The following is a 144179-nucleotide window of genomic DNA, read 5'->3' as shown; positions in this document are numbered from 1 at the left end:
AAGTATTGCCAGTAACAATATTAAGTCCTTTTTTTTTTTCTCAGACTAGTATGATCCATAATGATGGATGCTGAGAGTCATCATCTAATTTATCTAGAAGGTGCGAGGTTGTTGTTCATATAACATTAGAAATAATTTGGGTTTCAATACTAAATCTGTGAGTAAAGTTGATCTCAAAAATTAAGCAATTGGATTTGAGTAGTATTGAAGATGAGAAATAATACAGCCATAAACTAGGGTAGGAAGTCAGAAGAGCAACCTGGGAGACAATTGCAAACTACTATTGTCCTGTTGCCAGAAGAACTGTATGAATGTATTAATGAAGTCATCGGGAATCAAACTTCACTTAAGACTTCACGTTTAATGTCATCTGAATGCTGCAGGACCATATGCGATCCATATAAGATTGTAGTGTCAATCCAACAGCTTGTGTCTTCTTACAGATACAATATAAACTTGACTGACCATCTTTAATCTGCCAGAACTTCCTTAGCAGAATAAGTATGTGGAAACACATTTGTAGATTATCCAATAGAGAAAACTTGGCACATAGCTTAGACACTGAGGATTGCTTGCTCTAACCCAGGGGTGTCAAACTCGCGGCAAACCACGGGCCGGATGCGTCACGTGCTGGCTCTGCCTCCAAGGAGTTTAGCAAAGGGGAGAAAAGTCCTGATACATCACGCGACGATGCAAGTTTGACACCCCTGCTCTAACCTATGTAATCACCAGGTTTATTTGCATAGTGGTCTTCCTTCGTTAATTTTGGTTACAGGTATTTTCCAGATGACATGCTGTAAAGAGAAAGGATGGCCTGTTTTCAGCAATTATGGAATCATCACTTTAAACGATGTTCATAAAAGAAATGAAAAGTGCTCAAGCTTATACTGTATTATTTAGGCTTACTAAAAAAGTTGTGATGTGATGACCAGATCTGTAGTTAATTACAATTACATCCCCTCAAATATCCAGAAAACCACAGCTATATTTTGACAGCAGGTCTCTTAACAATGAAAAGCAGGTATCAGACACAGGTTAGGACTGTTCTTACCTTAGGACTGTCCAAAGAAAGAGGTAATATGTGAACAAATACTGTAAGTTGCTTGCTTAATATAAAGTAAAATGATTGTCACATTTCTTCTTTTACTTTGGGCTCAGACTCTTCATAACTTATTTTTGAAACTGAATTGTTAAAAAAAATCAATTTACATTAAGCATGTGATTCTATACATTAATCTAGGAGTGTGTTCCATTGAACTAAATAGCATTCTGAATAGATTTGCCCATGTAAGGGCTGTGAGCAAACTAGAAAGGAGTTTGCAGAATTATCTATAAGTGCATTCCTCTAAGACTGCTACTGAGTCACACGCAGTGGGATGGTTTCAAATGTTCCACTGCACAACCTGGAGGAATTTGCAAAGCAGTTTTTTTTTTCCAAATCAGCAGGTCTCTTAAGAGAAGTCTCTCCTTCTATTATGGTAGAAATTTGGAAACTTGGAGGCATAACAAATGGAAAACAATGTCTTTACTGACATATACTGAATAGCATATTTTTAAATAAGAACTGATGGGATTCTTTTGGTGCAATAGTCTTATTTCTGATTGCAAGGTTGAGTTTGACTATTTAGAATTAACAGAATTATGTTAACTACATACGCTCACAGTCATTTTCATACTAACAGTCCCCATATCCATGGGCTGCAGTAAAGTACATCTTTAACTTAAGTAGGCATTTGACTCTTTAGAGAAAAGAAGGCCCACTCCTCTGCTATGCTGTATATTTTATCTGTCAATCCCAGCTCTGAGAAATGTATTGCTACATGACTATCCAGCATAGGAATGGAGAATTTAACAAGTATTGAGCGTTTCCTCAATAAGCCATCTATCAACATTGCTATTTATTCTTGAAGAGTTTAGAAAGGCAGTTCCTCCTCTCTTTTTTTTGGTTCCATTTTATCTGTTTTAAACTATCAATTGATGTTCAGAAATTCCTGGAAATTTAGAGTTCTATGTCATACTGTTTAAAAAAAAAAAAAACTGTGTAATTTCCCAGCAAATATTTTTGAAAATAATTATTTTTCATCAGAAATGTACTTAAAAGTTGAATTGGCACAATTGCAAGAAAAAATTGCATTATTCAATGGTCCTTTTCATAATTAAGACACACATATTTATAAGCAGCCACACATTTCATAGTTAATATATTTTATATTAATGTATTGAAAGACAATCCAGCCTATTAGCTGTTGATGCCGGAGGGCAAAAAATTCAAAGTTGACAGTAGAGTATCATATTTTTTTTTTGCAAATAAGCGAGTGGAAGGTTTTCCTTCTATTCAGACCAACAGGATTCATAGCAGAAAAACATAATTACTATCAAAGAACTAGAAAGAGCCATTTAGACCATTGAATTCTTCTTGCCCTCTTTTTTATTACAGGAAACCAGATGAAACATCCTCTGTACGTGACTTCTGCTTGGATACCTCCAGTCAAAGGTTGTTTACCATCTCCCTTGGCAACTGGTTAAACTCTCTAAAATAAACTCTCTATTAGAATGTTTTTCATTCATCTGGAATTTGCCTTCCAGTAAGATGATTGTGTCCTGCATTCTAGACCAAAAAAAAAAGGGGGGGGGGAATTCCTTGGCTTTCTATGAGGTGCCTCTGTTGATCTTCCCCTTCAGTATTCTTTTCTCAGAACTAAACATATTGAGTTAGACTCCCTTTTTAAGCTTAATCTTTAAACTCTAATAATTCTTGTTTTTCTTTGCAAATGTTTTATGAATCTGCCCAGAACATTTTGTTTTGGGGAAATACCATAAACATTTTGGCTTAACGGAAGAAAAAGTAATAACTGTTCTGATTTCTTCTTTCATTTATTTTAGTTGAGATGCTCTCAATAGCACCAATAAGTCTATTTCTATCTGTTTTTTATAATGTAAGTTCTCATCATTTTATATTAGTTCTGTTCTTTTTGAACCATTTACACCCTTCAGTTGTCGAATTGCCATAGTATTGCTATTGCAGTAAGACAGAATCGTAGACGGATCTCAGAAGTCATCTGGTCAGAACCTGCTAAAGCATTTTAGGTAGCTGGCAACTTAGCCTCTCTTTAAAGACTTGTATTTTACCAGGAAATATAAATGAGGTGGACTCGAAAAGTCAGCACCTTCTCAAGCATACTGACATGCTATGAATCTGTTGGCAATAGATACCAGGAAAAGTAGGTGAGGCAGGCTTGAAAATCGTTGCCTTGCAAAATATAGGTAAAGGTTCCCCTCGCACATGCGTGCTAGTCATTCCCGACTCTAGGGGGTGGTGCTCATCTCCATTTCAAAGCTGAAGAGCCAGTGCTGTCCAAAGACGTTTCCGTGGTCATGTGGCCGGCCTGACTAAACGCCAAAGGCGCACAGAATGCTGTTACCATACCCACCAAAGTGGTCCCTAACTTTTCTACTTGCATTTTTACATGCTTTCGAACTGCTAGGTTGGCAGAAGCTGGGACAAATAACGGGAGCTCACTTGTTACGCGGCGCTAGGGATTCGAACCGCCGAACTGCCAACTTTTCTGATCGACAAGCTCAGCGTCTTAGCCACTGAGCCACCACATCCCTTTTGCAAATTATACCTATGCTATATATTTGTTGGCAATATTCATTTTGCTACTCAAATTCATGGAGCCCTAACCTTAAGTAGATTTTCCCCCGAAGAGATTTTCTAATGTATTTTCCCCAGAACATAGATCAGGCGGGTTCAAAAATCCAGTGCCCTCCTAGCATATTAATATACTACAAATCAATTTGTGATATCCATTTTGTACTTCAACTTCATGGAGACCTAAACGTAAGTGGATTAGACCCAATGGGATTTCCCCATATATTTTATGTGGGAATGTAGATAAGACGGGCTAGAAGAGTCAGCCCCATCCTAAGAATATGGATGCACTACTAATCTATTGGAGAAATCCATTTTGCCCTCCGGATTCATAGAGACCTAACTCTAACCTGAATTACATTCACCCTCTAATTGGATTTTCTAATTACGTTACATTCACCCTCTAATTGCATTTTCTAATTACGTTACTAGGAAACAGATAAAATGAGCAAGAAAAGTTAGTGCACTCCTAACTATATCAATGTGCTGTGAATCCATTGGTGAGGTCTATTTCACTCTCCAAATTTATGGAGACCTGACTCTAATCCTAAATGGATTTGTCCATCAATGGGATTTTCCCATGTATTTTACCAGGAAATGTAGATAAGGCAGGCTTGAAAAGTCAGTGTCTTCCTAAGCATATCAACTCGGTACAAATCCATTGGTTTAATCCATTTTGCTTTTCAAATTCATGGAGACCTAACCCTAATCTTAAATGGATTTTCCCATGTATTTTACCAGGAAATGTAGGCAAGACAGGCTTGAAAAATTGATTATTTCTGGGATCCTAATCTGCGGTTGCATTTTGGAATGGAGCACTATACAGGATAAAACCTAAAAACATAATGTGATATGATATCATGCAGATAGTCTTTGACTTACAACCATTAATTTAGTGACCATTCAAAGTTACAATGGCATTGTAAAAAGTGACTTACGACTCTTTATGACCATTGCAGTATCCACATGGTCATGTGACCAAAATCCAGTCGCTTGGCAACTGGCTCATTTTTATGAGGACTGCAACCTTTTGCAACCTTCCAGCAAGCAAAGTCAATGGGGAAGCCAGATTCACTTAGCAACTGTGGCAAGAAAGATAGCAATAGCAATAGCAGTTAGACTTATATACCGCTTCATAGGGCTTTCAGCCCTCTCTAAGCGGTTTACAGAGCCAGCATATTGCCCCCAACAATCCGGGTCCTCATTTTACCCACCTCGGAAGGATGGAAGGCTGAGTCAACCTTGAGCCGGTGAGATTTGAACCGCTGAACTGCAGAACTAGCAGTCAGCTGAAGTAGCCTGCAGTGCTGCACCCTACCACTGCGCCACCTCGGATCATTAAATGAGACAAAGTTCACTTAACAGCTGTCTCACTTAGCAGTCAAAATGTTGGACTCAATTGTAATCGTAACTTGAGGACTACTTGTATAACTGAGGCCATGATATGGTAATAATGTGTGCTTACAGTCCTTGTTCAAATAGATTAACCATCCAGATAATATAGTTGCAAATCATAGTCCCAGAAAACCTGTTTTCCCATTATAGCCCCATCTACAGTGTTGGGCTTTCCTGTTTCATGAACTGCCAAGGTTCTTTAGCTTCTTTTTGAGAACTTGGAAGTCCAGTTGGAGTCCCCTCAGGGAAAAGGGCGGCCTATAAATAATAAACAAATCAATCAAATCAGTTGATTGGGTATCACTGCTCTTGGCAGTACTGTTTGAGAACTTGAAAGTATTTTTGAGTTTCACCAAGGCCCACCGTCCAGTGCGATCCCACAGAGTTGGCCTCCTCAGGGTGCCGTCGGCCAGACAGTGTCGGCTAGCGACCCCCAGGGGGAGAGCCTTCTCTGTGGGAGCGCCTTCCCTCTGGAATGAGCTGCCCCCGGAGCTTCGCGTAATCCCCGACCCCGACGCGCCCTAAAAAGTTGACTTTTCCAGCAAGCCAGCCTGGCCTGAACAAAATAAAATAAATTATTGATCATTGTTAATTTTAATTCGAATCTTTTTTAAAAATGTTATTGTCAATTCTAATTGGGTTTGTTTGGGATATTCTATTTAATTTTTTTAAACTTTTGTATTATGTGTTTCTTTTAATGTTGTACGCCGCCCTGAGTCCTTGGGAGAAGGGCGGCATATAAATCTAATAAACCTAAACCTAAATATAGTTCCTATTTTATTTCTGATTGTCATTCTTATCCACTGGACTTGTTCCTTTGTTTCAATTTTTTTTCTCTATGGACTATTGTTTTCCCTCTTAGCTTTTATTGTAACGACTCCTTTATTTGCTCTGATACAACTTTATTTTCTGTTATGAGTTAAACTGTGGTCAGTGACTCCTCCAATCCTCTTTGCTTTATTTTAACACTTGCTACACGCTTGTAGTTGCAAATAAATATCAGGTTGTTTTTCTGGCAAATGCAAATATTGAAGAAAGCAACCAGAGAGTTTAAAGCACATGGAATGACTTTAAAGACAGGTCTGCTTTGGCAAACTTCAAAGAGATTTTGGATCACAAGGTGATTAAACACACAAATCTGTCCCCATAGGATAACTGTTAGAATGTCTGTAATATCATGAACAAGATAGAGTCATATTTGTGCTGTCAAATTGGTAACTGACATATAGTTGACTGATTGTTAGAAAATTAGGAAAAAAACATGAAAAGGGGGCAAATTAAAATGAATGTTTCCAAGTTATGCATATATTTTTCATTTACCTTATAAAATACATTTGCTCAGACCTGTGGTTTAAATCTCTTATACTAATATTAAACATTAATATTAGTATAGGTAATATTAGTACACTAAATACTACTAAGCGCTAATCATATATGGGGAAATCACCACCCTTTGCCTGGCCAGAGATCCAAATAATTTGCTACTTAATTTAAAAACTGCTCCTAAAAACTGAATAATCTCCTGTTTAATATTTTAAATGAAAGTATTACCTTAAAGCAAACTCAACTGATTTTTTTTTTAAGAATTCAGAAAAGAAGGGAAAGTACATTTGTATCATACTCCTTTCCTTTATCTCGCAAGCAGCAACTCTATAAGAAAAATAATGTCACATAATTTAATAAAGATTCTGGAAGTTATTTTCAGCTGTTGATTTTTTTTGGACATCTATGCTTTTAATCTCTCAGACTTAATTTTTGGTGAATGTTTTTAAAAATATTCTATTGATTTTTATTTTCCCCTGAGGGTATATCTGACAGTGGGAATACTGTACTGCTATGAAGCCAATTTACAGTTCTTCTATAAACTCAGTTATTATAACAGTAATGAAAATATAATCATTTTACATAAGGTTTATAGCAGTTTTGATCATTTAAATTCTACACTGATTAAAAATACAATAGCAGTTTACAGTACTAAGGATTTGTCAAATGAATTTTTACTGTTTCTGGGACCAAGTGATTGAGAACATTGATACAGATTTTAAGTCTGATAATTCCGGTAACATATTAATCATATCTACAGCAAAACACAATGACAATTGATGATATCATGATGCCAATTTTGCTTTTTTGGTATTTGTGTCTGAATAAAAGTCATAGTATTTTTGTGTCTTGGTGCACAATTTATCACTTGTTCTTTTTGTTCCCTTGGACACTCAATGATGCACTATTACTGATAGTAGAGTCTTTTCAGGAGATTGGTTCAGCCTGGATAGATAGTCAAATTTCTCAAATCGGTTCAATAATGGTACTTTCGAAAATATGGATGGGATTAAAAGAATTTCTTCTGGGGATAAAACCAAATTTGTGAAGGAAAGTCAGGATATAAATCTGACAATCAAACAACTACTACATTGGGGTCAACAAAGTTTCCAAGAATTATTATTTAGTTACAGATTTTCTCCATGCCATCAGTATTCCAAGTTATTGTTTTTCTCATTGGAATTTAGCATTTTTCAAAAGATTCATAATTGGCACGTAGAACCTGTTTTAGTAGCGCTAAATATTACCTTTATCTGACTTAAAAATATTATCTTTATCCCACTCCACAGAAAGAAGAAAGCTAATTATAAGAACAGCAAATATTAGTGGAATCGATAATGTCAAAATATATTTTTTTCCACGGTCTTATAGTAACACAGGGATCAAATATCTTGTTATGAATTTGTTTAGAAGATTCTTATGTTTTCTGTAAACGTTTTCCAGGAGAGTTTAATTCAGTGTAAGAACTGTGGTGCCTGGTAAAATTGCAAGCAGCAATGTGATCTCAGGATGTTGCAAGCATTTTAAATGCATACCAGTTACCAAGCAACCGAAATTTGACCATGTGACCATCAGAAGTACAAGGAGCACTTATAGAGCAATGGTTGAATGGTTTAATTGAGCAATATTGTACTGTGGTTATACAACCCTTTAACCAAAAACAAAGCTGAGATGCATTAGCAAAATGTGGGCAAATCTTTATATTAAGACTTAACCAGTCTTAATACAAATATCACCAGTCAAAATGTAGCCATCTAACTTCATGGTTCTCTTTCCAAAAGCATTGGGTTAGCCTTAGTTCCTTGTGGCTTCATAGGCAGGCTATGAGAAACTAATCATTTACTTTTCATATTTTTCCTGGATTGCTCCACATTTATTATTTCATTTATTTGTATCTCTTCAAAGCAGGTTAATCAGAACCACAGGATTGCAGTGAACAGTAAGATATCGAAGGCCAATAAAAGAAAATATCGGTTTATAAATCCATGGCGATAGCATTCATGAAGCAGTGAATTTCTCCTCCTAATATCTACTTTATTTTCTCATGCCTTCTGTTATTTTACTATCTCTTGCTGGAAGCAATAATAATTTAAAAGTGTGAAAGCTGTGTAGTTTGTATTATCTGGGTTGACCTTTAGTCTTGTATTGATTTGTTTCCAGTAAAAACCCAAAACAAACTCCACCTTTAAATTAGTCAAGCCAGCAGTTAGAGAAAATACAGTCCTTGCCTCCAGCTATACAACATAATATTACCTGAATGACAATATTGAGAAGTATTCCTCTATAGGAAAAAATAGCATTACCATTATTTATCACTTCCATTTGAAGGCAAATCATTTTCTGTTCATGTCTTTTCTACTTGAGGGACTTTTAAAAAGTATTTTATTTGAATAAATTCAAAATAAGGGCTGTAGCTTCTATCAACTTAAAATGCAAAAGGACCACTTAGCTGGCTATATAAATGGGGTTTTATTTATGGGAGTTGTTCTATCAGCTAAAAGACCATATTTATTATTCACAGAAGTGCAGATTACATTGCTCTTCTATATGGCATTTCCACTAAATCAAAAAGCTGACAGGTTGTGTGTGTGTGTGTATGCTGGTCTTGTTGTATTCGGGTCTTTTCCCATGTAAGGTTGAGCTTGTCTTGGCAACGTTTCAGCGAGGTCTCACTCGCCCTCTTCAGGCTGGTGTTTTGGGCTTAAAGTATGGTCGGAGCTGCCGTCTTTCTATAAATCTTGGTGGGTGGGTGTGGAGTGCTGGCTTTGTTTCAGTAAGTGGATTGATTGGATGTGTGGCTGTATCATGATTGGTAGATTGGTGCTGATTGGTGCTGGCTGTGTGTCCCTTGTTGTTTCGTGTTGTAACGGCCTGGGTGGTGGGTGGGGCTCGTTTGTTGACTAGGGCTGGTTTCCAAATGTCTGGAAGGCTGGAGGTATTGTCATGTTTATTCATGTTGTGGGGGTGTTTCTCTTATTTCGATAGCTTCCATAATTATTCTCTTGTTGAAGTGTTCAGTTTTGGACATTAACCTGGTTCCTTCAAAATTAATTTCAGGTCCTGTAGCTTTAAGGTGCTGGAAAAGGGAGGAAGTTTTTTTCTTTTTTTCTTACTGCATTCTTGTGTTCTGCGATGCGTGCATTTATTCCCCTGTTCGTTTGTCCTATGTATGCTGCAGGGCAGATTTTGCATGGTATTTCGTAGACTCCTTGGTTTTCTAGCAGGATTTTATCTTTGGGATTTCTTAAGATGTTGGCTATTTTCTGGTCAGTGTTGAAGGCTGTCTTGATATTGTGTTTGTGAAGAATTTTGCTGATTTTTTCTGTGGTGCCTTTGATGTAAGGGAGGAGGGCAATGCCGTTGTCCTGTTCTGTGTCTCGGTTTTTGGGGGGAGTCTCCCTTTGGATTAGGTTGGTAATTGTTTTTCTTTGGAATCCGTTGGAGACTAATATGTTTGTGAGAGTGTGTAATTCAGTTTTCAGGTGATCTTTGTCGGCTAGGGGTTTGGTTCTGGAGATGAGGCTCTTGGCTACAGAGTTGATCTGTGCAGGGTGGTGATGGGATTGTGCATTTAAGTAGCGGTTGGTGTGTGTTTTTTTCTGGTAGATGGTGTGTCCTATGGAGCCATTGGGTTTTTTGTAGATTAGGACGTCCAGAAAGGGAAGTTGGTTGTTTGGTTCTATTTCCATAGTGAATTGTATTTTGGGGTGTAGGCTGTTGAGATGTGTGAGGAAGTTGTCCAGTTTTTCTTTCCCCTGTGGCCAAATCACATGCACAAGGGTGGGGTGCATGTGCAGGGGGTGTGCGTTGCATTTTGGGGGTTCAGGTACACACACACACTTTGAGCACTCAGTCCAGAAAAGGTTAACCATCACTGCTCTGTATTTCTAAAGTCCAGTGATTGAGAAGTCTGGAATATGTACCTTAGAAAACTTTACAATTAATTCTTCAGGACTGTTGTCATTTTTTTAAGCCATTTATCCATTTTTGTGCGTCATATTTCTGAGCAATTTTTGTGGGCAGGGGGAAACAAGTTGGTAGCAATCAATGATTGTGGTGAATTTGAAAAAAAAGGTAACTTAAAATTATATATAAGTGGTTTTGTTTATGTAATTGAGGTAACAATTGTTTAACCAAGTCTTAAATAAAGTTTCCTACTTGATTCCTGATAGCATTCACTTTAGCAGTGACAGACATAATAAAAAATGTCAACCCCATTAAAACCTCTAATATACCTTTAATATAAAGACAGGATTTTTGAATTCAGAGTATTTATGATCAGTTTATTTAATTCTGAACACTACCATAAAGAAGCCTCCAATGAACCGTTGTCATTTTTACAACTATTTTTTATTGGCTACATTTGTACCAGCAAGGGCAGAGTCATGTCTGAACATCCCATTCAAGGCTTTGTTGTTTTATGACTGTTCCTTCACCTGTATAATCTGCATTTATCAACTTGTCCTTTCAAATATAATAAAAATCCAGGTACTTCCTTTTACGAGAACCCTAAAGCAAGTTTTAGTAGTACCGCCATTTGTTGGACTTACAGCAACCAACTTGGAAATAAACAAATGCAAAGTAGCAAGAAGAATGGGTGGCAGACCCAAATGCTGCTAAGGAAAATAATTGTATATTCAGCTCACAATTCAACAATCATACTGATTTATAGGAAGTAGTTTGCCGTGATTCCCTGGTAATTACTTTGGAGACCCAGTAGCCATTCGTGTCCCCAACCTTTAAATCTTGCATTCCTGTTTTCTGTCAATGCCTTTTGGTTTCTCCCATACATCAGCTGTTACTTTTCATTTCATGGCTCAGTGATGAAACTTTCAAAGTTTTTTCCCCACTTAGACACCCAACCTGTTTTCTTCTTCAATGCTTTGACTTTCTCAAGGACTCATTTTTTTTTTAATCACATTAAACATTGCAGGCTTATAAATGTTCTCTCTTTTTCATGATGTGCAGACAAGGGTCTGAATCTTAATCACGTTACACTGGATCTCTAGGTAAATACATGGCATTTTTTGCTGCATAGTGCAAGATAAATGACTAGAAAATGCAAGCAGTTTGGTAATAATTCTCAAATCCAACATGCACCTCAATAGCATGCTTGGTTATTTATAAGCCTAAAGGTACACAGGTCTGCGGTTTTTCAAGAAAGTCTTATGGTCCCTCAACCTTTTCCCAGGCCTAGTAACATTAAAACTAGTAGAGATCACACATAGATTACTTTCTTACTCAGCATGATTAATATCATAAGCCAGGGATTAGGAGAAACAGTACTCAGGCCTGACTTTATTTATTTATTTATTTATTTATTAATAAAATTTATAGGCCGCCCAATCCCGAAGGACTCCGGTCGGCTTACAAAAAGAAGAGGAAGAAGAAATAATAAAAAAATAAAATAAAAAAAGACAAATTTAAAATCACAAACACATGCATTCGTTCTGATTGGGGCTGGACCTCAACAGTGAGGTCAACAGCCCCAGGCCTGCCGGAATAGCCAGGTTTTAACAGCTTTTCTGAAGGTCATAAGAGTGGATAAGGTCCGGATCTCTGGGGGTAGCTCATTCCAAAAGGTCGGAGCAGCCACAGAGAAGGCTCTCCTCTGGGGAGCCGCCAGCCAACATTGTCTAGCTGACGGCATCTGAAGGAGGCCCAATCAGTGGGATCTCACTGGCCGCTGGGAGGTATGTAGCAGTAGGCGGTCTCGCAGGTACGCTGGCCCTAAGCCATGTAGGGCTTTAAAGGTAATAACCAACACCTTGAATTGCGTCCGGAGACCAACTGGTAGCCAGTGCAGCTCGCGGAGGACAGGTGTAATGTGGGCGTACCTCGGTACACCCAATATCGCTCGCGTGGCTGCATTCTGGACTAACTGTAGTCTCCAAACACTTTTCAAGGGTAGCCCCATGTAGAGCGCTGGATATAAAACTTATATATGACTGGTTCCAAAATTTATTCTAGTGTGTTGTGGAACTGATTCTATATACAATATTGCTAACAAGGCAATATAAAACCATTCTTTGTTGAGCAAGCTGCAGGACAGTGATGGCAAACCTTTTCAGCACCGAGTGCCCAAACCAGAATGTGGGCGTGTGCACACGGGCACCAGAGTGCTGGAAACGCGAAGACCAGATGGCTGCTGCATGCATGCACACTGGCCAGCTGGTTTTCAGGTTTCCACCACTCCCATATGCACGAAGTCCAGAGTGCCAGAAACCAGAAGAGCAGCTAGCGATGGCATGTGTGTCCACAGAGAGGGCTCTGCGTGCCGCCTCTGTTACGTGTACCATAGGTTCGCCATCACGGCTATAGGAGCTAGTTTACACACAGTGTTAAATTTCAATGGATGGTTTCACCTGTCGAACTAAGCCATTAACAAGCAAACTAGTGTAGCATTTATGGTCCCAAGGCTGAAGATGAAAGAATAATCCAATCCACGGATAGCTGAACCAACAGAAGTTTATTGAGCAACCAGAATTGACATGAGAATCAACAGCAAAATTATTAATCATGAAACATCATTCTTATAGTGTTTTCAGCTTCTTTGAGCTCTACCTTCTTTACGTGTTGTATCATTATTGGCTAACAAGTCTCCAAGGCACAATAATCGGTTAGTCCTTACATCATTGGTATACGTGAGAACGTTCACGTTGTTATAGCTGAATAAATCAAGTGTTATTAAATGAGTGAATAAAATGTTGCAGGTTATTATTTTGTTTCATCCTGTGCCCTCGAACCATGCCTGGGAACACTGCAAGCAAAGAATAGCTGACAGGCAAATATTTTCTGCAGATCGCTGCAGTTTTTGCTTACACGTGTAACCTCAGTTCCAAGGACCATTCAGATGATTCACTGTAAAAACCCTACAAACTAGGTTATAGCTTAACGGTGTTGTGGTCCCTCAGCTGCCAGCAGAGCTAGCTGCAGAGTCAGACGAGGAGCAGGTGGAGGGAGAGCCTGGGCCAGCTTTGGAGCCTTTGGAAGGCTATGATAAGGAAGCAGCAACAGAGACAGACGCAGAGTCTCAGCCTTTCTTCTCCGCGGTGGAGAGGCAGCTGCTTCAGGGCCTGAGCTGAGTGGGTGGGAGGAACATATGGGGCCCATCCCAGATGCATGTATGTGCACAGAGGAAAAGAGAGGAGAGCAAAGGAAAGCAGGAAGCCGGCTCTCAGGGAGAGGCAGACACAGATGATAGCCAGCCCCTCCCTGGCTGGGTAATAAATAGGAGGGGTTTGGGAGTGGTGGGCTGTTCCAGATAACTGTTCGTTTCTAGAATACAGCAAGCAATTTGGATTTCTTGGATATACTCAGGTTTGTTGGGACTAATTACATTTGATTTTTTTGTTTATCCCTATGAATAAGACTGTTACTGCCTTGTTATAAAAAGAGGTTGTTTTACTCATGAGTAAATGTCTCATCACTACTTGCGAAGGCTGGGTCAGAACAAACTGTATGTACAGGGCAGAGGTGGGTTCCTACCAGTTCACACCTATTCGGTAGAACCGGTTCGTCAAATCTACCGAACGGGTTAGAAGAGGTTCCACCAGTGGACCCAGAAAGCAGGCCACACCTACAGAAGAGGTTCCAAATTTTTTTGAAACCCACCACTGGTCCTTGGATATGATTATTCTACGCTATCATGCTCATATTTATAAAACTCAGTGCCTCTGTGAAAGGTAAGGATGGCTACTGCGTTTGTGGTGCAATCAGAACATTGCGTGTGTTGAAGTTGTTTTAACGCAAACCAAAGATGCCTTTTAAAAAACAAGTTTACATCCTATTCTTATGCATGCCAGTGCTGTGTGTGAGGTAATTTAAGGTGGTTCTGACAAGTGTCGTCGGCATCTTCATATTCGGTCACATGGGGGGCAAGCCACACCCACAAAGGATGCCACACCCACAGAGTCGGTTCGAACAATTTTTGAAACCCACCACTGGTACAGGGCCAGGCTGATATCTGAGAAAGAACTTTAGTGACGCCCTGATGGCCGCAGTTATCACTAATGTCAGTGCAGGAAAGAGGCCGTTCTTGACATCCCATGTATGTTCTACAAACTCTTCCACCTGCACACAGCAATATCTTTGGTTGGGTCGGTCTTGCTTCTTGATAGTTCTAGTGACAGATCTTTGGAGAAAGCTTGTTCATTGCCCACTATCATGGATGAAATATTGCTAGAAGAAAAAATCCATTGCTATGATTCTTGAAAATATGAATCCAGGCATCAAGCACCATTGTAACATGGAAAATTTATATTGTAAACCCATTTCCTAGTAAAAACTGAATAGGGTCTTATTCAAGCAAATTAGAAGCTGCACCAATAAAGATGTAATTGAGGATGTGGTTAAAATCTTACATTCAAAAAAATCTGAGCTGCCTTGGAAAAATCTGTCGATCTGTCTGTTTTTCTAAGAATATATAGGGTAGTAATATATGATTAATGCAATGATTATTGCAGCATAGCAATGTATAAAATAGGTTTGAGAAATAGCTTCTCATTTGGGAAGATTATATTTTGTTTGATATTCAGAATCAGTTAAGATATATTTGACCAAGTGATGATATAGATTTTGTGGAGGGAAAATGTATTAAAGAGGCTTTTAAAGAGGAGTCATGAATCAACAATTTTAAATTGGTGACTTGTTGCAGCTTTTTTGGGGGGGGTAAAAAATGCATTTCTTGCTTGAAGTTATACTGAATCTTTTTCTGAAACTTTAATTAATAATTTCTATCTATCTTAGCACCTGAAAGTTAAAAGCAAACATTGCAGAATCTGGACTATTTAGTTGCTCTGGTAATAATGACAGTCTTTTAAACTCTGGAACAATGATGTCTGAATTTCTTCTTGATCCACAGCTGTCAAAAGCTATTTTAGCTTCATGTAAATTTGATTGCTTCTAGAATTGCTGTCATGGCAACAAGCAAGCTTTGGACTCTTGTGACTTCCAGCATATCTATAAATAACTGTTGATATTTTTAAAAAAATTAGTTGGTTCATAAGCAATTAATACATTTTCAATATTACTAAATAGGAATTCTGGCCTTATTATTTGATTGTCATAAACATTGATTCTACTTGAGTAATCTGACCTGAATTAAAATATGCCTTAAAAATGGCATCAATTGCAATTTTTTTTTTCATTTCACAGTGTATCCTATCAATTCATCAATCAAACATTTCTTTGATTACCTATTGCATATTGGACACATTAAAATGACAACATTTGTAATTAATACAGTCTGGAAATGTAGATTTTACTTACACAGGTATGTTTGACATAGAAATTCAGATGTGACTTCATTCACACTATCTTTAATGGAAACAGAATTGTACAATCCTACCAATGTTGTCTATGCAATACTATTTTAACAACTGATATTGGATTTAGTTTAATGATGTAGCAAAAGGCCGATTAACTGACACATATTTCAAAGTGCAAATAAATTCTATTGATAGGAATATAGCTTGCTTTCCACAGTTGTAGCTACCTACTATTTAAGTATACTTGTCTCATAAAGATAAGTGATAAGCGCATTTCTTCTTGATAACATCACTTCAAATGAAAATTGAGAGCTTTCATAAAATGGATGTATACACTTTGCCAGCATCCCAATGCATGTGGCATTTAGGGGAAAAAAGATTTGTGCATTCTATTTATATGCACAGATCTTTTTCTGCGAGGAATAAATACATTATTTTACTCTGCTAAATAAGCACGCTTAAATATAGTGCCATTTTAGACAGTTTTATTAAACCAACTTGAAGTTTCATTGTCACCAGTACAGATGGATGTATATGATTTTAACAGTTGTATTTATCAAGCTTTAAAATCAGGTATTTGGGGAGCAATGTTTTTAAATAAAACAAGGACCAGTCAGTAATAAAATAATAAAAGGTTGCTATATATCACCATGGAACTTACGGAATATCAATAGAAAAACTAACTTCTGTAAGGGCCTAACAAGGAGGCAAAATCAATAGCAGAAGGCAATAAAACTATATGAGGAGAACGAACAGTAAATAAGGAATATGCATTTTGCTTAAGTGATATAAGGGTGTCCTGGTTTTATTGTGACCTTTAGATTGCAATATTACTACACTCATGAAATAAGCTTCATTAATCCTAACGAATGTGTAGACTTGCACTATTATCCACATACTATTAAAACTCTGGGGTCTATTTGATTATTTGTAATCTTCAATTGGGTAAAACAGTGCGTCATAGGACAATTTTTAATCAATGTATCCCTCAATCAAATGGGATAACTTGTAGAATGTGTCCAAAATCTGGGATCCATGACTCTCGTGGGATTGAAATTCGGCCAAGGTAAAACCATTTGGCGCAGTGGTTAAATGCAGCACTGCAGGCTACTTCAGCTGACTGCAGTTCTGCAGTTTGGCTGTTCAAATCTCACCGGCTCAGGGTTGACTCAGCCTTCCATCCTCCTGAGGTGGGTAAAATGAGGACCCGGATTGTTGGGGGCAATACGCTGATTCTGTAAACCGCTTAGAGAGGGCTGAAAGCCCTATGAAGCGGTATATAAGTCTAACTGCTATTGCTATTGCTATTTCAGTGGTGCTGCAATCAGCTGCGGTCATGTGATCATATTTTCCAGCCCTCCTGCCATTTCCTACAAGGAAGGACCGTGGGAAAGTCAGTAGAAAGTCAGAAGTTGCTCTCGTGCTCATTGCTTTTCTAGTAATGCAGGTAATCCTCAGTTTACAGCCATCATTGAGCCCAAAATTTGCTGTTAAGTGAAAATTTCGTTAAGTCCCACTTTACGACTTTTCTTGCCACATTTGTTAAATGAATCACTGCAGTTGTTAGATTAGGAACATGGTTGTTAATTGCCTCTGTGTTCTCAGATTCTACTTGTCAGGTCACAAAGTGACTCCAGAACACCGCAACCGTTATAAATATGAGTCAGTTGTCAGGCATTTGAATGTAAATCACATGGCCATGGGGATGCTGCAATGGTCATAAGTGTGAAAAGTGGCTGTAAGTTGCTATTTTCAGTGCTGCTGTGACTTCAAACAATCACTAAATGAACTGTTATAAATTGGGGATTACCTGTATAGAAATTCTAAAATAAAAGCATAGGGTGTTCTGACAAGTAATAAGAAAAACATTTGAAAAGGGTTCTTTTAGCACATTTTTTAAAATAAAATAGTTATGAACTTGTTCTGGAAATTTCTGTCATAGAGACATGCTGGAACAAAGAAAAAGATGTTTGATAATTACATGATAAATGGGCCATAGATTTTTTTAAAAATTAGAAAAATAAAGAGAATAGTTTTGTAAAGTAACAAGTCCAAACTATGGAGATTCTTTAAAAACACAACTCCAAAAGCTAAATACTAAATAAAACAAGATAAAATGTAGCACTGCATTTAATTTTCTCTATCTTGTGACCAGAAGGTTTAATCAATAAAGGCTGTGAATATGCTGATTTTTGTACTCTCTGGTCTATGTATTTAAGAAACAACAATTACATATCAGTCTTATACATATTATAGTTATTAAAAAACTAGAATTCACTGTGATTTGTTCAAAAACAATTCCATGTATCAGGGATAGACAACCTGTAACTCATCAGAATGGCTAAAGTCTCATCACAGTGGGCAATGTCCTCCGGGTTTGGGCGCCCTATAAATCCATTAAATAATAATAATAATAATAACGTAGAGCAATAGTGAGCACTACAGGGTAATTTTACATTTGGAGGGTCAGCTTGCCTATCCCTGGCAGTCTTAAACATTAATTTCATAAATGTCTTCTAGCAGTTGATATAATAAATCTTTAATTAAAAATGGGATTCTGGAGTGAAATGTAAATTGTGCGTTTTCCCCTTAGACAATACTGGAAAATGTGTCAGGTTTATGTTCTGAATTGTTCCGTATTAAGAGCGATAGAAGCCATCAAAATGGAAACGGAGGACAATATGAGACAAATTGAGCTCCCAGTTTCCGCAATCAAAAAAATGTACTGAACATGAAATAAGCCTTATCTAGCTACTTTATGCAAATAAAAAGAGCACTTGGATAGCTTCAACTAAGCAATTAACATCACAATCTTAATTGTATCCATATGCATAACTTTAATTTCCACTTGAAATCATGAGAGGTTTGTTACTTTGCTACTAGCATTTTACCGATGTAACTCTTTTAAACTAGTTTTCTGTTAAAGCCAAGGCCACACTCCTATGCTCACTTCCCTGAAAGCAAACTTTATATCTGAGAATGAGTAATATTATAAACATACTACCGTGTTTTCCCAAAAATAAGACAGGGTCTTATTTTCTTTTGACTCCCAAAATAAACACTTGGCCTTATTTTTGGAGAGGTCTTATTTGAGGTGCAGGACGTGGCGAGCGTGGTCACCTCATGGCTGCTGCTGTCTTGCAATTTTTTTGGGAAAGGCTTATTTTTGGGGGAGGGCTTATTTTAGCGCATGTGCTCAAAAGCCCGATTGGGCTTATTATCTGGGGAGGTCTTATTTTCAGGGAAACAAGGTATATTATACATTATACTAACAGTAAAGGGCATTTTTTAAATAGGCAAAATAACCCAACTTTGAAAAGATGGCAAACTTAATCATACTGAGGTAGGCACATATTCAGATTAATTCCATCTAATTCTAACACACGTGACCCAACAAATGCACACACAACAAAAGCAGAGCGAGAAAACCGAGGCGAGAAAACAGCGAGGTCGAAATCACGGCCACAACAGCGCGCCGACAAAAGCGCGATTAGGGTTAGGTTTAGGGTTGGGGTTAGGGTTATTAGCTTGTTTTCGCATTGTTTGTTGATGGGGCGCTTTTGTCGGCGCGCTGTTGTCGGCGCGATTTCGACCTCGCTGTTTTCTCACCGTGGTTTTGTCGGCATGCTTTTGTCGTGCGCGCATTTGTCGGTGAACCCTAACACATACAGATGCCTTTTTCCTGTTTTGGACTGCTCATGACATGGATGGATCTGGAACCTTCTGAATGTTGTGAGATTGGCAACTACTGCACCTCCTCTTTGCCCTTTGTACTAATTTATACTAGAACTTCATAAAGACAGAAAAAAATTTGGAACCTTGATCTTATATATATGTTGATGGCAGCAGCACTATTGTTTGCACAAAAAATGGAAGGACATTTCAATTCCCGCTATGGACAAATGGCTACAGAAGTTGATGGAGCTGGCAGAGACTGGCTAAATTAGCAATAGCAATAGCAACAGCAGTTAGACTTATATACCGCTTCATAGGGCTTTCAGCCCTCTCTAAGCGGTTTACAGAGTCAGCATATCGCCCCCACAGTCTGGGTCCTCATTTCACCCACCTCGGAAGGAAGGCTGAGTCAACCTTGAGCCGGTGAGATTAGAACCGCTGAATTGCAGATAACAGTCAGCTGAAGTGGCCTGCAGTACTGTACCCTAACCACTGCGCCACCTCGGCTGCTGTGATTAAAGAAAAGAATATAAGACCGCTTCCGGACTTTGTGCTTGAGGGGGGGGGGGGAATGAAACTTTGATTTTGGGTTTTAACCGATTAAATCGATTTGTTATTATAGAAATGGCTAGTTTATATTATTATGGAATAAGTAAAAATTTGAGGTTCAGTGTTAATGATTTATTCTACTGCGACAGAGAGTCGAAGTCAATGCTTTGTTCTTCTCTCTCCTCAATTTTCTTTTCCTCCCCACTATGTCCCATTATTTGCTTTCATATTTTTGTGTTTTATTCTATAACCTAATAAAAAATGTTTAAAAGATAGATACCGTAACTTCATGAGGATCCCAGATGATTTGTATTCCGCGAATTTAGTACAGCGTGCTGTAGCTGAAAATGCTATAAAAATCATCTTAGCAATATCATCAGACGTGACGAAGCTTTTTTTCCCCCCCATTCATTTTTCTATATTACTGGAGTAGCCTGTGCAAGCAAAGTTGCTGATTGTGTTCTATCTCGCAGTTCAGAGAGCTTTGCTTTGGCTATTACTCAGGAGAGTTTCAAATCCCCAAAGCTTTTCTAATGAAAAATTTCTAAATTCTGATTTAATCAAGGAAATTGAAATACTGCCTAAGGCATAATGATATGTTGGGGTTGTTTTTTTTTTGGTGTTGCTTTGAATTTCATTACCCTCAAATTCAACTCTTTTCATTTCAGTTATTGACGGCAGGCATGGCTACTGGAAGCATTCCTGATTTTACACACTTGTGCATGTGTCTGTATATATGGAAAGTGATTATCTAGATATAGCAGCATTCAATGATCTTCTGCCTGAGTACAGTGGATAAGAGCTAGATTATCACCTTTTTAAATGCCAGTGGAACTCATCTTCATAAATACAAAGATTTCAGGATATTGATGCCTGTGAACCTTCATTTTAGTCAAAGGAAAACTGCTTATTGGTCCAACTACTTCATTACTTCTGCGTCATATTATGTAGATTTCCCATGCTAGATAGATCTCAGGGATTTCAAATCAAGATCTGCCAGGAATTATTAGGCTTATCTCGGAGGCTTTGGGCATCCCAATTCACAGACAACCATTGGATTTTATCAAATACTTTTTAGGAAAAGCAACTACCGTATGTACATACCTTACTATTTGTCTATGGATATTCTCTGTCATCCAGGTCATGGATGTTCCACTGGAACTTGATTCACAGCCTCGCAGATAAGCTACAGTCGTATCAATATATTCATTATAAGTTTAGTTAATAGGACTATTTGTATTATATGGCTTACTTGCAGATCGGTATAGGTGATTTGCTTTCCTGTATAAATAATGAATTTTGATTTAAATACTTCTTATTTACTGAAACAGGGAATAAAAGATTAAAATCTTTCTTAGAAATGTTAAAATGAGTTTGCAGCTCAGCTTGTCTGTTTTGTTATTTAAAACCGGAACATGTTTTTTTTTTAAAAAAATAATCAAATAAGCCAAGAGACTATTTGTAAACCAACAAACCTACTTTGACACGCAGACGACTGTTAAGATTTAAGAAACAAAATCCATGGTACTTTCTAGAGATGAAAATCTAGTAATTCCAGGGCTATGCTTGCAGATCAAACACCCATGTCTCCTATTATATTTATCAACACAGTAGGCTTAATGTGCACTTGTATATAGGCTGGTAATCCTCTTAAAACATTTCAGAAGGAATAGATTCTACGTGACAGCAGGAAAATATTGTTACTCCTGGATCCTTTGAAATTGGGGGGGGGGGAATGTTAGTTCCTCTGAGTTTCTGTAAACTATACATCAGTGATGGCGCGCACTCGTCTGAACCACAAGCTGGAAGAGGAGCTGCCCAGGGGGCATGCATGTAGCAATAGTTAGACTTATATACCGCTTCATAGGGCTTTCAGCCCTCTCTAAGCGGTTTACAGAGTCAGCATATTGCCCCCAACAACAATCCGGGTCCTCATTTTACCCACCTCGGAAGGATGGAAGGCTGAGTCAACCTTGAGCCTAGTGGGATTTGAACAGCCGAATTGCTGAACTGCAGTCAGCTGAAGTAGCCTGCAGTGCTGCATTTAACCACTGCGCCACCTCGGCTCTGTGCCAGAAAATAAACTTCCGGTGTCCGATGTGCACTGGCCAACTAGTCTTCCAGTTACTGGCATATGCACGCACAATAATCAGCTGGCCGGCGTGTATGTTCATGCCGGAAAATGGATGACTAGTCTTCCAGTTTCCGGCACTGCCACACAGACGAAGACCAGCTGATCGTAACACATGCATGTGCGCCAGAAACCCGGAAATGGAATGGGCCACGCCACACGTGCCAGGCAACATGGCTATGCGTACCACTTCGGGCACGTGTGTCATAGGTTCGCCATCACGGCTATACACTGAAGCAACTGTTTTGCAATTTTGGTAACTTCCAGTGTGTAGACTTCAATTCCCAGGATTCTCATCAATGGCATGCTAATTGTAGAATTCTGGGATTTGAAGTCCATACACCTGGAAAATGCTACAGCTGGAAAACACTACAAAGAGGATTTATAGCTTTTGAAGAATATTCTCTAGCCAAGAACTATGCTATATTTAATTTGCAGCACCTGAAGACTGTCTATTACCACTGCTTCAAGGAGAGTTGAAGCATCCTATTTTGCAGAGGCTTAAAAGTAAATGTTTTTCTACATTTCCTCTTAGAACCAAACTTTTTAGACGTGCTTAAAACTACGGAATATGTAGTACAGGGCGGGGCATAACCTTTTCCTAGGGGGTCACAGCAACACTTGTAATAACAACACAAATAATTCATACACCATTCGAAAGCCCATCAAAAACTGAGTTTATTGACACGATTTAATAGTCAGTATGACCACCATTAGCCCTTCGAACAGCATTCAAACGAGGTGGATAAGAACACAACAAATCTTCAAACAGTTCCGTTCGATTTTCCAGATTTTCCAGAGGGCGGGGCATAACCTTTTCCTAGGGGGTCACAGCAAGATCGACAGCAGTTTACAACTTCCGCGACACCTCATTTTAAAGCCCATAAAAAACTGAATTGAATGAGCTATTAAATGTTAAATTTGTTTCGGTTGAAACTTTGAGAATGAATTTGGAAACTGTGTTGAAAAATCTGGAAAATCGAACGGAACTGTTTGAAGATTTGTTGTGTTCTTATCCACCTCGTTTGAATGCTGTTCGAAGGGCTAATGGTGGTCATACTGACTATTAAATCGTGTCAATAAACTCAGTTTTTGATGGGCTTTCGAATGGTGTATGAATTATTTGTGTTGTTATTACAAGTGTTGCTGTGACCCCCTAGGAAAAGGTTATGCCCCGCCCTGTAATGGTAGCCAATTTGGATGATTTGAAAAGGAGACTAGATAAAATCATTTTCACACAAGCAGTGGACATTAACTTGATTCAATTTGATGAATTCTTGATTACAGGGTATATGTGTTAAATCCTTGTTAATGGGAAGTTAAAGGAGGTTTTTGTTACCCGGTCGAGTTTTGTGAACTTGTCAAATACGTTCAGGTAACTATTGTGTGACAGAAAATGCTGTCAAAAACGATCCTGCAATGTTCTGAAGTGTTTGTTGATATGAAAAATAAAACAGTGATAATGATTAAAACAAAATCTTAAAATATGCATCTTTATTTATTTGATATCTTAACAGATTTGTAGTCTTGACACCTCAATATTATATTTCTTTTGGCTTTTGGAATTATATTACCTTTTACTCTCTCTGCCATATTGTGATCGGCTCGCTTTGGATTGTGCAACACCCAAATCAAATAAATTCAGTTAACATTATTTCAGTAATTTGCCTGCTAGTAAAAATAAGACTATTCTGCATAAATTATTTCAGAAACAAAAAACAGCAAATGGAAATAGAAAGTATGATGAAGAACTTGAACTCCCAAATGAATTATGCATTATTTAATAAGTTTCATACTGAAAGCTCTATTAGTATAGATCAGTGTTTCTCAACCTTGGCAACTTGAAGATGTCCGACTTCAACTCCCAGAATTCCCCAGCCAGCATTTGCTGGCTGGGGAATTCTGGGAGTTGAAGTCCGGACATCTTCAAGTTGCCAAGGTTGAGAAACACTGGTATAGATCATGGGTGTCAAACTCCCAACCTCACGTTGTCGTCACGTGATGTATCGTGACTTTTTCCCCTTCGCTAAACTGGGGGTGGGCGTGATGCATCCAGCCCGCGGGCCACAAGTTTGACACCTCTGGTATAGATAATTCTTACTTAACAAAGTTAATTGGGACCAAAAATTCCATCATTAAATGATACAGTTCTCAGCCAAATGATAACCCACAGGATAATGCTTAGTGACAAGCTTCAGCAGTTCCAGTTGCCATCATAAAACAAGGACCTCATGACAATGACTTGCAATTTCCTACCAGGTTTCCCATTAGCAGAAGCTAGCAGAGGTTGCAAATCACGATCATGGAAGTATGGGACACTATGACAGCTCTAAGGAGTAGGGACCTGTTGTAACTAACACTCATTCAGCGTAGTTCTAAATTTGAACATTCTATAAAAGAGTGGTCTTTTCTATGGATTAGGTATGACAGACCAAATTGTTTTTGCAACTTGACACATGAGACTGCTGAATATAACTGAACAAATGACGATATATTCGACACACAAAACTCAGTAGGGAAAGTATGTAGCAAATAAATATTGACAATTATTTAAAAACCCCGATTACACAATTTTAAATGACCAACTCACAGCGTACAAAAAATGTTGCAGAATATACCCGACATTTTATAACGTGAAGGAAACCTTGAAAGAATGCAAACTAGGTTGTTTTGTTTTTTTTTTTTAAAAATGTCCATTTATGACTCAAATGTCAACATCTTATGACTTCATCCTTCAATACGGTTTGCATAGAAAATGGTCTAGACGGAAAGGTATTCTTTGAACTTCTCCATGATGGCACTCATCCTGTCAGCAGGGATGACCATCACTGTCCGTAAGGGCTTCATAGGTGCATCTTCAAAAGACCATCTGCCTCCCAAACACGAGTCGCTCTCTTCTTCTACTGAGTAACTGAATTTCAGCACTGATTGCTATTTTTTTTTTTAAAAAAAAAGTTAAAATTGATTTGGATTCTTTCTCAAGTGGAGAAACTACCATATAATTAGAGAATACAAAATTAAACACCAAGCAAGACATTTAATGAAAACCAGCTATAACTGAAATTCCTAATCAATTTTTTTATTTTATTTTATTTTTATTTTACCTTACAAATAAAGGTAAAATTAAAAAAAAAAATAAACTAATCAAATGATTTGGAGCTGCCTCCACCTAAATCAGGATATAAGTCAGGACAGTGGAGACAGCGTAAATTACCATTCCTCTGTCGTAAGGTTAAACCGTGACCTGTCAAAACCGCGGAGGACAAAATCGCGCTCGACGAAAGCACGCATTTGACGTCATCACAGCGCGACGAAAAAAATTAAAAATTGAAATAAAATTAAAATTAAAGCAAGCCGATTCACATAAAGGTAAGGGTTAGGGTTAGGTTAAGGGTTAGGTTTAGAGCGTTAGGGTTACGTTTAGCGTTAGGTTAAGGGTTAGCGTTAGGTTTAGCGTTAGATTAAGGGTTACGTTTAGGGTTAGATTTAGGGTTAGGTTTGGGGGGGTTAGGGTAAGGTTTTCGCTTTATTTTTACATTTTTCGATCATAGTGCGATGTTTTCGTTGCACTGTGATGACGTCAAATGCGTGCTTTCGTCGAGCGCGATTTTGTCTTCCGCGGTTTTGTGGTGGAACCAGGTTAAACAGTTGTTTCAGATTTGAAACAGTGGAGAATCCAGCTCTAAAGACCCAAACTTTTCTATTTGTAGTAGTAATCCACAGATTAAGGACACAGGGGCAGAAGGTAAGTTGTCAAATCATACTTGGGTTTATCACTATGGTAGTTATACATGCCAAACAATTTATTGTCTATATTCAATTGTTGTTTTCACACTAGAAATATAAAGGTTAAACCACAAAACTGCAACACTGCCTAAATTTGCTGGGAATAGGGCAGTGTATACATGTAATAAGGAAATGTGAATCAAAATGCACTTGGGAAATTGAAATAATAATTTCACCTCATAGAAGAATTCTTCTTCGGCGTTGGAAAACATTAGCTCTGTTTTCTGGTGGGTCCCACTTCCTCTTTTCTTAGCATTCTTCTTGTTAGTGTAAGTCTTGCTAATGAGAAGGTAGAAGTAGCATTTGCCACAAGGTTTGTTCGTACGCTGAGCTTCCACTATTTCTTTCCTAGAAGTAAAGATCAAGGGAAAAGCACTTCTGTTATATCCAGCCATCATTCCAACAAACTGTAACCACTACAGTAACATTTTAATGTTTAGAAGAAAATGTGATTGTTTTAATGTATTCTCCAGCTACTGTGCTGCTCTGAAAACTACATAATTCAATTGGCCTGCGATATATTACTAAATATTTATGTCCCTTATAAAACAATATTTCCATAATTAAGTAAAATAATCTATTCACAGTTAAGTTTGAATTAAAGGCCATATTAAACAACAATATTAAAATGCTAGGCTTCATTTCTTTGGCTCACATGTATTTTCTCTTCCCCCCCCCTCCTATTCTAGATATTTCCATTTAAATAAGGTTCCAGAGGTCATCCAAGGATAAAAATTACAGTTCAAAAATGATTTGGGAGAAGCACTTACTGCAGTTGCTGGTGCATAGGCAGAGCAATCTGGGGAGGAACATTAATGAATCTTTCACTCAGTAGGAAGCCCACAGGCTTAGTGGTGTCACTTAAAAGCTTATCCAGCTGCTCAACCACATTCTGCTCACAGTTCTTTTCACACTGACTTAAGACCAGTTCTTTAATTTGCTCAGCACATTCAGTACCCTAGGAATCAAAAGGCAGATTTTTTTTTTTTGAGGTACAAAATAATTTTTTACATAAGACAACTTGAAAAGCAAACTACTGGGCTTTTTTTTTTTTTTAAGACGTAGGAAAATCACAGCTTTTAATAATTTGAAAGGATTTCTTTTAAAATTATCCATTCAATTCTCCCAACAGAAATGCTTGAACTTTTTGTCATTTACCCGTTTTTGTCTGATGAAGCCCAGAGACCCTTCCCAGAAAGTGTAATAAAATAAAATACATATATAGACTGTACTACAAAGTAAACCAATTATACTTGGTTATTAAAATATTAAAAATATTGAATATGTGATATAGTAGCATTGGATGGTGGGAAGCTACCAGTGGCAGCAGGTGGTCTCGCAGGTACCCTGGGCCTAAGCCACGGAGCGCTTTAAAGGTCATAATTAGTACCTTGAATCGCACCCGGAAGACAACCGGCAACCAGTGCAGGCCGCCTAAAAGGGGTGTAACATGGGAGCCCCTAGGGGAAACAATTAGGAGGCAAACACAAGCTAGAAGTGTGAAACTGAGTAGTTTCTCTTTCCAGCTAGAAAGCACAGTCCCAGTCACGTGATTTTTTTATTTAGTGACCATTTTGCTTAACAGATCCCAAATACAGTTGCTAAACAAGGACTAGCTTTACAACTGCTTTACAATATTGATTTTTATATGCTCATGATCACTGACCTTCCTTTCTGTTAAATTTAAGAGGCTTATAAAGCCAAAAACCTCATCATTATCTTCGTCATCACTTTCCTCTGTGACTTCAGTTTGCTATGAAAAGAAAATAAACAATTAAATATAGCTGTTGCTTATTCTGTTCAATATTTTAAAGTATTTTTTTCCAATATGGCCCTCCTAACTGAACATGCTTCAACTCTCTGAATTTCCTGTCCACGTGGACAATAGAATTTGTAGTCTCAACAAATCAAAAAATAACCAAAGCAATTGAAAAGGCTAGCTCTATTTAAGTTAAAATATACAGGCTGATTTTTCAGAGCAATGTAACATAAAGAGTTATATTCAGTAGAAAAAAGAATATTTCATTGGAAGAGGCAGCATTATTTAGTTTCTCAACACCAGAGAAACTATCTTAACTATCTGCATTATAGAACCCAAGGATAAATCAATTCAAAGTACCACATCTGTGGAATCAACATTTATGAAATACTGTATTTTTCGGACTTTAAGGCGCATCTTTTTTCCCCAAAAAAAGAGAGTGAAAATCTGGATGCGTCTGAATAAAGCATTTTTGGCCTCCCAAAATCCTGCCCTCTTTGCAAAAATGGCCATGCATAGCCTTTAGGCTTCTTCCAGAGTGCTCCTGGGGGCTGGGGAGGGCAAAAATGAGTGAAAAACGGGCCATTTTTTGCTCGTTCCCTCCTCCCCCCGGAACAATCTGGAAGCCTCTTAAAGGCTACGCATGCCCTTTTTTTTGATGAAAAAAGGCCATTTTTGGGAGGTCTGCAGAGTGCGATTTTTTTTTAAAAAATTTGCCTCTTCAAAATCTTGGTGTGTCTTATAATCCGAAAAATATGGTAATTTTTTTTTTGCATTTGTCACTTTCATTGATCTTGTAGCACACACAGCAAAGTCCATCTTAATACTTAAGGAGAGTCAGGAAACTTATCCAAATTAAAACTTAGAATATTAACATTGGCGAACACCTGGGAATTTGTAACTAACCATAGAATTGGAACAAAAAGAAGAAAATGTATTTATATTGTAAAGTGCTTGAAATTTTGGGAGCAGTGGAGTACATACATTCTTGTTATTAAATAAACAAGATTATTCAGAAACATGTTTATTAAGCACAGTAAAGATATAAAACCCATTGATTTGGTTGTATCATTTCCATGAGAGCGTTATCTGCAAATATAACCTTCTAGTTCGTTAATAATTTCGTTGCCATTGTCATTTTTATGCATCTCTTCAATTCCACAAGACACTCTCACGTTTATGATGACCAAAATTACACATTGCACAGTATTCCAATTCTGGTTATATATGTTATGATTGTACTGAATTGGCAGTTTTATTTTCAATGCCCTTGAAACTTTTTTTCTTTAACGATAACTATCTGCAATTGTAATGACAGCTGGCAGGACTCAAATGTATGCTTTCTAAGCAATCTTAATCAGCTCAAATCCTACAAACATGTTTGTACAATCTTGGTTTTCCAAGCAACTTTGTACTTGCTTATATACTGATCAATATTTAGAACTGCAATAATGCAGGAAATGGAACTTTCCTCAATTTGCTAAAGTACATAATTAATTATGTAGAAGGTGAACTTGAACAATTCTACCTAGTATCTGAAATATAACTATGGGCAGCTTCATCTTTTTCAGTACTGTGTTTCTCCAAAAAGGAGGCCGATTCTTATTTTCTTTTGACACCTGAAAAATCAGCTAGGCCTTCTTTTTGGAGGGTTCCAATTATTGACTCACTTCGTGGCGGTGGCACCAACAGCCCCGCCCAGCAGGTGCCAGATGCTGGCCCATTTCTTCTGTGGCCACTTGGCGCCGCTCGCATGCATTGACCTGGCCTCTGTTTCACCTTCAGATGCCTCCCGGAAAGCCCTCTGCACCTGATAATAGAGCTCCAGATTGATCCGGAGCTCTGTTATCGGCTGCAGATGCCTTCCGGAAGGCATCTGAAGGTGAAACGGAGGCCAGGCGATGCTTGCAAGTAGCGGCAAGCCAGTGCAGAAGAAGGTGAGGCAGGTGTCAGGGTCTTCGAGGCCTGGTAAGTAAGGCAGCTCCACCCACCCCCCATCCCCACCCTAGCTTATATACTGATCAATATTTGTCTGTGCCTCGCTCCACCCCATGAACCCTGAGGTGAGTGGGGTCTTAATTAGGGCTAATTTTGTGGGTGGGGCTTAATTTAAACGGACCTAGAAACTTGAGCATTGTGTAGATGAACCTTCAGCAATGTATGGTTTTCAGAATAAGATACTCACAGATAAATGCATGATATAAGAGCCACCAAAATGGGAGGGCATGACTAAAATCTTATTCTACCGTGTTTCCCAGAAAATACAACAGGGTCTTATTTTCTTTTGCCACATGAAATATGGCATAGGGCTTATTGTTTTGGGGTTGCTGGGCGGCTGCTCCCTTGCGAGCAGACTCCTGAAGAGCCAGGCACAGCCTCAGGGGCAAAGCAGCCATGAGGTAACCATGCTCACAAGCAGCTGCCCGGCAAATCCCCTCTCCAGCCGGGCAAAGCGCCATTCACTGACCTAGGGGGTATCACTAAGGCACTAAGCCATGTGGCGCTCTGCCCACCCCCCAGCTCCCGCGGCTTGACACATTCCGGGATATCCCCTAGGCCAGAGAATGGCGCTCTGCCTGGCTGGAGAGGGGATTTGCCGGATGGCTGCTCGTGAGCGTGGTCACCTCATGGCTGCTTTGCCCAAGGCTGTGCCCGGCTCTTTAGGAACCCGGTCCCAAGGGAGCAGCTACCCAGCAACTTCCCCCTCCGGCCAGGCAGAATGCCACTCCCCAACCTAGCGGTATCCCGAAGGCAACAAGCCTCCTCCTGGCTCCCGTGGCTTGGCACCTTCGGGATACCTCTAGGTCAGTGAGCGGTGCTCTGCCTGGCTGGAGGGGGGTTGTCCAGGGGGTTTATTTTCAGGGGTGGGCTTATATTTCTGCCCATGCGAAAAATGTGGCAAGGCGTTAAGTTTCGGGACGTATTTTCGGAGAAACACGGTAGACTCCCAAAAATATTATGTAAACTAAGAAAATATGAGAAGACACATACCTTGATAACACTTCCAATGTGATTTTGTTGTATCAATATATCAGTCAGATTACCTGTATTAATAGGAGCCTTTAGAAATAGCTGAGAGAAAAGAGATTTTTCGTTAATATAATATAATCTATATGTGAAATCAGATTTGACAGATAAAGCCACTTTAGCGCTGGACAGGTAGAGCTGTAGCATTCATTTCTAGGAATTAAGGCAGTATTCAAATGAACGTATAACTTTCTGCATAATGTATTTATGATTTAATTTTATAATATCTAATCATTCAGCACTCATTTTCTTTACTGAAATTTAATACTCCAAACCACCTTGGTATATTAGCGTGCCCCACAGCTATATACTTTTCAAATCAAATTGGAATTCATAATTGTAAACTTTGTATTCCTTTCCCTCCCAATAAGCTGCCACACAAATAACAAAATAGTATTGCTATGTAGTTAAAAATAGCAATAGTATTTAGACCAGTGGTTCCCAAAGTGGGCGGTGGGATGACTTAGGGGGGCACTAAGAGGCAAGGGGGGCGGCAGGAGGTGCTAAGAGAAGTCCATACAAAGCTGATCAAGAAGATGATTAGAGGATTGGTACCACAAATGGCAGAAGATATGAGATTGTTTTGTTATTGGAAAGATACAGGTTGATAGATGGAAGAATATAACTTAAAACTAGTTAAACCTAGTGAAATTTAGTGATAATAGATATAGTTAAATAAATAATTGATAATGATAATAATGTATACAATGTGTAGTGTTATGATAAGTAATAATTAGATATGAATATTGAATGGTACCCTGAAAGGAAGATTAGAAATCCTTTTGGATTATATACAAAAGTTAATAAAAAAGAACTAAGTTAGATACAGTTAAGTTTTGATTATTAGGGGGGAAATGTTATGATACAGGATACAGTCAAATAAAGGAGTGATGATGACAACCTATATATGTATGGGTACAACATAAGGAAACTGGATGAAAATTGCAAATAGTGATTTGGAAAGGAGGATTAGAAAAGTTTGTTATTAAATATTATGGATATTTAGCTAGAATAGGACATAAGGATTCAGTATTATTGGAGGATTTTAGAAATATTAAATGAAATGCCAGTATGTGGTTATATATTAAATCTTGGTACATGTTATGATAAAGGACGTTTAAACAATTATAGTCAAATAAAAATGGAGATATAAGGGTAACATGTATAAATATCTGAGTTAAAATACTTGAGTTAATATGAATTATGCTTGATGACTGTGGAAGAGATGCACGAAAGCCTTTTGTAACCAACTGATACACTTTCTACAGTATGTAAAGAAGAAAGATTTTATGTGTTGTGTTTGTTTTGAAAATAAAAAAAATTAATAAAGAAAAGTTGGGAAACTGGTATCACTTCATCAAACTCATTCATCACATTAAGAATTTATTGAACAGTGAAGTAGTTACTAAATTTTAATGAGTTTACTAAGTTACAAGTTATTAAGGTTCTTGATGACTATCAGACTTCGAAAATCTGGTATCACTGGATCATGTTCAACAATTTTGTTGAATTAACATTAATTAAAAAGGTTTTTAAATTGGATTTTGAATAAATTTTCCTTATGTCATGCAATCTACCCAGTCACATGACACACACACACCCCCGGCCGCGCTCACCAAGCCATGCCGACAGAATGGGCAGTAAAAAAATTTGAATTCCACCACTGGGTGGGGGACACTGAGGATCAGTTTGTAGCACCAAGGGGGCGGTGGACTGAAAAAGTTTGGGAACCACTAATTTAGACTTATATACCGCTCCATAGTGCTTTACTCTCTGAGCAGTTTACAATGTTGGTATTTTGCCCGCAAAATCTGGGTCATCATTTTACCAACCTCAGCAGGATGGAAGGCCGAGTCAACCTGAAGCATCTACTAACTGTAGAGTAAGCCTACAATGCTGCATTCCAACCACTGCGTTACCAGGGCTCCTATGGCCTCAGAATGTGACAAACAAAATCTCATTTATCCACAATGATTTGAGAACGGTTTCATTATTTAGAAGAATCATTATTTTAAAACACAAAAACTAAAATCCAGGGTTATAAGGAAAACATACATACCTGTTGTAGCAATTTGTTTATTCCATTTTTATCATCATCAGTTACTGTATGTGCTTCAAATTCAATGTTTACTTCCTATGAACCAAGAGAAATAATACATTTTACTATTCGTCTAACTTTATCAATTTTTAAAATCTAGCCATATAAAGATTTGCCAGAGAATATAGGAGAGAGGGTAAGAGGGAGGAGAAAAGAGGAGGGGGGAGGAACGAGAGGGGAAGAAGAAGGGAGGAAGGAGGAGGAGGAGGGAAAGGAAGAAAGGGTAAGGCAGAGGAAGCAAAGGAGGGGAAGTAAGAGGGGAGAAGAGGAGGAGGGGAGGAAAGAGAGGGGAAGAAAAAGGGAGGAAGGAGAGGAGGAAAGAAGAAGGCAGAGAAGGGAGTTCGAGAAGATAGGAGCAAGGTTGTTGCAAAATAAAATGGGGTGGCAAGAAAGTGACCCAAACTGTATTCTATATATTTGTAAGAAAACAATGATTAATGATAATGATATAATTAATGGTAATTATAAGAGTGTACATTTGTGAATGAACTTGAAAGAGAAAATAAACAACTTTAAAAAATAAAAATAAAAAATGTACGACGTTTGCCCAATAAATTAAGGTTAAGCTTACCACCACCACCAAGGTTAAGAGCACTCCTGCAAACAACCCCAAACCAGGTTGAAGATCCATCCAGGCAGGGTAAGCAAGTTTGTGAATGCAGCTACAGGCAACTTAGTTAAGGAGGCTTTGGGAATAAAGCCACTGTATGTCTCTGTGTATGTGTGTGTTTGATTGTATAGCAGCCGAGGTTGTCCAGCCTCCAGGATGTGATTCTTTTCAGACCCAAAATTTAGGAGCAGACAAGATGTTGGCTGCCTCTATAAAAAAGATGTGGAGACTCTAGTCTAGAAAAAGTGCAAAGAAGAGCAACCAAGAGGATTAGGGGACTGGAAGCTCAAACATATGAAGAACAGTTGCAGGAAATGGGTTATGTCTGATTGAATGTAAGTAAGTAAAATCTTTATTACAGTCAAAGACCAGCAATACACATTAGTTTTTACACTATATTAAAAAATACTAACATTAAAATATAATTAAAAAGTATTGACATTAAAAGTGGATAATAACATAATGGTCCAAAGATTGTTAGAGGTATCTCCAGATAATTGGTACAAGATGGTACTATACTTCTGTAGCCAATTTTTTTCTTATGGACAGAACTTTGCCACTGCATACGTGGTAACCGGGTTAGTGTCCTGGAGGAGGAAGCCTAGATAAAAATGGTCTGCCCTCCCTGGAAATCTCTCTAATAAGGGGAGAATATGTGCAGACCTACAAGCTCTGTATAGCTCGCAGTGTAGTCTGGTTGAATGAAAAGAAGGACTTAAGGGTGATATGATAGCAGTCTTCCGATATCAATAATCTACATTACGATTCATAACAGTAGCAAAAGTGCAGTTATAGAGTAGCAACAAAAAAATTTTTTTATGGTTGGGGGTCACCACAACATGCGGAACTGTATTAACTGCATTAAGAAGGTTGAGAGCCACTGTCCTAAGGGCATTTCAGTCCAAACTTCACTTGGGAGCTCAGATAAGCAATAAGCCAAAGGTAAACCAAATTAGCTCAGCCAAGCACCTAGATAAGCATTTCCTCTTTTGCATGTTCTCACACAGGAAGCTCAAGTGCAAAGGCCAAAAGAAGGTCTAAATACCCCCCCCCACACACACAGACTCTCAACTCCATATGGTTCTGCTTCATTCTTAAACTTTCTTTCCAATCAGTCCCCATGTTTGCAGTGTCTTTCGCCCAGCTTGGAATTGAACCAGATGGATATTTCTTCACACAGTCCCAGGTAGGTTTGTAGGGGTGTGTGTGTGTGAGAGAGAGAGAGAGAGATGGAGGGAGGGAGAGGAGGGGAGAGATGCTTCTTCTGATAAGCAAAAAAGGGAGAGACCAGATTGAACCAGATGGATATTTCTTCCCACAGTCCCAGGTAGGGGTGTAGGGGTGTGTGTATGTGTGTGTGTGTGTGAGAGAGAGAGAGATGGAGGGAGGGAGAGAGAGGAGGGAGGGAGAGAGAGAGGGAGAGAGAGAGATGGAGGGAGAGAGAGGGAGAGAGAGGGAGGGAGAGAGAAAGAGGGGGAGAGAGAGATGGAGGGAGGGAGAGGAGGGGAGAGATGCTTCTTCTGACAAGCAAAAAAGGGAGACCAGATTGAACCAGATGGATATTTCTTCCCACAGTCCCAGGTAGGTGTGTAGGGGTGTGTGTATGTGTGTGTGTGTGTGAGAGAGAGAGAGAGAGAGATGGAGGGAGAGATGGAGGGAGAGAGAAAGAGAGGGAGGGGGAGAGAGAGATGGAGGGAGGGAGATGCTTCTTCTGACAAGTAAAAATGGGAGAGACCAGATTGAACCAGGTGGGTATTTCTTCCCACAGTCCCAGGTAGGGTGTGTGTGTGTGTGTGTGTGTGTGTGTGTGTGTGTGTGCGCGAGAGAGAGAGAGAGAGAGAGAGAGAGAGAGAGAGAGAGAGAGAGAGAGAGAGAGAGAGAGAGAGAGAGATGCTTCTTCTGACAAGCAAAAATGGGAGAGACCAGATCCACTTAACAACCGTGTTACTCATTTAACAACCGCCGCGATTCACTCAAAACGCTGCAAGGAAAGTCGGGAAAGCGGGGCAAAAGTCACACAACCCAATTTCCCCACTGAGCAATGTAAATTCTGGGGTCCCTTGCGGCCGTAAAGCGAGGACTCTCTCTCTCTCTCTCCAATTCGGAGCGAATGGGAAGCAAAAGTTGGAAACGGAAGGCATTTCCCAGGCAGGACCATAAACGGTGGGATCTTTTCGGGGGAGGGGAGGGGAAACGAAGCCAAGGCCAGCAACCAGCAACTCTCCGGACTTCCAGGCTGCCGACAACTCTAACCGAGAAGCCGGGAAAAGTCTCGGCGAGGTTGGAAGAGAAGCCGCCGGGCTGAGGTGGGGATGAGGAGATTCACCTCACCTCGTTAATTTCTTCGTCGTCCTCTTCGCTATCGCTCTCCAGCTCCGAATCGGAGTCCCCGTCTTCGCTGCCTTCCTCCTCCTCCTCCGCCTCTTCTTCTTCTTCCACCAGCCGAGACTTTGAAGGCCCGTCCGCCTTCCTGCGTTTCGCCTCAGTGGCCATGTTTCATTTCTCTCTCGCGCGCCCTCGCGTTTCCTCCTCGACGCGCATGCGCTGGCGCTCGCTAGCCGGAAACAGCCGTTTGGAGGGGAAGCGAAAAGCCAAGGCGAGGACCGCTCTGGGAGAGGAAAGGAGCCGACGAGTCTCAACAAGGTTCGGAGCCGCGATGCCTCCTGTGAGGGGAGCGGGGCAGGGGCGGGGGGGAGGGGAGAGAAGAGAAGGGTGGGGCAGCTCCTATTCAACCAATGAATGACCGGCTTGGCAGGCTCGGATAAGGTAGGTAGAGCGCGAGTTCCGGGGATGGGACTTCCGCTCTGTCAGCGTCGGTCTAGGGCGGAGCTTGGCTTCTGCCTTGGTCACCTAGGGGAGTGTTTCTCAACCTTGGCAACTTGAAGATGTCTGGATTTCAAGTCCCAGAATTCCCCAGCCAGCAAATGCTGGCTGGGGAATTCTGGGACTTGAAGTCCAGACATCTTCAAGTTGCCAAGGTTGAGAAACACTGCCTTAGGGCAAGTGGTCTCCAACCTTGGCAACTTTTAAGACTTGTGGACTTCAACTCCCAGAGTTCCTCAGCCAGCAAAGCTCCAGCTGACTGGAGAATTCTGGGAATTGAAGTCCACAAGTCTTTAAGGTGCCAACTTTGAAGTCCTCTGCCATAGACAGTGCTATAGATCAATGGTCTCCAACCTTGGCAACTTTAAGACCTGTGGACTTCAACTCCCAGAGTTCCTCAGCCAGCAAACCTCCAGCTGGCTGGAGAATTCTGGGAGTTGAAGTCCACAAGTCTTTAAGGTGCCAACTTTGAAGTCCTCTGCCATAGACAGTGCTATAGATCAATGGTCTCCAACCTTGGCAACTTTAAGACCTGTGGACTTCAACTCCCAGAGTTCCTCAGCCAGCAAACCTCCAGCTGGCTGGAGAATTCTGGGAGTTGAAGTCCACAAGTCTTTAAGGTGCCAACTTTGAAGTCCTCTGCCATAGACAGTGCTATAGATCAGTGGTCTCCAACCTTGGCAACTTTAAGAGTTCTGGACTTCAAGCTGGCTGAAGAACTCTGGGAGTTGAAGTCCACAGGTCTTAAAGCTGCCAAGGTTGGAGACCACTGCCTTAGGGGGGAGCCTTCGGATCCCAGTTAGAAAAATGTGGGTGACCTCTCCGGGGGGGGGGTTACAAAGGGGTCCGTAACCCTTCAATGCAGCCAGCGGCTGTCCGCCTCTTTGCCTCTCAAATGCAGTCAGCCTCCTGCAACCACGTAGTAGTCCTCAACTCAAGAACCACAATTGAGCCCAACGCGTTGATATTGATGACAAATTTACACGGATGAGAAATGTGTCCGGTGAGTTTTGCTCTGTTTTACGACGATTCCTGCCCCACGGGTTCAAGTGAATCGCTGCAGTTTCTTCAATTGGTTGGACGGTGGTTAAGTGAATCTGGTTTCTTCACTCGTCGGAAGGGCGCCAAAGGGGGGGGGGGAATCGTAGGCTGCCGCTGTCGTAAACGTGAATCAGTTGCCAAGCACCCGGATGTAAACCACGTGGCCGTAGGGAATGCTGTGATGGTCGCAAGTGTGAAAAATGGTCATAAGTCACTTTTCAGCGCCGTTGTAACTTTGAACAGTCACTCAGTGAAGTGTTGTAAGTTGAGGACTATGTGTATTCAATGCACGCATTGCAGAGCAATGCAATGCAATGCATGCAAAATCAACTTCTTCTTATGTAGTAGCCAACCTCCAATGGCTGTAAGTTGTGGCTTTTTCTGTTTTATTATTTATTATGCGTATGACTTGAATTTTGCCCCAAAGGATTGGATTGATGGGTATAATTATAATACATGTATAAAGGAACAAATGCTTTTTTTTTGGAGGCATGGAGATTTCATGTTTACCCAAGCTAAGAATGCAGTGCAATTGAAGTACCCACTCCCTTCTCCCCGAAGAGACAGCAGGAGAGACTATAATGCAAGATAACAATTTAAAAAATAATACAAGTGGAATTATTAGAAATAAAATGTAAGAGAGAAAATGATATGTATGAAAATATAAAGTTGGGTTTCCTGAAATGCCACCCCAAGAACCCATTAGAGAAAGTAAATAAGCAAGGGCAACAACGGAAGGGAGGAGAGATGAGGAGGGAAAGGAAGAAAGGATAAAGCAGAGGGAGTAAAGGAGGGGAAATCAAGAGTAGGAGAGAGGGTAAGAGGGAGGAGAAAAGAGGAGGGGGGAGGAACGAGAGGGGAAGAAGAAGGGAGGAAGGAGGAGGAGGGAAAGGAAGAAAGGATAAAGCAGAGGGAGTAAAGGAGGGGAAATCAAGAGTAGGAGACAGGGTAAGAGGGAGGAGAAAAGAGGAGGGGGGAGGAACGAGGAGGAGGGAAAGGAAGAAAGGATAAAGCAGAGGGAGTAAAGGAGGGGAAATCAAGAGTAGAAGACAGGGTAAGAGGGAGGAGAAAAGAGGAGGGGGGAGGAACGAGAGGGGAAGAAGAAGGGAGGAGGAGGAGGGAAAGGAAGAAAGGATAAAACAGAGGGAGTAAAGGAGGGGAAATCAAGAGTAGGAGACAGGGTAAGAGGGAGGAGAAAAGAGGAGGGGGGAGGAACGAGAGGGGAAGAAGAAGGGAGGAAGGAGGAGGAGGGAAAGGAAGAAAGGATAAAGCAGAGGGAGTAAAGGAGGGGAAATCAAGAGTAGAAGACAGGGTAAGAGGGAGGAGAAAAGAGGAGGGGGAGGAACGAGAGGGGAAGAAGAAGGGAGGAATGACTATAATACAGTATGTATTCAGTAGGGAGGGAAAAAGACATTTTTTAGTCTTTTTTATTTTTCTGTGGGAGAATGAGAGGAATAAAATACCTTTGTATCCTGTTTATTATTTTCTTCTTATCATATTTCCCTAATGTCAGGAAAAGATCAGCAAAATATTATGGTGAAGTTATGTTGCAAAGTCATCCTTAAAATAACCCAGTATTTTGCTTATGGCAAATGGGAGACAAGGTAATCTGATTGATGTAACTGGAGATTATTTTAATTTGGCCTGCTATTACTCCCATATTAGACCAGACAACTGTTTTAGATAATTCTATTCCTCACCCCATCCAACCCCAGGTTTCATAGGGAAGGTTTTGGCCTGATCCTATGTATTCTGATGCTATCTATCCATCCAGTTCATCTGTACCTCATTCCAACCAGATCATAAATTTACTCTCCTCTATAATACAGTCCATAATACAATAGATGTATTCTCCATTAAAGGGTGGGTGAATTGCTTCTTAGTAATCAATAGGAGCAGTGGTGGGTTTCAAAAATTGTTCAAACCTACTCTGTGGGTGTGGCTTCCTTTGTGGGAGTAGCTTGCCGCCCATGTGACCGGATGGGAGTGGCTTGCCGCCCATGTGACCGGATATGAAGATGCCGAAAACACTTGTCAGAACCACCTTAAATGACCTCACACACAGCACTGGCATGCATAAGAATAGGATGTAAACTTGTTTTTTAAAAGGCATCTTTGGTTTGTGTTAAAACAACTTCAACACACGGAATGTTCTGATTGCGCCACAAACGCAGTAGTCATCCTTACCGTTCACAGAGGCACTGAGTTTTATAAATAGGAGCATGATAGTGTAGAATAATCATATCCAAGGACCAGTGGTGGGTTTCAAAAAAATGTTGGAACCTCTTCTGTAGGTGTGGCCTGCTTTCCGGGTCCACTGGTAGAACCTCTTCTAACCGGTTCGGTAGATTTGACAGACCGGTTCTACCGAATAGGTGCGAACTGGTAGGAACCCACCTCTGATACTAGACCTCAGGGGAATTTCTGGTGCTTTTGAGACTGTTTTTTTCATACTATGTAAAGAGAATGTCCCCTAGGTTTGGCCCCCAATGCATTAAACACAATAGATGTCTCTGCTGCTGAATCTGCCAAATACTGCAATATTGCTCCGACAAAGAGCTGTATGTTCACATTTGACTTGGAGTATATCTGAAACCTCTTGGCAGGCATAGTTTATCTATTTTGTGCAGGACAACATTATTTGGGATGGGCTGGTTTAGGTGTCTACATGCAGATACTGTAAGGGCATTGGAAAATATCTATTATAACTGTGGTTACAGACTCTTCTAATACTTTGGTGGAATGTCCAAAATTATATTTTACAAAGTTAAATGCAAGATACGCAGGATGCAATTAGAATGCTGCATATTTGTGAAATACATTCTTTTTCCACTGTTTGCCACCGCTGCAAATTCTTTTCACCTTTTCCTTTCAGGATGCGAAGACGTATTGTATCGTTTAAAAAACGTTTGGGTGTTTTGTTAGCCTTATCAGGGTTGATACGCAATTGCAGAACGTGTATATTAAGTACGTACTCATCGTGTGGCCAACACTAGTTACTGTTAATTATCCTGTTTCATGTGAGCATTTAACCAGCATAATTCTTGTACAGGAAAAGAATCCTAATTTAGATTTATTTCCATTTTGTGCTTCCCTATTACAAGGCATTTCACAAGTAAAACGATGAAAGTGTTGTTGCTGAAAGATCCAAAGGAAAATGATGGTGGACCAGATTCTTACATAAAGGTGAGTAACCTAACTTTTCACTAAGAATTGAATGATTTAAAAAAAAACCTTCCAGCTTTGTCCAGCTCAGACAATATGTTAGTTGTTTGTGCCTCTTTTCAACTGTCTTTTGGAAATAATATTTTACAGTTCGTGGCAGGCAGCTATGAATTAAGGGCTACTGTCGTGACATCAGTAAGCCAGAAGTAATTGAATGTGTGACTCATTTTTATTGTAGAATTGTATTCTATTGTAGCCTCTCTTTTCAACTTCATGGGAATTATTTCCTGAAAATGAAATACATGGCATTTTATCAAATTGATGTACTGTAGGTGAATAATATACAGATTATATTTTAAAGAAATCTTCTTTGGTTTCTAACAAAGTGTCAAAAAATTGCCTTTTCCTACATAAGCCCTCAGAATAATTTATCAGCACTTTACGAAGTAAGACACATATTAACAAGGAATAGATAATGACTGTTTAAGATAAGGGCTGCTAATGCCTACTATTTATTTGGCTTGCTATTACACTGAAGATTTATTTCTTACGCTGCTTTCAAAATTCACTGTTCAGTATTTCAGCAGATAGAAAATATGTTAGACTATTCCTTGCTCAGGAATAAAGCTACCGTTCATTACAGCAATCTCCTTCTTTATTTGAATTAGAATGAATAGTAGAAGTGGTGATTGATGCCTTTAACGTACGACTTTCTTATAATATTTTTGTTTTACATAAAGGAAATGCAGGGTTTTTTTAATAGAAAAGCTTCCCCATTTAACCTCGTATAGCCTAACTGTATTAAAATTAATTTTTAATGAAGTAATTACTTAGCATGTATAAACATGGGCAGGATTGTTAGTATGAATTCAGTCATTTTTCCACATCACAAGGAAAACAGTTCAGAGAAGCTATTGCCAAAGTCTTACACAAATATTCTTGGATGAAATATGCCTTTCGTTATTCTTTTCCAAACCAAAAACAATAGTTTTTCCCCCCTGGCATGATGTTATTTATGAAATAATTTTCATGGCTATATATATATATTTCTCTTTATTTTTGTTGCTGTTTGTTGATGTTTATATAATTTTTGAATTGTCTTGTTACAATACTTTAAGAATTTCCAGAAGTACTTGTAAAATGTAAATGCCTATCTACTGCAGTGGTGGGTTTCGAAAATTGTTCGAACCTACTCTGTGGGTGTGGCCTCCTTTGTGGGAGTGGCTTGCCACCCATGTGACCGGATGGGAGTGGCTTGCCGCCCATGTGACCGGATATGAAGATGCCGGTGACACTTATCAGAACCACCTTAAATTACCTCACACACAGCACTGGCATGCATAAGAATAGGATGTAAACTTGTTTTTCAAAAGGCATCTTTGGTTTGCCTTAAAACAACTTCAACACACGCAATGTTCTGATTGCACCACAAACGCAGTAGTCATCCTTACCTTTCACAGAGGCACTGAGTTTTATAAATAGGAGCATGATAGTATAGAATAATCATATCTAAGGACCAGTGGTGGGTTTCAAAAAATTTGGAACCTCTTCTGTAGGTGTGGCCTGCTTTCCGGGTCCACTGGTGGAACCTCTTCTAACCGGTTCGGTAGATTTGACAGACCGGTTCTACCGAATAGGTGCGAACTGGTAGGAACCCACCTCTGATCTACTGCCATAAAATTTTCCAAAATCCATACTTGGACTGTTCTTTTCTCTAGATCAGCAAAATGACCCAAGCTCTAGAGCAGTGTTTCTCAACCTTGGCAACTTGAAGATGTCTGGACTTCAACTCCCAGAATTCCCCAGCCAGCATTCGCTGGCTGGGGAATTCTGGGAGTTGAAGTCCAGACATCTTCAAGTTGCCAAGGTTGAGAAACACTGCTCTAGAGCATTCCATCACATTTTCCAGAGGCAAGAAATCACAAGAACAGAAACTTGGGATGAAATACACCTCCAGACTTAGGTTAGGTGTTACAGCTGAGAGCAGAATCAGATAGGTACTTGAGAGGAGGCATTTGTTAGTGAAAATATGTTAGTATCAAACTGCTTCAAACCAGGTCTGATAACATAGGTCATTGAACCATGTGCCATAGTTAAAGCTCACAGATTCCCGATTAGTCAAAAAAAAATACTGCAATGTTTATATTATATTCTCATCTTTTCTCATCTTCCCTGCTATCTTCTCTTTATCAATTATTGTTTGTAACTCTTGATTAATTATTGTAACTATGATTATAACCTATGACTTATTTCTTGCTATTTATATGTGTGAGCTTATGCACCAGAGACAAATTCCTGGTGTTTCCGATCAGACACGGCCAATAAAGAATTCTATTCTGTTCTGTTCTGTTCTGTTCTTAAATCCATAATTGTAGGTGTTTCAGTGGGTAATGGGCAATAATTCAGTTGGGATTCTTTGTTTCCATAAAAATATGTACTTCTTTTTTAAAGGAATTCGGTTCACACGGACTCAAAGCAACTTTAATTCCAGTTTTAGCATTTGAATTTATTTCTCTTCACACTTTCTCTGAAAAAGTAAGTTTTGAATTTTGTTTGTCGTAATGCCCCACGCTATTGAAACTATGCATTTACGTTTCCTTTCATTCTGTTTATTTGGTTAGCAATTTAAATGTTGATGGTATAAATCCTATTGAGGACAGGACACTTATAGTAAGTCAAGTATGACTGTACTTGTGTGAATTGTAATAGATAAGCAAAAATGTCTGATTCCTAACAGTTTGGTAATAACCAATTCTTCTAGCCTAATATTATTTTTTAATTTTTTTTATTTTAAACACATAAACACATCAACAAAAACAAACACATGACTTAAAACAACATAGGAACAAGAAGTTCCATCATATATCATACAGCAGTTCCGTATCGGCTTCTTTACAGTTAGTGTTTTCCCTTCTATACATTTCTATCTTGCATTCATGGTCTCCTTATTCATTATCCATTTTTATGTACAATTCTATATTTATTTATACTTAGCTATTTATAACAAAATATTGCTTACCTATATTGTGCTTTATATTCTTACTGTCATTTATTCTCTTACATACAATTATAGGTAAACATTCACATAGTTATTCTTTTTCTTTGCTGTTCTTATACTTTTGTTATTCCATTTAAAAGGTTATAACATACAGTTTGAGTTGCTTTGTTTACCATCCCTAGCGCCTGTTGTAACACCACCTTATTTTCCCTTTCTTTTCTCCCTGATAATGAAGAATTAAGCAAAAACTATAATGGATTTTAAGAATATAAGAATAACCTTGCTAATCCAGGCCAAAACTTCTTAACCCAGTATTTTGAGCATATGGTATTGTATCATATATATATTCAGAAAACTCACAAAACATTTTTCACTGTTGCCTTATATGAACTGATCTTTAATGCTTGTAGCAATAAATATAATTGTACATGTTGATGGTTGCATTAATATGTCCATTGTTCACCAATGTGTATAGTCAGTAGTGTTTTAAACTCATTTAGTGCCTTGTATCTTTCATGGCAGCAAATTCTATTCTTTGCATGAAGAATGACTCCCTTTTTAATTGGTGCTCTGCAATTAACTCTAATGTTCTAATATTCTGAGAGGGGGGTAATTACTATCATGGAGTTGAAGTACTGTGACCACATTTAATTTTGGTGGTCAGAACGAATTATAAACCTAAGAATGTCTTAATTTTAAAAAAAAAGTATTCATTCAATCTATCTATATGCCTGCTCACTCATCTGCATCTCTGGATAGCTCACATTTATTAAAAAAAACAGCAATCAGATTGAGAACAGATTAAAAGCTTAGAGCATTTGCATTGAATTTCATTTAGTATATTTTAGTATCACGTTACTTTATGTCATTTTGGAAGTTTCTCTCTCTGGTTATAAAGAGACTTGCTTCTTAACTTGTATTAGTATAACGTTGCATTCTAAATCTCTGAAACAAGTTCACCATCAAGACTATCGAAAGTGAGGGCGGGGGAGGAAGAGAATGAAACTAGACTGAAATAGTTTATCATTGGGATATTTTCACTTACAATACAACTAGGAGCACCATTTTCAGCATTTCTGAAGTGAGGACAAACCTTTAAAAAAAGATAGTCCTCACTTAACAACATTTCATTTAGCGACGGTTTATAGTTGCAACAGAACTGAAAAGAACGGACTTATGACCGTTTTTTTACACTTATGACCTTTGGTCATGTGATCAAAATCCAGATGCTTGGCAACTGACTCATATTCATGATGACGACTGCAGGGTCCAGGGGTAATGTGATCCCCTTATAGGCCGCCCGGAGTCCTTCGGGATTGGGCGGCCTATAAATTTAATAAATAATAATAATAATAATTTTGCAACTTCCTGACAAGCGAAGTTGATGGGGAAGCCAGTTTCACTTAATAGCCAGGTTATTAACAACTGTAGCAATTCACTGAACAACTGTGGCAAGAAAGGTCGTAAAATAGGATAAAACTCACTTAACATATCTCTCCCTTAACAACAGAAATCTTGGGCTCAATTGTGCTCATAAGTCAAGGACTAACTGTACAGTTTACCAGTAGAATTGGTGGAGGGGGTTACTCGTGGCTATCTTCAAAGCCTGATTGCTCCAGAGACTGAGGGAAATCTCTTTAATGCTCCACCATTCCCTATTGGTTCCCAGTTTCCTCGAGGTCGAGTGATGAAACCAGAGGTTAAGCGTGCGGAACTTACCTTGAGTAAGAACGTCACTGTTTCCGCCTCGGCAGTTAAATCTGCCGCAGCGGCCTCTTATTTCAACTGCACCGTGGTCATGTGGCTACGTCAGCTACAGGACCGCATTCCGGTTCAGGACGAGCGTCTTTTACAAGACCTCACGAAAATCATTGCTGCCATGCAATTTTCTGCGGACGCCACTCTGGATTCTATAAAATATGTGTCCCGAGTCCTATCCACCTTGGTGACTTCCAGATGGCTGCTCTGGCTACACAGTTGGCAGATGGACAACAAGTCCAAATGGAACTTGGCAGCGGCCCCGTATACGGGCCCGGATCTCTTTGGTGAGTGTCTAGACCCGATTCTCATAGAGAACAAAGACAAGAAAAATGTCTTGCCTACCAACGCCAAAAAAACAGACACTCGTATTACTCACTGCTGTAGACCTTCTTACAAAGCCCTCAATTCTACTTAAAATGAACATTCAGGTAAGGACCAGCGTTCAATCTAATACAAGCACTCTCAATGATTTTAAGGCCAACCAACTTTTAAGCAGATTCTGAATGAAAACTCATAGACAAAGCACAGAGGGAAGAAGTCTACCTAAGTTTCTCTGCTCACCTAATTAAAAGAATCAAACTCCCCCATTCCTAAGTGTCACCGGTCACATTGTCCAATGAAGGTGGAAGGCAGGTTCTGCTCCTCTTTCAATGGCCATCTGTTTCAATGACCTTGGTTCCCACGAGAAAGCATTTTGTTTTGACCGGAGCCTGGCTATCTACTTCCCCATTCCGATCCCGCTTTCTTGCTTTGTGGCAACTATGAGGCGGCCCAAGACGGCTCCAGCCAGGTTCGCTTCAGAGTGACACAATAAACTTTCAAAGATTTGGTATAATAGCATCCCTTTAGTTCTTAAAATGGCAGGTTTTAGTGCTTTTACATGTATTGAGATTGTAGTGAAAATAATACTGAAACTAGCACTTCGCTTTTTGAGATTTCTTGGTGAAAATTCGGTTAATGTTTTACTTATTTTTTTTTTCCTCTCTTCAACAAATAGCTTTTTCATCCTGATCAATACCGTGGACTAATTTTTACCAGCCCAAGAGCAGTAGAAGCTGTTAAATTATATCTAGAGGATAGTTGTAAAAAAGAAGGTGAGCAGAATGTGGTTTCCTTGGTTTTTACTTTAGTAGATGGTTTGGATCCATTTATTGTGGTTTGTTCACTAATGCATACGGCTTAGCATAGCATGACATGTGAAATTTGCATTGTTTCATTTTAGCTTGGAACAATTATCTAAGAGAAAAATGGAATACTAAACCTGTTTATGTGGTAGGGAAAGCTACTGCTGGATTAGGTAAGCCACTTCTTTACATTCATATAAACCGTTTAAGAAGATCATGCTTTTTAACAGATAAACACTTACTTTGGCTGCAGGACAAAAAAGTTAAAACAAGATTAGCAAATGTATTGTCTTACTCTTTGCTCCTTAATCCTCTATGGCAGATCAAGGCTTCAATCAGCTTATCTAAAACTCTTGGGCAGCAATCCAGGGCTGGAGTCTCCCAGAAGGAAGTCCTCCCTTAGTCATGCAATATCGAGTATTTTAAGGCCAGTCACTCTCCCTTAATCTAGGATGCTTGAGAAGGCTGCTCTTGTGTGGATAAAATGGAAGTCACATTGAGCTCTTGAAAGAAAGGTGGGATTTGCAGCTAATAAATAAGTAAGGTCTCGAAGCGGTCAGACTGCTCATATAAGTATGAGCAGGCTGACCATTTGATGCCTTACTAATTTGTCAGGATGTGTTAGAGGATAAAACACATTGTTATGTATGAAGTATGTTATGTGGTGCCCAGCAGAGGTGCGTTCCTACCAGTTCGCACCTATTCGGTAGAACCAGTTTGTCAAATCTACCGAACCGGTTAGAAGAGGTTCCACCAGTGGACCCGGAAAGCAGGCCACACCTACAGAAGAGGTTCCAAAAAAATTTGAAACCCACCACTGACACACACACACACACACACACAGAAAGAGAAAGGAAGGAAGAAAGAAATAAAGAAAAAAAGAAAAAAGAAAGAAAAAGTGAGAGAGAGATGAAAGAAAAAAAGGAAAAAAAGGGACAGAGAGACAAAAGGAAGGAAAGAGAGGGGGGGAGGGAGGGAGGGAAAGAAAACACATGGTCAACAAGCCACTAACACCAGGTCACATTGCCAGCAAGCCACTCCCACAAATGAGGCCACACCCACAGAGTAGGTTTGAAAAATTTTTGAAACCCACTACTGACACACAAACACACACACACACACACACAGAAAGAGAAAGAAAGGAAGAAAGAAATAAAGAAAAAAGTGAGAGAGAGATGAAAGAAAAAAAGGAAAAAGGGACAGAGAGACAAAAGGAAGGAAAAAGAGAGAGAGAGAAAGAGAGAGAGAGAAAAAACACATGGCTGGCAAGCCACTCCCACAAAGGAGGCCACATCCACAGAATAGGTTCGAAAAATTTTTGAAACCCACCAATGGTGCCCAGTATTATACATATGGAAATTACCATTATTATAGCATTAGAAAATGGTTTTTCGGCATTTATTCACCTGATGATGTCAGATTCCCGGGATTGAGGGCGTGCACTCCAGAAGACAAGTGACAGTGCAGTTTAGATAGTTTGCGTGGGAGAAAGAGAGTTAAGACAGCTTCCCCCCTAGTTCGCAGAGTATATGCTTTTATGGGGCAAGTAGTCTGCTTTAGTTTGGCAAGATAGTTACCTATAGGTGAGGAACAATAAAGGAAGTTGCTTAGAAGAGTGGTGTTTTTTTGTTTGTTCGTCCTTGCTAAACATTGTTAATAAAATTCACAGTAGGCAGTTTAATTAATTGCCACGTATTGAGTTTCAGCTATGGCATATTATACTAAAAGACAAAGCAGTTTCTGTTTTTAAAGACAAGGCAAGTAAAACAATTATTGTCTGTCTGAAATGTCACCTTTAAAAATACATTGAATATATCCACTCCTTAAAAGCCATCAAATATTCCCCCCCTTCAGTTCCACTGGAGCCACAGCTATTTGTGTGCATGAAATATTTTAACTCAACCTTACTTTAAGTATCATCTGAAAATGTTCTCTTTGTAGCAATATAATCTCATATTTTCATTGTCTTCCTAGATTGCGAACCTGCTGTTGTTTTTGTAATGATTGCCACTATAGAGTGGCTAAGTTACTGCAAAAATAACATTAGGAACCAAATAGATGAGACAGCAGCCATGTTTTTCAGAAAAGTATAACGCTAACATATTTTTATTCATACTACATGTAAAAATAGTAATATTTTGCCTAATTACAGTGATCTGGTTACCAAAATTAGGGTGAACAACTAACGTGATGTAACCATGTTGCTACACAATTTTCTTGTACCTCCATCGTCGATCAAGTCTCTGGATTGCATATGATAATTTTAAAACAAAATTCTACTTTTAAATGACTATAAAATAAGACTTCAATCTTATCTCCTCCTCTTCTTCCTCCTCTTCCTGTCAGTAACTGAAATAGGCCTCAAACCACAAGGAGAAGATTGTGGAAATGCTGAAAAACTAGCGGGATTCATTTGCTCCCGTAAGTGGAAACATAAGTTTCAATGACAAGTGTATGACTTTATCATCTTCAGTATGTATATGTTACAATGATCTCATTTTATGGTCTACATAAAATACACAATGTTTTCTCCGCTGGGTAACAATGAAAACCGTTCCAAAAACTTCTCATTATACTTGAAATATGTATCAACAGCAATAGCAAAAAATAGCATCCTGTGGCATTTCACAACAGAAATATAAACACTAAAATGGAGTGTTAGTTTGGAGGGGGAAACCTGGTTCTTCACATGATTAAAATGTCAAACCCCAGCCCGGGTGGGTGTGGCCTCATTTGTGGGAGTGGCTTGCCACCCATGTGACCGGATGGGAATGGCTTGCCGCCCATGTAACCGGATATGAAGATGCCGACGACACTTGTCAGAACCACCTTAAATTACCTCACACACAGCACTGGCATGCATAAGAATAGGATGTAAACTTGTTTTTTAAAAGGCATCTTTGGTTTGCGTTAAAACAACTTCAACACACACAATGTTCTGATTGCACCACAAACACAGTCGTCATCCTTACCTTTCACAGAGGCACTGAGTTTTATAAATAGGAGCATGATAGTGTAGAATAATCATATCCAAGGACCAGTGGTGGGTTTCAAAACTTTTTGGAACCTCTTCTGTAGGTGTGGCCTGCTTTCCGGGTCCACTGGTGGAGCCTCTTCTAACCGGTTCGGTAGATTTGACGAACCGGTTCTACCGAATAGGTGCGAACTGGTAGGAACCCACCTCTGTTACTCGTGACCCGTCAAAAGCGCGGACGACAAAAGCGCGATCGACAAAATCGCGCCTTTGACGTCATCACAGCGCGACGAAAAAGATCGAAAAATTCAAATAAAAATTAATAAAAATTAAATTAAAGCAAGCCGATTCACATAAAGGTAAGGGTTAGGTTTAGGGTTAGGGTTAGGGTTAGGTTAAGGGTTAGGGTTAGCTTTAGAGCGTTAGCGTTAGCGTTAGGGTTAGGTTAAGGGTTAGCGTTAGGTTTTTCGTTACTTTAACGGTTAGGTTTAGGGTTAGGTTTAGGGTTAGGTTAAGAGTTAGGTTTAGGGTTAGGTTTAGGGTTAGGTTTGGGGGGGTTAGGGGAAGGTTTTAGCTTTATTTTTACATTTTTTCGAACTATTTCGTCGCGCTGTGATGACGTCACAGCGCGCTTTTGTCGAGCGCGATTTTGTCCTACGCGCTTTTGTGGTGGAACCCTGTTACTATGGCAAAACAACTTTTTGGACCAATTGTCATATTTGGCATTTTGAGAGCATATCAGTTAAAACACGCCCCAAAATGGCTGTTATGGGGGTGTTATTTATGTAATACCCAATACAGTGGGTATTGGCCAGTGTCACAGCAACCATTTATCAGAAGTAATCCTTTTATTTTCCTTACTATCCTTTCTGATTTCCTATAACATTTTCTATAACTCTTGAGATTTCTTTTTCTTTTTACTGAGCCAGTCAATGTACTTTCACACAATGCATGAACCGATTTTTTTTATTGTTTTTAAACTTCTATTGGATCTGCAGCTGTAGTAAGATGTGGAGACATTGTGTAAGTTAAGGCTAAAAATGGGTGCCTTATTTTACAGCATGCCAATTCCCTATTTAATTTTGTTTTGAATTTCTCCTGAAATTTTTATGAAAACACAAGAACTACATGTTAGTTAAAACAAAGGTAATTGATAGTAGAAAATTTAAAATACATCATTCATACGGTTCACTGACAAATGCGCGCACGACAAAAGCGCGCCGACAAAACCGTGGCGAGAAAACAGTGATGTTGAAATCGCGCCCACAACAGCGCGCCCACAACAGCGCGCTGACAAAAGCGTGCCATCAACAAACAACGCGAAAACAAATTAATAACCCTAACCCCAACCCTAAACCTAAACCTAACCCTAATCCTTACCTTAACCTAATTGTGCTTTTGTCGACGCACTGTTGTCGGTGCGCTGTTGTGGGCACGATTTTGATCTCGCGGTTTTCTCGCCGCAGTTTTGTCGGCGCGCTTTTGTTGTGCGCGCATTTGTCGGGTCACACATTCATACAGCACTTTAGTTCTACAATTGTTTGGACATATAAACCAAAGACACTTAAAATTTCCTCACTGGGTTGCATTGGGCCAAAATACAACTATGTTAGTTTGGATCCAGGGTAGTTGCTGTTATTCAAGTAGCTTTATTTTTGGTATTGGTTTTGGCTGATCTATTGTGCTAAAAAGGTTAGTTGCTCCCTTAATTGAATAGGGAACATCAATATTTGTCTTTTTCCCAAGATAAATCTTCCAGGTTTTTCACAATGTAATGCCACATGTAGGTGGTTATATAGAAAGAAAACATTTTGCGGTCTGTCCTTGTTAAATTGTCTACTGCTAACAAAATGTTATTATTTTGTTCTAAACCAATTTAAAAGGATTAGCTTTTCTTCTCAGGAATCCCATTGGCTTAAACCTTCAGAAGCAACGAAGCTAATGTATTTTCCTTTTATCTCTGCATTTTGCCTCAATTTTATTTTTGCTTCGTGTTACTGACATCTCTGTGGTGCCTGTTAAAACATAAGGTTATTCTGGGGAAAATGATTAGATCTTAATAAGGCCCATCCATTGATTATTAGATTTTGTTCAATTATGAATCTTCAAAGGCAAAAATACTTTAGAATATTTAAAATAAGTATCTCAGCCGTTTTTTTAAAAAATAGGCACTGTTTGCTCTTAGGAAGCAAGTGCTGCTTTTGGGATGCTAATAAAATCAAAAGGTCTTCAATTATCTTTAAATCCCTTACAATTATAAGGGCACCACAAGCAAAGGAGACATGATAACTGCACTCTTGCTGGAGATGCAGAACACCATCGGAATGGGACAAACCCGTATTGGAAATTACCAGTTGATGTTCACATCCAAGCCTTGTTTATATCAGTCTGTAAGGTCAGCTGACCGCATTTCAGGTGCTTGGCAACACAGCCAAATTTATGGCCATTTTCAGGGTCCTGTGGTCATGTGACTATGCTTTATAACAGTTTTCTTGAAAAATCAGTTACTTCCAATATTCAGCAAAAACTGCATCAAACTGCATTTGGGAACTGCAATGAGTTTGCTTAATGTAAGGTGACCAGACGTCCCGCTTTTGGCGGGACAGTCACGATATTTCATAATTTGTCCCGCATCCCGTGGCATTTTTAAAAAGTCCCAATTTTTTAAAAAATATTTTAATCAAGAACCACCACCACCACCCCTGTCAATGGTGTCCCTCTTTACCAATGTTAAAATCTGGTCACCTTAGCTTAATGACAACAGCATTCATTTTTTCACCACAGGGTTCACCATTAAAAAAAGGTGGATCGATTGGATCGGTCACATGACTAACCCAATTTACAACGGTCATGACATTTGACCATAATGGGCAGGCTACATTACCATTACAGTTATACAATGGGGACTATCTATAAATAGAACCTAATAAAATCAAATTATTCTATTTGCTCTCTTTACAATGTTCATGGGTTGACTCCCAAAGTTTTTCCTCCTAAAGATGTGTGCTGACATATCTCATTTTTGTCTAGCTGATGCCATTTTTGGCAATAGTGAGGACCAAGAAAAATGAAAAAAAATATTCCTTTTTATATAGCAGGTAAACTGCACCAAAGGTTACCAATCCTTTGCCCTATCTGCCGTATGTATGTATGTATGTATGTATGTATGTATGTATGTATGTATGTATGTATGTATTCATTCATTCATTCATTCATTCATTCATTCATTCCATTTCTATAGCTGCTCAACTCAATCAAATGATTCTTTTCAGGCCATCCTAGGTAGCCCTTCCTCTTACATTTCATCCTTCCTTCCCAATTTTATGTTCCAACTATTAATAAGCCATGAACCTAATGTTATCGTTCCCTTTCATTTTCTCTCCTAAATGTTTATTTGTACTGGAACTAAGTTTGCACTTTGTCTACATGGGGCTGCCCCTGAAAAGCGTTCGGAGACTACAATTAGTCCAGAATGCAGCCGCGTGAGCAATATTGGGTGTACCAAGATACACCCACATTACACCTATCCTCCGCGAGCTGCACTGGCTTCCTATTGGTCTCCGATCGCAATTCAAGGTGCTGGTCATTACCTTTAAAGCCCTACATGGCTTAGGACCAGGATACCTGCAAGACCGCCCACTGCCGCATACCTCCCTACGGCCGGTGAGATCACACAGGGTGGGCCTCCTTCGGGTGCCGTCAGCCAGCCAGTGTCGGTTGGTGGCTCCCCGGAGGAGGGCCTTCTCTGTGGCCGCTCCGACCCTATGGAATGAACTACCCCCAGAGATCCGGACCTTACCCACTCTCATGGCCTTCCGAGAAGCCGTTAAAACCTGGCTATTCCGGCAGGCTTGGGGCTGTTGACCTCATTAGTGAGGTCCACCCCCGACTAGATTGGGTGCATGATGATGTTTTAAATTGTTTTCTTTTATGTTTTACTAATTACTTTCTTTTGTTTGTAAGCCGCCCGGAGTCCTCCGGGATTGGGCAGCCTATAAATCCATTAAATAATAATAATAATAATAAAAACCTCTCACTGCTCTCTGCTGTCTTTACATAAGTGGTACCATTCTGGTTGCAAAGTGTTGGCATGTATATCTGAACATTCAAAACACAAGAACTAATGATGCTACCTTCAACCTTGCCATTTGTAATGTTCCTAAGTAGGTATGGCTTGTCTCAATATTAAAATTAATGAGAAAATATCGTGGCACGACAAAACCGCGCTCGACTAAAGCGCGCCCGATTAAACCGCGTCGCTGACGTCATCAACAGGGCGACAACAGCGAGCGCGGAGAAAGAAGGGCGCTTTAAATAGCGCTTTGAAAGCAAGCCGATTCAAGTTAAGGTAAGGGTTAGGTTTAGGGTTAGGTTTAGGGTTAGGTTAAGGGTTAGGATTAGGTTTAGGGTTAGGTTAAGGGTTAGGGTTAGGGTTAGGGTTAGGTTAAGGGTTAGGATTAGGTTTAGCGTTAGGTTAAGGGTTATGTTTAGGGTTAGGTTTAGGGTTAGGTTTAGGGTTAGGTTAAGGGTTAGGTTTAGGGGGGTTAGGTTTAGGGGTTAATTTTAGGTTTAGTGTTTACAGCGTGCTTTTTTCTCTGCGCTGTTGTCGCGCTGTGATGACGTCAGCTACGCGGTTTCGTCGAGCGCCCTTTAGTCGAACGCGGTTTTGCGGTGGAACCGAAAATATTAGGAAAAACTCTCATGGAAGTGAATAAGCAAAGAACTTATTTTTTTTTCTTTAAATCCCAGTATTTGTTCCAGCAGAACTAGTGATTACGGGAATATCCTCTTGAAAGATGAGAAAGTGATAGATATAATTCCAATTAACAATCTGTCCTAAGGTTAAAAAGGATGTTGGCTGCCGTCAATAACAACAGAAACACCAATTAGAACTGGGGCCTCTTTTCAAAGCAAGCTGCTCCTTCCCGTGACTGTCTTGACCTTTTCCTTTTGCGCGGAAGATGAATTTATCCTGCTAAATTGAGTCTTTTAACTTTCTACACGTGTGCCTGTATGTGAAGTCTGAAGAATGCCAAATGGCAGAATGGGAGGAGAAAATGTATTAAAATGTTTGGAAGCATTGTGCTCCGAGCTCTCTGTTGAATAGCACAAGAAGAGCAAGGCGATTAATCTTTTTGCCACATCTTTTTAGGCAAACATCTGTAACTTGGCAATGGATTCCTTTTTAATTTACATGCTAAGTAGCTTCTACTCTATGGGATGTGTGTTTAGTTTTGAGCATTAAATGTTTTCAGCAATTGTAGGTATACAAGTCAAACACATTGCACTTCTTACGTTGTTTTAGCATGTGGCCACTTTAAAGCATTGCTTTCTGCTCCTCGTGCTTAAAATGCCGTACTGAATTAAATCCCTTTTTATTTCTTAAACAGGGGAGCCATCCAATTCATTGCCTCTTCTTTTTCCATGTGGTGCTCTGAAAAGGGAAACGCTTCCAACAATGCTCAAGGACAAAGGTTTGACATAAAACGTATTTTTGAGCAGTAGTTTTCTACTCCAAGAAGCTCAGAGGGAATAAGATAATGTCTGTTAAGCTAACCCAACTCGCGGGGTAGAGAGCGTGGGAGAGAGGATTGGAGGGAGGGTGAGAAGGAAGGGAGGGAGTGTATTGGGAGAGAGGTGTGGTAGAGGGGGAGGGAAAGTAGGGTAGAGGGGAATGATGGTGGGAAGACGGAAAGTTGGAGGGGGGCGAAAGAAAGGGTGTATGGAGGGTCGAAGAGGTACATTGGGTTTCTATTTTGGGGGGTATTATTGACAAGAGGAATGGCTGTGTTTATTGTTTAATGTTATAGGGCCCCGGTTCTGTACAGTATATGTGTGACTGTACGAAAATGGAAATGGAAAATAAAACACATTTACACAAGGAAAAAAAAAGCTAACCCAACTCGCCACACAGTGTTGTTGTTGTGGGGAACATAGCATTAGGTATTTCTGCCACCTTGAGTTATTTATAAAAAATAATGAAGGTGGGATAAAAAAATTAATAAATTATAGACCTCAAAGAGTTGGAAAAAGCCTCAAAATATGCAATTCTCCATAGTGCAGGAATTAAAACTGAAACTCTCCCCCCCCCCCCCCCCCCGATGGCTCTGCAAACTCTACTTGCACAGATCTAGTTAAGGGAATTCACGATGTGTCTCAGGGATTAGTTCTGCTACCTTATTTTTTACTCACAGGCTTAACGTTTTTTCCAGAATCTGCCTTTCTGTAACACGATTATTATCTGATATTCTAGATCAGGGGTGTCAAACTTGTGGCCCAGATGTGTCACACGCTGACCATGCCCATCCCCGGTTTAGCGAACGAGAAAATAGTTGCGATACATCATGTGACGACAACATGACGTCATGAGTTTGACACCTGTGTTTTCGTTTCTGGGCTGCTAGATAACAAATCCGAGGTGGCGCAGTGGTTAGGGTGCAGTACTGCAGGCCACTTCAGCTGACTGTTATCTGCAGTTCAGCGGTTCTAATCTCACCGGCTCAAGGTCGACTCAGCCTTCCATCCTTCCGAGGTGGGTGAAATGAGGACCTAGACTGTGGGAGCGATATGCTGACTCTGTAAACCGCTTAGAGAGGGTTGAAAGCCCTATGAAGCGGTATATAAGTCTAACTGCTATTGCTATTGCTATATCTTTCTGTACGACGGTCCCTGTAGGTATTTGGAAGTACTGTCATATTCTCCTCTGTCTTCTTTTTCAAGAGTGAGATATCCATTGTCCCGTTTCTTCTTTATAATAATCCTTTGGTCATTGACATGATCTTTCTCTTGTCAGAATGATCTTCTACACTGCTGCCGTTAACATGTTTATCTAAAACTTGGAAATTGCCTAATTACCTTGACTTTCATATACTTTATTTCAACTCCATTTTTTAAAAAAGACAACATACTGTAGTCACCATGTTTGTTCTGGACGGATCTTAAGAAACTAAGCTAAGGGTTGTGGCCCGGCAGGAGCTGTTGGAGCTGCCGCCAGACTCCGAGAGCGAGGGGTCTTATGAGTTGGCCTTGGAGGAGGTGGAGGACCCTGGACAGGGTGTCGACTCCGAACAGGGCGAGGAGAGACGGATTGGCCACCAGGTGGCGGCAGAGCATTGGATCAGAGGGAATGTTCAGGAAAACATTTGGGAGTTGTATCAGGATGCATGCAGGCGCAGGGCTACTCAGCGTAAAGAACAATGGAGTAACTACAGGAGGTGATTGCGAACAGCTGATGCTGATCAAGATCCCCTCCTGCTGATAAAAGAGACTGCTGGTGCCACGTCCTGGTGACAGAAGTCAACGTTCTCATTTGCGTTCACAAATCGAGAGAAGCCAACTTGGATAAGTGGCTTGATAAGAGAAGTCTGTTTGGCGGTGCTGTGTGAGTTATAGGACTTTTGCCACAGCAATTATCTTTGTTTCTTTTGGGCTCGCCGCCAGCAAGAGCCGGGACTGATTAAAATATTCTTTTGTACGTCTGTTTGGCTTTCGTTCCTGAACGGAGAAGGGTGGGGGATCAGAACAGCTAAGAATCCAAGTGTGTGCAGTGGATGGGACTCTTGTGGTCCTGCCAAAATCCAGCTGAGCTCTAGAATGTTCTAACAATGTCAGCACAGACTGGAATAACGATATGCGTGATTCATAGATGCCGTGGCACGACAAAACCGCGGTCCACTAAAGCGCGCCCGATTAAAGCGCGTACCTGACGTCATCAGCAGCGCGACAAATACTACCGCGGAGAAAAAAGGGCGCTTTAAAAAGCGCTTTTAAAGCAAGCCGATTCACGTAAAGGTAAGGGTTAGGTTTAGGGTTAGGGTTAGGGTTAGGTTAAGGGTTAGGGTTAGGTTTAGGGTTACGTTAAGGGTTAGGTTTAGGGTTAGGTTAAGGGTTAGCGTTAGGTTTAGCGTTAGGTTAAGGGTTAGGTTTAGGGTTAGGTTAAGGGTTAGGTTTAGGGTTAGGTTTAGGGTTAGGTTTGGGGGGGGTTAGGTTTAGGTTTACGCGTTAATTTTAACTTTACCGCTCACAGCGTGCTGTTTTCGTCGCGCTGTGATGACATCAGGTACGCGGTTTCGTCGAGCGCGCTTTAGTCTACCGCGGTTTTGTGGTGGAACCCATAGATGCCACTAGAACTACAGTTACAGATGAGCAACTGTTGTTTTCCATTTCTAGTTCTATGTAATGAACAGATAAGACATCGCCGTGGTTGGTATATTACTGTGCAACCTAATCTCTGTAATGTCAACTCACTCCAACGAAAGTGCAATGAAAAAAAAACTAAGCCCCAATTGTTTTAAGACATACGGAATAACATCTTGACTCAGAAGATCTTACGAAGACTGACATGTCTTCTAGGCATAAATAAAATTTACTGTAAGTGCTTAGAGTTTGCAGATTGAGATGGGAACAAATCCAATAAATAAACAACCCTTAGTAATAGCCCTGACAGCGCTTATATTATTTTTGAAGTGTACTTGTCACTCAAACACTTGAGAGGATTTTTAGCTGTCAAAGATGAACCACTTTTTACGTCTGCTAACCAAGTTCCTTTGGCATAAGGAATACGCCGATGGGTTCATTATTTTTAAAATGATGGCAGTGATCTTGAAAACAAGTTTTTATGGTCATATTTGAGATGACATTCATTTGTGTTTTCTCTGTCACCCCTACACATAATTAATCTTGCACAGATGCCTGTTTTCACAGCATTGACAAGTAAAACATTGAATTATGGCCAGCTTATTAATTCTTTTAAGGACAACACAAAAATGGAAGAAAGTTAATAGTGTGCCATTTATATCAATACGTGTGACATCGGAAAGGAGTATTAGTCTGTCATCTCACTCCTATAATGCTCAGTTAATTGGTTTTATCCTTTTTAAAATAGCAGAGGAAATCCTAAATAGGCTTTATGACTACCATCTGCTGACAGTAAACTAATTATGGTTGTTGTTCTAAATCTCGTTGTTCTAAAACAAAAACAAATTCTCAAGAGCCATCAAACTGTGTCACATTTCTTCCTATCTTGGAAACACCCAGTCAGTGGAAAATCTGTGATATATCCTCACAAAATTTTACATTAGAAAATATTCCTCCGCTGTATAGTTAGGATTCTTCCATATACACAATCAGTTGCTTGAGGTGCAGAGCATGGAGTACAGAGAACGTTCCTGTAGACCAGTGGTTCTCAATCTTCCCAATCTTAATACAGTTCCTCATGTTGTGGTGACCCCCAACCATAAAATTGGTGTCTTGGTTCCTAAGACCATCGAAAATATGTGTTTTCCGATGGTCTTAGGCGACCCCTGTGAAAGGGTCGTTCGACCCCCAAAGGGGTCCTAACCCACAGGTTGAGAACCACTGCTGTACACTGTATATGCTTTATACCTCAGGATATACAGTATGCAATTTACTTTCCCATATGGTTTAACTACAAAATTATTCTTTTGTTTCAATAATTCTATTCCACTTTTCAAATCTTGCTTCTTTTTTTTTTTTACTTCCAAAGGACAGATATCCTTCTATGTCTGATGTTTTACTATGCTCAAATACTGTATAATCTGAAATTTCAACAGAAACTTTCATCCATAAGCATTATTCCACTTAACGTATTTTTCAGAGTATAAGACGCACCGGAGTATAAGACGCACCAAGGTTTTGAAGAGGCATTTTTTTAAAAAAAGTAGGTAGGTAGATAGAGGGATAGAGAGAGATAGAGAGATAGAGAAATACAGTAGGTAGGTAGGAAGAGAGAGTGAGAGAGAGTAGGTAGGTTGGTAGGTAGAGGGATAGAGGGAAATAGAGAAATAGAGTAGATAGGTAGGGGGAGAGAGAGAGAGATAGGTGGGTAGATAGGTAGGTAAAGGGATAGAAGAGAGAGAGAGAGGAATAGAGAGAAATAGGTAGGTAGGTAGGTAGGTAGGTAGTAGATAGGTAGAGGGATAGAGAGAAATAGAGAGAGAGAGAGAGAGAGAGAGAGAGAGAGAGAGAGAGAGAGAGAGAGAGAGAGAAATACAGTAGATAGGTAGGGAGAGAGAGAGAGAGTTAGGTAGATAAAGGGAAAGAGAGAGAGAAATAGAGTGTGTGTGTGTGTGTAGAGGTAGGTAGGTAGAGGGATAACCAGAGAGAGAGAGAGAGAGAAATACAGCAGATAGGTTGGTGTTTCTGCTGGCACAGCACTTGATCAATGTAATTCTCATCAATCAGTTAACGAGCTTTCCAAAAGGAAAAAAAAAAGTTGTTGCACTCTGCAAACCTCCCCAAAATGGCCCGTTTCACAAAAATGGGCTCGTTTCCCCCCCCAAAAAAGGCATGAATAGCCTTGGGGTGGGCCAAAAACGAGCAAAAAATGGCCCGTTTTTCGCGAAAACAGGTCTGTTTTTGTCAAAAAAATTGTATGCATAGCCTTATGGAGGCTTATGGAGTGCTGCTGGGGGCTGGGCGGGAGGCAAAAACGACCCTTTTTTGCTCATTTGTGCCCTTCCCAGCCCCCAGGAGCTCTCTGAAAGCCTCCATAAGGGTATGCATGGCCATTTTGGTGAAGGGGTGGGGCTTTGGGAGGCAAAAAATGCTGCATTCAGTGTATAAGACGCACCCAGATTTTCTGCCTCTTTTTTGAGGAAAAATGGTGCGTCTTATACTCTGAAAAATACGGTAATTAAAAAAAAACACAGTTCCCCTCATTTAAGATGTTACTTTTGATCAATGGTGATCCAGATTTTGAATCAGGTATTACTGCTTCCTTTAGAGGCACATTTTTATCCAGCTAAAGTTAATATTATTGCTGCCTGTTTAGTTGATAATTTTGGAATTTTGGAAATGTGGATTGTTTGATCTTTTCAAGTATTATTTTCACATATTGAATTGTGACATAATCTATAGGTAGAAATACTTCCAAACTAATGTCATTTCATCGTTGCTAAAATGCTTTCATTATCTATTCTGAGACAGATTGCCCAATCAATTACATTTTATTATGTGACTTGAATTTCTCTATTTTTCTTTCAAAGCTGCTATATTAATGAGACTGCCTTTATCTGGTACCTTTAGAAAGAATACATTTTGAATTTGGTTAGAATTAGCATTTTCTTCTCTTCTATGAGCAATGTCTTTGCCCAACTATTCTTAAATCCTTTTACACATCTTCCGTGACCCGACAAATGCGCGCACGACAAATGCGCGCCGACAAAACCGCGGCGAGAAAACCGTGATGGCGAAATTGTACCCACAACAGCGCACCCACAACAGCGCACCCACAAAAGTTCGATTAGGGTTAGGGTTAGGGTTAGGTTCAGGGTTAGGGTTATTACTTTGTTTTTGTGTTGTTTGCTGATGGCGCGCTTTTGTCGGCACACTGTTGTGGGCACGATTTTGACATCACGGTTTTCTCGCCGCGGTTTTGTCGGCACGCATTTGTCGTGCGCGCATTGGTCGTGCGTGCATTTGTCAGTGAACCCACATCTTCACATTAGTATTAAAGTATGTCATAGGATTTTTACTCTGTTTTGATCATATTCCTTGATAGTGTTCTGGTAACATCTTTTCATAAAGATTAAATGGCCACATAGTGTCGTAAATTATTCAGAATTTGTATCCTGACAATATACCTCTAAAGTATTGATAAGAAGTTTGGTTTCATGATCGGCTGGCTTTGTTTGCATTTCAGGTAGACGAAAAGAATGAATTTTGGTTTAAATATATTTCCATCCATGTTTGAATTGAACAATTTAATGAAGACTTAAATCACAACTAAGTTTCACTCTTTACATTGCAGATATTATGTTGGAATCTGTTACTGTTTATCAAACCAGTCAACATCCTGACCTCCAGGAATCCTTGACGAATTATTTCTCACAAGAGGTATTTTGTTTTCTGAGTCATCTTGAGTTCAAGACACTGCCTTCCATTTATTTATCTGGTACAGTTACCGTTGAACAGAGGGTAGACCAGTGATGGCAAACCATTTTCTTATGGCGTACCAAAATTGTCCATGTGTGCTATCATGCGCGCAGGTATGCCCACACCAATTCAATCCTCTCCACCCACCTGCGCATACACGCATGATCTTCCCGCATATGGACGCACAACCCCTTCCCAGGCTCCGGAGGCTTTCCTGAAGCCTGGGGAGGGAAAAACGGCCCCAACGGGTCAAGTTTGTTCCCAAACTTCCGGTTAGCCCATTGGGCCTTGTTTTTTGCCCTCTCCAGACTCCAGAGGCTTTCCTAAGGCCTGGGGAGGGCAAAAACGGCCTCCTCCAGCCCTCCAGAAGGCCGAAAATCAGCTGGCCAGCACGCGCATGCACTCCGGAGATAACAGCTGGCGTGCCAGCAGATATGGCTCAATGTGTCACCTGTGTTCACCATCACAGGGTTAGACTAAGCAAATGCCTTGGAGATATTTTGCCCTGCTACTGAGGGAGAATTTCTATGGCTTTGTGAACTGACAGGCATTCTGGTAACCATTATATGACAGCATTCACAATTGTAATTGTAATTTAATTGTAATTTAATAAATTTATATGGCGCCCAATCCCGTAGGACTCCGGGTGACTTACAAATACAAGAATAAAATAAAATAAAAAATATAGAGAAAAGAGAAAAACAGATTTAAAAACAACACACCATGCACTCAAACCTAGATGGGGCTGGACCTCATTTATAGGGTCAACAGCCCCAGGCCTGCCAGAACAGCCAGGTTTTAGTGGCTTTTCGGAAGGCCGAGAGAGTGGGAAGGGTCCGGATCTCTGCGGGTAGATCGTTCCACAGGGCCGGAGCAGCTACAGAGAAGGCCCTCCCCCGGGGGGGTCGCCAGCCGGCATTGCCCGGTTGATGGTACCCGGAGGAGGCCCAGCCTATAAGATCTTATCGGCCGTTGGGAGGAACATGGCAGGAGGCGGTCTCGCAGATAGCCAGGTCCTAGGCCAGTGTTTCTCAACCTTGGCAACTTGAAGATGTCCGGACTTCAACTCCCAGAATTCCCCAGCCAGCGGATGCTGGCTGGGGAATTCTGGGAGTTGAAGTCCAGACATCTTCAAGTTGCCAAGGTTGAGAAACACTGGCCTAGGCCATGTAGGGCTTTTGCCAAATGGGCTTCCCAGCTTCCAAGTGGCCATTCTTTGATCTGGTAGTAGAGTGGTTTTGCTGAACATAATGCAGTGCCATTTCCATGGCACTCATGTGCCTAAATTAGGAAGGAAGGTGACTTTTAACTTCTGAAGCAACTTATCTTTTTAAAGAGTCTATGAGTATTGGAAAACTGAACACATAAAGAAATATCTGTTCCCCCTCTCAATATTTTCATTTGAACAGGGTGTTCCGGCTAGTGTTATTTTCTTCAGCCCTTCTGGTGTCAAATATTGTCTGAAGCAAATCTTGAAGTTGTCAGGGGATTTCGTTTCTCAAATTAAGGTATGTTTTACACCAGAATTTTGACACATAGCATTTTATAACTGCTACAGAATTGATCTGAAGGCCATAAATTCATTGAACATATTTTTTTAATCGGGCTTCATGATCAACACAGCATGCATATCTCTACTACATTTCATCTTGCTTTTTTCCATCACTTCTGTTTTAGTTTAAGTTTAATTATTATACAGTGGGGCAAAAGAGTATTTAGTCAACCACCAATTGTGCAAGTTCTCCCACTTAAAAAGATGAGAGAGGGCTGTAATTGACATCATAGGTAGACCTCAACTATGAGAGACCAAATGAGAAAACAAATCCGGACAATCACATTGTCTGATTTGGAAAGAATTTTTTTGCAAATTATGGTGGAAAATAGGTATTTGGTCAATATCAAAAGTTCATCTCAATACTTTGTTATATATCCTTTGTTGGCAATGACAGAGGTCAAACGTTTTCTGTAAGTCTTCACAAGGTTGGCACACACTGTTGCTGGTATGTTGGCCCATTCCTCCATGCAGATCTCCTCTAGAGCAGTGATGTTTTGGGGCTGTCACTGGGCAACACGGACTTTCAAATCCCTCCAAAGGTTTTCTATGGGTTTGAGATCTGGAGACTGGCTAGGCCACTCCAGGACTTTGAAATGTTTCTTACGAAGCCACTCCTTTGTTGCCCGGGCGGTGTGTTTGGGATCATTGTCCTGCTGAAAGACCCAGCCACGTTTCATCTTCAATGCCCTTGCTGATGGAAGGAGGTTTGCACTCCAAATCTCACGATATATAGCTCCATTCATTCTTTCCTGTACACGGATCAGTCGTCCTGGCCCCTTTGCAGAGAAACAGCCCCAAAGCATGATGTTGCCACCCCCGTGCTTCACAGTAGGTATGGTGTTCTTTGGATGCAACTCAACATTCTCTCTCCTCCAAACACGACGAGTTGTGTTTCTACCAAACAGTTCTACTTGGGTTTCATCTGACCATATGACATTCTCCCAATCCTCTTCTGGATCATCCAAATGCTTTCTAGCAAACTTCCGACGGGCCCGGACATGTACTGGCTTAAGCAGGGGGACACATCTGGCACTGCAGGATCTGAGTCCCTGGCGGCGTAGTGTGTTACTGATGGTAGCCTTGGTGACGTTGGTCCCAGCTCTCTGCAGGTCATTCACTAGGTCCCCCCGTGTGGTTCTGGGATTTTTGCTCACCGATCATTTTGACCCCATGGGGTGAGATCCTACGTGGAGCCCCAGATCGAGGGAGATTATCAGTGGCCTTGTATGTCTTCCATTTTCTAATTATTGCTCCCACCGTTGATTTCTTCACACCAAGCTGCTTGCCTATTGCAGATTCAGTCTTCCCAGCCTGATGCAGGTCTACAATTTTGTTTCTGGTGTCCTTCGACAGCTCTTTGGTCTTCACCATAGTGGAGTTTGGAGTGTGACTGTTTGAGGTTTTGGACAGGTGTCTTTTATACTGCTAACAAGTTCAAACAGGTGCCATTAATACAGGTAATGAGTGGAGGACAGAGGAGCCTCTTAAAGAAGAAGTTACAGGTCTGGGAGAGCCAGAAATCTTGCTTGTTTGTAGGTGACTAAATACTTATTTTCCACCATAATTTGCAAAAAAATATCTTTCCAAATCAGACAATGTGATTGTCTGGATTTGTTTTCTCATTTTGTCTCTCATAGTTGAGGTCTACCTATGATGTCAATTACAGGCCTCTCTCAACTTTTTAAGTGGGAGAACTTGCACAATTGGTGGCTGACTAAATACTTTTTTGCTCCACTGTATATCCATAAATGCATAAATAAATCCTCTAACATGGCTCTCTTTTCAGTTTGCTGCTATAGGTCCAACAACAGCTGAAGCTCTTGTAAGTGAAGGAATCTTAGTAAGCTGTACAGCCAGTCGTCCTACGCCACAGGATCTTGCTGCTGAACTTAGAAAATGTCTGTAGCTGTAATACATTTGAAAACTCTATGATTGGAATTATGTAATTTGCAGTAATATCTAAAATTAAAATTAAAATATCTAAAATTAAAAATACCTTCTTTACTATTTGGAACGATCTCCCCGTAGAGATTCGCACCCTCACCACAGTCCAGAGCTTCCGCACAGCCCTTAAGATCTGGCTATCCCGTCAGGCCTGGGGATAAGATCTTCATACACCCCAACCGAATGTTGAATGAATGTTGTGTTTTATTGCTATTATTATTTGCACTCACATATTATTTTACGTTCTGTCTTGCACCCCCTTCCCATGAGTTGTAAGCCGCCCTGAGTCCCCTCAGGGAAAAGGGCGGCCTATAAGTGACAATAAAATACTAAATACTAAATACTATTTAATATTAGATTATTTCTGCAATCATTGGAAGTATACATCTGTCTGGCCCCCCCTTCTTCGCTCGTTCAAAGACGACAGGCAGACAGACTTAAAAGGAAATAACTTTATCAGTCCTCGGCTCAGACTGGCTGCGAGCCCAAAATAAACATAAATAAAGTCTCTGGCAAGAAGATAACAGAATGCAAAAACAAAGATCTCTTACGACCAAACCAGGTGTACAGAAAGAAAGCAGATCACTTCTCCAAGTGTCTCCTTGAATCAGGGTTACAGAAAGCAAATCACTTATCCAAGTGCCTCTCACAAACAAACCATGACCGATGAACCATGAACGAACGACGAACGTTGACTTCTGCAACCAGGGCGTGGCACCATCAGTCCTTTTATCTCCTGAAGACCACACTAACGAGCCCCAGCTGCATTGTTATTCCTGCATCCCGACTCAACTCACAGCAAACTTCTGCTGAGTCACAACACTATCTTTGATATTTTCAACACTTCTGTTGTATTAATAGCAGTGATAAATACTGCTATACACTAACCTGGATTATATGACGGGTAATCTAACTAATGTTTGATAAGATAGCTTTGTTTACACAAAAAGGAACGGAATTGTAGCTTTAAATCGTGTTTTTGCATTTCCTTAGTAGAAGATAAAAATATTCATACTTGAATAAATATATTCATCAGGTTGTATTTTAGGGAAGCAGGGCAGAGAAACACCAATTAAATTGAAGGCATTGGATAAGAAAAAAGTAGTAAATAAATCTAGTTTTTACCAATACTCTTACTTTACATCTCTACACTTTTCTATCTTTGCAAATTATCTTTTTTTGCACACATTTTGTGAGTGTGTGTCACATTCCTTGTGCATGATACAGTCTGTTTAAAATTCATTCAGATTCTCTACCAGAAGCCCAAAATATTCTGCATATAAAATTTAAATATATATATATTCAGATCCCGAAACAACTAACTTCTAAGATAACCCGCAGGCATTCCTTTTATAGTTCTCCATAAATATATTAAACAGTCATCCTCAGCTTACTCCCTGCTCGGTGTTCATTTGCTAAGCATTCCTTTTACAACAGGCATGCCTTATTTTTATCTTAAACCATTCTTACCACATTCATCAACTAATCTAGAGCTCCATAATTCAAGCATTACCAATTTCATCAGATGCTTTCCGTAAATCAACACAATGTCAATAAACTCTAACACACACGTTCCTCCGTGATAAGTACACAATAAAAATTCAAAACCTTGGTAGTCTTACACCTTTAAAAAGAGACGTATGGGAAACAAGGAAGACCAAGTCCTTGAATTAGAAGCTGTAGGGTCACAAATGAAAAAGCTTTGTTCTACCTAAATGCTAAACGTTCTTCTCTAGACGACAGTACCATATGTTTGATTACTTTGTTTTTCATATTTTTGATTCTGCTATCTGTAAGCTGAAGTTAAGTTTAATTAAGTTAAGTTTAATAAACTTATATGCCGCCCAATCCCGAAGGACTCCGGGCGGCTTACATAAAAGACAATTTAAAAAGTACTAAAAAGTTTAAAAAGTAAAGAAAACAAAGCAGGTTAAAACACAACACACACTCAACCGTAGTGGGGCTGGACCTCATTCAAGAGGTCAACAGCCTCAGGCCTGCCGGAAAAGCCAGGTCTTAATAGACTTGTTGAAGGCCGCGAGAGTGGGGAGGGTCCGGATCTCTGGGGGTAGATCGTTCCATAGGGCCGGAGCAGCTACAGAGAAGGCTCTCCCCCGAGGAGCCGCCAAACGATATTGTCTAGTTGACGGCACTCGGAGAAGGCCCACCCTGTGAGATCTTATCAGTCGCTGGGAGGTATGTGGCAGAAGACGGTCCCGTAGCTATCCAGGCCCCAAGCCATGTAGGGCTTTAAAGGTGATGACCAGCACCTTGAAGCGCGTTCGGAGACCGATCGGGAGCCAGTGCAGCTCACGGAGGATGGGCGTAATATGGGTGTATCTAGGTACACCCAATATCGCTCGCGCGGCTGCATTCTGGACCAGTTGTAGTCTCCAAACGCTTATTCGTGAATTTTCCAAGGCTGATGCAATAGAATGACAAGGTGAGAGATACTGTTCTGTTAGGGAAGCTTATGTGGCAGTTTTGAATGGAGAGGTCTTTCAGATGCCTTACTAGAAAGCATGATACTAAAGTATGTGAAAGCTTAGACATTAGTATCCCTCTAATTTGTTCAGACAGAAAGTATGATGCCTGACTGCTCCAGTGGAGAACAAAAGGTATATTACACTAGTTATTTAGTGCTCTGGCTTCAGAACTGACAGTTCCTGCTCTGCAATTTCTCTCTGATGCCAAAGTACATTAACTGTAAAGATAGAGGGAGAAGAGAATTGCCGCTTATATAATATAAAGGACAGGGTTTATGGGCACTAAAGCAATTCAGCTGTTTTTGTAGTCACTGGTCAGCATAATTATATGTATGATCCAGTCAGCTAGAGTCAAGTCAGCTCTTGTAGAATTGTAGGTGGCGCGGTGGTTAAATGCAGCACTGCAGGCTACTTCAGCTGACTGCTAGATCAGCAGTTCAGCGGTTCAAATCTCACCGGCTCAGGGTTGACTCAGCCTTCCATCCTTCCGAGGTGGGTAAAATGAGGACCCGGATTGTTGTTGGGGGCAATATGCTGACTCTGTAAACCGCTTAGAGAGGGCTGAAAGCCCTATGAAGCGGTATATAAGTCTACTGCTATTGCTATTGCTATTTCAGATCCTGTTCTTCAGGAGTTGTGCTTCTGTTTTTCATTTTTATGTCAACTCTTAAGTTCTCAAATAAGAGCTTCATAGTAGTGGGCTACAGTGTTGATTCTACATACCTCCCAACGACCGATAAGATCGCACAGGGTGGGCCTTCTCCGGGTGCAGCCAATGCATTGTCTCCGGGTGCAGACAATGACAGCTGGCAACTACCCGGGGGAGGGCCTTCTCCGTAGCCACTCCGACCCTATGGAACGAACTACCCCCAGAGATCCGGACCCTACCCACTCTTATGGCCTTCCGAAAGGCTATTAAAACCTGGCTATTCTGGCAGGCCTCGGGCTGTTGACCTCATGGCTGAGGTCCAGCCCCAATTAGACTGGGTGTATGATGTGGTTTTTAAATCTCTGTTTCCTCGTTTTTTAACTTTTTTACTTTTTAAAATGTATTTGTTGTAAGCCGCCCGGAGTCCTTCGAAATTGGGCATCCTATAAATTCATTAAATCTAATCTAATCTAATTTAATCTACAGTGCAGAACACAAAGTAACAGGTAGACATCTTAACATCCCCTTCACAGCAAGAAGCTCATCTGGTTCTATTCGTACAAAACTGCTCTCTGTTCTGAAGAATTCCCTTCAAAGTGCGCTGAACATTTTTCTTCACTGACAATCAATTTAAGCTTTCCATTCTGACAGCAAAAACCCTTTTCAAGTCAACTCCTCACATGCAAGTTACGTAAGAGCCACACATTCAACTGCATTATCGGCTGCATTTCAAAGGCAAGATAACTTTCTTGTTCATAATCTAATATCTCATTCTTTAAAATCCACTTATTATTTTTTAAAAAAGCATTATTTCAGCAAATATTGTTTTGAGAAGTAATAGTGGTTGCTACTTAATAAGGTTAAAGGAACAGCTGGCTTCCTAATGAAGATGCTACCATTTTGTTAAAGTGCAGAAATAACAAGACATTCAATAATGGTATATCGCCGAGGTGGCGCAGTGGTTAAATGCAGTACTGCAGGCTACTTCAGCTGACTGCAGTTCTGCAGTTCGGCTGTTCAAATCTCACCGGCTCAAGGTTGACTCAGCCTTCCATCCTTCCGAGGTGGGTGAAATGAGGACCCAGACTGTGGGGGCGATATGCTGACTCTGTAAACTGCTTAGAGAGGGCTGAAAGCCCTATGAAGCGGTATATGAGTCTAACTGCTATTGCTATATAATTTCAGCGTGTGTGTTGTTTTGCTACATTTTAAAACCTACAATAATGTTTTGAAGATGTAGGGATGTCCATTTTAACAACCAGAATTTGAGGGACCTATTAGCTCAAAGGTATTTCATTTACAGACACATTTTCTATTGAAAAGGATCAGTCTCATGAGAATGAAACATAAGACACACAGATAGTAATAGAACTACGGTTCAAAACAGCTTTATTTGTATCAGGGGCATTACCATCTGCTGTTTCTTTTAAAAAATCTTTTGTTTAAAATTTGGTGAAGCAGAAATTGATGTTAAGGAGAAAAAAAATAAGCTACATGTAATCTTCTGCAAATTAATACATTTATCAAATTGTAAATAAAAGTGATGGGTAAAATGCATCTAAGAGGTTCCTGTTTAGATTGCTTCCAAAATTTGCAAGCCAATTTAAGGAATCTGTTCCTTCAAAATAATTGATTTGTTAATGCTGTAACTCAGTACATAGGATGCTAACTCATTCTACAGTACAACCATTATGAATTAGTTTGTCAAATAGATATTAATTACAGTATTTAATTTGAATTAAGTAGCTTGCATCTCTTCAATCGCATAAGAAAGGGGTTGATTTCTGCCAAAACTGCATTGATAGCTGTCCAAATTATTCTCTAGTCTCCAGGAGCAGAGGAACAGCTGTCAGAATGCAAATTAGGGCAATGAGTAACTAGGACCTCAGAGCTAAGATTAGGAATTCTGTTCAATGATTCTATACCACACTGGACTATATAGTGAAATCTCAAGGCCTATTTTTAAAATATTTTACGTGGGAAGCATTTGGAAAAGGGCAAAATAATAATAGGAGTTGGCCCAAGGAAAAAGAAAAATGAAACACATTTAAAGGCAGCATTGAATATTGGATTAAGCAACGAGGCAATAAATTCCCAGGCATAATATAATTAAATTATGATCTCCATTAAAAAAAAAAAAAAAAAGCAAACCAGAAGCTGTAATGCCTTGAGTATGGGTGGGTATTTTCCCCCACCTCTGAAAGTTAATTTTTTTTGAAACAAAAGATGTGGTTGAGACGGTGGAATGGGATGGGGTGAATATTTTGGCATTTTTTTTTAGTTGGGAGAATTTGAGTAAGATAAAGGTAAAGATTCCCCTACACATGCATGCTAGTTGTTTCCAGCTCTAGGGGGCAGTACTCATCTCTGTTTCTAAGCCGAAGAGCCAGTGTTGTCCGAAGACGTCTCTGTGGTCATGTGGTTGGCATGACTTAACACCGAAGGTGCATGAAGCGCTGTTACCTTCCCGCCAAAGTGATGCTGTTCCAGCAGGCCTGGGGCTGTTGACTTCACTGTTGAGGTCCAGCCCCGACTAGAATGAATGTATGAGGGTGTTTGTTGTTTTTAAATTGTTTTCTTTATCGTTATGTGCTTTTTCTTATATTTTTTGTAAGCCGCCCGGAGTCTTTCGGGATTGGGCGGCATATAAATATATTAAATAGAAAGAGAAGAAAGGGGGGTAGGAAGGAGGGAGGGAAGGAGGGAGGGAAGCAAGGAGAGAAGGAGAGAAGAAAGGAGGGAATGTAGGAGAGAAGGAAGGGGGGAAGGAAGGAGGAAAGGAAGAGGGAAAGGAAGGAGAGGAGAAAAGAAAGGAGGGAAGGGAGGGAAGGAAGGAGGGAAGGAGGGAAGGGGAAGGAGGGAGGGAAGGGGAGTAGGAGAGAAGAAACAAGGGAAGGAAAGAGGGAGGGAGGGAAGAAGAAGTAGGACCGTTGTAAGATAAGATGGATCTATGGGATGTTAAAAAAGCAATCTTCAAGTATATTGTCAACAGTAGGGAAAAATTGTTATAAATACATATTATTAATAATAGTTATGAGATCATATAATTGTGAATGTATATACGAAATTTATAAAATTAAAATAATTAAAAAATTAAAAAATAAAAAATATATTAAATAAGTAAATAAATAAATAAATAAATCCCTATTTTTCTACTTGCATTTTTTACATGCTTTCAAACTGCTAGATTGGCAGAAGCTGGGAAAAGTAACAGGAGCTCACCTTATTACACAGCACTAGGGATTCGAACCCCTGAACTGTTGATTTGACAAGCTCAGCGCCACTGAGCCGCCTGATAGAATTTGGGTAGAGCTACACAAATATGCTTAGCCTCCAAAGTTCAATATATCTATTTAAAATAGTAAAATAGGAGTGGAGTAAGAAACCCACCCCTCCCAAATGGGCTGAATAATTACAGAACCCAAATTGCTCACATGTGCTCGGGACCTATTGTTGACCTATTTTAGCTAGCATTCCACTCACACTACTATTTAAATAATTGTCTTGTTTTTTGCACTTTAAAATATTTTTAAAACAGAAACAATATGTTTCTGATTGAAAGATGGTCCAGAAATATTTTCTAGAAATGTACTGAATCTTTCATTTAAAAAAGAGGAAGAGAGCTGCTACATAGTAATTTTGGATGATGACAAAAAGGCAAAGAATTGTAACTACTCAAACACTGGAGGGTGGCAGTAGATGGGAAATTAAGACAGAAAAATTAAAGTTGGGCATGAGTATTGGCCAACAAACTACATAGAAATTGCTGGAGAGAGAGAGAGAGGAGGAGTAGGGAAGAGGTAAGGGAAGAAGGAAGGAGAAGGAGAGGAGGAAGGAAGTAGAGAAGGGAGGGAAGAAGGAAGGGAAAGGAGAGGAGGGTGGAAGGGAGAGAAAGAGAAGGAGAGATAGTAGGAAGGGAAGAGGAAGAGTTGAGGAGAGGCAAGGGAAGAAGAAAGAGGTAAGGAGAGGTGGGTGGAAGGGAGAGAAAGAAAAGGAGAGGTGGGTGGAAGGGAGAGAAAGAGAAGGAGAGATAGTAGGAAGGGAAGAGGAAGAGTGGAGGAGAGGCAAGGGAAGAAGAAAGAGGTAAGGAGAGGTGGGTGGAAGGGAGAGAAAGAAAAGGAGAGGTGGGTGGAAGGGAGAGAAAGAGAAGGAGAGATAGTAGGAAGGGAAGAGGAAGAGTGGAGGAGAGGCAAGGGAAGAAGAAAGAGGTAAGGAGAGGTGGGTGGAAGGGAGAGAAAGAGAAGGAGAGGTGGGTGGAAGGGAGAGAAAGAGAAGGAGAGATAGTAGGAAGGGAAGAGGAAGAGTGGAGGAGAGGCAAGGGAAGAAGAAAGAGGTAAGGAGAGGTGGGTGGAAGGGAGAGAAAGAGAAGGAGAGGTGGGTGGAAGGGAGAGAAAGAGAAGGAGAGATAGTAGGAAGGGAAGAGGAAGAGTGGAGGAGAGGCAAGGGAAGAAGAAAGTGGTAAGGAGAAGTGGGTGGAAGGGAGAGAAAGAGAAGGAGAGGAGGGTGGAAGGAGAGAAAAAGGAGAGAGGGCAGGAAGGGGAAGAGAGAGGGTAGGAGTAGGGGAGAGGTAAGGGAAGAAAGAAGGAAGGAGAGGAGGAAGGAAGTAGAGAAGGAAGGGAGGGAGAAAAGAAAGGGAAAATAAGGTTGTGTTACAACAGGCGCTAGGGATGGTAAACAAAGCAACTCAAACTGTATATTATAACCTTTTAAATAGAATAGCAAAAGTATAAGAATGGCAAAGAAAAAGAATAACTAGGTGAATGTATACCTATAATTGTATGCAAGAGAATAAATGACAGTAAGAATATAAAGCACAATATAGGTAAACAATATTTGGTTATAAATAGCTAAGTATAAATAAATATAGAATAGTACATAAAAATGGATAACGAATAAGGAGACCATGAATGCAAGATAGAAATGTATAGAAGGGAAAACACTAAATGTAAAGAAACCGATACGGAACTGCTGTATGATATACGATGGAATTTCTTGTTCCTATGTTGTTTTAAGTCATGTGTTTTTTGTTTGTTGATGTGTTTAAAATAAAAATTAAAAAAAAATAAACTGCTGGGGTTACAGAGAAGAAAATCAGTGAAAGGGCTAGGTCAAAAATGACAGGAAAATATTGGATGTTTAATCTGTATAACCATGGATATGACAGAAAAGACGCCACACAATATCCGGCCTTCATATGCTGAATTGCTACGTGGGCAGAATTGTACTGACCAGATCTTACAACAGAAGTTTGAAGCAATCACCTCAGGGACCCCCCCCAAGGGGTCCATCCTGCAAGAATTGTGCTGGTAAATAGATTCATAATATTGTTTTGTCATTTTAACACGTGAACTTCTCCACTTCCAAGACAAATGAAGGCAGCTGTTATTAAATAACTTCAGGGTAAACCGGTCTGTGTTTTTCCGCTTGGACAATTGTCCTACTTCTGCCATTTATTTAGGTTCCTGCACAAATTAATATTTTAGCAGGCATGCCTGACAAACTATAATTAGCCACGAGAAACTTTTAGTGAGGCATCTGTGACACTATGAAAATTTCGAAGGGGTCTACTAGTACAAAAAAGGATCTAGACCAAAATTTCCTAAACAAAGTAGCTAAAGTGCCATTAGGTTGCAATAGATGCTATCATTGCTAACTCTGTAAAATACAAATGTTGCTTTTGGGAAGAGTAAGCAAAAGGAACACAAAACAAAAGTAATAAAAATGCTAGCCTATAGGGCTCATTTTCAATCAGACACATTTTAATATACAACTTTATTCGCATTTCTGGGGGAAAAAATGGGGGGGGGGGGTGAAATGCAACATGGTTCATCTGCCTTATGCAACATTCGTCCCCCTGAAGTGAGGTTAGCTCCATTCCTCTTAATGTTCTGGAAGGACACTGGTAAATATTCACGCAATTGTGCCTGGTGGTCTTTTATATTTTAGTAACAATTATTTTACGTTTTTAATCATTGATCTTTTTATACGTAGTTTTGCTATACACAACAGAGGTGAGTTCCTACCAGTTCGCAGCTAAGAGCCGAGGTGGCGCAGTGGTTAGGGTGCAGTAGTACTGCAGGCCACTTCAGCTGACTGTTATCTGCAGTTCAACGGTTCTAATCTCACCGGCTCAGGGTTGACTCAGCCTTCCATCCTTCCGAGGTGGGTAAAATGAGGACCCGGATTGTTGTTGGGGGCAATATGCTGACTCTGTAAACCGCTTAGAGAGGGCTGAAAGCCCTATGAAGCGGTATATAAGTCTAACTGCGATTGCTAACTGCTATTGCTATTCGGTAGAACCGGTTTGTCAAATCTACCGAACCGGTTAAAAGAGGTTCCACCAGTGGACCCGGAAAGCAGGCCACACCTACAGAAGAGGTTCCAAAATTTTTGAAACCCACCACTGCCCCCTCCCCCCCCCACACACAGACAGACTGACAGAGAGAGAGAAAGAGGAAGAAATAAATAGAAAAAGAAAAAAAAAGAGTGAGAGATGAAAGAAAAAAAGAAAAAAGGGACAGAGACAAAAGGAAGGAAAGAGAGAGAGAGAGAGAGAGGGAGGGAGGGAGGGAGAAAGAAAACACATGGCCGGCAAGCCACTCCCACAAAGGAGGCCACACCCACAGAGTAGGTTCCAAATTTTTTTGAAACCCACCATTGATACACAACCACTTTTGTCACATGGGTGGCCATATAAATTTGATAATGAACTACCTTATCCCGCTAGGACAAGACCATCCTATCCATGCTGCTGAGAGAGGGCAAACTTTGGGTCCTGTCAGTCAAAGAACTCCAACTAGTAGGATAGAGAAGAGCCTTCTTTGCTGCAGCGAGCGCCCACCCCCTGGAACATTTCACCCTCTAGGGCAGAGGTGGGGAACTATGGCCCCTTATTGACTTGTGGATTTCAACTCCCAGAATTCCTGAGCCAGCCATGCTAGCTCAGGAATTCTGGGAGTTGACGTCCACAGCTCATTAAAGGACCATAATTCCCCACCCCTGCTAAAGTAAGATCTGCCCCCTCTAACCTTCTGCAAGGGCCTGAAGATCTAGTGGGTCTGGGGACCAAATGGATTGAGTCCCACATTGGGGGTGGCTGCTAGATTGATGGCAGACTCTACCTCCCCCTCCCCAGCCTTGCTTTCTGCTCAACTTTTTGTTATCATATTGATGTATTTATTCTCATTTTTTTGTCATTGTTACTTTACTGCTCTAATGCAGCCCACGGGCAGGATGTATCATGTGCTGGCCATGCCCACTCCCGTTTTAGCAAAGGGGAAAGTCCCGATATGTCAAGGGATGGCACTGGGACGACATGAGTTTGACACCCCTGCTCTATTAGTTCACTTCAGATGTCTTCTAAACATCTGTTCATGACCCGACAAAAGCGCGCCAACAAAACCACGGCGAGAAAACCGCGACGTCAAAATCGCGCAGACAAAACCGCGCCCACAAAAGCATGATTAGCGTAAAGGTAAGGGTTAGGTTTAGGGTTATTACGTTATTTTCGCGTTGTTTGTTGATGGCGCGCTCTTGTTGGCGCGCTGTTGTGGGTGCGATTTTGACATCACGGTTTTCTCACCGCGGTTTTGTCGGCGCGCATTTGTCGTGCACGCATTTGTCGGTGAACCACGTCTGTTCATTTTTCTTCCTTTTTATTATTGTAAGGCTCCTAGAGTAACCCCATGGTGAGATAGGTGGCAAATAAATTTAACAAATAAATAAAATACAAAAAAAAAAAAAAAAACCCTTCATAGTAATATTTAAAGAATAATGGTCAAAATTTATTTCTCCAACTGTACAATCTTAAATATGTAACAATATAAATAAAATCAAGCAGTCCATATTGGACAGAAACACACATTCCATTTTGATCAAGGCACTGATTTACCACAATGCAGAATGCCAGCATTAAGGTGGATCATTGAATTCCCAGATTGTTTCCTTCATTGTCCCGAGTCAGCTGTTGCAGTATATTTAAAATAACATCTGTTCTTTCCAGTAAAGTTAGATTTTTGTTTGCTGCTGATCGCAAGAGAAGTGAGTAAGCGTACTTATTCACCTTGAGATTTTCTTCATCTTTACTGCTGGAGAAAAGGAGAGTGGAACAGAGGTTAATCCAAATGCATAAAGAACTCTGAAAAATACTCTCTTTGCTATAGGACAGTGATGGTGAACCTTTTTTGGCTCGTGTGCCAAAAGCGGGGGGAGCGGAGAGGTGTCGTGCATGTGCGTGCCCCACCCATAATGCTTTGCACATGACCCCAGCATGCATGTACGCATGAGCAGCGCTCCCCCCATTTTTGGAGTGCTTTTTTCACCCTCCCCAGGCTCCAGAGGTTTTATAGGAGCTTGGGGGGGGGGGGAGAAATAGCCTCCTCCGCCCTCCCCCGGAGGCCCTCCAGAGGCTACAGGAGCTTCCTTGAAGCGTCCGAAGCGTAAAAACCGGCCCTATGGGGAAACCGGAAGTTTGGGAACAGACTTCCGGTTTGCTCATTGGACCGGTTTTAGCCCTCCGGAGCCTTCAGGGGCCTTCAGGAGGCTTCCCTGAAGGCTCCAGAGGACTAAAACTGATCCTACGAGCAATCCAGAAATATGTTCCCAAACTTTCGGTTTGCCCGTAGGGCCGGTTTTTCGCGCTCCGGAGGCTTCAAGGAATCCTCAGGAGGGAGAAAAATGGCCTCAAAACACTGAAATCAGCTGGCCAGCGCACGTATGCATGCTGGCCAGTTGACAGGGCAACGCCTCCCGTGCCCTGAGAAGTGGCTCTGTGTGCCACCTGTAGCCCGCATGCCATAGCTTCCCCATCACGGCTATAGGACATTAATAGGAACAAGAGACACTTCCGTTTGTTCAAGAGGGAGAGTTCCTTAATTTACATCCATTTTTTCCTTACTGAAGGTTTTTCAGTCACATCTCATACTGCTTCTAAAAATAGTCCAAATCCTTAAAAATAGTTTTTCAGGAGGAGAGAAAGCTTCATTTTGGTGGCAATTTATTGGATCAAAAGCTTATATTCTTTCAGAACTGCATCCATATATAAAGTTAACCGAAGACATCTATTTGCACGTTCCTTTCCCATCCTTTTTAATAAGAAAACAGATATTTTCCACAAATATTTTTGCTCAAAACAAGAAGCGATTAAAGTATTAACGCTTAGCAACAGAAGGAACAGCCTAAATTATTATACTTAACAGTTACACAATTCTAATTCCAACAATTCTATCAGAATATCCAGAATTGTTTTTCTAATTATCAATTTAAAATGGATTATGTAGCCAAATATATTGAGAGACATGTAGTAATAGCAACCTGGTTCGTGCACTGCAATTGCATTGATTGGTTTATATAATCTCTTAATGCAATATTGCCTATAGGTTTCCATGAAGGAAATCTCTTACATTTTATTTTGATTAAAGAAATGGATCAAATTAAGAAATTATATCCCTGTGAATTTGTTGTATTTTAAAATACTGTACTTAAATACACTGTCACTGCTCTGAAATATTTCAAAGTGAGAAGTTTAGCAGAGTTGAAATACATTCAAGACACACTCCTAATCTTTCTGTGCAGAATATTGAACTCAAATGTTTCCCTAGGTAGTTTAAGGTTATTTTGTTTCTTAATAGCAAAATTAACTTTATACATTCGAAAAGAATTCTAAAAATGTGCCTTTTGCCCTTTTATTTATTTTCTGTGGGGCTTACAATGGGACTTGAATATTTGGATATGTTCAATGTCACAGCATGAACACTGTTCTAAATGGACTCTGTTGGCATGTGCAAGTTATCAAATTACATTTACAGAGCCGAGGTGGCGCAGTGGTTAAATGCAGCACTGCAGGCTACTTCAGCTGACTGCAGTTCAGCAGTTTGGCTGTTCAAATCCCACTAGGCTCAAGGTTGACTCAGCCTTCCATCCTTCCGAAGTGGGTAAAATGAGGACCCGGATTGTTGTTGGGGGCAATATGCTGATTCTGTAAACCGCTTAGAGGGGTGAAAGCCCTATGAAGCGGCATATAAGTCTAACTATTGCTATTGTTGTTGCTACATAAATGCAGATGCAAACCAGGGTAATATTCACAGCATCTATCTCCCTAAAACTGTGATACAATACAATATGCTGATTAAAATTTTACAAACCTAAAACTTGAATTTAGATTCCAAGTCCCAAACCGCAGGACTATTGGCAATCCTGCTATCATGGCTGTTCACTGCTGGCACGCAGAAGTGTTATAATATCAGCCATAATTAAAGAGTTCAAAAATATCACAAAAGTACAAGCGGTCCTTGTTTAGAGATCACAATTGGGACCAGGTTGGTGATGTGAAGTGGTTACTAAGTAAAACCACAACTGGATTTATTATGTTGATTTGCTCTACAGGCCTGCAAAGGCCATAGTTGTGAGGATGGGTCATATAATACGAGACAGTTGTTAATAAGGACTACATATATAGTCCTTCAGAAATCATGTTTGAATGAGAAAAATATTATACAACTGATTATTTATATCATACTCTTTGAAAAAAATATTGATTTTAGTTCCTTCCATCTGCCCCAAATGAAAATTTCAAACTTCTAAAACTATGGTCAGGCGCGATAAACTTCTATTACTATAGTACCAGTATATTCTATTATTACTAGTACCAATAGAATTGGAGCAACTATTGGTATCAACAGATTATATAACAAATGAATTAATTTTGAAATAGGAATTATATTCTTTATGTTCTATATTTATATTGCCATCTTGTGGAGATTTAGAAATTCCAATACAATTCCTGTGAACCTTCTATTACAATTATAACCAGCCGTACATTCATCTCTTTTTCTTTATGGATATCTTTTGTCCTGGAATGCTAACATTATCAGTTTTAATTTGATTATTGACTTTTTCCTGGCAAGATGGCAGAGTATTTCCTTTCCCTTTCCTTCTTGTTAAAAAAAAAAACACCATTGGCAGCTCCCCCCCCCATTTAGTTGAATCAAAGTAATAAGAGCTTAATGCTAAAAACAAAAACTTTCATGACTTGATATAAAAGCTGAGATTCAGTAAACTACACAACAAAAGCATGTAATTTATTACCTTTAATATATGTATGAATTAAGCACATATGAAAGGAATCAGAATTTGCCTGATACATATAGATCCCTGAAAACAAGGGTAATAACCCCTTTTCTATATCTTCAGTTCTTATCTAAATCTTCTATGTTTAACAGAATATATGTAGCATATATGTAGAGCCGAGGTGGCGCAGTGGTTAAATGCAGCACTGCAGGCTACTTCAGCTGACTGCAGTTCTGCAGTTTGGCGGTTCAAATCTCACCGACTCAAGGTTGACTCAGCCTTCCATCCTTCCGAGGTGGGTAAAATGAGGACCCGGATTGTTGTTGGGGGCGATATGCTGACTCTGTAAACCGCTTAGAGAGGGCTGAAAGCCCTATGAAGCGGTATATAAGTCTAACTGCTATTGCTATTGCTATCTTGAAAGATAAACAAGCATTCCCTCACTTAGCAAGGCTCACACTAGATAAGAACATGGAGTAAATGAAAATGAAACACTAAAATGAATAGTTTATCCAACTGTTTGTGCATCCAAAAATGTGACCAGATATACAGAACACACATATGGGGTAACTGCAGAGTTTATAAAACTATTTGGAGTACTGATACCCAGCCAGTGATTCAAATTCACATTTAAAAAGAAATTTCTCCATGGTTATGAGATAAGAGTTAAATGAAAGTAACACAATATGCTGGAACTTACCCAGTTTTCTTCTTGCTTGACGAAAGCAACTTGATGAACTGAAGAAGGAGGAAAGACAATCGAGATTCAAATATACTAAGGAGCTTCAATACTTCTTCTTTATTAAGGTTAGTGGATGGATCTTCAACAGGAACTCTCTCCACGTTGTTTGAGTCCTCAACACATTTCTGAACAGAAAGGGTTTTATGGAATTACTGTAATGTCTACGTAGCATGCCTTCGGAAATTCATTAGATGCACTTCTACAGTCAGAATTCTATAATAGTACAATTTTAGAAAAAGTACTTAAAATGAAGTGATAAACTTGAACCTGTCCAGTCAAAAATCTTTTCATAACAAATATATGAACTTTTTGTAACAAATATTTAAGAGCCGAGGTGGCGCAGCGGTTAAATGCAGCACTGCAGGCTACTTCAGCTGACTGCAGTTCGGCTGTTCAAATCTCACCGGCTCAGGGTTGACTCAGCCTTCCATCCTTCCGAGGTGGGTAAAAATGAGGACCCGGATTGTTGTTGGGGGCAATAGGCTGACTCTGTAAACCGCTTAGAGAGGGCTGAAAGCCCTATGAAGCGGTATATAAGTCCTATTGCTATTGCTAAATATGAACGTTGATGCTTTGACTAAACATGATATACAATATAATATGCAAGCATATCCGAACATAATATGCAAATATGAAAAAGTAATAGTTACCTGTTCCCATTCAGCACCAAGCTCTTTCCTGATAGATTGGAAAACAGACCGGCACTGAATCATTATATCTAAGGCCCCAGACAAAGTCTTGAGTTTTCCAGTGCTGCTATTCTGACCTAGTGGAATCACAAAGGTAAGCAACGTAACTAATTCACACCTGCCCGGCCCCAAAATAGAAATCTGCAGGTCTTTCCTTTTTGAACACATACTGTAAACATTTTTGTTCAAAGCCACCACCAGCAGGTTCTCAGAAAACTACTCATCTATTTAAAATAGGATTGTAGACTAACTTAGGGAAATGCTTTTAATTTAATTCACTTACTTGTCATCTGAAATTCAGCAAACGCCACTCTTTCCAGTTGCACGCGGAGAAGCTCACACGGTGCATCTTTCAAGAGCTGAAAAAACTTCACGGCTTTACCGTAATGAAGATCAACCAGTATCCTGTGCTGTTTACGCTGGTGCTCATCCCCAACCTATATCAATAACGTAGTTTGACAAGTCAGTTCGAGAGAATAGCAACCAGTGTTTTATTTTAGGACATTTTACCAACGTACATGTTTATAAGCATGCGCATTCACAGAAAGACCATGTTAACTGTGCAATTTTGGAGAAAATACCTGATTTCTCAAACAGCTGTGGTACATGGAAGCCAACCTGTGGTGAATTGTGGCTGCCCGGTACTGGCAAAGAGGTTGCCTTGTAGTCACTAACTCAACGTCACAGTATTTCAAAGATTTCATCATTGATTCGCTAACTTCTTTTTCTATCTAAAATACACAAAAGAATTGAATTGAATTGAATTTATTGCACTTATATGCCGCCCTTTTCCCAAGAGGGGACTCAGGGCGGCTCACAATCCAAGTCAGGGAAGGGGATACAGATAAGGGATAAAAAAGACGAACAAAAACAATACACAATTTAAAAGCACACAACAACCATACCATTCGAGGAGGGGGGCGAAAGCTCTTTAGCCCCAGGCCTGTCGGAACAGCCAGGTTTTAAGGGCTTTGCGGAAGGCCTGGAGGGTGGTGAGGGTTCGAATCTCCACGGGGAGCTCGTTCCCAGAGGGTCGGAGCAGCCACAGAGAAGGCCCTCCTCCGGGTGGTCGCCAGCCGGCATTGGCTGGCGGATGGAATTCGGAGGAGGCCTAATCTGTGGGATCTATATTAAAACCAGTTGAAGTTATAACTCTTTTATAATCCTGTCCAAAATGATAAAAGTATTGTGAACCTTGACAGTGATCATATAATTTGTCTCCCAATGGTGTCACGTGAAATCTATTTTCAGGCCTAGGTTCACCATTGAAACTGCATTGGTAACCCCACAAAGAATGACCTATGTCAGAGAGAGACGCAAAATGATATTTGATTTCCCTGAATTTCCTTCCAGGTTTCCAAAGCTGACAATGACATCAGGGGAATGGTATGACATTCTAAAGCATGGTCAGTGGAGCCGGGACAAAAAAAATACACTTGATCTGATTTCTCATTTAGAAGTACGGTATACTTATTTACAATTCAATTACATGAACAGAATGCAGTTAAAGTGAATACTCACTACGTACAAAATTGGCCCCTTTTTATCATACAGTACAGGGGTGGGTTTCAACCGGTTCGCGGCGGTCCCTGCAAACCGGTTGGTCGGCGAACCCAGAAGTAAGTAACTTCCGGGAACGGCGAAGGGCCCGCTCGCCCACGGCCCTTACCCGGTTTTGACGAGTTCTGTGCTTCCACGCATGCGCAGGACGCATACAGCGCCTGCGCGATCCTCCAAGAGCAGCTGGAGCGTCGCGCAGACGCTAGTACGCATGCGTGCACCGCGCGCGTGCACGAGGACGCCGCCTGCCCCGTTCCAACTGAACCGGTTGGAACAGGGCGAGAAACCCACCCCTGATACAGTATTTGCAATTTGGTAGAAATCATTGAAAGAGGCCCATGGGGCTCTGAAAAGAACCTCAGATTGTGCATTTCTGTCTTAAATAATTGGGGGGGGGGGGCACCTATCTCTTGGAAAAAATATCCCAAGTATACCAATCCAATCACAGAGCTCTTTGAGAATCCTGTTCATAATCTTATCCAGTGGATTTCTAAGGAATAGTTATCTTAATACAGCCTTCCTTATTTATTGCAATCTTGCATGATTTTTTTTTGTCTTGAAAGTGTGTCAGAAATCATTAATTTGTTTCATCAAGATGCATCACTGTATCAGGTTTTTCATTCCTTTTAAGTGTGCATATTACAATACAGTTTTAAATTTAGTTGTTTTAAACTTTAGTTTAAATTCTGTAAACTATACGATGGAAGCTTAAACAGAGAAGCAACACAGCCATTCAGTAACAAACAATCATATTATTGTGGAATTTAACAAGTCATATATAGATGCTCGTTATTTACCCATTGGTAAAGGAATAGTTGATTTTCAAAAATCGGGTCAAATCTGATACCTGTTCCTGAGCTTTCCTAGATAATGGTGCATAATCTTGCAGTAGAGTTGCCATGGTAAAATACGTAGTGGACAATTCCCAGTTGACAGAATCCCAAACAGCTGAATGGATTTCTCTTTTATTCAATGATCGTAAGGCCTTCAGATAATAATCAACAGCCTATAAGATTTAATAATTATGGAATATGAGACATTTACGGAAACCAGTATTAGTAATATTATTGCAAGTCTCACAAAGGGCGGTCAATAGTGCTGGCTGATTTGTAACGCTAAGTATAAACACAATTATATTTAGAGGTCCAGAGTTTTTTGATGTGGAAATCTCCAGATATAAAGGACTATAGAATTGCTAGCCTTTGGGAATACTGATTGGGAATTTGGGATATCTGAGTATATCAAAGAGTCACAAGTTACAGAATATTACTTTGCTTTTAAATCTCTCTATACATTCTGGATTCTGAAAATATTTTCACAATTTATCGAGTTTTCAAATATTAATCAATGAAAGATTCAGTGTGAAATCTTGTATATCCAAAGCAATTGTCTTTTTATGATCACAAATCAAGATCTTATACCCAAAGTGTTCATTACGCTTTAAAAAAAAAACTATGTTCTATAGTTCTCTTGGTACTTTTTTCTATTAAGGAAAGAATGTGGAAAAAGACAAAGTAAAGAACTATTTGGGCTTCCATAACATATTTATCTAATGTTACAATGCGAAGCCCAAATGTGAGTAGTTACTAATATAAATACTCCAGTGGAAAAACAATCTGAATCAAGAACACTAAAAGCTGCCTCTCCATATTTTATTAAAAACCTATTAAAATGTTTTAAACAGTTGTCAGTTTGAAAGAATGATTTTAAACAATATTGCCAGGATAAAATTTTGGATGCTAACATGAATTTCTTGCCCATAGCAAAGATGAAACTGCATAATAAATATTAATAAATATTTTGAAGCCCATGAAGCTCATACTAATATTATCGTACTATACTTGAAAACTTAAGCCTATGCCAGGATAATAAAATTAGTGTACGTATTATTCCACTGATGAATTGCAGTCCACTTAAATGTTTAGGCCTAGCCTTACCTTATTATAATAAAGAGCCTCTTCAGGAGAAAATTCTCTTTTGAAGTCTCCACCCACCGCGCAGTGCGCATGTGCACAAATACGCATTAACCTTCCCATGTTACACAACAGAAGAGCAGCATTGGTTGAATCATCGATGGATTCAAAGTTCTGAATCCCTTTTTCAAAGAAAGAGAAACTTTTCTTCCAAAGTTGCTGCTCTGCTGTGGATGCCATTTTGCTCTCTGTAACAGAATAAAAGGAAAAGGGACCCATTTCATTCAAAGAAATCAGAAATAACATCTGAACACAATTCTGGAAAATGAATTAAAAATACATTTACTGCAAATGCATAAAGAACATTTCAAATGCTTTTGTTTTTCCAAGAGACGGATTGGAAACTGTTAGGAGACAGCAGCGTGGCAGTATAAAACCAAGTAAATAAATATATTTTTAAAAGCTCTTTCCAACTTTCTTTCTTCCTGAAGTTGTTGATTCCATGATGGTTACCAGGATTGTGAGAAAGTCATAAATAGCTAAGGATCTAAATATAAATTCTTAGACCTCACAGGAAAATTACTCCTAAGACAGAATATTCTTCAAAAACCCTACAGTGGGTGGGTCCCAAGAAACATGCCTTCTCTGCCATGCCAATTTAATTTAATAAATAATAATAATAATGCCATGGCATTGGCCTTATGGAACATTTTCCCTTTCCCCCAACTCCAACCCTTTCAATATTCCAGAAGGCCCTTAAGGCCTGGGGCTCCCAGGGAATTAAAGACTTCCTTAGTTGGCTTCACTGTTGTTATTCTTATATTCTTATAGTTATTCTCACCTATAGTTTATATCTTTGTAAATATTTTATAGTATTTACCTTTTAAAATGATTTTTATATGTTTTACATTGTTTTCTTTATACGTAGTTTAATCTCTCTGTTGTCTACTGAGACAACAGACAGTTTAATAAATATATAAATAAAAAAATTATCAAACAAATTTTATTTCTGCTTTCTGCCACTAATGTGGAACTGGTAGCTAAGTAGAAATAAGCTTGGCATTTGAAAGAAACACTAGGCAGAGGAACATCATTCTCAATTATTTTCCTAAACTGGCAATACTATATGTATATTAAATCAGTATCATCTACTTTTATGGAAGTTACATCATAATGCTTTACAATTATACTTAATTAGTTTATGCACAGCAGTTTCTCAATTACATTGTACACAATCAACACATTATCTTCTACTTTTGGGATTGTTTTCTGATAATTGTAGATCCACACTTAAAACGCCAGCAGAATATAAACATATACACATGACTAAAATAAACACATACGCATATAAATATACTTGCCTACTCTTTCACTTTGTAAAGCAGCAGCTTGGTTCATATAAAATACTCCAATTTCATTTTGAATATTGCCCATCCTCTTCACCACTTGGGCATACTGCTCTGAATTCTGCTCTTTTAAATGACTGAAAAGCAAAATTTCATGGGCTGCCTCATAACATTTGCAGCTGACTGAAAGTTGGCATTCCAAATCTGTCGACAGGTCAGTAGCCCAAGAAAACACTGCAAGAAAAAGAATAGCATAATAAATGGACAAATATATAGATATTTCTATATTAAATCCATTGCACATGGAAGTACATGAAAAGCTATTGAAAAACAATTTAGGGAAGATTCTGGAATCAGCTGTTAGTTATACATTCAGTATAATTTTGTACATGCAAAAGTTTATTATGTGTTTGTAAGAGCTATTACCATATTTTTGGAGTATAACATGCACCTTTTTCCCTCAAAAAAGAGGCTGAAAATCTGGGTGCGTCTTATACACTGAATACAGCATTTTTTGCCTTCTGAAACCCCGCCCCTTCATCAAAATGGCCATGCATAGCTTGTAGGAGGCTTTCAGAGAGCTCCTGGGGGATGGGGAGGGCGGAAATGAGCAAAAAACGCTCAATTTTGCCCCCCCCCCCCCGGAGCACTCTATGAGCTTTCTAAAGGCTATCCATGCCCCTTTTTGGGCAAAAAAACCGGTCCTGTTTTTGCAAAAAAATGGACCGTTTTTTGCTCATTTCCCTCCTCCCCACCCCCCGCCAGGAGCACTCTACAAGACTCTTAAGGGCTATTTATGCCCTTTTTTGAAAAAAAACAGGCCCGTTTTTGTGAAAAATGGGATGTTTTGGGGAGGTTTGCAGAGTGCAAACCCCTTTTTTTAAAATTTGCCTCTTCAAAACCTTGGTGCGTCTTATACTCCAGTGCGTCTTATACTCCGAAAAATATGGTTATGTATAAACTGAGCCAATGATCCATTGATGACCACGAAGACAAAAACATCCTATTGCATTTCTGTCCTAGATACTTCTAGCTAAAGCTATGTTCAGATCCATTCCAATTTGATATGCAATGGAATCTTTGGCCATCGTAGCCAATGGCCATAGTACACCATAAACTAATTCAGGGAGTATGCCCCTCTAGGTTTTTCTGTACTGTCAGCAGAATCCTTTTGACCCACATTACCACCATCTTTTAAGATGGCTTCAGTTCTTTAAAGTTGTCTACAGCTGTATCCAACTGCTTCTATTTTTTTGTTTTTAGACCAGGGGTAGTCAACGTTTTAATACCCATCGCCCACTTTTGTATCTCTGCTAGTAGTAAAATTTTCTAACCGCCCACTGGTTCCACAGTAATGGTGATTTATAAAGTAGGAAGGTCAATTAAATTTTAAAAAAGAAAGTGCTTCAATATCGGACAAAACCCGTACCGCCCACCATGAAAGCTGGAACGCCCACTAGTGGGCGGTAGGGACCAGGCTGACTACCACTGATTTAGACCAACGAAAGCGTAAATACTGTATAAAAATTCAAGTTCTAAATCAATTATCATGTATAAATTTGATATTGGCAAACACAAATAAAAGGTGTAAAATACAATGTGCTACCTATCAGTTGGAATACAGATCAGAACCTGAACATTCAGATTTTAGAAAAGTCTATACTAGCCTATTTATACACCATCATTACAGCCAATTGGATTACTATTATATCTGTATCTATATAGATATATTAATACCGGATAACTATATCTGTTGACTTTACAGGTAGTCCTTGTTTATACCACAATTGAGACCAGCAGGTCAGTTGAGTGAAACTACATCTTTGTTCATGATTTTTACTTCAGCTTTCTTTTAGCTTACAGATCTGCAAAATTCATAAATGTAAGGATTAAACATAAAGTCACTTTTCCATTCCTGTTGTAAGTTAGGCAGTTCTAAATGAGGACTGCCTTTTTGACCTTACTTCAGCTTTATTTTGTTCCAGAGACAAACAAGTCATAAATGTAAAAAATGGTCGTAAGGTTATTTTTTTTCATCACTCTCATAACTATGAATAGTCAATGAACTGTTAAACAATAACTACCAATAGTCAAATTATTCTGAAATTACATAGAGTGTACATGTCTCTTATAATGACATTGGCTGGACAAGAGCTTCAAACAATTCCTTAAAGATTCCCCTGTAAGATTGAGATTGTCTTGGCAACATTTTATTATATAATTTAAGGATATGTATGTGTATATATGTATGAATGTATGTATGTATGTGTCTATATCTATATCTGTTCTGACCCCCCCCTTCTTCGCTCGTTCACAGACGACAGTCAGACAGACTTAAAAGGGAATAACTTTATCAGTCCTGGCTCACGCTGGCTGCGAGCCCAAAATAAACATAGATAGCTCTGGCAACAAGGGTTACGCAGCAGAATGCAGAAACAAAACTCTTACAGCACCAGGTTTTCAGGAAGCAAAACAAATCACTTCTCCAAGTGTCTCTTTGAATCAGGGTTACAGAAAGCAAATCACTTATCCAAGTGCCTCTCACAAACAAACGACAACCGATGAACAACGAACCACGAATGAACGAGTGAACGTTGACTTCTGCAACCAGGGCATGGCACCATCAGTCCTTTTATCTCCAGAAGACCACACTAATGAGCCCCAGCTGCATTGTTATTCCTGCATCCTGACTCAACTCACAGCAAACTTCTGCTGAGTCACAACATCTATCTATCTATCTATCTATCTATCTATCTATCTATCTATCTATCTATCTATCTATCTATCTATCTATCTATCTACACATATACACACATATACACACATATATACATATACATACATACATATACATACATACACATACATATCCTTAAATTATATAATAAAATGCACAGCTACTGCTTATTTTACTGGACCCAGACATTTTACTGCCAAAATGATTCCAAAGGCAATATATTGCTGCTGAAAAAAGTATAGCTCTTTTATTTTGACTTGGAGAGCTGCCTGACATTTTGTTACACGCAGGTTACAGTCGTGATTACCTTGACAGCTAGACTCTCGATGTAGGCTATGCAGTATTTCCTGATCTTCTTTTGTTTGAAAGTTATATTCTTCAAGATACGCAGCTCTGTTGTTTGCATTCTGGGCCAGCATTAATTGAATATCACCACAAAGAGTTAAACTCTGACAAAGAAATAGGAGTACTTCAGAGAGCATGTTCATGAAGAGGCAGCAATATGCATCTAATTGGGGAAAAATCAGAAATTATATTGAACTGGAAGTTAGAATATCTCATTACTAAGGAACCACATTATGAAGAATTGTACTATTCTAGCCTCAAACCTTCGGGCAGATTCAAGAAATAAAAGTCCATTTATCTAACTCCTAACATCAAGCTTGCTTAAACAAATTGCAAGTGCTAAGAGCAGTGTTTACTAGTGTTTTGCTAGTAGCAAATATAATTGCCTGAATCCATATTTATATTCAGATTGTGGGTACCAGTGAACTGCCAATCTCGTTGCTCCTCTTGATTTTGTAATAATTTGATTTTTTTAAAATAGCAAATCAGATGACACATGTAGTAAAGCAAACCGCTAGCATCATATTTATGGAATAAAATACCTCTGGGCTCCCCACAGTTTTCATAGAAATTTTTAGAAATTAAGAATATATATGTTACAATTCAATGCTTTATTTATACATTTAATAACCTAATGCCCCTGCTTCATTGAAAGGGTTAGGACTGAACTGGGGTGGGTTCGAGCATTCCAGGAAGCTGGGGATGAGGGGCAGGAAGAAACCTCACCAGTCTGCCTGCTGACTGACATCTCCAGATATTAGAAATAATTAAATTGTAAAATACATTGTGTAAAATTGTAAAAGCAGTCAGTTTAAAACCCTCAGATATCAAGAAACCATGAAAAAGTAGATATAAAAATATACACCTGAGATGTATAATAAAAGTCCTACTTACCATAACACTGTAAGGCTAATCTTATGTACCGTAATGCTCTCCCATATTTCTGAAGACTCACAGCAGCATCAGAAAGAACATAATAAGCCTTTGAAGATTTTAAAATCAGCTGAAGTTTCATTTTGTATTGCCAGGTTCCAGGGATCATTCCTGACTGACTGGAATGTTTTACTTCCTGGAATGACCCCACTAGAATTAAAAACAATGATTAGCAGTCTTAATATAGAATAGAATAGAATAATAGAATAGAATTCTTTATTAGCCAAGTGTGATTGGACACACAAGGAATTTGTCTTTGGTGCAGATGCTCTCAGTGTACATAGAGAATCATAAGGTACAACACTTAATGATAGTCATAAGGTACAAATAAGCAATCAGGAAACAATCAATAAAAGTTAAAAGGATTACATTTTGAAATTAAATTAGCAATTTAATTCAATTTAGTTTCAAACTAGCAATTTAGCCATTTTGAATATTGAGGTCAAATTCCTTATTCAAATTAAACTGTTTTAGCTTTTGCTCACTTTTTCATTTCTATAAAACAAGCTGAATATGTGCCATGAATTTTGAAGGCCTAGTCAACCTTTTTATACCTACCGCCCACTTTTGTATATCTCTGTTAGTAGTAAAATTTTCTAACCGCCCACCGGTTCCACAGTAATGGGTGATTTATAAAGTAGGGAAGTAACTTTACTTTATAAAATTTACAAAGCAGAGTTACAGCAACCCCCCCACCGCCCATCATGAAAGCTGGAACGCCCACTAGTGGGCGGTAGGGACCAGGTTGACTACCACTGGCCTAGAGAACTTTTGCTTATTACTTTATCAATTTTATATATATATATATATATATATATATATATATATATATGTGTGTGTGTGTGTGTGTGTGTGTGTGTGTGTGTGTGTGTGTGTGTGTGTGTGTGTGTGTTTATTTGTGCTGATAAATAAATAAAGGGAGACTAGTATAGATCTATTTCAAGCTATTTAGCTCTCATCAGCTATATATATATATATATATATATATATATATATATCAAATAAATATATAGAATTGAAACAATGTTCTATCTACAAACTGAATTACTTAAAGACACTTAAAATATATTTTAGCAATTAATACGTCTACAACAACTTAACATTACTGTTAAAACAGTAACTGAATATTCAAATATCTCATAATGATTTTTTTGTCATAGCATTTTCATCCAAGTGCAGGATCTGCTGTTTTTTTCTTTTTGATCCATTCGAGTATTGATCCATTGATTGAAGCAGGAATTGACAAAGGATAACACCCAACATCATGGGCAAAGAGAAAGAGACCAGCCTTCATGCCTAAAGAAGGGACTAGACCTCACAGTCTCCAGGTTTCTAGCCTGGTGCCTTCACCACTAGACCAAGATCTCATAATAAATACACTAAATGTAGACAAAGACATTTGTCACTTATAAAGCCCTTCATGGTATTGGACCTGGGTACTTGAGAGACCGCCTGCTGCCAATTACCTCCACCAGACCGATTAGATCCCACAGATTAGGCCTCCTCCAAATTCCATCCGCCGGCCAGTGTCGACCCGGAGGAGAGCCTTCTCTGTGGCCGCTCCGACCCTCTGGAACGAACTCCCCGTGGAGATTCGAACCCTCACCACCCTCCAGACCTTCCGCAAAGCCCTTAAAACCTGGCTATTCCGACAGGCCTGGGGCTAAAGAGCTTCTACCCCCTTCTCAAATGGTATGACTCTTGTGTGTTTTAAATTATGTATTGTTGCGTGTCGTTTTAATTTTTGTCTGCATCCCTCTCCCTTGGTTGAGTTGTGAGCTGCCCTGAGTCCCCTTTGGGGGAAAAGGGCGGCATATAAATAAAATAAACATTCAAACATTCAAAAAAGCGAAGTTTTACATATAATTCAAAGTAATGCAATCACTTTATAATGAAAGCGATATTTGGGGGTTAAAGGCTTTCTTGACCAAAAAAGTTTACCATCCCGTGGAAAGCCATTTAGGGTGCAACAAAGCAGACTTACTCTTGCCTAAAAACAAGGCCATCTGTTTTTCAAGGCACTCAGGGCCAACGGTTGACGATTCATCTTCGTATTTTAAAGGGATGGGTATACTGGGGTCCGCTGCAGGAAGGTCACTTTCCTTCTTGACGCTACTATCAACCGATTTTAAGCCCTATCGTTAAAGGAAAAAGTTTTTCAATACTGTACCAAAATGTACACATTAAAAAACTGTTAAATAGCACACTGCTCAATTACATCACTTACTTCAAGAACGTAGCTGAGTACTAGCCTGCATCGTTCTTCAGTGTCATGGCAAACAGGAAAGGCACAGCTAGGCTTTATAGAAAAGACAAAAGACATTTTCATGAAACTAGTGGAATCCAGCTTGTATTCTCATTGAAAAGCGGTTCACCGACAAATGCGCGATAGACATATGCGAGCCGACAAAACCGCGACGGACAAATGAGCGCCGTCAAAATCGCTAACTGATTTTTGACATTAGTGTGACAACAAATGCGTGACGACAAAATCCCGCCATCAACAAACTAGACAAACTATAACCCTAACCCTAATTTTTTCGATTTTATTGTGCTTGTCATTGCGCTTTTGTCATCGCGCTTTTATCGTCGCGAATTTGTCAGCGCGATTTTGACGTTGCGTTTTAATCGGCGCTATTTTGTCGGCGCGCATATGTCTATTGTGCAATTGTCGGGTCACGTTGAAAAGCAACAAAGAAGCCATTCTTATAAAGAATATAAGCTTAAGATGAAATCAAGAGAACAATTGACTGCAGGATTTACTTTTCAATGGTTTTTATATACACAATTAAGGGAGAGGTTTAATCTGGACAGAAAATCACCAGACATAGGACAGAATTAGAATTATATACAAATGAAAATTATGTGGTTTCTAATATGTATAAATAACTGTTGAGATTTGAAATGGAACCTTTTTTTTCACTAATTATTGAAAACAGTCCAGGAAGGCCGACAGAACCATCTACTTTATGTAGAAACTGTCTATTCAATATCTATGGGTTCAGAGATCATGTTATAAAGTCTTCCTCCCAAGGTGTTAGCAAATCCAGTATTCATAAGTAGAGCCTCTTAGTTGTACAGTGGTTCTCCTGCTCTGGAATACCTCAAATACACACACCGAAGTAATGATGAACCCTTCCCTGTTGTCACTCCAGAAAGTTATGAATATAGTATTTTTCCAATGATCCTTTGCAGTAAGACTCTCATCAAAGACAACCAGAGGCAGAGGTGGTCATATATACAATCAAATGATATTGTGGGAGTTTGGGGGATTGTTTGAGAGTGTACGGATATAATCCATATTATGCATAGGGGTCATACATGCAAATTTTTTTAAAAACCCACATCTTTGGAATTAAAAACGAAGAAAGGAGAGAAAAAAAGTGGTAGGTTAACTGATTCATCTAATGTAAGTTTAAAAGATTCTAAACAGCCAAAAAGTTGATAGGGTTAGGGGTTAGAAAAAAATAATATGGAGTTATTTACTTGAAATAAATTATTTGGTGTGACCCGTCAAAACCGCGGTCCACTAAAGCGCGCCCGATTAAAGCACGTTCGTGACATCAGCAGCAGCGCGACAAATACGACCGTGGAGAAAAAAGGGCGCTTTAAAAAGCGCTTTTAAAGCAAGCCGATTCACATAAAGGTAAGGGTTAGGTTTAGGGTTAGGGTTAGGTTTAGGGTTACGTTAAGCATTAGGGTTAGGTTTAGGGTTAGGTTTAGAGTTAGGTTAAGGGTTAGGTTTAGGGTTAGGTTAAGGGTAAGGTTTAGAGTTAGGTTAAGGGTTAGGTTTAGGGTTAGGTTAAGGGTTAGGTTTAGGGTTAGGTTAAGGGTTAGGTTTAGCGTTAGGTTAAGGGTTAGGTATAGGGTTAGGTTTAGGGTTAGGCTTAGGGTTAGGTTTGGAGGGGTTAGGTTTAGATTTACGCGTTAATTTTAAGTTTACCGCTCATAGCGTGCTGTTTTCGTCGCGCTGTGATGATGTCACGTACGCGCTTTCGTCGAGCGCGCTTTAGTCTACCGCGGTTTTGTGGTGGAACCATTATTTGGACATCTATTTTTGAAAGACATGTATTTCCACTGAGGACCCAATGTAACCCAGATAATCTTCAACTGAAAACTACTCCTCTTGTATTAGACTTAGACCAGGAATGGGTTGCTACTATTGGTTCGCAACCAATGTGTGCTTTTCAATGTAAATTGTTCTTCATGCATGCATAGAATAGTTTACCGTGAACTGCGCACACGCAGTCACTAAAAACCAAAATGGCGGCGGCACAGGGGCGGCAAAGAAACCAGTTTTGGGGCGTGGCAGGCCTGGGTCGCTGCCGGTTCTGCGACCCGGGCCTGAATTCCACTGGTTGCTCCCGAACCGGGAGCAAACCACCTCTGATTTAGACCATAAAATACAATCCCAACGTTAACTGAAGTGGCGTATCAAATGCAGTAGATAAACTTACACGTATTTGATGAGTAGACTTGTATTTTTCAGGTACCGACAATTCTCCAACAGATTTGATTATAGCAACGGCTTTGCTGTCATCTGGAAAATCTGAGCTGGTGCTATACAATCCATTTTCGTCACTATCAGGCATTTCTTCTTCTTCTTCACTGTAACTTTCATCAGAGTTGCCATTTAAAGGAAATTCGCTGCTTTCTTCTCTTTTTGGCTCATCTAATTGGAACAGTTCTGAGAGCATGTAATTTGCTGAGGCAATAATCTTATTTGAAATAAAGACAGAAATAAGAATTCAAAAGGTCTCCCAGCGCTAGATTTTTTTTTTTACACATACCTTAAAAATGGATTTAAAGGTAAAATTGCAGTTAAATCATGCTTGATTATTTTAAATGGTAGAATAGGATGTACTCATTAAGTTCACTTATAACCCTAAACGTTATTTTGGCAGTATGTGAATAAGTTTTCAACCCAAAATTTCCCAGTGAGGACACTGTTCCGGTATTTTAACTGTTATAGCTGAAAAAAGGCAAATTGAGTTAACTTAAGTTGTGCTTTATTAAAATAAGCCAGGTTCAACTACCAGTCAAATACAACAAATTCCAGATATTTGAAACCACACGAAGAGAATGTATACAGCCAAAGTTCATTGAAGTGACTTGCCATCAGAGGTGGGTTCCTACCAGTTCGCACCTATTCGGTAGAACCGGTTCGTCAAATCTACCGAATCGGTTAGAAGAGGTTCCACCAGTGGACCCGGAAAGCAGGCCACACCTACAGAAGAGGTTCCAAAAATTTTTGAAACCCACCACTGGTCCTTGGATATGATTATTCTACACTATCAAGCTCATATTTATAAAACTCAGTGCCTCTGTGAAAGGTAAGGGTGACTACTGCGTTTGTGGTGCAATCAGAACATTGCGTGTGTTGAAGTTGTTTTAACACAAACCAAAGATGCCTTTTGAAAAACAAGTTTACATCGTATTCTTATGCATGCCAGTGCTGTGTGTGAGGTAATTTAAGGTGGTTCTGACAAGTGTCGTCGGCATCTTCATATCCGGTCACATGGGCAACAAGCTACTCCCATCCGGTCACATGGGTGGCAAGCCACTCCCACAAAGGAGGCCACACCCACAGAGTAGATTTGAACAATTTTTGAAACCCACCACTGCTTGGCATTATGTGCAATCTAGAATTCAGTGAAGTTGCATAAACATGAAGAATCTTCCATTGTAATTGGAGATCAAATATATACTTAATTTTAACCAGTCTGTACAAAATGTTTTCACTAGTTGATATGGAAACAAGAGCATGCAGATTTAATTCTTACCTGAGGATGCCTGCCTTTGTCCAATAATTTTACGCAGTTAAGGAGTAAAGTTCTAATAGTACCATAATATTTCCGGTTTTGAGTTTTTTTCAACATCATATTGCATGCAACTCTAAGCAAAAGGGAACAGAAAATAAATAAAAATTCTCACGTTTCAAATATCTACTAAAATTTTATTTTAAATATGTACGAGTAAAGAATGCATTGTAAATATTTTAATGACAAGAAAATGCTGACGTCATTGAAGACAATCTTTTCTTACATGCTTTACATTAATTCTAAACTTCACACATGTACTCGTTTGAATGTTATCTTTGTAGTACTTCAGCATAAGTTTTGCTTTTAAACACATAACACACATTTCCCACCTACTTTTTGCCTTAGAAGTGACAAAAATCCTGTAAAGATTATGAGATATTTCACTCTCTGATAAAGAGTTTACCAGGGCTGGCTTTAGTTCTAAGGGACCCACAGCTGCTCCCTTTGGCTAAAGCAAGCTAAATAAAGTTGGCATAATGTTTCCTTTGCTTTTAACATATAAAATAATTAAACTGAACACCCCCCCCCAAAAAGACATTGTCTATCCTTGTGGTGCAAACCAGCATGAGATATAATGTAAATTTTTTTCTTGTCAACTTCTTCAAGTACCTAGTTGATTACAAAACTAAAATAAAATGCAACTAATTAGCATTTTCTAATTTTCTTGAAGACAAATTAGAACTTTTATTAATATTAGTATTTCAACTTTGGGATCAAATGCTGCAATAAACCATTTAATGAGATGTAATTTTTACTAAGCATTACTCAACATACTTATAGGGTAGGAAAGGTTGCTGTTGTGGCCCAGCAGGACCCGTTGGAGCTGCCGACAGAATCAGATAGCCAGGGAGCCTATGAGTCGGCTCGGGAAGATGTGGAGGACCCTGGGCAGGGTTCAGACTCCGAGCAGGGACCAGAGAGGCTGGTTGGCCACCAGGAGACGCCTGAGGCATGGAGCAGCGGTGAAAGCCAAAGGGAGTTTGTCCCTGACGTCAGGCCCTGGAGCAGTGGGGAGGAGCTAAGGGAGTTGGTCCCGGACGCCAGGCAGAGATGGGCAGATAAGCGCCGGCAGCAATTACGGAGACGTAGAAGATAATCGGGCCCAGGTGGTTGTGATTAGGCTCCTCCCAAGAGAGTATATAAGAAGAGACTTTGGGAGGAGGACTTTTGCAGGACACAACCGTTATACTAAAGCTGGAGAAGTTCTTGTGTGTATTTCTTATCTGTGGAAGTCTGGGTTGCTGCCAAAGTCTTGTCTGTGAGTTAGTTACCGTGAATAAATTGGCGAACAGTCACACTGTGTCAGCGTGACTCACCATACGGAGGGGGAGGGTCAGAACAGGTTGCTATACAGATAGTACAATACAATACAATACAATAGCAGAGTTGGAAGGGACCTTGGAGGTCTTCTAGTCCAACCCCCTGCCCAGACAGGAAACTCTATACCGTTTCAGACAGATGGCTATCTAACATCTTCTTAAAGACTTGCAGTGTTGGGGCATTCACAACTTCTGGAGGCAAGCTGTTCCACTGATTAACTGTTCTGTCAGGAAATTTCTCCTCAGTTATAAATTGCTTCTCTCCTTGATGAGTTTCCACCCATTGCTTCTTGTCCTACCCTCAGGTGCCTTGGAGAATAGTTTGACTCCCTCTTCTTTGTGGCAGCCCCTGAGATATTGGAACATTGCTATCAGGTCTCCCCTGGTATGCTATCATTATAATGATATAACAATTTGCTCAAACAAAATATTTTGCTTTTTTCATTGCATTTTGCCTCCTACAAAATACCAATACCAGACTCCATTTAATTACTTTTTAAAAAATTAAGTGCTGCATCAAAACAATTGCCTAGAGGATTAACACTCTTCTTTCGGTAAAGGTCTTAAATGTACATATGTAAAAGAAGGGTGACCGAACCCTTCTTTTATAGAGACTTGAATCCTCATGATATATAGAATAACTTACTTGTAGAGAAGAATTGCTACTGGCATTGTGAAAGGGTTTTGGTATTTATCTTCTGTTTCTTCACACAGGGTAGTGAGATCATACAACTTCACTATATCACTTCCACTTGCTAAAAGGAAAAATGTTTTCTATCAGTTTGTCTGATAAAATTAGAAGTCCAAAGAATAAAAAGCCAGAATTGTTGGTAATTCTATCGCATTCTAGAATATAAAGTTAATGAAAAAGATTTGCTCTGCTTTCAGTTTACCTAACCATTATTATGGCTCAAAGTTTTTCAACCACAGAAAACTGAAAAATTGGAAGCTTTCTTCCTGTTCAGCTCATATTGCACATGAAGGTATTAGACGTGTGAGACAGGGTGGTGCAGTGGTTAGAATAGAGTATTGCAGGCTAATTCTGATGACTGCCAGGAATTCGATCTTGGTTGACTCAGCTTTCTGAGGATTTCCAAGGTCAGTAAAATGAGGACCCAGATTGTTGGGAGCAATATGCTGACTCTGTAAACTGCTTAGAGAGGGCTGTAAAGCACTGTGAAGCAGTATACAAGTCTAAGTGCTATTGCTATTACTCCCCTTCCCTGGAAGCCTGAAAGCTAACAAGATCACTATTGGCCAACCCAAACTTAATAGCACAAAATACTATCTCCTTATGTTGGTGTAAATGAAGAGAGACATTGTATCAGTGGTGGGTTTCAAAAAAATTTCAAACCTACTCTGTGGGTGTGGCCTCCTTTGTGGGAGTGGCTTGCTGGCCATGTGACCTGGTAGGAGTGGCTTGCCGGCCATGTGTTTTCTCTCTCTCTCTCTCTTTCCTTCCTTTTGTCTCTCTGTCCCTTTTTCCTTTTTTTCTTTCATCTCTCACTTTTTCTTTCTTTTTTCTTTTTTTAATTTATTTCTTTCTTCCTTTCTTTCTCTTTCTCTCTGTGTGAGTCTGTGTGTGTGTGTGTGTCAGTGGTGGGTTTCAAAAAATTTTGGAACCTCTTCTGTAGGTGCGGCCTGCTTTCTGGTGGAACCTCTTGTAACTGGTTTGGTAGATTCTGATGCATTGTCAGTGTAACCAGTGATTAGAAACTTTTGGGAAAGAGATTGCTATTTCACTATCTTCTTCATTTTCTAAGAACTGTGAGCCTTCAGTACCGTATTTCATTCCTAGTCATAGCCGGGTTGCAAATCACCCTTTCAAAAACAATTTAAAAAAAAAAAAACCTATTGGTCAGGGGGAAGTTTACCTTTAAACAGCCAGTATGTATGTCCTTCTTTTGTACAATTTGATTTCAGAAAAGATAAAATATTTTGAGCAATATCTTTTATTACTTTAGTAGAGAAATTGGACTTCTCCAAATTGGGTATATCTTCTGTCTTAATCATTTCATATTTCTACAACAAAAATGGAACAATTTTTGGAACGGAAAAAAAAATACTATTTGGATTATTCATTGCAAAAGTTTCATTATACAGGCAGTCCTCATTTAGCAACTGTTTGAAGCTATGGCAGATGCCCCCAAAGCTACTAACAACCTGGTCCTGAAGTTAAGGCCACTGCAGTGTCCCTGTATAGCGGCGGGTATGGCTTGGGGAGTCTCAGGAGGTGTGGTAGATCTTGGGAGGCCCAGGACAGGCAGGGCCTCTCCATCGAGGCACTCTATACTCCATTTAATGACCTGAAAACCTTCTGGGCACATTTCAGTGAGGGGGACTCCTCCCTCTGGGCCCAGCCAGGTTTCAGTAATACATGCCGGGTCTGCCCCCTCGTCTAAAATTAGGTCCCGGACGAGGGGAGCTTTGTGAACCACAGACCTGGCATTTAACAAATGGATGCCTTTCATTTTCTTCAACTAGTGTGCTCTTCAGTAATCAGCTAAGCTAGATAGGAACTTCAACGGTTACATCAGGACTTATATATATATCTATATATCTATATATCTATATATCTATATCTATATATCTATATATCTATATCTATATATATCTATATATCTATATATCTATATATATATCTATATATATATCTATATATATATATATCTATATATATATATATCTATATATATATATATCTATATCTATCTATCTATCTATCTATCTATCTATCTATCTATCTATCTATCTATCTATCTATATATATATAGGGGGATACCACATTCGATAAAATCATAGTAAAAGTATACTTTATTCCTCTGACTTATTCTTTTGCTGATTGAGATTAAGAAAGCAATCAGAATGTTTTGACCGAAAACATACCTGAACAATCCCATTGACATGGAAACACATAACAAGTTCTGGAACATTGCAGATCAAGTTGTCCAACCAATAATCAATTCCTGTTAGCACATTAATTGGCTTATTGTTATCCCTTCAAATAGAAATGTTCTAGTATTATTTCAACAAAATGTTAGGACATTAAAATATAAATAGAAGTGTTGGTTTCAAATTAAATACTGTTAATACAATATAAATCTGTGAATATTAGCTATCAGGAGTAACAGGAAAATGGAAACATTTGCAGCAGATATGAAATCAAAAGTGGTTTTGAAATAATGACCATTTTTGTAATTTTATTTCTATTATGTAGTGGAAACTTCAACTTAAGAAGCAACTTTAAAGATTGTCCTTTAAAACCAACTAATCAGAAGATCACAAAAATTAAATTATTAATTGCAACTACAGAGGTAAAAAATGAAAAATATACGGAATAGAACCCAGAATATAAGTTTGACCTAACAATATTTTACGTATTTTAAATCCTTCAAATTTAATATACTAACAACATTGAACAGGGTTTCTTTGCCAAATGGGTAAAACATAGATTAGACTTTTTGAAAGCTCCTCATCCATTGCAACTACTTAAGCTTAGTTCATATTGAACAAGGAATTCATTTTTGAAGTGACTTTATTAGCAACAAGTTATAAGTAAAAAATGGCAGAAGCATTTTTCAACAGGGAGCCATCTAATTTAATTCACTTAATTCACCTGAGACGCAAGCTGACAGCAGGGTATCTTCCTCCTCCAAATATAGGCATATTTGAACCTACCAACATGTGGATATCTTCAAATGTCCATAAGATGTTCCTAACGAAGTCATTTTTAAGACCCTTTAAATTTGAAGAACATACCACGTATAAACATTTATTCTCTTTATTATAAAAGAAAATGCAGCATAGCTTTGCAGACTTAACAGAAAGCAAGATGCACAAAGAGCAAATAAGCCATAATACATGGTAGCTATTCTAGACTTTCATAATTAAAAAAAAATCAAGGTGCCACAAAACAATTGATAACAATGATTTTTCCCCCTCAGCTGCACTGTAAATCAAACTGAGCAAAGGGTTTTCCTCATGTCAAATTCCACATAAAATCATACCTGACTGCTTTCCCCGTCACTGAACAAAGTAGTTAGGTTTTGTTCTTTGGGGGCTGAGGCCACATGCCCCACTACATATGAGGATTCAAGAGGTACACTTCCCTGTGAAAAGCACAAGGGGCATAAGTGATTCTAATGTTGAAATGATATAAACTCTGCTTTCAATAAAGTTTTGCACATTGGATAACCTATCTGTGAAGGCTTTTTTTCACTGACATACATATTTTCTTCAACCAATATCTTTGAACAGGCCATCATGAAAATTGTTTATAAACAAACTCATTGTTAAGTCTTTGCAATTTCTTTGTTCATATAAACAGCCTTATCTAGAAAATATGAATCTACCAATTTCTGCATAAAATTCAAGCAAGATTATTTACACACTAGCCTTCTATATGTATTTAGCAGGTACTGAAATGTTTGGCAATAATAAAATTATTAATGTTCCCAATGGATGACAAAATGTTTGCTTGCATTTATATTATAAATTGTCTTGAGTTTTATTAACTGTTTTTCATTCTCAGAACTTCTGAGTCCAATCATGGAAAAACCAACCCTGACTTCTCTTTTAAGACTAGCTCTCATATTCAGAACAAGAACTATATTTGCACGGAGGAATGACTTTGCTTTCCTAGTTTCAGTAATCTCATTCTATGCTACCCCACCTCAAAAGTGTCATATCCTATTTAAGAACCAGACTCGGAACCCTCTGAAACTTAAAAGGGAATGATCAAGCAACTGGCAGTTAAATCCTATGAAGAGAGAGATAATAGGAAATCAGAACATCAGAGCAGTTTTGACAATTACTTAGGGAGGTAATTGTCTTCTTCGTTGAATAAATTAAAGTTGAACTTGGCCAGTAACTTGGCCTTGTATTTTATTTCTAGATTCCTCCACTAGGAAGCGATCTCTTCCAACTTTGAGTCTCTGACTTCCTATGTCTGTCTTTCTCTATTCCGTGATCTTGATACAAAGGGAATTTTCTCAAGTGCAGATAGTTGTCAGGTTAAGATGGCAATTTGGATGGAATTGCTATTAGTAAGAGATGTATTTGCAAAGCACAACATCATGTGATCACATCATTTAAGAGTTGTAATCTCAAGATGCATGGGTTGCTAAACAGAAGCAGCAGCCGTTCCAGATTAGGAGCATAAGAGTGCTGCAAAGGGTTGGGGGAAGTTTCGGATTGGCCAAAACACAGATTTCTCCTTTTTTGGGATACTTGGGACTCTGGAACATTTTACACCAGAATTTCTGTAAAGATGGACCATAAAGAGACGGGGGAAATTTTGGAGCAAATTCAAGAACATATGAAGAACAGAAATATACTCAAAGAGCATCTTATATCATCAGCAAAAGTAATGATTATACAGCAGAGATTTGGCACATTTTTTTACTAACAACATACGAAGATTGAATTACAGATTTTCCTTATTAACAGGATTACCTGTAGCAAAGTAATAACAACTTAAGATGGCCTGGCATAAGGACATGGGGTATTACATAGGCTTTAAACAATCTATTTTTCCAAGTTTCTTTTCCATTCTCTCCATTCAGAGCTTAAAACAGGAAGAAAACCGTATCAAACCAGATAAGAGCATAACTTAAGTATTTTTCTCAAACTTTTTTACTTTCTATATAACTAGGAAGCTCACAAATATTCATGTTACCTGTAGCACTTTATAATCTCTTCTGAAACCCAATCAAAGCAAATCAAAGCAATTACGGTAGTCTAACTTATATTGGACTTATACTTAAGATCATGGACATAAATGACTTGGAGATCTTGAACACTCTTCACACCATGCTATGTAGTGAGCTCTTGCACACTCATTTGTAAGATGTATTTTGCTCCCATCTACTTATAAAAAAGGGCAGAAAGCAGCAATTTTTCCCTCCTGTTCAACGGTCACTAGAGTAGACATTGGCAATGGGGATTGTAAGAAACAAGATAGGAAGGACACAATATTTACCTGATTAGAAGCACTTGCATCTTCAGAAAGAGAGGAAGGCATTTCAAAAGGAGCTGGCCAAGAAACCCTGCTAGGTTCATCCGTTTCATCTTCTGTTGTCTCTTCTTGATTCTGCTCTTTGGAACCAGGAACAGGCTGAGCAGCTTCATCACCATTGATACTGATAAGAAAGGAACGGAGAATGTTAATTAAACCATTTTCACAAAACATTACATTTTAATAGTTATTTTTAATAACATCCTAATAGTTACAACGTGAACAAACATAATTTTGTAATGTATTTTTATCACATGCCGTAGCATGGTTTCAACGGAAGAGAATATAAGTATTACATTTTTCAATCAGCCACTTTCATTTTTATCTACATAAAACTAAAGTTCTCAAGATGGTATCTATATTCCAAGCAACTGCAACGTAATAGATTTATCATTTTTAAATGGGAGTCTACCATACTTAAAAAATTAGCCTTAATTTTATAATGCTGTATTTCTTGCCAAGGATAATCCTATAAAAGTCTTTGTAGTTTAACACAATGCCAGCTACCGGGGAGCACATGCAGAAAGGATAATGGAGAAGTATCATGAGTGTACTAAATAAGGGATGAGTAAATAGTATGTGAATATATGTTGCCCATGTTTTATCTTGGTGCATTTTGATGTAACATACAGTGTTTGTGTGTGTGTGTGTCTGTCTGTCTTTCTTTTTGTGGAGATTATTCTATTTGCCATTTTCTGAGAGCATCTATTTACTTTCCCTGAAACACTATTTTGGCATAATTTGTCAATATATATAATTTGGGATTCAGCCTTGTCTCTGCTTTGGAACCAGTTTCCTGAAGAAGTTACCTGTCCCTGAGTCTCATCATTTTGCTTCTGATAGCTAGATATTAGACCTGAAAAGTCATATATTTTCCTAGGCGTGCAATTTGCTGCCATTCAACTATATGGATTCACCATTACAAAAGTATAAACTTATGAGCCTGTCTTTGTAGCAATAAGACAGTCTGCTAATTAAATTTCATTAGATACTTTAGGAAAATATTAAATAGAAAACATTCATTTTTTTGTACTACATCTGAATTCAAAGTGCTACATGTTCATGGAAATTTTAATATTTCCTTGCCTAGCTACAGGCAGTTGCAGCTCTCCAAACGAGGAGCTTTTGGAATGACATTCCATGAGAAAGGAGGGACTATAAAATCAGGAGAGAAAAATCACCTGGTATGCACACTTCTTTTTTCAGTCAAAGTTCAGAAACAAAAGATATATAATGTTGTATAAGCTTTGAAATGACAAGTTTTACTTAGGATGTAGATACAGTCTAGGTTAAACACACACACACACACACACACAAAACAATTTTAACAAAATTAAAAAATAATATACCAAAAAGGTACCTGTAATATAAAAATTTGGAAAGTATAGCTTTGTGGTACCAATGTTCTTTGCTCTTTTTCTTTCGTTGCCACTTCTGATCTATCAATCTCTGGTAGAATTCTTTCAACCATGTCCAATCTCCAGTCTAAATGACAAACAAAAATAAGTACCGTATTTATCGGCGTATAACACGCACCGGCGTATAACACGCATCCCCCATTTTAACACAAAAATTTGAGTAAAATTTTTTTTCATTAAAAATAAATGACTTGGAAGCTCGGAACTTAATGTTGGATTAAAATTTATAACATTAGAACATGAATTATAACATTAACTCCTCTTAAAAGGCAAATATGAAATGAAAAAACACCTCTTTGAGCAAAAAGTTATTTCCATTTTCTTCCTTATATAATATTTTCTGTTTCAACATAAAGTGCCTTCCTTCCTTCCCTCCCTCCCATCCCTTTCTTTATGTTTTCTTCATGCTTTCTTTTCTTTTTCCTCTGCTCTTTTTAAATCCCCCCCCTTCTTCTCCTCCTCTACATTTAGGTTGGATTAGTTTGTACAACGGTCATCAAACTTCTGAAGTAAAAATAAATAAATAAATCATATTTAAGAAGAAGAAGAAAAAGGAAGACGTTTTTAGTTAAGTCAAACGTTTTAATAAAAGTTTCATCTTTTAAGATTTGTCCAACACATCCAATTGTAACCTTAACAGTAAAGAATATCACCCCAGCTGCTAAAGGTTCAACCAGTCTGAGAACCATTGAAAAGACAACAGTGCAAAATCCAAAAGACACAACTTCCTCACCGCCATTGCTTTGGTACCAAATCTTTGAGGAAGGGGCTCCAGAAAGAAGGAGGAGGAGGAGGAGGAGGAGGAGGAGGAGGAGGAGGGAACCAAAGAGAGGCTTTTACCGAGTCTGCGCCCCACAGCCAGGACCGTCCTTGCGCCTCCAGCCGCGTTTCTTCCCCGCAAAGCCCTTCGGGCAACCCGAGAGTTCCGCTTGACGCCAGAAGGGCTTTGCAGGAAGAAACGCGGCGTTTCTTGTGTGTGTGTGTGTGTGTGTGTGTGTGTCTGTCTCCGCCATCCCCAACCTCTACACCTTGCAGGACTGCTGCGCCTTTGAGAAGCCGGGGTGGGGGGGAGAGGGGGACGGGAACGACGCCTAACCCCCACCCACACAACCCGGTCCCCGGGAATGCCGCTCCCGCCGTTCAGAAACCGAGGGGGAGAAAAGTTCAAAAGCCGCCGGAGCCAGCTGGAAAAGGAGCGACTTTCCCCATTAGCCGGCGCCCTCCGCCAATCCGCAACGGCCTCGCAAATTAAAAACCGAAGGAAGGCGGCGAGCTCAGCCAAGCGCGGCCAGGCAGCCAGCGGCGCGCACCGGCTTCCCAGCGCAGGGAACTTCTCCGGCGGCTGGGGGGAGGCCGTCAAGCGGAACTCTCGGGTTGCCGAGAGTTCCGCTTGACGCCAGAAGGGCTTTGCAGGAAGAAACACCGCGTTTCTTCCTGCAAAGCCCTTCGGGCAACCCGAGAGTTCCGCTTGACGGCCTCCCCCCAGCCGCCGGAGAAGTTCCCTGCGCTGGGAAGCCGGTGCGCGCCGCTGGCTGCCTGGCCGCGCTTGGCTGAGCTCGCCGCCTTCCTTCGGTTTTTAATTTGCGAGGCCGTTGCGGATTGGCGGAGGGCGCCGGCTAATGGGGAAAGTCGCTCCTTTTCCAGCTGGCTCCGGCGGCTTTTGAACTTTTCTCCCCCTCGGTTTCTGAACGGCGGGAGCGGCATTCCCGGGGACCGGGTTGTGTGGGTGGGGGTTAGGCGTCGTTCCCGTCCCCCTCTCCCCCCCACCCCGGCTTCTCAAAGGCGCAGCAGTCCTGCAAGGTGTAGAGGTTGGGGATGGCGGAGACAGACAGACAGACAGACACACACACACACACACAAAAGAAACGCCGCGTTTCTTCCTGCAAAGCCCTTCTGGCGTCAAGCGGAACTCTCGGGTTGCCCGAATGGCTTTGCAGGAAGAAACGCGGCTGGAGGCGCCAGGACGGTCCTGGCTGTGGGGCGCAGACTCGGTAAAAGCTCTCTTTGGTTCCCTCATTCTCCCCCTCCTTCCACAGTGTGCGTGACGCTGCCGCCAGGCTGAGATCGGCGTATAACACGCAGGCAGGGTTTAAGCTTCCAATTTTAGTTTTAAAACTGCGTGTTATACGCCGATAAATACGGTATTCAAAAAGGTAAATAGTAATTACATTAATGGTTAAAAAAAGATAAGAGATTCCCTTGAGTTAAATATAGTTCCGATTTCCACACTGACGTATCCAGTTTTCTTGATAACAGTATATAAATACGTAGAGCCCTGTAGTCAGAGAAGCACACCTAATTCTGAAATACAGGCACTCCTCGACTTACAATAGTTTGAAGTTACAACGGCACTGAAAAAAAGTGACTTACGACCATTTTTCACACTTACAACCGTTGCAGCAGTCTTATGGTCAGGTGATCAAAATTCAGAGGCTTGAAAACTGATTCATTTACTATAGTTTCCGTGTCCTGGGGTCTTCTGACAAATAAAGTCAATGGGGAAGCCATATTCACTTAACAACCATGTTAACTTAACAACAATTATTCATTTAAGTGTGGCGAGAAAGATCATTAAATGGAGCAGAATTCACTTAACAAATGTCTCGCTTAGCAACAGAAATTATGGGCTCAAATGTGGTCATGGACTACCTGTAAAAGATTAAAAATGAGTGGTTTTCAACCCTACCCCCTTTTTTAAAAACTTTTTGGTTTAGTTTACAATCCTGAAACTCACATCTGTTAAGAGATCTGTTCATTTGGAATGGCTCATTGAAATGTATGTATCCTTAGTCTACGAATTACCTCTTTAATTATACATTAGGAAAACTGGCCAATATGAACCTTAGACGGTCAAACTTAATTTATTGTTCAAAATTAGATAATGTATTTTATTTAGTGATCATCTATTTTAGTGTTTTTTTTCCTACTTTGTCTAATAATAGTGTCTCCAGCTGTTGAAGTTATATATTATGATAACAACACACATTACGTACAATAACTTCAGCCTTTGAATTCTTTCAACTGCTTCATCAGACAAAATTCTTAAAAAAATGAAGAGGCATGCCTTTCATCAAAATGTATTGATAGATGCTGCACAGAATTAAACTAGAATTGGCTGCCATAATCCTAACCCTAGAATTCTCCTGAGGACCAAATTGCTTCATCCCCCCACAACTCTCCTAGAAAGAATCATAAGTGTTTCTGATAATATAATTGAAGAACAAATAGCAACACTGTAAACTAAATAAAATATTACAAAATATATTGTGACCACCTGCGATGATCTCATAAAGAGTTCTTGAATATCTAAATCATCCAACAGAAGCGTCCTCCCAATTCGATGTACTGCCATGCTGACATGCGATTTGCTGTAAGGTATCTTAAGGAGCTTTTTAATATTCTGCAGAATAAGAAAACATAATGTTTTTAAGGAATTAAGCAGATCAGCGACTCAGAAGTTTCCACACAGATAAACTTGAGAGGAATCACAAAAGACAAATGAATCAGTGTCAGAGCATAGTTACTAATACTTGTGAACACCATCAGAATTTTGAAAGGCTAAATAGTTCAGATATTCTGCAAAATCTCTGTGAATTCTGATTAAGGAAGCCGCCTTACGGTTTGGTGTAACATTGAATTAGCACCTCACATTTCCTATAAATTTGAAATCGTGATCAGAAATGTTGGTTTCAAAAGCATTCAGAAGCTACAGTAGAGCCTCTGGTCATAAACACTTCTGACCACAATCAAATTGGGTTCCAACCAAAATATTCACTCTTTTTTTTCATGGCCGATTTCTTCTGCCATGTTATTATTATTTTTTTGTAAGCGCCAAATTTTTAAAATTACGTTTGGGTCACGACCAAATCAGTTTGCGACAAAAGTTATGGAACGAATTATGGTCATGACCAGACGTTGTACTGTATGTTTTATACTAAATATAAATTAGGGGAATGTTATCCAAATTAACAAATTGTGGATATTTCTCTAATCCTAGCATTGCTGTAACTAAAAACTAAAAACGTTAAGCAGAGGGAAAGTGAAAAGCTGTAAATCGTGGCTTATCTAATTATTATGCAGTCAAATATTACAACTTGCAAAAATTCCTATGTGGAAGTAGGAGTAAGCAAGAAGTATGAATAGAAAAGTGTTAATGGACTTTATAGTATTTTGATTTTGGTTTGCAATAGTCCTGGTTAATATTACAACAGCGGTGGTCATTGAGGTCCAGAACTGTTTTTGAAGTGTTAATTCCAGCCCTTCATGTGGCTTGATCTCAATGACTTGCATCCTTGTCTCACTCTAAAATAACACCCACATTTCTTTTTTCACTCAGAAATCGCCTATTCCTATTTTAGGAACGAATAACCTGAACATGTATATTACTTTGATCTGACCTGACCAAAAATAAATCCATAATCTATTGCAAACTAAGGCTACATTCCTGGTCTGGAAAAGGTGAAAACATGTCTTTGTGAAGACAGTGTGCTAAACTGCATAATCAGCACCTACTGTTTTTAACCATCTCCAACATAGTACAAAGTCATTAGCCTGGCATCTTTATATACCTAAGCAGGATTTTTTAAAAATTGCTATTAAAAACACTACAAAAATAACAAATTATGCTAATATGAGAAAATACTCAGAACTCTTGAAGGTTTAAGGAATATTATAATTTCAGGAATGGAACAAACCATAGCACTTCTATACAACTAGTGGCACAGTGGCCAGGGGGCAATATTTCTCCATCATGGCATCTATCTGTGAGAGCTATGAAGAAATCTGTTCTTAGAAGTGAGACTTGCTTGAACATCGACTGTATTCTGGAAGTTGGTCAAGACTGATCTCTACAAAATTTTAGACCATCCTCTTCTCTGTAATACCTTATCTCCCCACTCAAAACAAAACATATACCAAAGGTTCGTGAACTACTGAATGTAGCAGAAGAAATTCCAAATTCTGGGGAATTAATAAATTGTCCCATTTTAATTCATGAAAGTTTGATTCGACCTAAGTCACTTCTCTGAATGGAAAGGTACTGTCACAGATTTTTCTATGTAAACACAGATTAATGGACTCCAAACTCCAGGAGAGCCAACACAACCCCACCTATCCTTTAGCCAACACAACAACATACACTCACAGTTCACGATACACTTTTCTCCTAGTCTACTACAGCTTCTGCTACTCCACTACTACTTTTCTTTTGAGCCCTATTTGTTGAGAACAGTAAGGCTACTTCAAGGCTCCTTTAGTTCCCCAAATAAACACAAAGCACCTTGTCTCTCACACTCACACCACAACTCCAACATCACAACATTCTGCTGCCTCTCTGCTCAGCTTTTACATTGTTAGGCTGGCTAGTGTTGTAGAAAAGACGGGACACAAAAGCCAGCTCTTCAGAGAAGGAAATGTTTATTGCGCAGGTTCAGAAAGAATGGCTTGAACCATGAGTGAAAGTCAGGAAATTCCTTATATAGTTTATCACTTTCAGCTAAAGCCATCTGCTACTTTTGGAAACACCCCTCAAGATTTGCCCTGGAGTTACAGAAAGTATGTCTTACAGGTCAGCCAACGGACAGACATAGCATGTATTTTGAGGAACTAACAATATGTGTCTACCAAACAGAATAACAACCAAGCCAGCAAATAGGCCAAAATAGATGCTTCGCTTCAGCATATTTCATGTGCAGACTTCCTTCTAACTCGTGTCTAACCACACTATGTCCTAAAAGCAAACCTTGCAATTTCTATGTGAACAGTTAAAGCTTAATATCATGAAACCCTAGTTTGGTTCAGGCTTGAGGCTTACTTTGCTTCAGCCTGCCACCTCACTAGAGAGAGACGTGGCACCAACAGCCTGGGTGCTGGCATTTTGCAGGCAACCTGTCCTCTCACATTCCTTTGGAATGCAATCCATCACATTTGAATTAGATTTTGCCAATTACACTATTAAAAGATAATCCTATTCTTCTAAAATATGACTAACTCAATATTAAAAACTGTAAGTATTTAATGCTGATAAATAGCAGTAATTGTTATTTAGTATGACTAAAATCAGTATTGATATAGCAATATAACATAAATCAAAATTGACAATAAACACTAAAATAACAGTACAAATATATAACGTGGAATATAAATGTAATAAATATAATATATAAATGCAATATAAATGCAATAAAATAATTTATCATGAAGCTCTCCCTCTTTAAAGTAGTAAGATCAATTAAATAGTCTAGCAAGTTTGGACTATATGCTATGTTATGTTACTTAAGAATATACATACCTCAGAATCAGATACAACATCCACATCATTTCCAACTGAGTCGATAAAATCATACGCCATGCCAAAACTATTTTAAATAAAGATATGAAATTAATCAAGTATTGCATTTATTTTTCAAAATGAATGTACTAATTTTTTATTATTTCAGTTTTGTACCCCATCTTTTCATCTCCAAGGCATTTAAAGCAGCTAACAGATTTTTTTAAAAATTGAAATCTACTTAAAAACTGGTGTTAAAATTACCATAATCTAATTCAAAAAGCCTGGCTAAAAAGGGAATTATCCTTTTCTAAAACCCAAAAAGAAAGAAGAACTGCCGAAGGATTGTATTCCATAGTATTTAATCAATGCATAGCTTTCAAACGTAATCCAAATTATATTATCTAAACAACATTATAAATTATTTATATATCAGAAGATTAGACCATTGTTTTTTTTCTGACCTCTTGGCAGAAAGGATGTGTAGGGAGATGCTAAGAAACCCATCATTACCACTCATTCAGTTTTAAACAAGAAAAGAGAACCACAATCTACCATCTCCATTATTGCTATTTGGGGGGGACGGGACGATATGCTGACTCTGTAAACCATTTAGAGAGAGCATAAGAGCACTATGAAGCATAATGTGTCTAAATGCTAATGATTTTTAGAGGAAAAGATCTCAGTCCTTTTCCTCAGAATTTTTTTTTAAAAAGTAGTATTTATTGTCATTATTTTTATTCAGAAAAAACAAAAACAAAATGCACAGGTAGTCATCAAATCACACTTATGTTTATAAAACAAGTCACCATTTGACTAGACTCAATTTTAAGACTTTTGCAGAAGTTGTTAAGTGCATGGTTCTCACTGTTTGCTATGGGGCATTTTTTGCTAGAAACTGGAAGTAAAAAGCTGGTTTCTGGCAAAACACTGTAAATCATGGTCATGTGATTGCATAGTGCTGTAAGCAGCTATAAATGTCTGCCAAGTACCAGAAATGCAGTCATGTGACATCAAAACTTTGAAACCTGGTCACAAATCCCAGTTTTGGGATTCATTGTAACTTCAAAAGGTTACTAAACAACTGGTCCTTAGCCAAAGACTACTTGAATGCATTTCTCTCCTGAACAAAATGTATTAACTATATATAAAACATGTTTTATTGGTCACCAAAGAAAAATGGAAGTGGAAAATTCAAATAAGAAAGGTTCAGATAGTTAGCAATAGCAATAGCAGTTAGACTTATATACCGCTTCATAGGGCTTTCAGCCCTAAGTGGTTTACAGTGTCAGCATATCGCCCCCAACAATCCGGGTCCTCATTTTACCCACCTCGGAAGGATGGAAGGCTGAGTCAACCTTGAGCCGGTGAGAACTGAACCACCGAACTGCAGACAGCAGTCAGCTGAAGTGGTCTGCAGTGCTGCACCCTAACCACTGCGCCACCTCGGCTCTAGTTCTAGTTCTCGACATGTGATCATCACTGAGCTCCAAATTTCTTTTGCAAAGCAAGATAGGTGTTAAATGAATTCTGCTTCATTTTGCACCTTTTTTGTCATTGTTGTTAAAAAAAACAACCACTGCGGTTGCTAAGTGAATGATGTGGTTGTTAAGTGAATCTGACTTCCCCATTGACTTTCCTTGTTGGAAGCCAGCTAGCAAGGCTACAAATGGTGAATGCATGACCTTGGGGCAGTGCAACTATCATAAATACATGCCAAGTGCCCAAACTTTGATCATGTGACCACTGGGACGGTTCTATGGTCGCAAATATGAAAAACGGTCATAAGTCATTTTTAATGCCCTTGTAACTTCTGTTACTAAACAAATATAGGTTGTAAACAAATATATATAGGTAAGACTACCTATATATGCTTAGTTATTATAATGAACACAGGGTGGGGAGAAGGAGAGCTGATTAGAAATGTATCATTCTGTACTTATACTGTAAGCCAGACTTCCATCAAATTCTTGCAGAAAATACAACTGTTCCTTTCTAACACTATTCACTACTCTGGTTTATTCCTACACAATACACGCACTGGCCCACACATCAAAATAAGATTGGCTTCAGATCAGAATTTTGTTAGGTAGATTTAAGATTAATGAATAAAAACTTTAAAAAGCCATGAAAGATTATTTCAATATATGTGATTACTGTGGCAAGATGTACAGATGGGAAGATTCAAAACTACCAATTATGGAGGAACGGTTGATGAAGTTGACAGATTTTGCCAAAATAGATGAATGTTATTTATTTGTATCCTGCCTTTATTATCTTTACAAATAACGCAAGGTAACGAACATATCCAAGACAACCTCTTATTTTCCCCACAACGATCCAGTGAGGTTAGTTGGGCTGAATGACAAGCCCAAGTCACCCAGCTGGTTTTCCTGACTAAGATGGGACTAGATTTTACAATAACCTGCTTTCTAGCCTGGTACTTTAAACACTAAACCAAACTGGCTTATTATAAGTATTAGATATTTATCATATCTGAATGAAATGAATTTGTAATTTATGGTTTTATTAGATTATAGAAGGAAGCGTAATATGGCGTAACATTAGAGAGACTAAAATATATTTGTACTTATGACTGTTATCAGAAGCCACTTCTTTATATCTTTTTTCTTCCACTTTTTGCTTTTTCTTTGTTTTTTAATCCTTACTTTATATTATTTTGTGTTAGTTTTTATTTTGCTTATACATTTTAAGTATGTATGTATGTATGTATGTATGTATGTATGTATGTATGTATGTATGTATGATGTATCAGGGGTGGGTTTCTCCAGGTTCGCACCAGTACGCCAGAACCGGTTCGTGAAATTTAGCATACCTTTTGGAACCTGTTCAGGAAGGAAGGAAGGAAGGAAAGAAGGAAGGAAGGAATGGAGGGAGAGGGAGAGAAAAGAGGGAGAGACAAAGATAGAAAGAGATAGAAAAAAGAAAGAAAAAGGAAGTGGGAGAGAGAGAAGAAAGAAAGAGGTGGAGAGAGACAAAAGGAAGGAAGGAAAGAAAGTGTGTGTGTGTGTGTGTGTGAGAGAGAGAGAGAGAGAGAGAGAGGGAGAGGGAGAGGGAGAAAGAAAGAAAAAGAACTTATGACCAAAATTGAGCCCAAAATTTTGGTTGCTAAGTCAGAGCATTGTTAAGTGAGTTTCACCACATCAAGTTGGCCATGCCCACCCGGTCACATGCCCACCAAGCCATGCCCCCGTCACATGACCACTGAGCCACTCCCACAAAACAGGTCACACCTATAGAATAGGTTGTAAAAATTTTGAAACCCACCCCTGGTATGTATATATGTATATAAAATAATGTTGGCAGATATACTATATTTGGGCTACAAAATGTGGGACAGTCATTAGGTAACACACAGATACAGTACAGAGAAATATTTGCTATACTATCTAATGGTCATCTAATTTTTTACAGCCCTAATTAGGGACCCCTAGGTCTGCTCCTCCCAGAAACTGTAATCACCTCAGAGATTTCCTTGCTGTCTCTAAATTATATTATTTCAAGGGTTCCTCTGCACTGCCTCCGTAATATTCCGTCCTAGTTCTACACTATTGCTTCTCCCAGTTTCCATTTTCTCTAGTCAATTTTTCTGTCAAATCACCATTTCATAAGCTAAACTTTGGGATTATAATTAATTGGTTCTTAAACCAGCAACTTTATTTGGACCTAACACTACTAAGAGCCCAATGCAATTATATGTCTGTTTTCTCCAACAGCTTTCCATTTGCTGACAATGTTAAGTCTCTCTCATTCTCTCTCTCCCTCCCTCCCTCTCTCTTTCTCTCTCTCTCACATACATACACACACACACACACACACACACGTATATATGTATATATATATATATACACACACACAAAGGTATGTGTGCTGTGTGTATAAAAGAAATGAATTGAGTTTGAGTTTCATTTTATTTATATGCCACCCTATTCCCGGCGGGACTTAGGGCGGCGCACAAACCCAAGGGGGGGAAGGGAAAGACACAAAAACTACAAAAGTACAGGGCATTTAAAAACAACCAACAGCCACACGATTTGAGAGGGGAAGGGAACTCATCAACCCCAGGCCTGCCGACACAGCCAGGTTTTAACGGCTTTTCGGAAGGCCTGGAGAGAGGTGAGGGTCCGAATCTCTGCGGGGAGTTCGTTCCAAAGGGCCGGAGCTGCCACAGAGAAGGCCCTCCCTCGGGTAGTAGCCAGATGACATTGGCTGGTAGACGGAACCCGGAGGAGGCCTGGTCTGTGTGATCTAATGGGTCTTTGGGAGGTAATTGGCAGCAGGCGGTCTCTCAAGTACCCAGGTCCAATACCATGAAGGGCTTTAATTAGTGAATTGGTTGAAAATTCTTTAGATCCTGTATTTTAACTTCCACACAATCAAATTTATCTGTAAATCCTAACTCACAAATTGTCTTTTAACAAACTTGAGATTATTTTTTACTAAGATAGGGATAAAAAGGATTCCCAATATTTACCTTGAAAATGGTTTGCTTTTCTTGCTGTTGCCAAGGATAGTTGCCCCTGCTGCTCCCAGTTTTGCACTTTCACGCAACCAGTTAGCAGGTGGAAGTTTTAGATCAGTCTTTTCTTGAAGACGGGAAAAGGCTGCTTGTGGTGGTGCAGATGAATATTTCACCACAGCACTGCTCTTTATTTCATTGCCACCAAGCAACAGCATACCAGTAGATCCCTAAATTGTACATAAAAATATGAATTACGAAATTCAACTGCACATACTATGAACACTCATTTGATCACATTCGAAACAAATCATAAAAAATATAATCAAAAATAACTATTCAGTTTTGATAGGTCTATGGAGATTCCCAGTCATCCAGATCATGGTTGTCCCAAAGGTGCTTTTTCAAGAGGTAACTGGGCTTTCATTGTTTTTCCTGGAAGACGTTTCGCTTCTCATCCAAGAAGCTTCTTCAGTTTTTATATGTGGCAACTATGCCTATTAGCAGTTTGTGTAACAAGAGTTCATCCCAAGGGGTAATGAGAAATGCCTTCTTGTGGATCCTCAATACCAATTGAGGAATATATACATTTCTACTGTCACAAAAAAAGGAAGACTAGTAAATGCATTGAAGCAGTTTTGATGCCCCTCTACAACAGTAGAGTAGAGTAGAGTAGAGTAGAGTAGAGTAGAGTAGAGTAGAGTAGAGTAGAGTAGAGTAGAGTAGAGTAGAATAGAATAGGAATATAATAGAATCGAAGCTAGAAAGGACCTTGGAAGTCTTCTAGTCCAGCCCCCTCCTCAAGTAAGAGAACCTAGATCAGTGGTAGTCAACCTGGTCCCTACCGCCCACTAGTGGGCATTCCAGTTTTCATGGTGGGCGGTAGGGGTTTGCTGTAACTCTGCTTTATAAATTTTATAAAGTAATGTTACTTCCCTACTTTATAAATCACCATTACTGTGGAACTGGTGGGCGGTTAGAAAATTTTACTACTAACAGAGATACAAAAGTGGGCAGTAGGTATAAAAAGATTGACTACTCCTGACCTAGATTATCTCAGACAAATGGCTGTTCAGTCTCTTCTTAAAAACCTCCAGTGATGGAGCACCCACGATTTCTGGTGGCAACTTCTGTTCCACTGGTTAATTGTCCTCATTGTTAGGAAGTTTCTCCTTAATTCCAGGTTGCTTCTCTCTTGGATTAGTTTCCATCCATTATTCCCCTGGTGCTTTGGAGAATAATTTGACCCCCCCCCTTCTCTTTGGCAGCCTCTCAAATCCTGAAGCACTGCTATCATGTCACCCCTACTTTTATATTATATTATATTTATATTATATTTATATTATTATATTATTATTATAATATTATTATTATTATATTATATTATACTATACTGTACTATACTAATTTTATATTATATTATATTATCCCTGGAGGATAATTTGACCCCCTCTTCTGTTTGGCAGCCTCTCAAATACTGAAATACTGCTATCATGTCACCCTTACTTTTATATTATATTATATTATATTATATTATATTATATTATATTATATTATATTATATTATATTATATTATATTATATTATATTATATTATATTATATTATATTATTATATTATACTATACTGTACTATACTACTTATATATTATATTATATTATCCCTGGAGGATAATTTGACCCCCTCTTCTCTTTGGCAGCCTCTCAAATACTAAAATACTGCTATGTCACCCCTACTTTTATATTATATTATATTTATTATATTATATTATTATTATTATTATTTTATTATACTATACTATACTAATTTTATATTATATTATATTATCCCTGGAGGATAATTTGACCCCCTCTTCTGTTTGGCAGCCTCTCAAATACTGAAATACTGCTATCATGTCACCCCTACTTTTATATTATATTATTATATTATTATTATTATATTTATTATACACTACTCCAGTGTTTCTCAACCTTGGTGACTTTAAGTCCTGTGGACTTCAACTCCCAGAATCCCCCAGCCAGCAGAGCAGAGCTGGCTGGGGAATTCTGGGAGTTGAAGTCCACAGGACTTAAAGTCGCCAAGGTTGAGAAACACTGCTCTACTCTACTCTATTAATTATATTATCCCTGGATTTCCACTTCACCAGGACTCCACTTGTCTTCCTCTCTATTTAAGCAACTGGGAACCACAAACACCACGGAAGTAACTAACCATGGAAAGAGGTTGTGCGTGAGGAGTCCCAGAAAAAAACTGGCTTCTCTTTGGGTCACAGTTACGGTTTGCCTTCTCTCTGCCCCAACTTCACCCGTCTGCCGTGTGAGAAAGGATGTGGGCGCTGCTGCGCTTGTTCACCTGGCCCTGAAGCCCAAGGCGACTGGCAGACGCGGGTCTCCCATCTGGCGAGCTAAAGCAGTGTTTCTCAACCTTGGCCACTTGAAGATGTCCGGACTTCAACTCCCAGAATTCCCCAGCCAGCATTCGCTGGCTGGGGAATTCTGGGAGTTGAAGTCCGGACATCTTCAAGTGGCCAAGGTTGAGAAACACTGAGCTAAAGGAACCGCTGGGACCCCTGTGTGTGTGTGTGTGTGTGTGTGTGTGTGTGTGTGTGTGTGTGTGTGTGTACGAAGGAGTTGTTAGCAGCTGCCGTAAAGCCGCGTCGAGATACCTGTTTGGGCTCTTCTTGCTCTCCTGTCAGCGCTACCTGCCCGGCTTCGGACGTCCCGGGGTAGCTTCCCTCATCGGGGCAAAGCCCAGCGCCCGCTCCCCACACGTCTCCCATTCGTTCCGCTCGGCCCCGCGGCCGCCAAGAGGGCAGCGGTTGCCACAGGAAGTCGGACGCCCCCCTCCGGCAGGAGGAGGTTCCTGCAGTTTAAAAAAGCACCGGAAAAAGACCGCCCAGCGATCTCTTTCTTTCTTTCTTTCTCGCCGCGTTTCTTTGGTTCCGTTCCTCGCCAGATGGGGGAAAAGCTCCCGCGCGCAGGCGAGATCTCGCGAGATCTCTTCTGTGGGCGGGAAAAAGGAGGCGAGCGGGGCAACCGTCCCTCGCTTCGCTTCGCTGAGGAGAATCATAAAAAAAATGATTCGTGGCCATTATTGCTCGTCGACTCGGGAGGACAGAATGATATCTAGAATGACAAAATAACAGGGTTGGACGGGACCTTGGAGGTCTTCTAGTCCAACCCCGCCTCAGGCAGGAAAACCCCCTATACCGTTTCAGACGAAGTCTAGGCTTCTATGCCCCCATCAGGATTAGCAGCGTTTTTAAGTATTTTGGAGAGTTATAGTCATTTAGTCATTTTTAGTCATTTTATTTAAATTTATAGGCCGCCCTTTTCCCTGAGGGGACTCAGGGCGGCTTACAATTAATGGGAAGGGAGTGTAGGACAAAACACAAGAAAGAAAAAAAATGTGAATAATAAAAAAAATAAACCAATAAAACACAACATTCATTCAAAAAATATTTTGCTTAATATAATTTAGTGACGCCTACTGCTTCAGCGACAAATGGGTGACTTCCAATCTGGTTTTAATACTTCCAATCCGACTTCTTCAGTCGTACAAAACGAGTTTGTTGCGGGAAACCTATTCTCAAGATATGCTGGGGCTTTGACTGAAATCAGAACTTTTTTTTCTTTTAATATGTACATTCAAATGTCATGAAATGACCGCAGGTAAAATGACATACACCTATGTTAAATCACTGAGGGGGAAGGTTGCTTTTTTTTTTAATCGTTAAAGAACCATACAAACTTTTTAAGGAATAACATTCTAAGTTGAAATAGTTAGAAATGCTGCTTAAAGTTGTGTTTTTTTAAACTTTCATTTCCAAAAAATACTAATACATTGCTTTCCTGGTTCACCGACAAAACCGCGCCCGACTAAACCGCGTTGCTGACATCATCAACAGGGCGACAACAGCGCGGAGACAGAAGCATGCTGTAAACCCTAAACCTAAAATTAACACCTAAACCTAACCCCCCTAAACCTAACCCTAAACCTAACCCTAACCCTTAACCTAACCCTTAACCTAAACCTAACCCTTACCTTAAGTTGAATCAGCTTGCTTTCAAAGCGCTATTTAAAGCGCCCTTCTTTCTCCGCGCTGGCTGTTGTCGCCCTGTTGATGACGTCAGCGACGCGGTTTAGTCGGGTGCGGTTTAGTCGAGCGCGGTTTTGACGGGTCACGTGCTTTCCTAGTGGTTAAACTGAGGCAAGATGCCAGCCAGTAGGCAAAACTAGGGAACAGGGTTGCGTCTTCTAAAACTCATATTGCAATTTCTGGTATGTGGCAAATGTGCATCCTCTTACAAAGGGCGAGCATAGATTTGGCCATTTAAAAGTGTTTCCCTTTGCTTCCACATGTGAGGAAGAGGGTGTGAACTTTATCCAATGGCTGTTCCTCTAAATTGGGAAAAAGATTGTTATTGCTAGTGCTGGTGCTTGTTTTCTTTGCATTTGTCCAGAGTAGTCCCAAGATTTTTGCAACTTAGCAAGATGCTGGGATTAGAGCACAAACCTGAAGCAAATGAGGTCAAACCAGGATCTTTGATAAGTGTAGCTATGTATTCAGCGTTAAATCAAAAGAATTCATTTCTAATACAATATCCATGCATTATGTTTAGACTCTGTATCTCAGGCTCAAAGCATCTTCCGATCATGACCCAAGGCAAAATTCTGCCTGGTCTTGTATTGTTGCAAAGTTATTTTTGTACAACTGAGAACATTACTGTTGTTTAATCTTTTAAACTAAACACATTAATAAGAACAGTAAGAATTGTGAAGCACAAGTACATGCTATCTCCCCCCCACCTCTGTCTACCAGTGCTGCAAGTTCTCTGGTAAGCCTTGAGTACACAATGAAGTTAAGATCATATTTTCTTTTTGCAGCCCATAATAGGTTTTACTATATAATCTATGAAAATTTAGCATGACCAGATGTATGCATGGTATTAACCCATGATTAGCTCTATAATAAACCACAATTGGTTGGATTTTGTGCATGACTTGCTAGGCTATTCTGGTTACTTCTGGTATAAATTCCATCTTTTCTCCATCGCTGTTTTCCACAGAACCTTTTAACCTTGGTCTAAAAGTCGCCTTGAAACTGCAGCCACTTAGGTCAATATAATACATTCATCCTTAAGGCTTATGTTATAGTTAGGCTTCCAGGAAGAGGGAAGAAGAATAGAATTGCCTATTAACCAGTGGTGGGTTTCAAAAATTTTTGGAACCTCTTCTGTAGGTGTGGCCTGCTTTCTGGGTCCACTGGTGGAACCTCTTCTAACCGGTTCGGTAGATTTGACGAACCGGTTCTACCGAATAGGTGCGAACTGGTAGGAACCCACCTCTGCTATTAACCATTATCAAGTAGACTGATTTAGCTAAGCCATAAATAATGCCTTTTAAATTAGTGGCCCAATTCACTTATTGTATTTGTAACTTATACAAGTTACACTGGATTATGATTATGAACAGAATGTTCATGACTTCAAAGTGTGTTTATATACTGCATACATCTAGTTGGTGAGTTGGAGTAACAATATGCTGGTTTTCAAGATAAGCCTCTAAATTAGAAATTTGCTTATATAGAATAGCCTGAGCATGGCAGGTTTTGTAAAACTATGCAAAAATGAATTGTTACTGCCCAAGCTGGGAATGATGTACATGTTACAGGTGGAAAAGTCATATAAATCCTTTATGACCTAGAAAATAGATTAGTCGCACAAAGGAATGATTGGAAATTGACATAAGGAAATTGCTCAGAACAAAGTGAAAATGTTACATACTGCCACAGAATATAGAAGTGTGCTCATGTGAAATTTGAAAAGGATGTCTGGTGAAATCCTGAAGTGGAGTAGGTTTTATATAATCATTGCTAGAAAACATGAGGGTAAAATATATAATCCAGACCTTCCGCACGGCCCTTAAGACCTGGCTCTCCCAGCAGGCCTGGGGATAAGTTCTTAAATTACCCGCCCGAGTGTTGACTGTTGAATGCAAGTTGTGTTTTATTATTTTATTTTGTTCACTCACTGTTTGTCTTTTATTATTGCACCCCCTTCCCTGTGATTGTAAGCCGCCCTGAGTCCCCTCAGGGAGAAGGGCGGCCTATAAATCTTAATAAAATGTCTCAATAATAATAATAATAATGTATCCAGAGGAAAGTTTGTTGAAGAAAATAGTCAAAGAGAGCAAGGTATCAAGGCAGAATAAATGCCCAGGAATTTTGATGTAAATACAACATTGCTTTGAAGTGGATGAAGAAAATTAAACAAGTAATTCCACAAAAATGAAGAAAATTAAAAATAAAAGCGATGAAGTTAAGGTTGTAATTGAAGGAAGGGAATGCTGGAAAAAATATTTTAGTTACTATATAGGAATGCTAGTGATATACTACTAAACAGTAGAAATGAAATGAATAAATTTTATTATCCAAGAAAAAATGATGAAATACTGTGGAAATGAAGTTTTAAAAAATGATGACATTAAGTAGAGAAAGAATGCAGAAGGAACATTAGAAATATGTAAAGACAGTATTGCTGTCTGATGACTGGAAGAATGCTATTCTATACAAAGGGAAAGGAAGGAAGAGTGAGTATATAAACTTCAGGGGAATCCTTTTCTTCAGTATCCCTGGGAAGGTAGTTTGACAAAATTTTGATTGAATGAAAATGAATACAATTTGGGAGTGCAGTATAGCATTTTTGCCAGGTAGCAATCTGCAAATTACAATAAAGTAAATAGATATTACATTAAATGTTTTGCATAAATATCGAGCTATTTGCTGAATAGATAAAGGCATATATTATGGAAATAAGCTACATGTGAAATAAATAGAATACATAGTAAATAGTTTAGCACTGTACAGGAAGAAAGAATGCTATATGATTTCCTCTTCGTTAATTTATAAACACATTAGGAATGTTTCTGATATTAGAGGTGTGTTGCTTTGAGACATCAATATAGAAGTATTTTCTGTATTGCATAAAGAAGTAGACAATTGTTTTGGTGGATACAACATATATAAATATATATCTCAATGAATAAATATCACAATTAATGTATTAAAAACCAAGATAGTTGAATCTTACAGAGAAAATTATTGCAATAGAGCTATTGAAATGTGTGTGTGGTAGAACAAGAACAGATAGATTAAGAATATATGGTTATTGAATGACTTGATTTAAATACAAAAGTTAATGATAATGATGAAATATAAGCAATATACTTTATCCAATTTGGTCACGTATAGTGAATGAATGAAGTTTGACCTGCAGAAAAATATATATGTAGGAAGAGTAAATAAAAAAAAAGGCCAAGGAATGCCTGATGAGTTCATGAGATCCTCAAATGACGGAAGTTAAAATTGTAAAGAGAATAGAAAATTATGCAGCAGTGTTATAGCTGTAGTGGAACCGAGGCTCATTTGCAGGAATATAAAATTATATATGAAGTGATATTGTTAATGGTGCTGAGATAACCCAGTTTAATTATGTTTCTTTTTATTTTGCTTATCTCATAATTCCTGTAGCTCATTTTTTTTACTTACTCGTCTTACTCGAAATAACAGTCTTTACTGCAAAAGAGAATAGTATCTTGTGAATGTAGCAGCAAATTATAACATACCCAGCAGTATTCTATTACTGTGTGATTATTTTGAATTCAGCTTTAGCTTTTATCTTTTCTGTTTACCCGAAAACTCTGGTTATATTAGAAGTAATTCCCCACAGTCCTTGCCACAGATACTATTACATAGTATTGGTTATGTAAAACTAGCCCTAAAGGGAAATCCAGTGGTAATGGAAGATACAGAATTGTCCCAAACTGCAGGCCTGCTTTTTAAAGGGAATGCAAAACTTTATGGCATGGGTCACGCTACCTAAGGAACAGTGTTTCTCCAGTGGAACTGGCCTGCCCTGTTCATTCTGGCAGAAGGGGCATGCTACAAACCTTATTAATTTAAAAGGATCTGGTTTGTAGGCTCCAAGAGAAGGTCCTTTTCTGCTGTGGCTTCCATCCTCCAGAATATTATGTCCCTCAAGGTGAGATCCACCCCATCCTCTTGATCTTCCTAAACAGCCTCAAAACCTGGCTTTGCCAATTGGCCTGGAGCCCCAATGTGGATATTCCATATTGAAGATAGTGAAATAGGAAGATCTCATTATTATCCCATTGCATTCTGTTTTTTTTTTAATTTATTTAAGCTTTGATAATATTACTATTTACTGTTTTGTATCTTTATTTTATGTTTGGAAACCACTCAGAGTTGCTTGACAGTGAGGCGAGAGGCATATAAATTTAATAAATAAAGAAGAAATTATTGGTTTGATCCAAGCCAGATTTTCCAGAGAATACAGGACAATTGCTTGAAGTAGAGGTGAAATGTATTCAGGAGCATGACAGACAACAGTCACAGCAGAAAGTCTATTATAAAAATGGCAAACATAAAAGGACAAAAGTGAAAAAGGAGCAGATCTGAAAAAGGTTCATTAAGATTAAACTGTTAATTATTTATAACTTTGGCCTACAAAGGAAACTTCAGGAGCAAAACAAAAAGACTTGCTAATCAAAATATCTGAAATTCAAATTCCATATTTTTGACATGAATGTGAAAGACTGCATTAAAGAACAAAAGTGAGATCTTGAAAAAATCAGTCTAATGAACAGATTTCTGAAACATTGAATTTCCTTTATAATAAAGGGCATATGGTCATTGTAACTATGCATTACTGTTTGTGATGGCCATAATCTACTTCATAGATGATTAATTTTGTTTTTACTGTTGAATTTTTAAAATTATAAACATAATTAGTTCAAGCTGATAAAAACAGATAATACAGATACAAAAGCAAAATACTAAAGCATAAATAAAATAGCAAACTAAAGCATAAATTAAAAAATGTAAGGGTGAAGTTTTGGTAGCATATTTTCTCTTAGTAGTAACCACTATGACAGACATTTTGAAAAAGCTTTTCCATAGCAACTACTGTATTTTGTGAGAGCCTATTAAATGTTCTTAAGATTTCAACCAAAAAAGTTTAGAGCATCTGACTGCCAATTTTCTAGGGACTTCTTTAACTTGGTGTTTTCTCTTTGTAAAAGTAAAAAATATTATCTTGCCTTATTCACGGAGTGTCTCATTGCCTCCAGTAGGAATATGAATTAATTGGGCAAGAAGAAATCACAGCAGGAAATTATAAAGCAATCTAGGATAATGTATTTTTCTAAACAGAGTTATTTTATAAGTTATTATGTTTTATACACTGAAAAATAACTAAAATTATGAAGTTGATTTTAAGTATGACATTGGGTTTGTGGAAAAATTGACCTCTAGATGAGGTCAAAAGCTTTGAAATTAGAAATGAAGTACAAATGGTCTGCTTATTTAATATGCACCATAATTGATCCATAAAAGATTGCTACAGAACTAAACACTAATAGAATCCACATTTAATATAAATGTTTCCCAATATCTACAGTACATACATACAATTGTAGGTAGTCCGCGACTTACAACCATAATTGAACACAAAATTTCTATTGCTAAGCAGGACATTTGTTAAGTGAATTTTGCCCCATTTTATGATTTCTCTTGCCAGAGTTAAGTGTATTAGGGCAGTTATTAAATAACACTGTTGTGAAGTGAATCTGGCTTCTCCACTGACTAAGTTTTGAAAAAGGTGATCACATGACCTTAGGACACTGCAACACTAAATATGAGTCATGTGACCATGGGGATGATGCAATAGCTGTAAGTGAAAAATGGTCATAAGTAACTTCAGTGCTGTTGTAACTTCGGTCACTAAATGAACTGTTGTAAATTGAAGTCTAGGTGTATTTGAGCTGATAAATGAACATATGAACATTGGTCTGTGACCCAAGACAATTGCGTGATAGACATATGCATGCCGACAAAATAGCGCCAATTAAAATGCGACATCAAAATTGCGCCGACAAATTCACGACAAAAGCCTGATGACAAATTGAAATTGAAAAAATTACTATTAGGGTTAGGGTTACTCACTGGCGCGATTTTGTCATCGCGCATTTGTCAAAAACCAATTAGTGATTTTGACCGCGCTCATTTGTCCGTCGCATATGTCTATCGCGCATTTGTCGGTGAACCCATTGGTCATCCCTTCCCACCTTTTTCTTCCAGTCATTCCTTTGTGGTAGAAATCCTAATCATCAGCTTTCTCCTAAATGGTCACTGTAAGAAACTACCACTCAACCATGTATTTTCCATGTCAGCAACTTCTAAAAAACATTTTTAGAAAACAGCTCCTGCTGTTTATTGTATTTATTAAGAAAATGTATATAGCCGTCCTACTCTTGGTGACTCCAAGCGGCTTATTATTTTTTAGATTTTGATGAAAACTTGGGACAGGAACACGTGATGCAACAATTAGATCGGTTTCACCAATAAATTAAATCGTGCAATTCAATTATCACATATTTGCTTGAGAAGCCACATGCGGAAAGATGGAGTTGACATCGCTCCATACTAACGAAGGATAATATTCTCCCTGGAGTCTGTTCAGTGCCGCCTCAAAACAATCCCTTCCTCTTTCTTTAATTCTTCGCCTGACGATTTCCCGCATCAATCTAAGCTCCTTAGATGTCCGCTGGAAGCTCTTTAAAAGACAGAAACTACCTCAAGAAGAAAAGTAAGGAGACTCCTTAGATGTCCGCTGGAAGCTCTTTAAAAGACAGAAACTACCTCAAGAAGAAAAGTAAGGAGACTCCTTAGATGTCTCTGGAATCTCTTTAAAAGACAGAAACTATCTCAAGAAGAAAAGTAAGGAGACTCCTTAGATGTCTCTGGAAGCTCTTTAAAAGACAGAAACTACCTCAAGAAGAAAAGTAAGGAGACTCCTTAGATGTCTCTGGAATCTCTTTAAAAGACAGAAACTACCTCAAGAAGAAAAGTAAGGAGACTCCTTAGATGTCCGCTGGAATCTCTTTAAAAGACAGAAACTACCTCAAGAAGAAATGTAAGGAGGCGCAGAAGCAATTTCCCGCCTTTTTTTCAACGGTCGGGAAAGCCGTTCGGAGCGCTGGACGCAACAGAAGGAAGGGGGGAGATTCCCTCAGCGTGACGCAGAAGCAAGGAACTTGGCAACGGTAGCCGTGGCAACCAGAACTGCCTCCTGCACCTTTTGCTCTTTGGGCGACCCTTCCTTCTGGTTCCCTGGCGAAATTACCCCTCCCACACGCGAGGAGTCCTTATCGGAGGGGCTCGGCCTCAGCTTCCTCACCATGCCGAAAGGGAACCGGGCCAATCCGAGCACCATCCGGGACGGTACCTGGGTAAGGAAGGTGGCAACGGTCCGGCTCGCTTGGTCGATTTGGCACGCGGAGGCAAGGAAGAGCCCTCGCCTGAAGGAGAGACGGTCCGCGGGAAAGAAAAAGGCGTCATAGTTTCCGATCTAGGGCGACCAAACGTTGCTTCGTCCAAGGAAAGACGCCTGTGTTTCGCCCTTCGTTTCTTTTTAATCCCGGCCTCTGTGGTATAAATACAGAGAGACTCCCGTCTTTTGCACGAAAGCACTAAAAGCACTCCCTCCTCTTAGCCAAGTATTGCCCCGTGTCCCCTTGTGCGATTTAAGGGAAATAATTTCAAACCTTATGAAACAGAATTATAATTTGCACAGCACATGCCTGGGTGGAATAGATTAAAAGTTTAAAAATTAATATGGAAATAATCTTGTCCTCTTCTCTTGAGTGTGACCAAGAGCTTGTGCGTGTAAAAAGTTAATATCTTGGAGGAAGTGGCCCTTTTTGGTTCATCCTAGTTTTGTCACACCAGATTTGTAAGAGAAGCAGAGCAAGCTAGTAAATGTTGCTCTGACTGCTTGGAGGGAAAGGAGGCAGAAGAATAAGGAATAATTTGAAATATATTGAGTATAACACTTGCAGTCTAACATATACACAAATATTTATCTGCCCTAGTATTACTGATGTCTGTGCAAAATGTTACCAGTTAACAGCATCCCCCTCCAAAAATGGTTTCTTAAACAATTCTTCATTTTTATTTGAAGAAAGTATAATTGTGATATAGAAGCATTATATATAACAGTAATGCTTTTCTTTGTATACAATTTAGCATTTCCCTCCTCCATCCTTTTCCACCCTCCAATTTATTTTTCCCTTCTTCATGCAATCTTACTTAATTTGCTTCTCTCCCCTCTCCTCTCCACTCTTTTCCCCCCTTTTGGCAAGAGAATGGCTCATTACCTTGGTCTAATGGGGGTATATGATACAATAGAAGCAGTAACTGTTATTGTTATGAAATGCCAAATTGCTCTTGTGCTTTAATAAGGAATAGTGTTAATATAGATTATTTGTTTCATATTGAATGTACAGAGCTATTGTCCTACATCATGCGAAGTAAAACTTACTTATGAAAGCTCTTGTTGAAAATATGTACAATGCAATCATGCTAGAGATATACTTTATTATGTTTTCACTTTTAATTTGGCCTTAATAGCAACCCTCCTTGTCAAATATGCTTGCCTTTTATTCTTATGAATTGTCTTTTTTTTATTCCTATGATAATACTTAATTGGTTATGTACTGCACTAAGGGATAATTTGTTCAACATTATTTCATTGAGTAAAATTGGCTGAATTCACACATTTTACCTTGCTTTTTGTTCTTTGCTGTTCTCATAGTTCTCTTTGAGAATCTCATCAAATCTGCCTATCCACATCTTTATGAATCTTCCATTCCATTCTCTTTGTTCATGTATTTGTTTTGCAATCCTCATTTATTCTCTCTGTATGACCAAACTGCTTTAATGTACTTCCTTTATACTAGTCAAGCACTTTTGTATTTAATCCACATTCATTCAGTACCCATTAATTCTCAAGCTTCTTCTTGTTTTATCCTGCACACTTAATTACCATATTCCCACTATATTTTTATGCTTCTTTTGACACATATTTTTTATGTTTTTTTTCTGACACACTCAACTTCTAGATAACATTCCCACAAAGTGGCACACAAACATTCCCACAAAGTGGCACACAAAGCCGTTTTGTTTCTTTCGACTTTCATTCATGTCTTATGAGTTAACGGTTATTATCTATGCCTTTCTACCAGTTTTGCACATATTAATGTCTCAGTCAATATTTGATGCCAGTTATGCCTTCCAGCTTCCACTGTTCAGTTCCATTGCTAGGTAACTAGATCCTCAGTTGCTCTGAACTCTTGCAAACAAACAACAGATTGGTGTATAACAAGTCTTCCCTCTTCTGTAACTAACTCATGAATGAGGCTGCTGACCTGGCATGTATAATTGAAATAAAGCCGTCGTGCATAAGGTCTAGCTTTCTGAAGGAATTGTCTCTCTCCTGTTTCTGCCCTGTAAGATCTGACCGAGAAGGTGTGCCTATGCCTTAAATAATGTCATTTGAAGGGACTTAAGAAGTGCACCGTCTCTGTGACAATACCTCTTTTTTGGATTATTTCCCCCACCCAGAGGTTTAGATTCCATTCAAGCCTTAAGTGCTTTTTTAAAAACAGATTTTCCCATGCAAACTGAGGGGGAGTTTGCCCATTGGCACACAGCGTGTTTCAATTGTGGTATGTCTGTTTAGTCCTTTATGTACATTATACTTCTTATTTTGTTTGTAGGTATTGTAACTGTTTTTAATTTGTACATTGAATCAATATTGAGTTGGGCAGCTTTATAAATCTAAATTATAATATGTATTTTCTATCTATTTTCCATTTTTAAGAAACTCAATGTTAACATAGTATAGAAATTCATGTGGAGTCCTTGATCCTCTTCAGAGCTTGTGTTTGTTTGTTTGTTTGTTTGTTTATGTATTTATTTATTTATTTATTAGACTTATATACCGCTTCATAGGGCTTTCAGCCCTCTCTAAGCGGTTTACAAATTTTTTTAGCAAATTGAGTCAGCAACTTGCCCCCACAGTCCGGGTCCTCATTTCACCCACCTCGGAAGGATATAAGGCAGAGTCAATCCTGAGCCAGTAAGATTTGAACCGCTGAACTGCAGATCACAGTCAGCTAAAGTGGCCTGCAGTACTGCACCCTAACCACTGCGCCACCTCGGCTCAAGTGTTTGCTTGCAGATGTTTCATTAACCTAATAGTTAACATCCTCAGTTTTAGTGAGTATAAAATTTACTCCCTATTTATCTGCAGTAGCTTGCCTACCAGTTGGTGGAGGTGTGGTTTCCTCCTTAGTAGTTCTTTGATCAGGCTTTCTGCTTGATTGCTTTTCTGATATTAATCTGTGCTTGTCTGGCTGTTAGTTACTATAGAATATATTTTCTGATTTTTGTTTCATTCTTAGTTTATTGTCTCTTTTTAATGGTGTTCTATAGTTGACTTTGTCCATGTGTTGTAAGTTTAAGTTTTGATCATGTCATCTGACTATTTGTTGTTCATTGATGATCTGCTGGTCTTCAGTCTGTATGTCCTACATAGTGGCAGTAGTTCACCGAATGCGCGCTCGACAAAAGCGCGGCCGATAAAACCAAGGCGAGAAAACCGTGAGTTCTAAATCGCGCCGATGAATGAGCACAGAAGCGCGCCGACAAAAGCGCGCCGACAAAAGCGCGCCTTCAACAAACAAGTAAAACCGCGAGTTCTAAACCTAACCCTAAACCTAACCCTAAACCTAACCCTTACCTTAACTGAAATCCCTAAACCTAACCCTGAATGTAACCCTTACCTTAACTGAAATTGCGCTTTTGTGGACGCGGTTTTGTTGGCGCGTTGTTGTGGGCGCATTTATGACGTCTTGGTTTTCTCGCCGCGGTTTCGTCAGCACGCTCTTGTCATGCGCGCATTTGTCGGGTCACAAGTGGCAGATACAGTTCTTACTCTGTTGTAGATGACCCCCTCCCTTCTCCGTGTCCTTTGTGCTTCTCCTCCCTATCCTCCCTATCTTTTACTTGTACTTTTAAATTTATTGTTATATCATTTTAATGTCTACTGGCTTTAACATTTGTACCTTGCTGAGAGTCGGGATGAGCCCACCCTTTGCTCCAGCTCATGCCTTATTGGGGATATGAAAGAAGCCCCCAATTGGGCTTCCTCCAGACAACGATGATGTCACCGGATAATCCTTTCAATCTGGAAGTGCCTTGGTGCTTCCAACATGAAGTTGATATGACCTCCCCAGATGAGATGGGTGGCACATAGATCAAATAATTTTGTTCAAATCCAACCAACCAAGGTGTGTGTGTGTGTGTGTGTGTAAAATATATTAATTTTTATATATCATGTAACTTGGAAAATAGAAATTATTTAAGTTATTTTTATAAAGTGAAAATAGAATGAGATTTTGCTTCTATATAGGGCCTCTAGGTGTTGCTGTAATACAAACAATAAAATACAGACTATAGAATCTCGTGTTCATTTTTTAAGTATTGAATTGTATAGATTATTTTGTTTGTGTTTTGCAGTTCAAACAGTGTGAAAACTTGCAAATATATCCAGAATCTCTTACAGCTACAATGCAAAAGCAGATATTTAATATAGATGATAATTGTCAAACTGGAAAAAATGTGCCACAGATGTACAAAGAACGTGAGAAAGTAAGTATTTTTTCCATTTTTTACGATACTCCAGGTAACCACAAATACGAATCTAAGTTTGTTTTACATTTTTAAATTTCTCAATTTTAATTTGTAGCTAAGCTAGTCCTGTTATAGTAACAGACTAGTGTTTTCTCAGGCTGTTTGTTTCTGACTTTAACAGAATTATAGGTACATTATAACCTAATTTGGAATTCTAAAACCAATGCAGGATTTTTCAAATTGGTTGCAGTCCCTGGGATGTTGTAAGCACTTCAATCTTCTCTCTCTCTCTCTCTCTCTCTCTCTCTCTCTCTCTCTCTCTCTCTCTCTCTCTCTCTCTCTCTCTCTCTCCCTCCCTCTCCCTCCCTCCCTCCCTCCCTCCCTCTCTCTCTCTCTCTCTCTCCCCCTCCCTCCCTCCCTCTCCCTCCCCCGCTCTCCCTCTCCCCCCCTCTCTCCCTTCCTCCCTCTCTCTACTTAGGTAATCAGACTTCCATAGGCAAAGTGGACGCACTATCAAAACTTGCTCTGAGTTGTCTAGACATTCCTTTAGGGGGTTTACAGAAACACCCAGCAAAATCCAGAGTGAATATCCAAAACTACAAATCTCAGCAATTTCATTTGTTAGTTTTGTAGTTTTAATCACATGCCATCACACAAATATTTATCATGGGGGAAAGCACCGAGGTACAGCGAAATTGATAAATCTATTAAATGTATAATTATTTTTAGCTGCTGAATAAGCACTTGCCAGTAAAATGTAGTGAAATTGTGTTTATTTCAATGCTACATTCCTGTTTATTCAGAATTTTCATGACCTAAAGTCATTTCCCTATGCCTTTTAACAAATACAGTAAATTAAAATAAAACTACCATAATCTGGCTTCTTTTATAATGTACCTTAGTGATATTAATATTCCATTCATTTGTTAGAAGAATACAAATTAAAGGCATTTTCTTCATATAAACTGTCCTTACATTCTATGAAAGTGTAAGGACAGTTTATATAGACATTTGCTAAGCAAACATGTCTGTCTTTTCTCAAACGTTTGGTCTATAGATAAGTATGGTCTGACCTGGTCACTGACACATGGTGCAGCACTTTTTGATATGAACATTACAAATTCCTTTATATTTCTTCAACTTCTCTAAGGAGCCAGAAATTCTAGGTTCAGAACACTTAATCAAGGTCAGTTTGGGATGAGGTCACCATAGGCTCAACACTAATCCCTTCATAACACCAAAAAAATGAGGGAGAAGCAAAGACACAAAAATGCTTCAGGCTCTTGATAAAATTATTATGTTTTAGATAGTATACAAATCCATCCTGAAGAGGTTTTATTTCTTCAAAACTTTTTATACAGCACAGCTTCTAACAAAAGCTGATATGGAATTTATAGGAGGAATTTTGAAATTAGCCCTTGAGGAAGGATTTGTGTCTGAAATGTGCTAGATAGTAATGAAATGATTTTATAGCACCTGGAGTTTTTTTTATTGTTCTTACAGAGCCCTAAAGCTTTAGCTTAGCTGTCTATTCTAATAAAAAATGGAAGTTTACTTTGCTTTCTATTTATACCCAAGGCAGAAAAAGATTATTTTATATAGACTGATAGGGTATGCATGTGTTTATATCAAAGTATGGCACCTACTTCTTTGCTTCGCGGCATATCTGATGATAACTAGCATGTTGATCATTAGGCTTAATCACTCCTGAATCCGGGTGTGGATAACAACCTTAGATGTCTCTGTGCATAATTGGTTTGTACACAGAAACCAGGAATTAACTAATAATTAACTAACCATGGATGGAGCCATAAATATAAGCCGTACTTCTTGGCAGGTGTTGTGGTATAAAAATGACCAAGTGGCATGTATCAGAACTCTGCTTATTCCCACTAGTTGTTCCAAGTTCCTTTTTTCCTTTTCATTTATGTATGCATGCCATTTTTAGCTGCTCTTCAGCCTAAACCCTCACAATAGCTTTCAGAATTGAAAAAAGAAAATAGGACGATGTCTAACAGACACAATTGCAAATCAGATATTTCAATAGACTGAAAGTAACATGTAGGTTGATATAACATATCCTATAGATGTCTATTCATTTCACATGTCTTAATCCCAGAAAGGAATAATAGATTTGCAGTATAAACTATTTGGTTAGGTTTGGTTAAATAATAAATTTGTTACCTCATGCCAAAAAGAAAAGAAAAAGAATGGCAGTCAAAATTCCTTGGAACAGACAGGGTGCCACTACTGAAAAGGTTTTACCTCCAATGACTTACTCAATGTTCACACAACATGATAATCCGAAAGTGAAGAAACTACATTGTGATTTAATTCATTGTATGAATCCAGCCATTACGTGTTATGAAACCATGGATTTTAGCTTAATGGTGTGAACTTATTCAAAGTCAGTTATGGTTAAGTAAACTAGGACTCAGTACAGTGTATGAACTGTTCATTCATTTTGATCAATGTAATGTCTTGTGGTATGTTTTCATGGAGAAGGGGATTTTTTTGTGTGGGAAGGAGACATTTTTAATCTAATATCTGAGTGTTTTTGTAATCTGGTAGCTGTTCTGCTTGTAGTAATTGCAAGCACACTTTATACATATTAAGTAATAAAGGAAAAGGTAGGCAATTCCTGTGAAAATTGTTTGGGTTACACTTTATTGGTTTATCAAATCTATTAGGAATGGTATTTGATTGCTGCAACATAATTGTATTTATGTTATAAAATCCACTTCCTTGTGTTTTAAATCCATTGTTTCTTGTCCTATGTCCTGGAACAAAACTGAACAATTCTGTCCCATCTTTTAAATGACAGCCTTTCAGATATTTGAAAACAGTTTTCATGTTCTGCAGTCTTCTGTTCTCCATGCTCCACCTATCCAATTCCTCCACTTGATCCTTAGGATTTCTCTCCAGTCTCTTTATCTCATTCTCTTTTCCCTTTGCGTATTAGTCAACGCCCTTCCTAAAATGTGCCCAGAACAGGATGCAATAAACTAAATGTGATGTCATCAAAGCAAAATAGGGAAGAATTATGACTTGACTGAGACTTGGACTCTATATTTCTCTTGAAGCATCTTAGAATTGCTTTTGCTTTTTGGAAGCTCATGTTCAACTAAAGATGTATCAAGACAGCCAAATGTTTACTTCATGTATTGCTGCTTACCGGTAGTTTGATCCCTTCCCATTTTATACTTAAGATTTGGATTTTTCCTACTTAAATGTATAACTTTGTATTTGTCCCTTTTAAATTTCATTTTATTGAATTCCACCCATTATTTTATTTTATAAATTATAAGATTTATAATTTTAACATTTAAGATTCTCCTGGGTTGTGATACTGTCTTCTGGGGTGTTTATTATCTCATTTCGATTTTGGTATTGTCTGTAGATTTTACAGTCATATTTTTTAAGCTGTGATTCAACTCATTTATAAATATTTTAAATAACCCTGATGATCCTACCTCTGAGCTCTGAAGTACACACTTGACACTTTCATATAATAATTAGTAATGGTTTTTAAAAGTAACTGAATCTAACACACTTGTTCTTTTATAAGGATATGCTACAGTTTATTAATTGGCAATAGGAAATACTTAACAGTAGGAAAGAAAAATGCAGATTTTCAAAAGGTTTTTTCATGGCTTTCTCTTTTTTATAGTGTTTCATAAATTACAAACAGTTAAAACTATATATTGGTTTCAAGAAATATATTAGTTTCCATTATTTATAGTGTTAAATTAGATACACTTCTGAGAGGAGTTGAGCAAGATCAGTCTATGTCAATCTTTGGGGACAAATTTACATATACCAGAGATTTTTTTTAAATGCAGCTGAAATATAAGCTACAAATTAAAACTGCTAATTGTGTGTGCTTCCATTGCTATTCAGTACAGAATTCAAATCCTATTATGGGATTTTTAATATCTATAATACAGGGCCAAATATACTTAGGATGGCAAGCAGGATAACCAGAATGGAATGCATTTTTTAGATTTGTGTATAGAATGGGATATTAAAGACAATGTCTTTTTCCCCCTGAGATTTTAATTTTTTCCCCTAGATTCTGACATGGAAAGTTTTCAATCTAGAGATTGCAGAAATGTTTATTGATCTGGGATCATTTAAACTAAAGAAACAGAAGCATCTTCCCTATGGCATATATATCTGAACACTGTTAGCTGGAATTATATGAACCTTTCATGTCTGCGAAATTGGAACTTAATTTCCTTTGTGAAGTATATACAGCATATTCACTGAATTGTAAAAAAAGCAAGCATATGGGGAGTGAGATGAAAGATGAGATGAAAGACCTGATCAATTATTGACCTCTTGACTGAAATAGCAGCAATTAAGTAATAACAATTCTGTTATTAATGATGCTTGGAACAAACTATATAATTACTCTAAAATAGTACATCAGTATGTAGTGCTGAGTGAAATAACCAAGGAAGAAATTGGTCTTTTGTAAAAAGATACAGAGCTTTTTCAAAGATTACATGCAATCAAGATAACATCAAGCTACACCTTTTTCAATTTAGGGAGTAATAGGTATATTAAATATATGAAACAGAAAAATTTCTGGTCTTGATAGCTATCTTGAGTGATATAAGACATATCTTGACCTTCTTGCACTCTTATATTGCTGGAGATTTTATTATTTAATGTATTTATTATTGCTGGAGAACAATTTTCCCAATTTAATACAAGTTGTTGCCGGAATTTCTACAGTAAACTTGGGATGTGGATTACAAAAAAAAGGTTTTTAGTTGTCTATTGTGCCATCTCGTTTTTTATAAAAGGATGAAAAAGCTCAGAGAATATTATTGATATTTTAGTTACACATTCAAAGAAAAGTCAATCCACAATTTCATTGGTTGCAGAAAAGACCTTGGCTATGGTAAAGATAAGGTTTTTGGACAAGCTTAGATCAGATATGGATCTCCATTTTTATTAATTGGTTTACAGAGGAAGAGTTGAATCTGTCATTTGTACTTCTCCAACTGTATTGTTCGGTGCAACAACTCAACCCAACCCGACAGACTTCAACGGATAGTTAGGACTGCAGAAAAAACAACTGCAACCAGCCTGCTTTCCACTGAAGTCCTGTATAATGCACAAGCCAGAAAGAGGGCTGAAAAAATATCTACAAACCTCTCACATCCAAGGCATAAACTGTTCCAACCATGTAGTAGGGCTGTATTATATTATTTTCTCCTATTACCTTCTACTATTGTTATCTTACTGAATTGTTATAGTACTTTGTGATTTGTATAGACATTGAGAGCTTATGCATCGGAGACAAATTCCTTGTATGTCCAATCCCACTTGGGAAATAAAGAATATTGTATATTGTGCAATGCCCTTTATATGTTTAATTTGATACTGGATCCACTAACCTGTCTGAAGGACATTCTGAGAGTTAAAATTGCTGAATTAAATAAAATTATGAAAATTTAATGATATATCACAGTAAATTGTCCAATCAATTGTAGTAACTGTCCTAAACATAAAAGATATACAAACAGAGAAAGAGAAATATTGTATTACATATATACATATACACATATACATACATACATGTATGTATATATGTATGTATATTAATTAGCATATTAATTAGCTCAGTGGTACCAATTCTTTAAAGAAGGACTACCCAGGTTTTTACAGAACTTTTCTTTCAAGTAATGCCAACGGTTTATTTGGAGAGAAGATAGAGGCTTATTAACTGTACTATTTTTATGCATCTGTAATAATTTGAATGTGGAAAATCGAAAAAATAGTAACAAAAAATTAGAAATGTATTGTTCTAAGTGTTTGTTGCCCTTTAGTTCTTAACACAATCCTGAGAAGATTTAGATAAATTTAGATAAATTTCCTTTTCTGCTCTATATTCTGTTTATAATTTGAACACCTAAAATTATTCTTTATTTTAGGTAAATACGCTGCTTGGTTATTTAATTTTATGATTCTAAAATAAGAATATTGACATTATTAGGGTCTTATTGAAAAATAGGGAATGTGTTGACTTTGTTTCAAAGAAAACTAGAGTTTTCTTGGCTTTTGTTTAGTGAGGAGAGCAAAACCTAGGAGATGGCAAATAATAAAATATAGCATGCATCCATGTTTTCTAGATTTGGGACTTAATCCTTTTAAATATACAGCCATTTAATATACAGTATCAGAGTTCTGTACTGAGCTCCTAAATCTCAGGTTGATTTAATTACGAGTTTCTCTTGAAGTTCAGTTTTTATTAGCAGTGGACTCAGAAGTAAGCCTCTAAAAGATAACTTGAAATTATTTTAGTAATTTGTTCCCATAAATATAAAGTTGATTAATTCAATAACACTGCATGCTTAAGATTAGATGAAATTAAATTCTGTTATTAATATAGTATATATTCTTTACTAATAGAAACAGTGGATTTATATCACATATTTATACATGCATGTAATTTTAATTTGTGTAGAACATGAAAGCTATGTTCCTGCTGAATTAATGCACAAGACTTGTTTTCATTTTCTTTTAGAAACCAGTAAATACATTTCCATTTTCAATCCATGACAATAGACATAGTTTATTGACTATGGGAGAGTATTTAGATTGTGTAAGTATTCTGTTTTAATGATATTTTCTTAAGAATAATTTTTAATAATTCTCTGTAAGATATGTAATATAATCTTTATATTCATTCTGTATTACAGAATTTCCTTCTAAGCTAAATCACAAAACTGATGACTGCTTATGTAATTTTTTTGTCAGTTATAACACGTAACTAAACTTGATAATATATCAACTTATAGGCTATTAATTTAGGTATATTAATAGTATTTATTATTTAGTAGGGCAATTCATATTTCCCCAAAATTTGGGACCTATTAGAGCAGGCCAGTCAAACTGGCGGGCCGCGAGCCAGATGCCTCATGCGTAGGCCATGCCCGCCCCGGCTCTGCAAAGGCAAAAAACGATACATCACGTGTCGTGATCGAGTTTGACACCCGTGTACTATACAATCTTTATTTAGTTCTTGAAAATGTAGAGACATATATATACAGGTAGTCCTCAATTTATGACCACAATTCAGCCCAAAATTTATGTTGCTAAGTGAGACATTTGTTAAGTGAGTTTGCCCATTTTACAACTTTTCTTGCCACATTTATTAAGTGAATCACTGCATTGACTAATTACTAAATTAGTAACATGGTTAAGTGAATCTGGTTTACCCATTGACTTTGCTTGTCAAAAGGTTGCAAAAATGGATTACATGACTCCAGGACACTGCAACCATCATAAGTGAGAGTCAGTTGTCAAGCATCGGAATGTAAATCATGTGACCATGGGCATGCTGCAATGGTCATCAGTGTGAAAAATGGTCATAAGTCACTTTTTCCAGTGCTGTTGTAACTTTGAAAAGTCACTAAATGAACTGTTGTAAGTCGAGGACTACCTGTTTTATCAAAAAAAAAATCGACATAAGATCCATCCATCCAGAAGTTGTTCTTTATGGCCTGTAATACTTACCATATTTTTCGGAGTATAAAACGCACCAAGGTTTTGAAGAGACAAATTTAAAAAAAAAAGTTTTTGCACTCTGCAAACCTCTCAAAAACAGCCTGTTTTTCATGAAAATGGGGCCGTTTCCCCCCCCCCAAAAAGGGCATGAATACCCCTTAAGAGGCTTGTAGAGTGTTCCGGCCCGTTTTTCGCAAAAATGGGCCAGTTTTTTGTTTAAAAAAAGAGCATTAGGAAGCTTATAAAATTCTCTTGGGGGATGGGGGGGGGGCAAAATTGAGCAAAAAACAACCCGTTTTTTAGTCATTTCTGCCCTCCCCAGCCCCCAGGAGCTCTCTGAAAGCCTCCTACAAGCTATGCCCGGCCATTTTGGTGAAGGGGGCGGGGTTTCAGGCGGCAAAAAAAATGCTGTATTCAATGTATAAGACGCACCCAGATTTTCAGCCTCTTTTTTGAGGGGAAAAGGTGCATCTTATACTCCAAAAAATACAGTACAAAGTCAACTTCAATTAGAAACAGATACATATTAAAAATCTTTTCAGTAATGGATGAAGGAATTACACTTCTCTTTTGCGCATAAGGAAAAGAGATTGGTCTTGCCAAGATACTGCATGTTTTTATGAAGTCCACACTTCTACTGCAGTGAGGTTGCAAAAGCTTACTTTTGCTATGTAGCAGATGAGAATAAGTTTCAGAAATAGTTTGTAAGTTAATTATCAAAATGCTACTAATACAATGCTTGTATTAGTAAAGCCTTTCCTGGTGGTTTGCTAACATAATACAGAACATGCTATCTAAAATAAATGCCTTCTCATTTCTTTTAGGGACTAGGAGTAAGAAAATTTCAAGACAAGCGTCAACACTATTCGCAAAACTACTATTTTTTGGCCCATGAACAAATTCCGAGCAGCAATGCCTACCATTCTGTTTATCAGTCTTCATTTGTCCAATATCCAGATATTAAAAGTTCCATTCTAGGCCGCTTTCCTAAAAGCCATGTCGATAAATGCATGGCTCTACATTCTGCACCTAAGAATGATTACATGTGGTTTTCAAAATTTAACACGGGTTCTAACCATCTAGCACCTACAGAGGCTACTAAAAGCTCAGAACCTGAAAATCTTTCAACTGCTAAAGAAGAAATAAAATAATTTTTCAGGTTTTCATAGTAGTGAAGCATATTTCATGTAGGACTGAAAAATACTTTTTTAAAAAAACACAAGGGATCCAATCTTTGGGATGATTTCCAGAACTTAAATGGCATTAAAGTCATGGCAATTGGATGAGTGATTGTATTCATACACTTTATTTTCTTAAAAGATCAATGCTGCCGTAGGAAAAGGAAACTTTTTAATGTTGCTTTGAATATACATTTAGTTTTCCTGTCTCAAGTTAAATATTAAAATGTTTCACTTTTTATTGTGACATCAGCTAGTTACTTCTATAAATTAACTACTGTATGGTAACAATCTGCTTGTATATACTAAATGGTGACTATTCATTTGTCATTGCCATCTTATTATGAAAAACGGTGCTAGACGGTGGGATTCAGAAAAAAATTACTACTGGTTCTGTGGCCGTGGCTTGGTGAGCATGATGTGGCTTTGTGGGCATGGCTTTGTGGGCGTGGCAGGGGAAGGATACTGCAAAATCCCCATTCCCTCCCCACCACATTAACCTGCTTTCCAGCTCTGTTCTCCAGTTCAGGGAGGCCAGTTTAAACAGAGGAAGGGGCAGGGGGTTTATGCAACAGTTAAGGAACAGCACTTTAGCACTTTAAGAGGTAATAAATAAGAGCGATTTACAGAGAAGGCCAGTTCTTACCTTTTAATCGGGGCAAATTGCAAGCAAGAACAGCCAGGCCAAGGCAGAAAAATCCAGGAATTGAGTCCAGGATTATAACCAGATGTTCAGGTTGTCTTGCAAGGAGACAAGAACAAGAAGCCAATGGCATGGCAGTCCTAAAACAGGCAGCTGTTCCCAACGAAGAGTTTTGAGGTTGCTCTTACATAGCCCTGGTTCCTGGCATAACATAATTAGGGACTTGTCTCTTGAGGAGAAGACCTGACTACTTCAGCCCTTCCCTTCATAATTGTTGGTATATTCTTGGACTAGGATTCTGGATCAGGCCCCCTATGATTTGAGTTCGATCCCACCGGTTCTGGTTCATTGACTCTAAACTGCCGCACTTGTCTGATTGCCTGACAGCTCCCCAGTCTATCAGACCTGATATCAGGTCTCCATTTTGAGCCTTCAGTTTATAGAAGGCCATAACATTAGAGATGCATCTTGGCTTGCCTCCCATCTCTTATACAGAAAGCATAAATTGGGGGGGATTGAAGCATGACAATAAAAGACTTGGAAACTATGATCTGAACGATAGGAAACATAAGACAGGAATAAAGTGGATGAAAGTAAATATCCCTAATATGAAAGCAAAGGAATAGAATAGAATAGAATTTTATTTGTATGCCGCCCTTCTCCGGGAGGACTCAGGGCGGCAAACAATTCAAGGGGGAAAAAGGGGAACATAAAAAACAAAATACAAATAATAAAAGTAAACAACAGTCGCACAACCATACATGTCAAGAGGGGAGGGAACTCATCACCCCCAGGCCTGCCGGCAAAGCCAGGTTTTGACGGCTTTTCGGAAGGCCTGGAGAGAGGTGAGGGTCCGAATCCCTGCGGGGAGTTCATTCCAGAGGGCCGGAGCTGCCACAGAGAAGGCCCTCCCCCGGGTAATAGCCAGGTGGCATTGGCTGGTAGATGGCACCCGGAGGACGCCAACCCTGTGAGATCTAATGGGTCTGTGGGAGGTAATTGGCAGCAGGCGGTCTCTCAAGTACCCAGATCCAATACCATGAAGGGCTTTATAAGTTACGACGAGCACCTAGCGTATCAGGAGACTGATCGGTAACCAGTGCAGCTCGCGGAGGATAGGTGTAACGTGGGTGTACCGAGGTGCACCCACAATCGCTCGCGCGGCTGCGTTCTGAACGAGTTGAAGTCTCCGAATACTCTTCAAGGGCTGCCCCATGTAGAGCGCATTGCAGTAGTCCAGTCTTGAGGTCACGAGGGCGTGAGTGACTGTTGTGAGCGCCTCCCGGTCCAGGAAGTGTGGACAACTAAAGTCATTGTGAATTGGCCAAAGATTTTCCATGCCTACTTAAGTTCTTGAAGGTTTAATTGATAAGGGCTATCAGTTAGGTACATTGTATCCCCTGATCAAGACATGAATCCATGGACCTCACTTGTTTTATAGCTATATTCATAAAATTCATTCTTTCACAGCAAAAGAAAGTTTTAGGAATACATGGTTATTGGACATCATTTTTTTTACAGTACAGACCATATCACTGGTTATTCTTTATTTTGCCCAATCTCATTAATTCTGCTGAATGTTATCAACAGTTGTCAACCACTGAGGTCCTGTGTCACCCAGCCTCAAGGCCTTTTAAGTAATTGGGCTGAAATGAATTTAGCTTAATGCTTGAATGCTTGATGGACTTTCTTGTTTTTCTTTGAGGACATTTCCCTTCTCATCCAAGAAGCTTCCTCGGAGCTGAAGAAGCTTCTTGACGAGTAGCGAAACGTCTTCAAAGAAAAACGAGAAAGTCCAGCTGCCTCTTGAAAAAAAGCACCTTTGGGATTTAATGATTGAAATATCAGTGTTTTCGCATGGCTAGTTGCTAAAATGGTCTTTACTGAAGTGAGAAGATTCCACAGTTTTCTGTCTGAAGATGCAGTTAAGTCTTTTACACTTTTTGCCAAAAGTACTAATGCGAGATGAATCAGCAATAAAATTCTAAGCCAATACAGAAGCATCTCATTTAAATTATGTCCTGTATGCACACTCAGTGTATTAATTGTACACCATTTGATGATATACTTTGTTTTATGGAATATTTCCAAACTAATGCAGTATATACCCTCGATAAATATGGTAAAAATGGTCGTGATTATTTTGTTTCTAAAAGACTATTGAGATCCCCGTGGGGTGCTGCACATTTTGAAACACAAAATAATTAACATTATCACTGGAAAGTAACAATTAACATTATCACTAGAAAGTAACAAAGCCAAGAGCATGGCATTGTTAAAAGGAAGTGGTTTCTTATGTCATCACTGATTAAAGCAGCCTGTCTCTGTTGCAGTATCAGAATTTCCAAAGCTTTAGCCAAGAATTTCATCCCTGAGCAGATTCCAAACTAAAATCCATGCCAGTCGCATAGTATGTGAAGTACTCCATGCTACTCAAGAGGGCAGTCTGGGTCCTCTCGTGGAAGGAAAAATGCATTCTTTTTACACTTGTAATATTTATCTCAGGTTTAACATTGCCAGTGAATACAGCAAGCCTTTTTTATAGCAGCAAGCAAAAATTCCAAATTACTTAATTCTACCTTAATTCCCTGTAATCTAGATTTCATAAAGATTTTCAATTTTATATTTCAATTGCACATAATTATGTAGATCCCTGTTCATTAGATGATATCCATTCTAATTAACAGACTAATATTTGTGCACTGAAAAATGAGTGATGGCATTAGCATCTTGAACTAGCAAAGCAGGACAAAAGGACCATTGATATTACCCCAGAATAGAGTGTAACATTGAGAGAGATTATTGTGAGTAGAACATAATAAATCAACATATTACTACTTTTTTTTTTATAAGTAATAGTACAATAGTATTAAGATTTCTCACATATTTCAGGCAGGGAAGCCATCAATTGCATTATACCATTGCTCATGACCTGCCTGTAATCTTGACACATGAATGTTGTATAATCTGTTATAAATCCCAATAAAGCAGTGTTTCTCAACCTTAGCAACTTGAAGATGTCCGGACTTCAACTCCCAGAATTCCCCAGCCAGCATTCGCTGGCTGGGGAATTCTGGGAGTTGACATCCGGACATCTTCAAGTTGCTAAGGTTGAGAAACACTGCAATAAAGGATTACCACATAGCCTAAAAGTTGCTAGCAGTAGAAATATGTAATGGATGCGTATTTATCATGTGGAGATTGAAGGAATTTTGTCATTAGCAAATACAGCCAAACAAAAGCAGTGTTTTGATATTTTTAAATGCTCTGTTCTTCACCCATGTCATATATCATTTTTAAATATAGATATCAGATTTTAAAAAAATAATAATTCTGAATACGGTAATTGCCCATATTATATAAGTAGCTTGAAAATTCTAGTCTTGCCAGACTATCTTCAAGCATCTTTAAATGGAAGTTATTTAGATCTTTCTAGTGGGGAAGAAAGTGTTGTAAGGGAGTTCACTACAAGAATTTCATCATGGTAATTTGTATGCTGTATTTTGTATTTTGTATGTATGTATTGGGAATCAGACCCCTGAACTTGAATGCAATCAGTTTCTGATTATACAAGCAGAAAGTTGGGCTTAATTTGGGCAAAGAAGCTGTTTTTCTGTTTTAAGAATTGAAAGTAGATAGAAGAAAAAACACCTATTCCCCGTGTTTCTGATGAAAGGCACAAGTTCATTGATAGGGATGCTAATTGGGGGGGAAATTAAGCACAATGGAGGTCATGTACTAGAACATCATATGTAATTTATTTGAAATATCTGTTCCAAGTTGCCAGCACAAAGTCTAAATAAAATGAGCTTGCGGAGAAAAAAAATTGTTGACAATATCCAAACCATTTTCATAAAGTGCTTTTCTATGGGAATAATGTGCTGGTCTATTATAAAAATGTAATAACTTCCAAAGCAGTTTTATTTTGCCATTTCCTCCCCTGTAGGTTTTTTGCAATATATTTCTAGAAATACTTTATGTAGTGTAACGCAAAACAATATCTACAAGAGTAATAATAAATTAGATGCAGTGGGAATTCAAGCTTATACTCTGGTCCAAGGAGGTAGAGTAGAAATCATTCATAATGAAGAAATGGTAATTTTTATGCTGTATTTTGTATTGAGAATGCCCCCAAATTATATGGCACAACATTCTTATACTTTGATATAACCAGTGTTTAAAAACTGTATAAAACCCCCATATGAATAACAAAAATATCTACAGCTATAAGCATTTTCTTTTATATGTAATGGCAGATATCAATTCAGTCTCCGAATATGTTTTATGTTAATCATTTATCAAAATCACTGCAAATCAATAAGCATGCAAAACATCTAATTTTCCTAAGTAAATATACTACACTGATAGATTTTTCCCAAAATCTAAACGTGTTTACTTATTTAACGTTTATATTTGTAAGATTGCCACACTCAACAATATATCTGGATAGTACACAGGTTAACACACTGCCTAAAACAAAACAAAATCAGTAAATATAATGAAGGAATAAGATACTAGCTGAAATAGGTACTACACCAGATATACACAGCTGGACATACTCCAGAGCATGTGGGGTAGTGGGGGGAGCATGAGTTCAGAGTTTATTTAAAAGATTGTAGGATTGAGCCAGTCTCAACTGGAAGGGGGAGGAGGGAATTTGCTATTCCAAAAATCAAGAACTACAAGATAAAAGCTTTCTAGATCCCATCAGATGACATAGATTAGTGGATGAGGCATGAATTGTGCCACTCTGTCCTATTTTATAGGGCAGGTAGAAATGATGAGAAAGTGACAGTCCCTCACAGAACCAATCCATATGCCACAAAGGGTTTTTAAAAGTAAATGCCATTACATTGAATTCAGTGGTGGGTTTCAAAAAATTTTCCAACCTACTCTGTGGGTGTGGCTTGCCGGCCATGTGACCTGGTGGGAGTGGC

General features: G+C 38.9%; 4 protein-coding genes across 10 annotated transcripts; 2 read left to right on the top strand and 2 right to left on the bottom strand.

Moving 5' to 3' along the window:
• Positions 1 to 23473: 23473 nt before the first annotated feature.
• Positions 23474 to 35936, bottom strand: BCCIP (BRCA2 and CDKN1A interacting protein). 2 transcript variants are annotated; one of them, XR_015698085.1, is made up of 8 exons: positions 35606 to 35936; positions 32626 to 32700; positions 30531 to 30611; positions 27447 to 27533; positions 26551 to 26738; positions 25957 to 26128; positions 23944 to 24925; positions 23474 to 23826 (listed from the first exon to the last, which is right to left on the bottom strand). XR_015698085.1 is itself a non-coding variant. In XM_087725969.1 (7 exons), exons 1-7 carry the CDS (start codon positions 35765 to 35767, stop codon positions 24755 to 24757), a joined length of 936 nt encoding a protein of 311 aa, XP_087582095.1. In that variant the 5' UTR covers positions 35768 to 35936; the 3' UTR covers positions 23474 to 24754. The 2 variants fall into 2 exon arrangements, 1 of the variants encoding a protein (XP_087582095.1); XM_087725969.1 differs by having other exon boundaries at positions 23474 to 24925.
• UROS (uroporphyrinogen III synthase) lies at positions 35815 to 64900 on the top strand. Of its 3 annotated transcripts, none has more exons than XM_087725972.1 (10): positions 35815 to 35917; positions 40243 to 40324; positions 42755 to 42838; positions 46060 to 46156; positions 46285 to 46359; positions 48533 to 48607; positions 54551 to 54634; positions 60931 to 61016; positions 62465 to 62563; positions 64397 to 64900. In XM_087725972.1, the coding sequence occupies exons 2-10, from the start codon at positions 40262 to 40264 to the stop codon at positions 64514 to 64516; spliced, it is 783 nt and encodes a 260-aa protein (XP_087582098.1). In that variant the 5' UTR covers positions 35815 to 35917; positions 40243 to 40261; the 3' UTR covers positions 64517 to 64900. The 3 variants fall into 3 exon arrangements, with proteins under 3 accessions (XP_087582098.1, XP_087582096.1, XP_087582097.1); XM_087725970.1 differs by lacking the exon at positions 35815 to 35917 and adding an exon at positions 35954 to 36040; XM_087725971.1 differs by lacking the exon at positions 35815 to 35917 and adding an exon at positions 39997 to 40105.
• A 10546-nt stretch (positions 64901 to 75446) lies between these two features.
• Positions 75447 to 117166, bottom strand: EDRF1 (erythroid differentiation regulatory factor 1). 2 transcript variants are annotated; one of them, XM_087725967.1, is made up of 25 exons: positions 117010 to 117166; positions 114360 to 114574; positions 109886 to 109952; positions 106871 to 106996; positions 103539 to 103663; positions 102143 to 102302; positions 100170 to 100271; positions 99779 to 99900; positions 99049 to 99160; positions 98037 to 98184; positions 96809 to 96917; positions 94805 to 94916; positions 93479 to 93739; positions 91249 to 91320; positions 91006 to 91156; positions 88983 to 89171; positions 88051 to 88251; positions 85018 to 85240; positions 83685 to 83904; positions 82595 to 82753; positions 80769 to 80918; positions 80471 to 80624; positions 80149 to 80264; positions 79457 to 79623; positions 75447 to 75773 (listed from the first exon to the last, which is right to left on the bottom strand). In XM_087725967.1, the coding sequence occupies exons 1-25, from the start codon at positions 117121 to 117123 to the stop codon at positions 75611 to 75613; spliced, it is 3738 nt and encodes a 1245-aa protein (XP_087582093.1). In that variant the 5' UTR covers positions 117124 to 117166; the 3' UTR covers positions 75447 to 75610. The 2 variants fall into 2 exon arrangements, with proteins under 2 accessions (XP_087582093.1, XP_087582092.1); XM_087725966.1 differs by having other exon boundaries at positions 75447 to 75776; positions 83685 to 83908; positions 85022 to 85240.
• An 8373-nt stretch (positions 117167 to 125539) lies between these two features.
• Positions 125540 to 138651, top strand: TEX36 (testis expressed 36). Of its 3 annotated transcripts, none has more exons than XM_014076055.2 (4): positions 125540 to 125654; positions 129787 to 129918; positions 136439 to 136516; positions 138246 to 138651. In XM_014076055.2, exons 1-4 carry the CDS (start codon positions 125604 to 125606, stop codon positions 138570 to 138572), a joined length of 588 nt encoding a protein of 195 aa, XP_013931530.2. In that variant the 5' UTR covers positions 125540 to 125603; the 3' UTR covers positions 138573 to 138651. The 3 variants fall into 3 exon arrangements, with proteins under 3 accessions (XP_013931530.2, XP_013931531.2, XP_013931528.2); XM_014076056.2 differs by lacking the exon at positions 125540 to 125654 and adding an exon at positions 127646 to 127931; XM_014076053.2 differs by lacking the exon at positions 125540 to 125654 and adding an exon at positions 128980 to 129557.
• The last annotated feature ends 5528 nt before the right edge of the window (positions 138652 to 144179 follow it).

The sequence above is a fragment of the Thamnophis sirtalis genome, unplaced genomic scaffold (genome assembly GCF_051295495.1).
Source record: "Thamnophis sirtalis isolate CommonGarterSnake01/CBP01778 unplaced genomic scaffold, rThaSir2_p1.2 scaffold_11, whole genome shotgun sequence".
Classification (NCBI taxonomy): Eukaryota; Metazoa; Chordata; class Lepidosauria; order Squamata; family Natricidae; genus Thamnophis; species Thamnophis sirtalis.
This window is presented reverse-complemented; position numbering and strand designations above follow the sequence as displayed.

Bases quoted from the DNA above. Each gene is read 5' to 3' on its own strand.
- BCCIP (XM_087725969.1), bottom strand. From the start codon at position 35,767: ATGGCCACTGAGGCGAAACGCAGGAAGGCGGACGGGCCTTCAAAGTCT. The intron at 32,701-35,605 runs GTGAGGTGAATC...CTTGGTTCATAG, and splicing joins ACGACGAAGAAATTAACGAG to GAAGTAAACATTGAATTTGA. The intron at 26,129-26,550 runs GTAAGTGCTTCT...CTTTACTTCTAG, and splicing joins CCTATGCACCAGCAACTGCA to GAAAGAAATAGTGGAAGCTC.
- UROS (XM_087725972.1), top strand. From the start codon at position 40,262: ATGAAAGTGTTGTTGCTGAAAGATCCAAAGGAAAATGATGGTGGACCA. The intron at 46,157-46,284 runs GTGAGCAGAATG...GTTTCATTTTAG, and splicing joins GGATAGTTGTAAAAAAGAAG to CTTGGAACAATTATCTAAGA. The intron at 48,608-54,550 runs GTAAGTGGAAAC...TTTCTTAAACAG, and splicing joins AGCGGGATTCATTTGCTCCC to GGGAGCCATCCAATTCATTG.
- EDRF1 (XM_087725966.1), bottom strand. From the start codon at position 117,123: ATGGGAGACGTGTGGGGAGCGGGCGCTGGGCTTTGCCCCGATGAGGGA. The intron at 114,575-117,009 runs GTATCTCGACGC...TGTACAATTTAG, and splicing joins AGCAAGAAGAGCCCAAACAG to GGATCTACTGGTATGCTGTT. The intron at 80,919-82,594 runs GTATCAGATTTG...TGTGTATTTTAG, and splicing joins CTAGGAAAGCTCAGGAACAG to ATAGAAAAAGAAGTTAGCGA.
- TEX36 (XM_014076053.2), top strand. From the start codon at position 129,504: ATGAGATGGGTGGCACATAGATCAAATAATTTTGTTCAAATCCAACCA. The intron at 129,558-129,786 runs GTGTGTGTGTGT...TGTGTTTTGCAG, and splicing joins TTCAAATCCAACCAACCAAG to TTCAAACAGTGTGAAAACTT. The intron at 129,919-136,438 runs GTAAGTATTTTT...ATTTTCTTTTAG, and splicing joins TGTACAAAGAACGTGAGAAA to AAACCAGTAAATACATTTCC.